Here is a 144,179-nt window from a genome sequence, read left to right on the forward strand (position 1 = left end):
CACTCAATTGGGTATAGAAATCTTTTTTTTTTACCATATAGGGGAAGGGGATAAGAGAAGGAGAGGGTTGCTAATAGAAGGTCAGGGGATTAAGGGAGGCAATGGTCAGAAGCAAAACATACTTTTGACAAGAAACAAGAGAGAGAAAGGGAGAGACAGAGAGAGTCAGAGGGACACAGAGACAGAGAAGGACAAACAGGGAAAATAAAATCACAACTGTGAATGTACACAGGATGAATTCACCTATAAAATGGAAGCAGATAGCAGAATGGATTAAAAACCAGAATTCAATGATACGTTGTTTACAAGAAACACAACTGAAACAGAGAGACACACAGAGTGGAGATAAGGGGCTGAAACAGAATCTATTATGCTTCAAGTGAGTTGTTTTTTTTAAAAAATGCAGGCATAGTGGTCATGATCTCTGATAAAACAAAAGCAAAAATACAAATTAAAAGAGATAAACAGGGAAACTACATTATGCTAAAAAGGCACCATAGGCAATGAAGTAATATCAATATTAAACATATATGCACCAAGTGATATAGTATCCAGTTTTTTTTTTTTAGGCAATTGGGGTTAAGTGACTTGCCCAGGGTCACACAGCTAGTAAGTGTCAAGTGTTTGATCTGAGGCTGGATTTGAACTCAGGTCCTCCTGACTTCAGGGCCGGTGCTCTATCCACTGTGCCACCTACTTGCCCCAGTAGTATCCAATTTCTTAAAGGAAAAGTTAAATGAGTTATAGAAGGAAATAGACAATAAAAGTAGCGAGGAATCTCAAATGTTCCCTCACAGAACTAGATAACTCTAACCATATAATAAACAAAAAAGAAGTTAAGGAGATAAATGCTGCTGTTCAGTCATTTTGGTTGTGTCTGACTCTTCATAACCCCATTTGAGGATTTCTTGGGAAAGATACTGGAGTGTTTGCCATTTCCTTCTCCAGAACATTTTACAGATGAGGAACTGAGGTAAATGGGATTAAATGATTTGCCCAAAGTCATACCGCTACTAATTGTCTGAAGTTGAATTTGGACTGATGAACATGAGTGTTCCTGATTCTAACCCCAGTGTTTTATCTGCTGCACCACCTAGCTGCCCAAGGAGATGAATAGAATTTTGGAAAGTTAGATATAATACATCTGAAGAAACTGAGTAGGAATGGAAAGAAGTATATCTTTTTCCCAGAAGTACATAGCACCTTCACAAAAATTGACCATGTACTAGGGCATAAAAACCTCACAACCAATTGCAGAAAAGCAGAAATATTAAATCTATCCTTTTTATACCATAATGCAATAAAATTATATTCAATAAAGGGCTATGGGAACATACATTAAAAACTAATTAGAAACTAAATAAGCTAATCCTAAAGAATAAGTGGATGAAAGAACAAATCATAGAACAATCAATAATTTCATTAAAGAGAATGGCAATAATGAGACAACATACCAAATTGTATGGGGTGCAGCCAAAGAAACATGTAGGGGAAATTCTATATCTCTAAACTCTTCAAGCAATAAAATAGAGAAAGAGCAGATCAATGAATTGGGCATGCAACTAAAAAAACTTTAAAAAGAACAAATTAAAACCCTAATTAAGCACCAAAATGGAAATCCTGAAAATCAGAGGAGAGATTAATAAAATTGAAAATTAAAAAAATTGAACAAACAAATAAAACTAGGAAGTAGTTTTATGGGAAAAAAATCAATATCATCAATTAATTAGGTTAAAAGAAGGGGGGGGGGGGAAGCAATTACCAGTATCAAAAAATGAAAAAAGTGAATTCACCACCAATGAAGATGAAATCAAAGCAATTATTAGGACCTATTTTGCCCAGTTATATGCAAATAAATCTAACAATCTAAGTGAAATGGATGAATATTTAAAAAAATATAAATTGCCCAGATTAACAGAAGAGAAAATAGAATAATTTATATAATTCTATCTTAGAAAAAGAAATTGAACAACCCATAAATGAGCTCCCTAAGAAAAAATCCCCAGAAACAGATGGATTCACATGTGAATTTTACCAAACATTTAAAAAACAATTAATTCTGATACTATGTAAACTATCTGGAAAAAAAGGCATGGAAGGAGTCCTACCAAATTCCTCTTATGACACAAACATGCCACAGATACCTAAATCAGGAAGAGCAAAAGCAGAAAAATGAAATTGTAGACCAATTTCCCCAATGAATATTGATGCAAAAATTTTAAAGAAAAGACAATCAAGGAGATTACAGCAATATATCACAAAAAGCATGAATTATGACCAGGTGAAATTTATACTAGGACTGCAAGGCTGATTCAATGTTAGGAAAACTATCAGCATAATTGACCATATTAGTAACAAAACCAACAAAAATAAAATGATTATCTCAATAGATGCAGAAAAAACTAATATGACATTCATTCCTATGAAAAATACTAGAAAGTACAGAAATAAATGGAGCTTTCCTTAATATGATAGGTAGTATCTATCTTAAACCATCAGCAAGCATTATCTGTAATGGGAATAAGCTAGAAGCCTTCCCAATAAGATCAGGGGTGAAACAAGGATGCCTATTATCACCACCATTACTGTATTTCACCATATAATCATCACCACTGCATAATCATTGCACCCTGTTTTTTTTTCTTTTCAGTCCAAAAATTGGTTTATAACCTTTCATCATGTACTCATCACATGGTATAATTCTGTTCATCACACTGCTTAAAAGATAAACAGAGCAGCAATGTATTTACCAATGGCATATGGATATGCATTTATCTCTTGCACATTGCAAGCTGTACACCTAGAATTCTCAGTGCATGCTCATTGTCAGTATTTAATTTTAATGTATATTCACAAGTATTTCATGCATCCTAATCTTGCACCAAAGACAGTTCAGTGATAAATGATTTTTAAGTAGTGCTGACACAAGGTTTTTTTTTTTTTAAAGCTTCACATATGGCCACACCCCGACTCTTTGCAAAAAATTTGGCTTATAATCTGAGACGATTATGCAGTGAAACAAGGTATTCTATATTATTCTATATTTTTCTAGAAATGCTAGCTATAGTAATAAGAGAAGAAAAAGAAATTGGAGTCAGAATAGGCAATGAGAAAACAGAAAAAATTGCTCTTTTCAGATAATATGATGGTATACTTAGAAAATCAACTAAAAAAATTAGTTGAAATAATTAACTTTAACAAAGTTGCAGGATATAAAAAAGGCCCACATAAATCATCAGCATTTCTATGTATTTCCAATGAAGTCCAGCAGGAAGAGATATAAAGAGAAATTTCATTTAAAATAATCACAGACAATATAAAATACTTGGTAATCTCCCTGCCAAGACAGACCCAGGAATTATATGATCACAATTATAAAACACTTTTCACACAAAGTCAGATCTAAACAATTGGAGAAATATTAATTACTCATGGGTAGGCCAAAGTAATGAAATAAAAATGACAATTCTATCTAAATTAATTTACTTATTCAGTGCTATACCAATCAAACTACCAAAAATTATTTTATGGAGCTAGAAAAAATAATTTAAAGATTCATCTGGAAGAACAAAAGGTCAAGCATATCAAGGTAATCAATGAAAAAAAAGTGAAGGAACATGGCATGGCAGTACCAGACTCTCCAACTGTATTACAAATTGGTAATCATCAAAACAATCTGTTTTTGTTGTTGTTGTTCAGTCATGTCTGATTCTTCATGACCCAGCAAACCATAGCATGCCAATACCAAGTGGGGTTTTCTGGGCAAAGATACTACAGTGTTTTGGCATTTTCTTCTCCAGTGGATTAGGCAAAAAGAGGTTAAGTGCCTATGGTCACACAGCTAATAGGTATCTGAGGCCAAATTTGAACTCAGGTCTTCCTGACTCCAGGCACAGTGTTCTATCCACCAACTCACCTAAATAATCTGGTACTGGCTAAGAAATAGAGTGGTAGATCAATGGAATAGATTGGGTATACAACACACCGTAGGAAATGACCATAGTAATCTAGTGTGCAAAGATCCCAGTTTGGGGACAAAAACTCATTATTTGACGAAAACTGCTGGGAAAACTGGAAAGCAGTTCAGCAGAAACCAGGTATAGACCAATATTTTATACCATATATCAAGGTAAAGTCAAAATGGGTGCATGATGTAGACACAAAAAGTGATACCATAAACAAATTAGGGGAGCATGGAAAATTTTACCTGTTAGATCTATGGATAAAGGAATAATTTATGACCAAAGAAGAGGCAGTATTACAGAATGTAAAATGGATAAATTTGATTACATTAAAGTAAAAAGGTTTTACATAAACAAACCCAATAAAGTCAAGATTAAAAGGTAAGCAGGAAACTGGAAAAATATTTTTGCAGCAAATTTTTCTGATAAAGGCCTCATTTCTCTAATAAATAAGAGAACTGAGTCAAATTTATAAGAACATGAGTCAGTCTCCTACTGATAAATGGTCAAAGTATATGAACAGGCAATTTTCAGAAGAAGAAATCAAAGCTGTCTAGAGTCATATTAAAAAATGTTCTAAATTACTATCAATTAGAGAAATGCAAATTAAAACAATTCTGAGTTACCACCTCACACTTATCAAATTAGTTAATGTAAAAAGAAAATGACAGATGTTGGAGGGGTGTGGAAAAATTGGGACACTAATGCACTGCTGGTGCATTCTATAGAGGAATTTGGAACTATGCCCAAAAGGCGATAAAACTGCATACCGTTTGATCCAGCAATACCATTACTAGGTCCTTATCCCAAAGAATTTTTTTTAAAAAGGAAAAAGACTTATTTGTACAAAAATATCTATAGCAGCTATTTCTGTGATGGCAAAGAATTGGAAATTGAGGGGATACCCATCAATTGGGGAATGGCTGAACAAGTTGTGGTATATGATTGTGATAGAATACTATTGTGTTATAAGAAATGACAAACAGGATATTTCCAGAAAAACCCGGGAAGACTTATATGAATTGATGCTGAGTAAAGTGAGCACAACCAGGATAACATTGTGCATAGTAACAACAATACTATACAATGATCAACTGTGGACCACTTAGTTATTTTCAGCAATACAATAATTCAAGACAATTCTGAAACATATGATGAAAAATGCTATCCAGCTCCTAAGAAAGAACTGATGGAGTGTGAAGGCAGATTGAAGCATATTTTTTACATCCTTTATTATTCACAGGTTATTTTTTTTGTCTGGATTTTCTTTTGTAACATGGCTAATATGGAGATGTTTTACATGACTGCACATGTATAACCTATATCAAATTGTTTGTTTTCTCAATGAGGGAATGAATTTGAATCTCAAAATTTTAAGAAACAAATGTTAATATTTACAAGATATTCCAAAACTCTTAGTGTAGAATGAAGTTTCAATAGTTTTGCTTGCTTTGTACTGCACTAAGTCATTTGAGACACCCTGAAAGTAACAGAAATAGACTAGAGGACTTTTCAACAAAATCAGAGGTGAAACAAAGATATCCACTGTCACCACCTCTATTTAACATGATTCCAGAAATGCTGATTATAGCAGTAAGACAAGAAAAGGAAAGCATGAGAAAAAGAAAGCATAGGCAAAGAAGAAAAAAAAAATCACCTTTTGCAGATGACATGATCGTGTTCTTAAAAAATCCCACAATTACTTGAAACAATGTCAGTAAACTTGCAGGATATAAAATAAATCCACACAAATCATCAGCACTCCTATGTTGTACCAATAAACCCATCAGAAAGAGATAGAGAAATTCCATTTAAAATTGCTACAGAATGTTTAAAATATTCAGGAGTTTACCTACCAAGATATTACACAAGAACTACTGACATACAGCTCCAAACCACTGTTTACAGAAATAAAGATAGACCTAGATAATTGGAAAAATATTTATTGCTCAGAGTAGGACAGGTCAATATAATAAAAATTAAAACACTGCCTAAATGAATTTACTTATTCAATGCCATGCCAAACTACCAAAGGATTATTTTATAAAGCTAGAAAAAAATAGTGAAATTCATATGAAGGCAAAAAGAAGGTAAAGAATCACAAGGGAACTAATAAAGAGGAATGGGAATAGTGGGCCCCAGCAGTGACAGACCTAAAACTGTACTACAAAGGCATTCTCTAAGTAATTTGCTATTGGTTAAAAAACTGAGACGTTGATCAGTATACACAACAGACAGAAACAATATATCTAGTACGCCAGTATTCAATAAACACAAAGGTCCCAGCTATTAAGACACAAACTCACTATATGACAAAATACTGGGAAAATTAGACATTAGCATGGAAGGAATTAGAGTTACATCAATACCTCACACCTTATACCAAATGAATATAATTCCCTTTAAATCTGCTGCTCTGCCTACATTTAACAAGATGACCCTGTGCCAGGTACCCTCGGATGTCCCCTCTTCATTCCCCCTCCTTTCCTGCCTCTTTTTGTTGTCTCTCCCTTTAGACTGTAAGCTCCTTGAGGGTAGGAGCTGCTTCTTTTTGTTAATTGTATCCCCAGCACTTAATACAGTGCCTGGCACCTAGTAGGCACTTAATAAATGTTTATTGGATTAGATTGGAAATAAATCCATGACCTAAATGTAAGAGGTCACATCTTAAACAAATTAAAGAAAAATGGAAAAAATTGCTTATCAGATCTATGGGGAAGAAAAAAGTCCATTACCAAACAAGAGATACAGAAGGCCACAAAAGATAAAAAGGAAAATTTTAATTATATAAAATCTTTTTAAAAAATTTATATAACAAATCTAATAAAGTTAAAATTAAAACAGAAGCAATGAACTGGAAATAAATCTTTGCAGCGGCATGTTTCTCTGATAAAGTTCTCAATTCTAAGATATGTACACATACATATATATACATACATGTATACAGACACACACACATATACACATATATACACATATAAAAAGATTCAAATTTATAAGAATAAAAGCCATTCCCCAATTAATAAGTTGTCTAAGGGTATGAACAGGCAGTTCTAAAAAGCAGAAACCCAGGTTATCTAATACCATATAAAAAAAAATTCCACATCACTACTAATTAAAGAAATACAAGTTAAAGCAATTATAAGATTCTACCTCACATCTATCAGACAGGCAAAGATGACAAAAAAAGAAAACAATAAATGTTGGAGAGGCTGTGGGAAAACAGGAACATTGATGTACTGTTGGTAGACTTGTAAATGGGCAAAACTACTCTGGAAAACAATTTGTAATTACATACAAAAAGTTACTAAACAGTGTGTGTCCTTTTACCCAGCTAAACTACTGCTAGGCTTATACCCTAAAAATATTAAAGAAAGAGGAAAAGGTCCTATGCGTACAAAATTATTTATAGCAGGTCTTTTTGTGGTGACAAAAACTAAAAATTAAGGGAATATCCAGTAATTGCAGAGTGGCTGAATAAATTGTGGTATATGGCATGACAGAACATTAGTGTGCTGTAAGAAGTGAGAAAATAAATGATTTCAAAGAGACATGGAAAGACTTGTAATGATGAACTAATGAAGAGTGACGTAAGCAGGAACAGAAGACCAATTTATAACATCAATATTACAAAACTGAACAATTTTGAAGACTTACGAACTCATAAGTAACATAAATAGAAACGAGAACAATTTATACAATAGCAAAGCTATAAAGGCAAACTTTTAAAGCTGCAAGAACTATGATCAATATAGTGACCATCCATGATTCCAGGACTGATAATTGAAAATACTATCTACATCCTGATAGAGAATGAAATATCTACATCTATATTTAATTTATCTATATATATCTATGTAGATATCTATATCTATCTATACGTAGTTATCTATCTATAGCTATATATTTATATACAGCCAATAAGGGAATTATTTTTGCTCAACTATGCATATATGTTACAATAAATTTATTTTTCTTTTATCTTTTTTTCAATGGGAATGGGGATGGGAGAAAAATTAGATTTCAGTTTATTGGATGGGACAGATATCTAGTGTTGCGTGCACTTTCATATGAAGGAATTATATTGTTAGTTTTGCTCAATTGTTTTTCTTTGTTACAAGATCTTATAAAGTAAAAACAAAACATATCAATAAAACTTTTTTTTAAGTGAAAGGAGTTCCAGAAATACAATATTCCCAAAGGCAACAAATAAAGTCCTAAAATCAAAAAGAATTTACCCTGCAAAACTGAGTGTAATCCTACAGGGAAAAAAAAATTGGACCCTTAATATGCAACAGATACCTTTCAAGTATTCCAGACTAAAAGACCAGAGTTGAGCAGTTACTTTGAAATGCAAACAGAGGAGTCAAGAGAAACTAAAAAAGTGAATACATTTGAGCATTTGGAAGCGGCTATACAATGATCAAGTTCTCAAGGAAACCAAGTGTCCCTTTGTACTCCTAATGTATGTCTTCAGGGATTATAGAAAAAGTTAAATTAAGTCAAACAGATTGACTGGGCTTGCTTTCTTGTCATATAATGGTCTTTAGAGAAGAAAGAAAAGGTGATAGGATAGGGAAGAAAGGAAGAGCAAAAGGAAGAAATTTGCTTTCTCACAAAATGGGAAGGAGAGTACAAAAGGATAGTGTAATGAGATAATTTTTGTAAAGTGAATAGCATAGTACTTGTTACCTGATAGGCATTATATAAATGTTCATTCCCACCCCTCCTCTTCCCTAATGGGGGAAAGGTGGGGTCGGGTGGATGTGAACAGTACACCAGCTTACTTGGCTGACACAGGTGTTTCATGTGGAGGAAGCTAGGGAGCCTGCTTCTAAGAGGGATGTGATGACGAAGAATAGAAGTGCTTTGGAGACACTGGTTCTAGTCTGCTAGCCACTTGTATGGGAGGGAACTTTTTTATTAGATGAGTAGCCAGAACTGGAGGTGTCTTCAAAAAAGAAAATTCAGTTTTGGACTAGCCCTTTGACCACTCTCTCTTTGGCTGTGATGGTGATTTGAGTCCTTCGAGTTCAGTTGAGGACAATGCTATACGTGGAAAGGCTTTGGGGACTTCTCTTTGAGGCCATGTGGCCTCAAGAAAGGAACCTCAGTCACAGACCTTTGCATCTGTTCTTTTTCCATTCTAGGTGAAGGGAATAGTCTCTGACCTTGAAAATTTCAAAAGGTTGAGAAAATGAACCATAAAATCCAGGATTTGAAATCCAGACTGTGTTTTGCAGCCAGCCAGGACAGCGTTGGTGCTCTGAGGAACAAGAAATAACTTTCTGGATCCAGGCCAGTGGAAGCTAAGATGAGGATTCATTTAGCAGTCATGCTGAATATCGAAGTGAACTTGGTAGGATAAAGGTAGTGTAGGAGAGAGTGTGTGCCTGAGGTATTGGGGAAAATGTGCTTATTTATTCTTGCTATGACTTTGAAGTAATATCTCTTTACAAAATCTAAGGGATTAAATAGACCTGAGGAGCTAGTCACTGGCCTCTAAACATTGAGGGGAGTATAGCCTGTAGGGATTTAACTGATGACACTAGAGAAGAGATTCTCACAAGTGGCTCAGGGTACCATAGAACCCTGAGAGAATGATATAATAATAGCAGCTTGCTTCTGGGAGAATGGGTCACATGCTATAATAGAACCGAAGGAAACAGTAATCATAATTGTGAATGGGAATGGAAAGAACTCACGGAAAGAAAGGGAAGATGTATATCAGAATGAATTAGGAAGCAGAATCTCCCAACATTTTGTTTACAATAAACACACTTAAAACAGAAAGATTCACACAGAATAAAAAGAAGCTACTGCAAAATCCTATGTTTCAGTTGAACTCAAAAAAGCAGGGGTAGCAAACATGGCTTGAGACAAGTCAACCACAAAAAAAATAGACATAATTTAAAAAAGATAAACAAGGAAACTAAATTAAGCTAACAGTAAAAACAATGAATTAATGTCAATATTTAACATATATACGCACTGAATGACATAGCATGTAAATACTTAAAGGGAAATTTAATTGAACTGTAGGGAGAAATGGACAGTAAAACTAAAATATTGTATTCTTTCAGACCTAGACAAATATAACAAAAAGGAAAGCTGAAAAGATGTTAAAGATGAATAGAATTTTAGAAAAGTTATATATTATAGTTCTCTAATGACTACTGAAGGGGAACAAAAAAGAAGTGTATGTATCTCACAGCTGTGCATGGAAATTTAAAAAATTGACCATGTATTGCGCCATAAAAATCCGATAGCCAAATGCAATAAAGCAGAAATATTAAACGCTTTGCTGACTACAATGGGATAAAAGTATATTCAGTGAAAAACCTTTAAAGATTAAGTAATGTAATTTTATTGGTAGGTCAAAGAAAAAAAATCATAGAAACAACAGTAAATTTCATCAAAGAAAAGAACAATGTTGCAAAATAGAAAGCTTTTGGAATGCAGCTAAAAACAATTCTTGGAGAAAAAAACATATACATATATACATACATACATACATATGTATATATATGTATATCTCCAAGCACTTCTCCAACAAAAGAAAGAACAGATCAATGAATTGAACATGCAATTCAAAAACCTAAAAAATAAATTGATAAAAAAAGTCAATTAAACAGCAAGTAGAAATTCTGAATTCTAAGGCAGTTAAGTGGTACAGTGGGGATAGAGTGCTGGCCTTGGAATAAAGAAGATGTGAGTTCAAATCTGACCTCAAAATTTTATTAGCTGTGTGACCCTAGGCATGTCACTTAACCCTGCTTGCCTCAGTTTCCTGATCTGTAAAATGAGAAATAGCAAACCATTCCAGCATATTTCCCAAGAAAACCCCAAAAAGTGGTCATGAAGAATAAAGCATGACTGAAAATAATTGAACAACAAGAAATTCTGAAACTCAAAAAAGAAATTAACAATTAAAGAAAACCCTCTCCTTAAGTGATAGATAAAACTAGGAGCTATTTTCTTTAAAGTAATACACACTTACCTAGTTGATTTTTAAAAAGAGAGGAGAAAACTTTTTTAAAGTGTCAAAAATAAAAGAAATCACAATTGAAGAGGAAATAAACTATCATAAACTATTTTACAGAAATGATCAGAAGCTAATTATGTGCTAAAAAATGGATGACAAAGAAAATGGATGAATATTTACCCCAAAATACTCAGCCTGCAGAACAAGAGTGAGAAACTAGAATAGAACAAGAAACACATTACTTAAACAACCCAATCTCAGGAAAAGAAATTAAACAAACCCTAAATAAACTCTCAAAGGGGGGAAATCCAAGACTAGATGGATTTAAAAATGGATTCTATCAACTATTCAAAGAAAAATTAGTTCAAATATTTCACAAACTATTTGCAAAAATAAGAGAAAAAGAGAATGTTCTAAGCTCTATGACACAAATGTGACATTGATATTTAAATAATAATACGAATAGCTGGCATGTGTGTAGCATTTACTATGTAGCAGTCACCATGCTATGTGTTTTGCAAATATCTCATTTGAAACTCACAACAACACTGGGGAGATAGGTGTTATTGTTATGCCCATTTTACAAATGAGGATACTGAGGCAGAGTTTAAATGATTCACTCACAGTCATACAGCTAGTAAGTGTTTGATGCTGGATTTGAACTCAGATCTTCCAGACTCCAGACTCAGCACTCTACCCACTGCACCGGCTACCTGCCAGTGAGCTCCTTAAACCAGGGAGAGTTAAAACAAAAAGAAAACTATAGATCAATTTAGCTAATGAATAGCAACAGGAAATATTAAATACAACACATTCATGGAAGGTAGGGGTACAGGATCGCTCACAAAGGTGAAAAACTATGAATAATTTCAGGCTCCATCCCAACCTTTATTTTTAATAATTCCAATCATGTTTAACACCGAAAATAAATAAAACAACATACTGTACCCACAAAAAAGCTGCAGTTCCTACATGATTAGTATCTTTCACACTATGCAGAGTCTTCACACCTGTCAGTGTAGCTGCAGCAATTCCTTCAAGGATTTCCTTCTCCTTGCAAAAATGCAAGACACAATTATCTCTGTGGGATAAAATCTTGTGACTGAGTCTGGATGGTAGACAGACAGAAAGAAGGCATTCTCAAAGAGAATGAAGAGCCTGCAGTTCTTTAGCACATTGAAACTTTTAACAAAAATTAACTGTTTATAATAGCTATATATATATATATATATATATATATATATATATATATATATACACACATATATGTATATATATATATATACACACATACCTATACTTATGGTAATAAATGATAAAATAGATTAATAATATACAATATTTATGCATTTATAACTTAGTTTTTTTTGTTTTCCTCATATACATGTCACTTGTGATTTTCTGCCATATGCTGCAAATCTCCAAAAATTCCCATTTTATTATGAATGACCAACCCACAAATAACCAAAACCATGAATGTAAAACCTATGAATTTTATTGATGACTGTACTAGCAAAGTAATTACAAAAATTTTTAAATGATTATACATCATGACCAGATTGGACTTTTACCACAAATGCAAAATTGGTTCAATTAAAAAAAAATAAACATAATAGACCACATTAATAACTAAAGTAATAAAACCCACACAATCCCATCATTAAAAGCTGAAAAGCTTTTGACAAAATATAACATTCACATCATTAAAAAACAACAACACTAAAAAGTACAGGAACAAATGGATGTGGAGATACAAGACACTAATGCATTGTTGGTGAAGCTGAAAATCAGTTTAGTCACTTCGTTTTAAAATTTTTTAATTATTTATTTTTTTTTCAGTTCCAAATTCTCTTCCTCCCTCCACACTTATCCTTCACCTAATGAGAAGGCAAGAAATATGATAGTCCAGTCATTTTGGAAAGCAATTTGAAGCTATGCCCAAATCATCACTCAGCTGTTCATAACTTTTGACCCACAGATACCAGAACCAGGCCTGTACTTCAAAGAGATCAGTGAAAAAGGAAAAAGACACTTATGTACAAAAATATAATGGTAATTTTGTTATAGCAAAGAACTGGAAATTAAGGTGGTGCCTATCAATTCAGGAATGACTGAGCAAATGATGGTACAGAAATATGCTGGAATATCATTGAACCATCAGAAATGACGAAAGTGATAATTTCAGAGGAACCTAGGAAGACTTGTACAAACTGATAAGAAGTGAAGCAAACAGAAAAATTATTCAAAATAACAAAAGTGTAAAGAAAAAGCAACTTCGGAAGGCCTAAGAATTCTACTCCATGTAATAACCAACCATAATTCCAGAAAACTTATAATGAAATATGCTACCTACCATTTCACAGAGAGGTGAAGGATTCAAGTTGTATAATGAAACATAGATTTTTGGACACAGAAAATGTTAGCATTTGTTTTGATGTACTATGCTTATTGTTTAAAATGTTTTGCTTTTATTTTTTTTCCAGTTTGAGGGAGAAAGGTAAATGAAGAGGGATGTTAACCAAACAGTTGTGGAGAAATAAAAAAGTCGCTCAAGCATTTTTTTAAAAGTATGGATGAGAACATGAGTAAGACCAGAATGAAACACAGATAAACAGCACAACTTTAAAAGTTATATGTTGAATTTATCATATCCTTAAAAATAAAATCAAATCTCTATATAATAGAAATTCTCAGTTTCATACACAATCCTTTTTAAATTCTGTTTTCTACAGGACATGTCCATTTTATTTGTTACATATTGAGTTCAGAACTGAAAAAATTTCGTGGAAAAATATTATTTTGTCTCTATATTCCACTTTTACCATCACCCAATTGATAACAATCACCAATTGTTATTGGCTTCTCTTTTGTCTTATTATGGTGCCTCTTTAATTTACATAATGTTGGAGAGTCACTTGTGGAAATACATCTTCTATTTCTTATATATTGTTTTTTTTCAAATGAACTATCTTCTCTAGCTTAATTATGGCATTCATACACTATTCTTATATACTTGAGTCACCAATAAGGATCACACTGACATGGCTTTCTTTGAGTTCGGGAGTGTTTTTTTCCTGGTGCTTTCATCTAACTCATAGGCAAAGCCTTTCAAAACTATCTTTTCAAGGATTAGAACAGTGGGTGTCCAGGTAAAATAGTTTGATGTTTTTCTTTATAGATTTTGAACTTTTATTCTTTGTTACCATAATTCTTCTCTACATAGTTTCTCACCCTACTTCCTTACAAACTATTGAAGAGATCAAGTGGATGGTATATTGGTAATGATGGCATGTTTCATTTCTGGATGAACCAAATCAGTTCTGCTGCCATCTTGCCAGCAGCTTGATCAAAGTTTGACTCTCAATGTATATATGATTAGCTCCTTGGGATTTATATAAAAATTGGTATGGTGAAAAACTGAAAAGGGGCACAGAAACATATAAGTTATCATTTGGTTATTTGCCTCCTATTTCTAGAAATTATATTAGCTTCAATTGTTCAAGATAGGATTATGGTATTATTTTTTTCTCCTATCAATAGTCACTAACCCACAAGCCCTTCAAAAACAAAGCACATAAAAAATAATTTTAACTGAACAGGAAATATAAACTTTAGCCAATAAATGTACCAGATATTAAAAATATACTTTGTTTCCATGATAAAATACATATTTCACTTAGATATTATAGACAATTACAGAAAGATGATTGGGATTATGGAAAGGAAAATAATAGAGGGACGGAAACATTGTCAGAGAGAAAAAGGAGAAAGATCAAATGGCAGGAAAGAAGTAAAAAAGAGAACTAAAGAGGAATGAGTTATTACAGAATCAGAAATTAGTGTATTCCATACTATGCACTTGGGCTGTGGACATCAGAACAGACTCCTAATTAGCGATTTTAGCATCATGGACAAAGCATTATGAAATGATTATGGGCAACTATGGGGAATTAGGGAGAGTGGGGCTGAGTAGGAGCTTCCCTAGGAAAGAGGGAAGGAAGTATCTCACCTGGCAGCTTCCTATCTTAACTAATTATTTTAACAAAAGATAGGAGTGGTGAGCCAACCTGGAAATCCAAAAGATCAGGGTTCAAGTTTTCCCTTTGACACATACTGGCCTTGTGACTCTGGGCAAGTCATTTCCTTATCAGTGCTCTAAGAAACACTCCAGTGCTATAAGTTGTACTGAAGTTGACTTGCAGTGGTACAAGGATTTCCCTTACCAGGGAGTGCCTTATAGCAATGAAATAACAGATGCCATTCCTAACCCTGCTGTTAGTCTGTGGGTGTCAGATTCAGTTATTTCTGCGCTACTGAAGGAATGGAAATATTGTCAACACTTTCTAAATTTCAGTGCCCTATGGCAAAGCTCTGGTCATTATGCCCTAGTTACACTGAGGCAGTGGATTAAGTTAACACCTGTTATAATTGGCTTTTAAAATACCCAATAGCTTTACAACAGGTTAGAAACATATCTTTTACATTAGGGAAGTTTGTTTTTTTTCTATTTTTCTTTTAAATATACAAGTTTATTTTTAAAATAAATATTTATTGTTACTTGAGATTCTGAATGTTTTGCTTATTGTGAAATGATGAATAAAATCTTAGAAAAGTATTTTGGAATCTTTGAGATGACTGCCTATTTTCTACATTAACCTTAAAGATCCCTTTGATGTTGAACACTGATAAGATGATTTCATGTTTGATGAAGAAATATTAAGGTTGTTTCATTTTACAATGTCTGAAGGTTACATTGGAACCCACACCTTTAAGATCAGTTCAAATGGTCTATGTTTAACTGGTTCCTAGTTTTTATCTAATTAGCTCCTAATACACAGTGGAAATTCAAACCCCTACCCCAACAACAGTGAAAAAAAAATTGAACTAAGATCAAAGGAACAAGGAGAATCAGAAATAGTTGAACTTAACAATCCAATGTCGAATAAACCTGAATACATCAATTACTTAAGAAAGAGTTCTCTTTTTACTAAGAACTGTGAGAAAAACTGGAATATAGTATGGTAGAGATTGGGCTTATACCACTATCTTACAACATGCTCCATGAATAAATTTGAAAATGAGAAGAGAAATAGATCATATGCCTTTCGCAGTTATGAGGATGGGATAAATTCTTAAACAAAAAAGAGATAAAGGTGATTATAAAAGGTAAATCAATTATTTTTATTATATTCAAATAAAAGTTTTTGCACAAACAAAATTAATGCATCTAGAATAAGAGAAGCAGTTGAAAGAAGGGGAAAGAAAACTTTATATCAAATATCTCTGATAACATTTTGTTTTTTAAGATATCCAGACAATTAACAGACACATAAGACCAACATCCATTCCCCAATAGTTACATAGACAAATAATATGAACAAACAGGTCTCAAAAGAGGAATTGTAAAGTATTCACAACCACATGAAAGACTTCCAAATCATTAATAATGAGAAATGCTGATCAAAACAACACTGAGGGTTCACATTACATCTAGCAAATTGGCCAAAATGACAAAAGATGGACAGACCCTGGGTTCTCAAAGGCTGCCTTAGTGAAGTATAAGCAATGGTAGGTTTTTAACATAGTAGGAAGGCTTCAAATGTGCCCATAGTGACAGACAGTATGCTTTATTTATTTATTTGTTTGTTTGTTTGTTTGTTTAAGGCACTTGGGGTTAAGTGATTTGCCCAGGGTCACACAGCTAGTAAGTGTCAAGTGTTTGGTCAGATGCCGAATTTGAACTCAGGTCCTCCTGACTTCAGGGCCGGTGCTCTATCCACTGTGCCACCTAGCTGCCCCGACAGTATACTTTCTGAGAATCAGTGGAGCTAAGTATAGAGAAACATCACTAGAAGACTGTCGGTCACCTTGGTGATGAGTTCTTTGGCCATAACAATCCATGAAATTTTTTAAATGGCCCTAGTCCTGTATGTCCCTCTTCTACTTTGGCAGAGAAGTTGGGAAACTGGAAAAAGGGGGGGAAAGGAGGTGTGAAGAATCAAACAATTTTAAACTGTCTATAAACTTTAAATGAGCTATTGGTACTCTAAATGTGAGTTCCTTTTTCAATGATTAACAAGTAAATCTGTTGCTGGAATAACAGAATTTTATCTTTACATTTTCACTACAAGTGAAACCAAACTTAAAAAGTTACAAGTAAATGGAAGTGGTTCATAGGTTCTCCTTGGAAAGAAAAATAAAGGAGTTGGTGGAGTGGTTGTTATTGTACATCCAAAGGAACAAGAAAAATAAATTCATGGAACATTTGTTCAGTAAATTAATCAATCAATGAGTATCTATTAAGTACCTACTATGTATCACATACTAGGAATATAGGACAAGGAATGGAACAATCTCTACTCACAAGGAACTTCCATCCTAAATAGGGGTAAGACATGAACAACATATAATAAATGTAGCTTAAATATAAGATTAGTAAATAAAAATATATACAAAGTAATTTCATATAAAGTAATTTGGGAGAGAGAGAGCAGTTGGGGAAACCAAGAAAGGCCTTATGTAGAAGTTGGTTCTTGAGCTTCATTTTAAATAAGGAAATGGATTTTATAAGGTAAAGGAGGAGTGTGCTCCAGGAATGAGAGAAGCAGAGGGCCAGAGCAAAGTTGGGTAATGGACTGACATGTGTGAGGAACACAGAGAAGGCCAGTTTGCTTGGACTATAGAGAGTGGGAAGGAGGGTAACTTCCAGGAAGGTTGGAATGATAGATAGCCTGGGGCCAGGTTGTATAGAACTTTAAAAGGCAAAGAGAGGAGTTTATTTATATTTTGTCTTGCAGATAATAGAGAACCATTGTTGTTGACCAAGTGGGTTAGTGACATGGTCAGATTTATACTTAAGGACAATTACTTTTGCAGCAGTACATAGGATGAACTAGAGATGGGGAGAGGTTTTTAAAGTCTTTCATAATCTGATCCCTTTCAACTTTTCCAGTCTTCTTATACTTTACTCTTCTCTTCCCAATACTCTACAATCCAGTGACACTGACCATCATGGTGGTCCTTTAATATCACATTTCATCTTCCAATTTCATGGCTTTTCATTGGTTGTCTCCCTCATCATCTCTGTTTCCTAAATATCCTACCTTCTTTCAAGACTCAAGTCAGGCTCTACTTTCTACAAGGAAGTCTCCTCCACCCTCAACACTAGTATCTTCTCTCTTGGATTTCTCCCATTTACGCTGTATATATCTTACATATACATAGTTGTTTGCAGTCTCCCCCAATAGTGAACTCCTTGAGGGTAAAAACTCTGTGTCAAGAGCATGTCAAGAGACCCAAGTAAGCAAATTTCATATGCCGTATCCCTCCACCTACCAGTTTCCTAGTACACCCCTAATTACTTTATATTTTGTACATATTTATGTATGCATATATCATCTCCCCAATAGAACGTACATTCCTTGAGGGAAAGAACTGTTTCATTTTTGTCTTTGGATAGACAGTGCTCAACACAGTACAGATGCTTAACAAATGCTCACTGATTAATTGAGGTCATTTAAGGATGAAAATGGAAGGCTATCAGTCAGAAAAAATGGCAAGAATCTGAAGTTTTTTACACTGAATTCCTTTCTCCATCAGGGATGGTGGGGCCACCATACCTGTACACAAAGATCACAGTCTCTAATGCGCTTATGAGGATGGTTAAAAATGAAATTAAAGACAACAAAGATGGGGAAAAGATGTGGATTAGAGCAAGAGCATAGAGAAGAATCTGCGTGGAAGAGGGACATTTGTGAGGATATTGAGAGACTGATTCATTAGGCGTTTGAAGGTAGGAGGGAGGAGATACCAAAGGTATTAAAAAAAAATCCCCTACCTTATTAATACTTACAAAAGAAAATTAAAGAAAGAGCTCCTACCACCAACACACATATTATATTACATTATATTAAATGCAGATGTACATATTCATAACATATATATACATGTACATATGTGTGTATATACGTACATATACTTGCTTCCCACTTTATGAAAAAATTTATAAGTATAATCTATATATGCATTAAGGGCATCCTTCATGAGGGTATTAATGGAAAATGAGCTGGCTTTCACAAGTGATTTTTACAGTAGAATACACCTTTATCACTACACAACTGACATAAAGCTGTAATGGATACAAGATCTCATCATGCTTAATATTTGTTAATCAACAAAAAAAGTATGTGACTTAGTGACACACAACTCTTCCTTAAAGACTCTTTCATCAAGGTATCTTCCATGGACACATCGAAATTATTTGCTATTCTTTGAAAGTGTAACAGCAGAGACAACCTTGTTCAACAACATACTCTGAGCATTAATATCAGGCATACATAACCATAGGATGTTACGTATAATAATACACTCGCCAAAGGTATTTGCCACTGTGATGAAGAAGATCTAGGACAGAGTCAAAGTGGAAAAGAGATTCCCAGTAAATGCTGAAGTCCTTCCTCCAGAAGCTACGTCCATGGACGACATTTGTGCCAGTTTCATCAAGCCCTGGAATAAGGTAGAGCTTCCTTAATGAGGTCTGTAATAATTCCAAAGACTTTGAGCTGACCATTCATACAGGAAAATCCAAGTAGATTAAAAATGCCTACTGTTTGGATCATAAAATGCAGTTAAACAGACAACCTATAGAATTCACTCATCATGTACTTATATAGATAATATCTGTAAATTAGTGCAGTGCCTGGCACATAGTGGGTGCTTCATCAATGCTTGTTTCCTTCCTTTCTGGAAAGGTAGACTGGTGACCGGTGATAAATATACAAATACACATACACACACACCTATCTTGATCAGACACTGCAAAAGGATGAGTTAAGCTCAGAATTAAACAGGAAGAGTTAAAAAAAAATAGATTACATTCAGAAAACTGCAAAGCTCCTTCTGTTACTGAAAAACTTCTCCCAGAAACAAAGGCCCATCTTTTTAATACTAACATTCCACTGGTGTTGAGTATCACTCAGAGAGTTAGAGAGGCCTATGATGGATATAAATAGGCTGCATTACTTAACAAATAAAGAACTTAGAAGAGGAACTGGAATTAAAGATGCCCTCAAAGAAATCTAAGACAGAAGAATAATGGGCTGGTCATATGGTAAAAGTGGAAGATAAAGATAGTCCCTGTGTTTGACTTTTATTTTCACAACGCCCAGATAAAATGAGGGAGACCCCCAGCACAATGGGCAAGACTACCTGTGGAGAACTTGCGAGAAGACATGGACAAGAGTTACGTAGGACGGGTAGATATGGATGGACTACTGGAAAAACATACACATTGATGAGATGGAATCACCTGGATATTTGAAAAACTGCTGGGAATGAATGTGAAATATCTGGCAGAGCAGATGTGTAAAATCTAGTTATAGAGTAAAAAAGGAAATACAGTAGGGATTGAGATGGAGAGAAAGAAGGTTGTCAAGATTATATGGAAAGACAGTTTCCATTCTAGAAAAAAAATTGTAAGCTTTGGTCCTACATAAAATGCGCAAAAATAATGCCTAGAGAAACCAATAAGTCAGTCAACCAATCAATAAACATGTATTAAGCACCTACTTATGCCAGGCATGGTGCTAAGTGCTAGGGAGACAAACACAAATAAAAAGTCACTGTCCTCAAGGAGCTTACAATCTAACCATGGAAGACAAGCCACAAAAGCAATCAGAAAAATGGCTGGGGGTAAGGTAGTAGAAGCATGCTGGAGAAACCCAAAGAAGTCCGAATGATTTAGAAGAAGGAGAAGAAGAAGGGAAAGAATGAGAAGAAAAAAGAGGAAGAGAAGGAGAAGGAGGAGAAAAAGGAGGAGGAGGAAGAAGAAAAGGTGACAGCAATGGCAACAAAGTTCCTTTTACTGCTGAGCTTACTATATTTTCATGAACCAGTGCTCACATTCATCTAAATCAAAAGTTAACTGATTTACTTAAAACTAAATTTTAATGGAACTAGTTTGGGGAAGGATTTGTACTTCAAAGACAACATGAGCTTAACAATGTTAATTATCTGGAAATGGTGATGTGCTTTCAGGGATTCTTTTTTTTTTTTAAATCAATTACCCTCCAAAAACTTAACAGTTATGAAGGCAGAATGCCTAGAGAAACATGAATCAACAGGGTTCTTTAGAAAAAATATTTTGTCAAGGCCCAAGGGAGTTTATATACAAAGAAAATATATAATTTATATACAAAGAAAAGTTAGGTTATCAGAAAAATTCTTCCACTGTTGATCTAACATAAAACACTCTGTCACTTGACATGGGGCATTATACCTTAGAGGTAAGTCACCAAAGTAACATGCAAAGCATAAGTGGAGAGAAAAAGGCAATAGATGTTAATGACTTTCCCCCAACCTTCCAGAAGCAGTGATGTAGTGCCCACATGAGATTTTCCAGCAGGCTACAAGGAGATACCACAAGAGGTCTGGGTGCTATTTTTCTTAAGTAAGCCTTCAATAAATTTGTTACAAAATTATGAATATTAATAACTAAATAATGATGACAATTTAATATTTTTTGCTGGTTTTTTTCCTCTGAAATGTTTGGTTAAAGGTTTAAAAATAAGGAAAATTAGGGAGGCATGAGAAGAGGAGGAAAAGCTATCTGGAACCAGGTAGATATAGATTCTAGATACAAACTACAGTTTGGGAATCTAAAGCAGTCCTAGTTGCAAAAGATAAAACATTCAAAAGAAGCAGCAGGTTAGCCACTCATGAAAGTCATAATTCATGAAAAAAGGTCATATTGGCTTGGGCTCAATTCCAACATAAGCAAAAAGAAAGGATAAAGTGAAGAGAAAGAGTGAAAGATCATAGGGAAAAAGGAATCGAATGGTAGGGTAGAAGGGGAAAGAATAAGAAAATAAGGTTAATTAAGAGGATTAAAGCACAAACTATTTTCATCTCAAATAGATTAGATGTCACTATTTTCAATACTCTCCAAACTGATTAACCGATTTTGATTACATCTATTGGCTAAATGACCTCAAAATTCCACTAGACCAGCCTTAGAACCATCAGACAGCTTCCTAATGAGAATACTCTTGTTTAGTCTCATTTCCAATGAAGGTTGCAGCTATTCGAGTCCACAGGGGAAAAAAAAAAGAAAAAAGAAGCAACATTAACTGAAATATCATTTTAAAGAGAGGCTGTTGGACCAGGGGAAAAAATTACTTGAAAGCACCGTCAGAACTTCCAAATCAGCGGAAAAAATCCAAACTTGTTTTGGTTCTAGTGGAGATGACAGATAATCTAAGTGAAAGGTACAAGAATAACAAATGATTCTGGGGTATTTTACTTACAGTTTTTGCAGAATATATCTTTGATTAGGGAAAGGAATTAAATGGCGAGACTCTCATAGATCACACTCATGTGTCCTGGAGAGACAATCATCATAGTCACGACCCTCTAAATTGTAAGTTCGACTCAGGTCAACTCTCTAACATAGCTAATTCTGATGTTATTCCTCCAAACCTATATATTCAATTATCTGGGCTAATGACTATAGGAAAGAACTTAGAAAATTTGAATCCACAGATTCTTGAAAAACTTTATGTTAACCATTAGTTTGACCTCCTGCCCCTTCAGCTCTTTAAGACGGCAGCTAACCAAACAATTATACATTTAACTACCTCAAGGTACTATTTGTTCTGTAGAAATTCAATTTGTCCAAGACATTTGTGTTGACTTTACTCACAGTCACCACTCTACCGCTTAATTCTACCAATATTCTTTCCTCTTGTCTTGAGGACAGCTCAGTTGGTGAGAACAAAGGTGATGAAGGCAGTATAGACCTAGGCATAGTTGCCTCTTTGATGTTCATAATTCTAAGCTTTGTAAAATGTAGATTGTTAGGTAAAAGGGCAACTCAGGGAAAGTGGGGATGAATTGGCACAAATCTATCACCGTAAATGAAGAGAGTGCAAGGATATTGTATAAAATATATGGAAGGCCATCCTGTTACAGAAGTTTCTCAATGTGTTGAGGATGAACCACAGCCACAGACACAATCCTTAACTGGGCTACAAAAGGGAAACAGGATAATAGATAAATTGATTCATCAATTCCTAAATAACAGAAAATTGGCCATATGTCAACTTTCACTACACATTCTTTTCTCACTTTGCTTTTTTTTTCTCTGTATGGTGTTAACTCCTAGATACCACTCAAGGGTGAAACATCATTCCAAAACTGAAGCATGAGAAATTCTGGGTTCACAGTATAGTAGAAAAGGGACTCTCCCACCCAGCTGTATGGGCTCTTTACATTATCAGGTTGAAAGTTGGGCATTATTCCATAAAATATGATATTTCAAAGTCAAGGCAATATATATTCTAATTCCTTATTTGTTGATTTAATATGATTTTAAGATCTATGAATATTTAACTTTAATGCCTGGCTGTGACATCACAACTTATCACTTATGTTACCAGATACATCATGATTAACATTTATGGTATGATATTTATTAAAACAAATTTCAATTCTACCCTCTATAGAAATATACATATATCATAACAGTATATATATTATTATTTTGTTACATGTAGGTTACATTATGATATAAATTTTATGTATTATAGGTAAATTATATGTATATTGTGATTTATATAGATTTATGATATATGTAGATTATATATACCAGATATATGTAGCTAAGCATATGTCATAAGTATATACATATCTGTGTATATATATAAATATACACATACTATACACTCACACACACATATATGTTGAGGGAACAGAGGGAGATCTTTTGGAACTAAAAAAAATTTTAAAATTAAAAAATAGTGTATATAACAATATATTTCTATAGCACTTAAAAGTTTACAAAATGTTTCATGAATAACTTCTCTATAACCAAACTTTGGGAGAGTTAATTGAAAGCAACCACATACACCTAGAATATTTCCTTCTAAAGTAGACAACAATTGTTTTCTTTACATGTTACCATATGGTTGAAATCTTAAACTAGTCTTGGCTTTTAAGAAGGAAAATTTATATTTAAACAAGATTCATGAATAAAGAATCAAATTGAAAGATTGTGATGTCACTACTGACATCATTGATATCATCATCATCATCATATGTACTTACATTTATGTAAAGCTTTATATTTACAGAGTAATTTAATCTCATTTGATTTTTACAATAACCATATGAGGTTGGTGGTATCAATTATTACCATACTTATTTTACAGCGAGTGAGAGTTAAGTGATTTGCCCAAGATTAATCAGCTAGTAACAAACAGACAATCTGACTCCCATACTAGTATTCTTTCTCCCATACTATATCCCCCTCTACCTGTCTCAGAACCTTTCCTTTGCAATGTAAAGCAGATTTATAATCTAGAGACAAACGAAAGCTCACATACAGAAACATAGCATTATACATTTAGAGTTGGAAAGAACCCAAGTAACTATCTGGTCTAACTTCCCTCATTTTACAATTAAGAAAACTGAAGCAGAGAGAGAGAGAGAGAAAGTAATTTGTGAAATTAACGTAAAGTAAATAGATCCTGACAAAGTAATTTGGCTTTATAGTGAGAAGTCTTAATAAAAATGCATTCTATTATTTCTATTGTTAAAAAAACAATAATATTGTACTTGGGATAGAAGAAAAACTGGCCCTTGATCTTATCTGATGGGTCTTCATTAGATAGCATCAACAACTAAACTTCTTACATAAAGATGGATGTTATGGGGCAGAGAGGGAAGAAAAATGTAAGAAATGAGATGAAGCCAACATTAATCATTTGTCTTCCTCCTAACAGCTCTAGTTACATATTTAGGGATGGAAGAAACAAACTATAGACTAAAATGAAATCTACATATTCTTATGCTAACTATGTAGTATGGCGGTTGGCATGCTGAAGTTGGAGTCCAGAAGACCTGAATTTAAATCTTGCTTCAACCCTATATGTTGGGTGATCCTGGGCAAGTCACTTAAATCTTCCCGGCCCCAGTTTCCTCATTTATGAAACACGGACAATGGCACCTACCTCATAGACTTGTTGTGAGATGCAAACGAGATTTGTAAAGTACTTTGTAAACCTTAAAGAGTTAGGTAAATGGTCACTATGATGATGGTGATGAATTTTTTAACCTACTGCTTTCTCTATGGATAACAGACTTGGATATGTACATAAAAAGTATAATCGGTGGCAATTTTTATAGAGAACATTTTTTCCTAATACCATCACTACCATTGGGTTAAAAAAAAGACTCTTTTGAAAACACAACAGTGTTTCAAAAAGTACTTGGTATTGTCTTCATCAGGACAAAGCAATGAGAAAAAATCAGGACACACATTCCCCGTTTTAATTTTTTTTTCAGCCCAATTAAAGTTAACACCTACAACCTTTCTTCTCTTGTGTTTTCCAAATATTTTTAGACATTAAACACAAACTGCTGATTGCAAGCGAAGACGAAAGCTCTTGCTGCTACACTTTGCCAACGATAAAAGGTTTGTCCCTGGGGAGCTGTCCAACATTTGGTCACATGATACAATGTATGTTACATGAACCTTTGTCCCATTCTAAGGGCTTCTTTTAATCCAATTGTCCAAATACAGCCTGACATCATTATCCTAGATTTCATGACCACATTGCACAAGCACAGACACTAAGGTCTGAAACAAGAGTATAAAACAAAATGCCAAAAGGGAAAAGAAAGGACTACTTCTGAACCATTCTAAAATCAGGGGAAATGGCTTACACTAGAAACATTCTTACATATTTTTAACTACCTATCCACTCTACTTTCTGCGTAGCTGAATTCCAAACCACCAACACAGTCCAAAGGAAGGACAGATCAAGCTTCTTATGTTTGGGCCAATTCTGGAGGCCGGGAAAGCCTAGTGCCAGGATGCCTATGTAGAGAGATGTCTTATTACTTCATCTACAACTAAAGGAAGTACAGGGGGAAAGGATGAAGCATTATACACTTCCTTTACCATGACAAAACTTGGCAGTATCACTTATACATTGTATCCTATACATCCAAGGAGTATTTTTAGTGGAATGAATAGGATTCTGAACTCATTTTGGATACCCATGAAAGGGCAAATGTCTTCAGGTGATGTCATAACACTTCCGGTTTGCTTAATCTTAGGGTTCTTTTCTGTTTTGCTTTGGGGTTTTTTTTTTCCTGAAAGATTGGGTCTTCTTATCTTACCCAGGCTGGAAGGGAAGTAGCCACTCATGGACCTGATCCCAATATTAATTGATACAAGAACACTAACTGGCTCCATTTCCACACTAGGCCAATTCACCTTTTTTTAGGAAGCCTGATGGCATGGCACTCACCAATATTTGGTGTCAGACTTAATGTGAACGCTCAATCACCTTAGTCCATAGCAGCTCAGAAATTCTAAGTTCAAGATATCCACTGATCCCAGCCTCCCCAGAAGCAAGAATTACAGGCATGTGGTCCCACATTCATCCTTTTTTCCTGCATTTTAAAAGACAATTCCTAAATGAATTCTCCTTCAAACACATGTTGGAACTGATTAAAAGAAGTCCATTTACTATCTGAATTAAGTATGATTCTTTTTAATCCGCATGTACAGAAAAGCTGTAACTGGTTTCTTATTAATTTCTCCTAAAATAGAGATTGGTAACTTGCACTTTGTGTTTGGTCTGTTGCTTCAGTGTTTTGCAAAGATGATGTCATCAAAGTACTATTTTATTTACTAATACCTGTTGAGCATTCCACCAAATGTGCCATTAAATTCCTTTTGGTTTCCTCAATGTAACACACAGGCTGTAGCAGGCAAGGAAGCGGATACTTCCTATGGGTGTATAAATATATTTTATAATAGTAAATCTTATACGTAGATCTGAGTCTGTGGGTCATTTTCGGAATGATGGGTTGAGGAGCAACTCAATTCAACTCAACCATTTAGTAAAATACCTACTATGTATCAACCACTGAGCTAGGTCCTTAGAGAAGAAAAAAAATTTATCTAAATAGGCTTAAAATTTGGGATATCTAGATCTAGAACTACACAGCCTATCAGATGGCTCAATAATTCCAGTTTAAGGGTAATAATTATAATTGGACTAACAAAATAACCTTAAAATAAGGACAACTGATAGCCATCAAGCAACTAGATCTCCCAAGTTCTTCTTCCTTTGCCTTTGAAGTCCTAATTAAGGTAACTGCTCTAAAATTCTATCTGGAAGAAATAGCACTTCTATTTCTCAAAACAAGTCAACAAGTATTTATTGAGCACCTGCTATGTGCCAGGCACTGTGCTGAGAACCAGGCAGACAAAGAAAAGCAAAACAATTTCTGCTCTCATTGAGCTCACAGTCTAATGGGAGAGACAACAGGCGAAGACTATGTACAAACAAGCTATAGGCAGGGTGAAAAGGAGATACTCCAAAGAGGGAGGGTCCAGAGGCAAGGGAGAATGGGAAATCTCACCCTCAGGTGAAAGGTCCGTTCTGGATGCATTCTCCACTCCCCCGAACCCATGCAACTGTGCAGCAACAAAAGGTAGAAATTCTAGGCCTTTCCTCTCCCTCTTTAGAAGGACTGAGTCTCAACTTTCTGATCTATGAGTGGGTGATGCCACATTTTAGCAATTCAATGGATTTTCTAATGCAAATTCAACTGAAGTTGAACCTACAAGCTGGAAGTGCCCCAGTGCCACAGCAGAGTCAATATTTCTTTATCATGCATAGATATCAGGCATATCTACAGTAAAATAGATAAGAGGTCATAAACTTGTTATATGCAACCCGTAGCTGAAGGAAGTGGATGCCAGGATTCTCCTGATACCACACCCACTCAGTATTTCCTGCCTCTTCCACCAAAAACTCCAGTTTAACAAGAGCCATTCAGGGGAATGACACGAAAATTTTTGCCCTACTAGAGACCTGTGATACGAGGTCATCCCCTTTTCCCACAAGGACTGAAGAAGGACATGCTCTCAATGCCAGAGACTCCATATTATCACTAAATCCAGGGAGTCCTCTTTCTTCCTATTAAATACATACCCACCAAAATTATATAGGGAAAGTTTAACTTTTCCCATGCTATTAGAAAGCAAGAAGCCTATCAATGACACCTCTTGGTCTCCGAGCCCTTTCCAGAAAGGAGTTATCCTGGGCAGCTAGATGGTGCAGTGGATAGAGCACTGGCCCTGAAGTCAGGAGGACCTGAGTTCAGATCTGGCCTCAGACCAAACATTTGTCATGTTACTAGCTGTGTGACCCTGGGCAAGTCACTTAACCCCAACTGCCTACCAAAAAAAACCAAACAAACATAAAGGAGTTACCCAAAACCATCCCAGCTGAAAGAAAACTCAACAAATTATAACAAACAATAAACAGATCAAAATGAACAGATCAAAGAACCAAATTTCCAAAAGCCAAGAATGGTAAAAATTCTGCCTCAGTCTCCTCTGTTTGGCATAATTAACCTAGGTCTCTTGACTCTCAGCCCAATATTTTTCTGCAACATCATCATTGTCCAGATGTTAAATAGTATTATACACATAAAAGATTAATTTGAAGCCTAAGGAGTAAATTTCAACTCCAGTTGTATCCTTTCTAACTGAAATCCACACATTCTCCCCTCTAGAGTTATACCCGAAACAGTAATAAAAAGTTTGAGATCCAAAAAGAGAATCCTTTAGCAAGAACTCTAAACAAAAAAAAAAAGGAAAAGAAAAAAAATAGAGCAAACCTACTATCTTGTCATTAGAGTTCCTTAATAGAATTTGCTACATTTTGTTAATTTTTAGAGGCTACAGATTTTGTAAAACCTCACAGACCCACTTATATAGATTTATAGGAAGCAACAGAGCATGCATATTCTGGCTAACTTTAGGTAGGGACAATTGAGGATAGAAAGTAGAAATCGATAATCTGTTTGGCACCTCAGGTTCATCTGATTAAGACTTCTGGTTATAGAATTCATAACCTCGTGGAATCATCAGTTTTCTGATTCGTGCCACTGGGCAGCAGATTGAAGTGAGAATGAATGCTACAAGGTCATTTTGCTATTCAATAACAGCTGTTTGGTTATATGTCCACTCTTGTTTCATTCCTTGTTTTCTTATCCTTTCACACTCTGAATGTTTCAGGCATTAATATATACATGGATGTGCGTGTGTGCAAAATTTAGACTAAAGTGATAGAGTCTTTTTTTATAAGTTATCTAATCTTATATAGTATGGATAAGCATAAAAATTTAAACCACACTTTATTATGTTTATTTTCCTTTTTTTTTTTTTGCCAACTCTTAGCTAGCAGAGAAGAATGGGAAAGAATCAACGCTGGGGTCTAAGAAGAATGAAGCCAGTTCTGAGTTTTACATAGGATCTTTCCCATCTCTTAGCTTTTTTTTTTTCACATTTAATTTTTATTTTATTTTTTCTCAAATACAGATAAACAAAATTTTTTTAACATTTTAAAAAAATTTTGAGTTCCAAATGAGCTTCATATATTTATACAAGCTGTTCCCCATGCCTAGGGCACACTACTTTGTATTTTGTATTTTCCTAAATTTTCCTAAATTCTGCAAGAGAATGGAAACTACTTGAGAGCAGAGACATGCACATTTGTCTTTGTATCTCCAGCACATGGCACCATGTAGGTATCTAGTGAATGTTTGTTAATGAATTGATCTCCACCCTCAGAATTTTGGTCTTCCAAAATTCAACTCATGTTGCCACTCCTCCATCAACAGCCTTACTCAATTTCCCCAGTTAGGAGAGTGCTGTCCTTCCTCAATCATCTTTGTTATTATAGTTACTTGTATGCACGTGGTGTCCTTCTAACAGTCAGTCAATAAATATCCGTTAAGCATCTACTAGTGCCAGACACAATACTAAGTGCAGGGATACAAAAAGAGGCAAAAGACAGTCTCTGCCTTCAAGTAGTTCACAATGTAATGAGGAGATCCACAATTTAATATATCTAACATAAGGAAGGAAATAAGCATTTATTAAGCACCTACTACATGCCAAGTAGTGTGCTAAGCACTTCAGAAATATTATCACATTTGATCTTCACAATAATCCTAGGAGGTAGGTGCTATTATCATCCTCATTTTGTATAGTTGAGGAAACTGAGGCAAACAAGTGACTTACCCAGATCACATAGCTAATAACTTCTGAGGCTAGATTTGAACTCGTTATCTTCTTAATTACAGGCCCAGAGCTCTCTTTTCCTTGTCACTTACCTGTAAGATCTTGGGGGGGGGGGAAATTTGCTTTGTTCATTGCATTTATATACCTAGCGCCTCTCATAGCGTCTTGCACATGGTAGGTGCTTAATAAATGTTTATTGAATTGAATTTGGTTTTAGAGAGGTCAGGCAGAAGAGAAAATGCCTGTGTAACTCAAGCAGTTCAGAAACCATTAACGTTAATTATCTCCCCATAAAGGATGCCCTTTTATGGGGAAATCACACTGTTATTTCAGAAGGCAACTACCAATTTATCTTGGTCACATTACAGGCAGCATATCCTGGAACTGCTCACATGCAAACATTGGCTAGAAGCACTATCTTGTGGTTTCGAGGTTCACATGACAGGCTGCTGGGTAAAGCCCTGCAAAAACACCTCTTTTTCCATAGAAAACTCTGGGAGTTTACTTCTGATCCAGTAGATCTGAATAATGAACTTGTACTGATCTACTTCTCCCGGGTCCTTCCTTCTGGCACCTATCACCTAATCAACTCCCTCATTTTGAAATCTCATTGCAACACTGAACAGTTAAATTTAAGATCTAGCATTTTAAACTGAAATGTCATATACATTTTCAAAATGAATAGAAACCAATGCTCCATAGAAATGGGTCCTCCTATTTGGAGGTAGGTGGTCTAAGGGGCAGCACTTCTTGAATGTTTTCCACTCTCAAACCCATTTCTAGTAGCGTTAGTTAGTGTTGCAAGGCCTGAGAGCATGCACAGCTTTGTGTTCAGAACCAAGGTGGCAGTGAAATTGATTCATGCTGTCAGAAACACCTCAGATTCATTACATCTTTGCTTTTTAAATTAATTTTTGGTCATTGTGCATTCAGAAATCTTTTACTGTTGTCAAATTTTTCAGGACCCCATATGGGTTCTTGACAGACAGTTTAAGAAGTGCTGGACCAGAGAATCATTTAACTTAAGATTGTCTATCTGCGAAATAGGTACAAAAGTATTTCTTGGACTGAAACAGATGAAGAAGAGCTTAATATGGAAAGTATTTTGAGATTCTAAAGGAAGTCCTATCAAGATGCAAAATTTTATTGTATATCTATGGAATTAATGTTTTGGGATCTGCTTTTGTTTCTAGACATTACAGCTATATTTCCTTTCCTGGCGGGGGTCACTCACATCGCTTCTCTAGAAAATGAACATTAACTCTTTGGTACAGGAGTATAAAATATTCAAGCTCATTCTATTGGAGGTAATTGACTCAGTTCTGGAATGCCTACTGTGGGATCACATTGTCTTGACCAGTGAGAGCAAACTCAGCTTAGCTCACTATATCAAGTCAGTCCCAGACCACCAGAAGAGACCATGCTTGACATCTCATCCAGCTGTCCATCTTGGCCATCTTGCTATCCACACTGCCATTCATGTATATTCCCCAACCCCTTCCAACTTTCTAGCTCTTGCTCTAGGCTCAGTAATCAAATCAGCACCACCATAGATACTATTAATACTGTCTATGTCAATCGGCTCCCTTGTGGACTGATTCACAGGCTCCTTGATGGTAACAGTGAATTGCTTTTGCACTCATATCACCAGCGCTTAGCAGAGTGCCTGGAACATAGTAAGCACTTAGTGAATGCTTTTTCATTGATTCATTTTGGTGAAGTCTACGTCATTCGGTAAAACCACTTCTTAGATAAGCAAAGCATGTACAAATAAAAATGTTGGCAGCTATAACAAACAACAGTTTTATGCATATAATTACCTCTTCTCTGCAAATTTATGCAAATAACTCTGCAAAATATTTATTACTAAATGTTAATGCAGTCTTTTCCTATAAAATATCAGTAGAGTTTTACCCGACTGGTGTTGGCCATACATTCACTCAACTGAGCATACGGGAGCTCCCTAATCCTGGCAGTTAAATGAAAGCTCCTATAGCTCCAAAACCAGCACATCACACCTCCATCTTTCCTCTGTCTCCAAAAACCCAAGTTGATGGGTTTACTCCCATAATCCAACCTTGTTTTAAATATCTGGCCTAGTTAACCCCAAATATGTCCCAACCTCTGACCTTAAACTTGAAAGTTACAAGTATTTTCTGACCAACAAAAATATTATAATAACTTACATTTCTAAGGCTTTCTAGACACAAAGTGGCTTCAGTCAGACAGGCAACAAACATTTATTAAGCGCTTACTATGTGCCAGTACTATGCTAAGCCCTGGGGATACAAAGAAAGGCAAAAAACATGGTCCCTGTCCTCAGAGAGCTTAAAGTCTAATGAGGGAGATACCATGCCAACAACTACATACAAACAAGCTATGTATAGGATAAATTGAAGATCTAAAACAGAGAGAACACATTTTACAAAAAAACAAAAACAAACAAACAAAACCGTATACCACAGAGGTGGTATGGCATTCTAGTTAGTTTCTGAAGGTCAGGAAGACCAGGGTTCAAATTTCACCTCTGATACTACTCATTGTGTGGACATGGGTAAAGTCACTTAATTTTTGTGAGCCTGTTTCCTTTTTAACAAAATGTTTTTGCAATACAATCAAATGACAATGTATATAGTGCTTTGCAAATCTTAAAGTGCATATACAAGTGTTAACTATTGTTATTATTACCATAGGTAGTATAGGTGTGCATGGGGTATTTGAGGAGCACTAGCTCTGGTTCGAGGGCTTGCTGAGCCCTCTTCCGGACTGCTTATCCACTTTTAGGGTCTACTTGGCACGTAACTCTCACTGGTGGCTCCAAGAAGCTGTAGTGTGTGCAGGGGCCACACCCTAGTAAAACTGTTTCAGCAGATGACTGAACCAGGTTTAGGTTAACTGACGGGCCTCAAAGTCATCAATGAGTTGGGGGGGTAATCTACCCAAACACGTGAAGACTTCCCCCAGTGGAATAGGTAAATGAGAGCCAATGGCCATGAAGGCAGATGATACAGGCGCTGTAGAGCACTTAGAGCTTGGTCAGACATCAAAGATGCCAAGGTCATCCATCACAACCCAAACCACTGTCAGTCCTCTTGACTTTTGTCTGGCCACCAGACTTCAGTAACTCTGGAAGAAAGAGTGAGGAGGTCTGTGACTTTGTGCAACTCTGCCTCCCTTAAATCCAATGCATGTGCAAGTCAAGACATTACCTGTTATGTCACTGAGCCTCTTTAAAAACAAAGGACAAACAAACAACAGGTAGTATTGGTATTATTTTCTCTGTTTTATAGATAAGGAAACTCACTAAGAGGTGGCAGAACTGAGGCTAAAATCCAAGACTTCTGTCTCTATACTCAATGCTCTTTCATCTACAACAAGCTATCTCTCAAATATTTTAAACTGATAGAACTGGGATCTCACCATTGAGCAGATTCCCTTGAAAGGTATAGACCGTAACTCATCATTTCTCTTCCTGTGTGACTATTTCCATGTCTTCCCATCAATTCCCCAGAGAAGTCCTTCTTCAAGATCTCAGGACCTTGCACGCATGCTAGGGAAGCCAGCTCATGGGGCATCCATTGATTACCCTATTTTCTTTCTGTGGGACTGGCCTACCTCCTTTCCCTGCGTCTTTGTAATGATATCTATTCTGTACCTTTATTCTATATCTTTATCTATACCACTTCTGCAAAACTCACCATGTACCTACCACTCCCTAGGCCCTATAGATGATCAATAACTTTCATTCTTTAGATTGTGTTTATGTCATGCCTATATAGCCTATATAGCATCACTGGAAGAATACTGTTGTTTAAAAAAGAAATGTCAAATGCTGAGCAGAACCAGATTTAAGTGTAATTGAGAAATAGTTAACAAAATTACTAAAACCACAATAAAACATAGGTAACATTCTATTTCAAGACTAAGTCAATATGCAGCCCTGAAGGGGTCCTTATGTAAGGATTATGTAAGGCCTGCTCTCTACTTGACTTTGCCACCACTAGTTTAAAAGATAAAGTTTTGTTTCCGGGAGAAGCTTGGAGTCATTAAAAGCATGGCACATCTTCCTGAAGACAAGCCAGTCTTCTTTATTCCTTCTATGAAATTCTAGGCTGAATTCACTGTCAAACTCAAGTGTTGGACTGATGGGCCAGCAATGGCGGACTGTTCACCCACCTGCATCTTGGAGTCCGGACAAACTAGGCATTCTTGGTCCACTTGGTGCTTTCTGCATAGGTGGTTAGACTCAACTCTTTTGAGTGATTTTGAATCTCATTTTAAGAGGCTCAGTAATGTTCCAGAATTGGACGCTATCAGTACAATATCATCTGCAAAGAGGAGGACCCTAAGGTTCTCACCATCTATAGGGGAGTCTTCTCTGATTCAGACTGTATATTGAGCATAATCCATAGTACTGGATGACACCTTTGGGGAGCATACAGCTCCATATTTTAGGTCTCCCTTGAGACTAATAACCAGAATGTCAAACAGAGTTTTCTCTGTGGTTACACCTTTCAAGGAATCCTTTATGATTTTAATGTACCTGTGAGTTACCTCTGTGGAGGAGAACCATTTAAGGTGGCATTTTGCTCTACCTGATATCAAATATATTTTTTAAATTATCCTCATTTCAGTGCCTTCTTAATAACCAACAAACAATAAATAAGTACAGTAGGATCTTGTATTCTCTTTGCTTTTCAGGCAGTTTTATGATTGTGAATATACTGCTTCAGAATGTGAATGAATTATGACCGTAAATATTCCACTTGAGAATATATTTTAAGAAAGTCCTCTTGTTTCTTTCTCAAACCGTCATCAAGAAAAGCCCTAATATGTCTACAGAGGGTTATCCATAAAGAATTCAAAGAGTAGGCAGTTAGAAATTATTGGTATGATCTAGATTAACTTGTTTTGTTTTGTTTTTCGACTAACCTGTTCTGGCAATAATAAGGTCTATGCTTTTTCAAAGTGCTTGGCATCCGCCTTTCTTCTAGGGGCATCTTTTGCCGTTGTTCAGTCATTTCAGTTGGATCTAACTCTTCGTGACCCACTTGTGGGAGTTTCTCGGCAGAGATACTGGAGCAGTTTGCCATTTCCTTCTCCAGCTCTTTTTACAGATGAGGAAACTGAGGCAAACAAGGTTAAATGACTTGGCCGAGGTCGCATAGCAAATAAGTGTCTGAGGTTGATTATGAATTCAGATCTTCCTGACTCTGGGCCCAGCGTTCTATCCACTATGGCACCACCTCGTTGCCCCTGAGCCATCCTTTACCACCATCAAAATTGTGTTGCCTCCAGCACAAACTTTTTGCATGTACCATCTATTTCAACATTTTCCCCCTCTATTTGTTTTCTTTAATGCCATTTCTACTATCTCCTATATCATATACAGCATATATCACATATGCTATTAAAGTCTAGATGTGGTAGCTCCTCTGTCATTGGTGGAGAAAAGAATTTGTTAAGGAAACCTCTACCGATTGTTCTGTTTTTATCTACGTGTCGTCTCCTCTGCCCAGTTTCATCCTTAAAAGCCCTCAGGATGATTTTGCTCATTCTAGTCTCTCACTAAGCTTTCTGTAAAATTCCCTATACTGCTTCTTCCTACTGTTTGTGGGGACACTATAATAATGATCTGTCATCATACTCCATAACATTGTATAATAACATTCTAAATTCTCTATTCTAAATAAATTCTAAATCTATTCTAATTGTACAATAGTATTCTAAATTTGTGTCATCCTGAATGCCATAGCTCCCCACTTGGCAAGGAGATCAAATGTTTATTGGTTGAAGCAGTTTAGAAACTTTTTGTCTACTCTGTTGAGGCAATTGACTTGCATTACTTAAAGTTTCTTGGGAGTTAATAACAGTCTCTGTCAATGTATATTTCCCCCAGTACCTTCAGTTGTTTAAATAGGTCTGATTGGAGCTGCCTAGGTTATACAACATATCTTCCCCTCTTTTTTATTCTTTCTTCTAATTTAGTATTGATTTTTATCTTTATTCTACAAGTTGATTGTCTGACTGCATAAAGACATCTCATTTAGAAATGACTCCCACATCAGTAACCAGTGATTTCCTGTCTAAAAGAATACAACTGACTTCCGTGCTGGTATTATTTGACCCTTTGTCAGGCCAAACACTTCCCAATGTACTTTCTGAGGAAAGTATTCATGAATTAGAGACATAGGATTTCTGCATAATGCCTCTCAATAGCCTTAAAAAATACTTTGGGCCCACACTCTGATTTCATCAGTCTGCCTCTTCGTCTCTCTGTCTCTGTTTCTCTCCCCATCTCTCTGTCTGTCTAATTTCATCAGTGTAGGTAACTCTCAGTGTGGAATACTCCCTACACCAGAATAGATTGGCAACTGCCAATTTATAGTCATAAGGAGTTTCCTGAGGGTGAGGAGGTTAAGTAATTTGCCCCAAAGCATAGGCTGCATCTTTGAAGTAGAAACTGAATTCGGGTCTTCTTGACCCAAAGCCCTATAGTATATCCACTACACCACAATGCCTTTCTGGCCCTAAGACTAAGAAGAGAGAGATAGGATTGAATAGACTACTTCCCATTGAAGCATGGTACCTTCTCAAACACAATCCCCTCTTCAAAGTCCTCCAAAAGAATACAGATGCCATTCATCCTTAGTTATCAATCAACAAAACCAATAACCATTTACTGTAGCATTTACTATGTGTCAGGGATACAGACAAAAATGAAATCCTCTTTGCCTTAAAGAGCTTACATTTTATCAGAGGAAATAACACACACACACACACATGCAAGTAAATACAAACACATATAAAGACATATATACATACACATACACACATATATACATACATACGTCAATATCTATGGATGTGTATATATATAATATATATATATATATTATATGTATATAATATATATATATATATCTAGCTCACTGTTTCTGTCTCTCTCTCCATTGCCTAATTCTTTTCTGTGCCTGTAGTTGTGTGATGGTAAATGAGGTGGTCGGGCAGGTGCGTTAATTCTTTCCAGACACCTGGGAACCTTTAAGACATGGCAACTGAAATTCACTGTCTGGTACTAAGTGCTTTCCTTTTCATGAAGGAGAGATTTAGGCACTAGGGAGAAAATGGCACCTTGTTAGTTAACGTTAACTATTAGGTTTTCTTGTTTTTTAAAGTAGGTCTGGATATGTTTCAGGAGATGACCAGCAGAAGAGAGCACTTTCAAAAAGGTGCAGAATTTCAGAAGAAAATGAAAATAAGGAAAATTTACGACCTAAAATGTGATTTTACCTTACTGTTGATAACTTCACGCTCTTGAATATACACAGGTGAAAGAAGTCCATTTGTTTAAAATGGTTATGCTATAAACACAACTTGAACTCAAAATGAGAGCAAAATTGAATTACATATAAACTAAATGGACCTGGGAATGCATAGCATCTCGGAGAAACGAGAGAATAAGGGGTCAGGCCATGAAGGCATGTACATATGCACATTATGTATGAGGGGCCACAGACTGCCAGATCGAGTATCCAGCCTGAAATTTCAGTCCTTTGACGGTTAAAATGGTAAGAGAAAAACAACATTGTTTTGCAGTTAGAAACCTGTTTCTAATCAGCTGAGCTACTCCTATGGGGTCAAATAAAAATGATTAGCTTATTAAAAGCATAGCTTTGCTATTTAATAAGCAAAAATGATTGAAAATTCTGTTCCAGATCCTGATAATTTTAGTGTTTCTAGTTAAGCCTGCAAAATTGCATTCATTATTAGTGTCTAGATTCATTAACAATTCAATTTATAGATATTAATGCTTATAATGCATGCTTCGCTTGCCAAAACTTGAAGAGAAATTGTTTCAATTAGCTTTCATGGATCATGAATCCTACCGGCTGGGTATTTTTAGACAAAAGATACAAACACATCCCCAAGCAATGCTAATGCACAGCTGGGACTCGTATGTAAGGTCACTTGAGCTAACAGTTTAAAAGGAAAAACAGTAAATGAGTTTTACCCAGATGAGCCAGACAGGAACAGAGTCTTCAGCGACCAACCAAATATTTGAGAGGCACACTAGCACCTTAAGAAAAATGGCAACGGAATTATTTGTTTTTGATATTTATAGGAGGTAAAGTCATTGTGGTGGAAACTGGTGATAAGATCAGCAAACATTATTCAGCATATAACAATGTGGGCACATTTGGGTTGTGTTCCTTCACTTACATTTTTTCTTCTTTTAGGAATTCAGGAAGATTTCATCATAGTCTCCATGTTTGACAGGAACATAAATTTTATTGTTTGCACCAGGACTACCCCCTAATGAAAGGGAGCAAGAGGAGTCAAAGATGGATTTGATGTCCCAAATAATCCAGCTGAGCTATCTAGATAATCCAGATTTACTGGATAATTACTAACACTCCATTTGGGGCTCTATAAACCTGACCAGCTGCCTAATTTCAGTGTTGAATGGTGACTTACGGTAAAAGCAGTGGTCTTTCATTGGTCTCCACTACCTCTCTCCATCAATCTCTCATGCAAATCTTCCTGTCCCTGAACTTCTTAGCAGCTCTTCCTGGTTAAACTTATATATGAATCTCTAGCCTCAAAGCCATTGGTAAGTTTTAACTCGGCATTATATAAAACCATCCTTAGTGTAAGATCAATTTATATTTAGTTTAAAACACCCCAAAGTTCTCATAAAATCCCAGACTCTTTGAAATAAAAGGAACCAGAGATCATCTAGTCCAGTCCACACTTGGGAAGACCCTCTATGATATCTCCATAATAAGTAGCCTTTACTTGAGGACTGCCCCATGAAGCAGGTCATTCCACTTTTGGTCAACCCTAACTGTTAGGAAGTTTCCCCATCCATACAACCTTCTGTGACTTCCATCTTGGTTTTGCCTTTTGGGGAACAAGCAGACCAAACTGCATTAACCTTTTACATGGTGACTTTTTAGACACTTGAAAATAATTATCAAATCTCTGCTAAGGCTCTTCTTCCCCAGCATAACCATTCCCCATTCCTCCAACTCCTCCTCATGTTACATTATCTCACAGCCTTTCATCATCCTGATTAGACTCCCCTGAATGCTCCTTGCTTATAAATGTTCTCAGATACCTAATTGTGACCCAGGCTGGCTAAATTCAGAGAAGCTAATGACCAGAAGGCTGTCCTTCCATCCAGAGGCAGATTTCTTTTAGCAAACACTGTCTATGAAGATGTGGAGGGGCCAATGTCTTGCTAGAAGGAGGACCCACACTAAGGAAATCACAGATCCCTGAGGAAGGTATCCCAGAAAGCACATGGCACAAAACAGAATATTTCTTTGTGACTCTGTGTTTTTAATGTTTATCTTTGGGACATGGTCATGTGAGAAAGGTCAAACTGTGCAGTATAGTATTTTGTCTGCATGATTTTAGTGCCCTTGAAGATCAAGTGAAAGGATCTTGTAGTACTCAGAAACCAGCAGCATGAAATCAAAATACGGCTAGACAAAACCAGGGGATGAAGGCAAAACACTTTGCTCATTGGACATGTAACATTATGAAAATACAGTGGGGTCATAAAAACTATGGAAGTGTGAAACACACCCCAATTAGAAGTTTTAAATTAGGAGACTAGGTGATGACTTTAAACCTTTTCTTCCAAAATTAAACAGAACTGACTGGCACACAAGCTATTCTTGTAAAAGAAAAAGGCATTCTGGTGTAATAGTGGAAAGGATCCTGGATTAGGGGTCAGGAAACCAAGGATTTAACACCAACTCTACAGTATAACACTGAATTTCTCTAGGATTCAGTCTCCTCATGTATAAAATGAAAGGTTCTCCTAGATGATGCAAGGTCCCTTCCAAAACTGCAATGCTGTTGTGTTATTGTTCCAAGAAAAGCTTTATTATGATTATGCTACTTTTTAACCCAATCTTAGGGCAAATTCCCAGTCACAGTTAGGAGCTTGTTGTAAACCAAGGAAAAGGATGAAGACAAAAAACAAAACAAAACCCAACAACAACTAAAAACCTGAAAAATTATCCCCAAAATCAAAGAGAAATAAGAAGAACTGATCAAATAAAATTGGTAAGTTCCTACAGTCATGGTGAGTGATAAGAATGAATTAAAGAATAATGGAGGGAAAAAAGATAAAGCTTAGAGGAAAAGAGGGACAATTCCATTTTTGCTCTATGTATTCTGAGAAATGTCTGTGAGATATGTACAGAAAAAGGACTGGACAAAGAAAGACGGAGATGTGGGAGGGGATGGCTAAACACACAGGAATGGATGATGTAACCTAGTCATTTATTCAGTCAGTACTATTGCAGAAACACATATAATGTGCATTTCCCACACTGCCAAGTTCATGAATAGTAAATTACTGCCTGAAAAACTACAATTTATTTTTTAAAAGCCAAATAAGTCATTTAATAAATGAATCACCCCCCAAAAAAATAGATCAGAGAAGGAATGACAAGGGCCGTGGTCACCGATGAAATCATTAACACTACCACATTACTATTCAGGACCATAATTCATTCTTTAGTATTAGAGAGCCCATAGGGGCCAGGTTTGCTTTGCCACACTGAAAATAGAAAGCAGCAGGGATCCCGGTTACGAGAAGCTCGCTTCCCTGTTCTTTCATGAGCCTTCTCCAGCTTCTAAGTGCTCTGAGTATTCTTTTGTCTCTCTGTGGCCAACCTATCACTTAAGATACTTGTCTTCCCCTGTTCCTCTCCTATTTCTATAATGGATGCAAAGGTCAGAGGCCCCCTCAGGATCGAGAACATTTTCAACATGGGGTGTGGGAAGGTAGTCACAGCACTCCCCAAAATGTTAACCAGAGTTACAGGCTATATTTCATCACTGACAATTTAACCTGAGAAAATAATGTATCCTACTGATACTCTGTGTATCACTTAAAGTACAGGATGAGAAAGATCTCTATAGAAAGATCTGAGTTCAAATCCTGCCTCAGACACCATGTGACTCTGGGCAGGTCACTTAATCCTCTTCAGCCTCAGTTTCCTCATCTGTAAAATGGAGGTAATAATAGCACTGACCTTGTGAGGGTAGTTGTGAAGATCAAATGAAAATGTAAATGTAAAGCATTCTGCAAACTTTAAAGGCATTCTGGAAATGCTCTATTACTAATACGGAGTAATGATGACAACAAGGTGTATGACAGGCAATCTAGGTTGGCGCATTGAGCAATGATGGGGAAGACAGTAAGCCTTAGAGATCAATCCTTACACCATAGGGTCTGCTTTCAGTGAGAAGGAATATGTGGGGGGGGGGAAGGACCTCTTGTTACCATGGGATGTATACCAATTCACTTCTGCAGTACCTGGTTCTCAAAGGAAAAAAAGAAACTAGCTTATTCAGCGTTGCACAGAATAGACAAGATACATGCTGACGTTGTTCTGCATTCATAATCGTCACCAGTGGGTATGGGCGGCTTAAAGTGCAGAGGAGCTGACCGACAAACCTTGCTGGTGACCAGGCCAGTAAGTCTAATATTATACCAGGGTCCGGCAGCCACAGAATGGAACCCGGGGTAATTACAGGTGACTAACACATTTCCTTCCCACCTTTCCTCAGGTATTCTATTCCCTTCCATCTTCCCCACCTCCGTTCTCATCTTAAACCCCTTTTCCTCCTGTATTTTCCTTCCCTCCTTGGCAGTAGTACCTTGTGACAGGCACTGGCATTTCTCAGTTCCACTGCCGACACCACGGATTACGAGTATCTCAAGAACAGGCGCCGTCTTATACTTTTCTTTGCACCCCCAGACCTTAGCTTTCTGTCTAGCACACAGTGGGTGCTTAATATACATTTATTGACTAAGAAAGAACTACTCCTTTTAGGAGAGAATATTATTCTATCTGAAAGTCAGTACTAATTCCCAAGTGTCCCAGTGACCCAGGTCTGAAAATTAATGAATTATCTCCTGGAATATTGTTAATAAAAGTGAATATCTCAAGGAAAACCTCAAAATATATCTCCAAGGTTCAGTTTCCCACATTACAATGGAAGAAATGTGAAATATATGCTATATGTCGATTTGCCCATTAATAAGTCTTTGGTGGAAAATATATTCTGGCTATTGGCATCTATATTTCTAAAAACTTGTTTAGACAGACGTACGTTGGGTCTCTTCCCTCCCACTCCTCCACCTCCAATAACTGGCTTATACCTTTTGCATAAAATATAGTTAGATAGATAGATAGATAGATAGGTAGATAGATAGATAGATAGACAGACAGACAGACAGATAGATAGATACAGATATAGATAGATGGGGCTTTTTTATTCCTTGATAGAGGAATTAGCATTATTGCCATTAGAGGTAAACCTCACTTTTTCAGGAAGACATATTTATGAAAAATGAATATAAAACAAATGTAAACCAAATCACTTTTCCAGTGACTTTTAGTATGAAATTAGAACTATATTCCCTCAGAGGGAAAAAAATGTTGCCAACAAATAATAATAAAAAAAATCACTCTGAAGAACTCAGCCAACTTTTACAATTAAAGAAGTGATAAAGCATCACTGATATCAAAATAAGTCACAAAGGACAGATATGATAATGGTTTAGAGTAACATTAGCAAAATTACGATTTCTTGGGAATGGGGAATGTCTGACCCTTTTGATTAGTCTCTTATTGAAAGTATTTGGTAGAACTTGATTATCTGATCTCAGCCCAGCTTCCTGATTTATCTGGACCCTTTCTGGGGCTAAATGAAAGTAGGAACTAACAAACAAACTTAAATAAGCAGAGAACAAACTAACAGGACAAAGCTGTGGAAAGGCAGAAGAAAATCATAGGCTCATAGAATGAGGAGTTGGATTAGACCGGGAGAATTGTCTAGTTCGGCCCAGTCATTTTGCACATGAGGAAACAAAGCTCCCAGGGGGTTATGTCACCTAATCAAGGTCACTCGGGTACCAACAGAAGAACTGGATTCAAATCCAAGTCCTGAATCTAAATCCAGAGCTCTTTCAATGGCACCCTCTTGCCTCATGCTGAGGTCTGCAGAGAACCAAAGACACAGTAGAGGAAATACAGGAGGGTCAGAAAAATCATACCTGTAGGGTATCTGAGAGAGATAGGGACCTGCAAAGGCGTCATGAGAGGACCTTGGGGGACCTGTTAAAATCCAAGAGGGTACTGGCAAAACAGAGGAGTCACAAGATGTCATTGAGGGACTCCAGGGAAACTAGGCTGTCTGTCTGTTAGAAGCAGGGGTAACTAGGTGGCAGAAGAGCCTAGATGATGAAGGAGTAAGTTTTGATAGGAACAGGAAGGGAGCCTGACTATGAATTAGAACAAGAAGGGATCACAGGACAATTTTTATACATCAAAAATCTCTCCCTGCTATGCCATCTGGATACCTAAGACCTTATTTTAACAACCTTGTGTTTAGCAGTTGCCTTAAGAAAGGTTTATGTTATATTTCTTAATATCTGATATATGTAAGAGGCCTTTTAGGACTACTAGTCACTGTCAGGGCATTTATTTAGCTTTTTCAGTAGGTTCTTCATGGAAAGGGCCAACTTGTTTTATCGCGTTGTTAAAAGGATCACTTTCATAATTCATTATTTCTGTAAAGATGGATTCCACATAGTGAGATTCTTTTAATTAAGGTATAGCTCTACTTCTAATCCAATGCGCCTCATTATAACATGGCAAGAACCCAGGGTTTCGAGGCTAATAAGCCAGTGGCGCTCCAGCTCTAGTGGGTTCTAACACAGGGAAAAGGCTTAGGGTGTACATTTGGTGATGGACTATATGCCTGTTTTCTAAGGACCAGAGTAGCTGAGTTTAAAGGGGTTCATTACCAACTTGGTCACCTGGAGATAACTTTTTTCAAAACAGCAATTGATGAAGGCCATCTCCTACATCAAAGAGAAGTTGCGATCATTGGTGCAGTAATACCAAATGCCAGTGAAATTTCAGATCTTTAAAATGCTGAAGTGTACCATGATTATATTTGCATTTGTTTCAATTTAAATTAGATTTGCATTTTTAAAAAATAAATATTCAATATTGTGTATACTGCCAAACATAGTTGATGAGTTGATTACGCCGAACTGCTTTTCTTTTTTCTTTCTTTTTAATCTTTGGATGGATTTGGGTAGACTTGGATGACTCTAGAAGAGACAGTGAGACTGACAACCTTGTGCACCTCTGCCTCACTTAAATCCAATTCATGCAAATGTAATCCAAGTCAAGACATTGCCCATATTGTGATGTCATTGGTCCTCTGAAAACGAAGGACAAACAACAACAATCTTTGTTATAAGGGATAGTTCGCTATGTAGGAAGGAGGAGAGGGACCTAATCAGAAATGAATACGATGTGGAAACAAGTGACATGGACAAAAGTGCCACACCAAAAAAAAAATGCCACTGCAAACCTAACAGTGTAGGAACTAAAGAAAGAAAAGAAAGAAAAAATATCTAGTTGAGGTGCCCTTTTGTTTTAAAAGATTTAGAAAGCTAAATCAAAACCACTTCATATAAAGTACTTTAGCTATTATGAAAACTTGAAAGTTGTTTCCTTGTTTGCAAGGGACAAGCCTATGAAATATGGTACTAGGATAATCTAAGCCATTCTCTTTGGGTATAATAGCATCTTGGATCTTAGAAACGACCCTAACATCATTAAATGTTGATACACAATGACAAGGGAAGACCAGAACTACATGGACCTGCAAAAGCTTCCTGCATAAGCACATGATAAATGAAGAGTTCTGCAGGAGGCCATGGGTGGCATGTGTACCGAGAGCCGTTCATCACACAAAGAGCCACTGGACAGGTCAGATAGCAAGGATGATGGACAATAGATGAACAGCGTTAAAGACAAAATCCCACAGGACCATAAGTAGCTGAATGTCAAGATGGCTTAAAACTCTTTGGGGTAAGCCCTGTGGTTCAGTTGTTTATCCTGAAATGGAAAGCACAAAATCATGAATTCTGGTCTTCGGTGTATGATGAGGGATAAAAGATAACAATGAACAGATATTTAAAAAATCTAGAAAATTAAAATTGTTAATGAATAAAAAAAATTTTCTTTCTGCTTAATTTGTATATTGTGAAAATGTCAAGGCTCTTGTGACACTTTCTGAATACCTGCTGGAAATGCAATAAAGAAATCTGTCTTACTAGCTCTGTGACCTCGGGCAAGTCACTTAACCCCAATTGCCTTGCCAAAACCAAAAAAAAAAAAACAAAACAAAAAAATCTGTCAGTACTATTGTTGAAAAATGGTACTAGGGCTGAACCTACAACCAGGAAATTCCAACATTAAACATCTTAGAAGATTTCCAAATTAATTACATTAAGCCTACATATCTTAAAGGTTCTGAAAATATGTATGAGACAAAGTATTAAAGAAAATTAATACAACTAAATATGGCAGCTTGGTGACACAGTGGATAGGTTACAGGATTTGGAGTCAGGAAGTCCTGAGGTCAAATCCTGTCTCACATTCTTACTGTGTGACTCTGGGGAAGTCAGTTAACCTCAGTTTTCTCATCTATAAAGTGGGGATAATAATCGTTCCATGCTCACAGGGTTGTTGTTAGGCTCAAATTGAATAACATTTGTAAAGCACTGTGCAAACTTGAAAGCACCATGTAATTGCTAGCAATTATTATTACTACCCACACATTGGGGAAAAAATACTAAGAGAAGAGAGGAAATCACTTAAGCTGGCCCATCTGTATAACTGCCTGTCTATGTTTCAGAAAAGTATTTGGTCAGAGTAAATTGTAATTTTAACATTGCTTTGTGATGTGTTAATTTCATGGAACAAGTACAAATACCCAATAGATGTGATTCATTGGGGGAGTTTTGGGACCAGTTAAGCGAGTGAAAAATAAAGCCTTTTTTGCCAATGAGTAACTTAGCTCCAGCCTTCCTTCTTCTGAGAATTAAGAACAGAGACATTCTTTAGATGAAGGCTCCTTGGATTACGAAGGAAACTTGGGTGTTTCATCAAGGTGGTTCCTAAACAAAGGAGCAAGATGATTGGGGGCAGGGAGAGGAGAACTGGACAATAACTGGAAAGACAGTATTAAATGAAGTGATATTATAAGGCACCCCAAACAGTGGCCTCATTAAAGGAAATCAGGAGGACTAAATATGTATATCTTGGCCAAATAAGCAAGGAGGGATAGTACCTACTGTAGTAGTAGGAGAAGGATATAGACACCAGGAGAGGAAAGAGAATAATAAACATAGCTATAAGCTGATCAGCCAAACATTTATTAAGCACCTACTATGTTCCAGGAACTGTGCTAAGTGCTGGGGATAGAAAAAGAGGCAAAAGACAATACCTGCACTCAGGGAACTCACAGGGAAGACAATAAACAAACAAGCTATATATGAGACAAATAAATCATTAATGGAGAGAATGCACTAGAATTAAGAGGGATGAAGAAAGGCATCCTGTAGAAGGATTGTAGTTACGACTCAAAGCAAGCCAGAAAAGCCAGGTGAGGGAGAGTGTTCTGGGGATGGGGTTCAGACAGAGAAAATGCCTGGATCTGAGAGATGAGTATCTTGTTGGTGTAACAGCCAAGAGGCCAGTTTAAGAATATATAACAAGGAGGATGGGGTAAGAGAACTGGAAAGGTAGGAGGGCAGGGCTAAGTCATGAAAGACTTTGAACACCAAACAAAGGACTTTGTTATTTGATCCTGGAGGTGACAGGGAACCACTGGAGTTTATTGAATGTGGGGGTGACAGTTGGACCTGTGCTTTAAGAAAATCACTTTAGTGGCTGAATGGAGAATGGAATGGAGTAGAGAGAGACTTGAGACAGGCAGACCCCTCCCACTGCAAGCAGGCTATTGCAATAGTCCAGGTGTGAGGTGATGAGGGCCTGCACCAAGATGGCGGCAGTGTCAAAAGAGAGAAGGGTATATATTTGAGAAACATCACAGAGGTGAAATCTACAGGCTTTGGCAAAATGTGGTGGGTGAAAGATGAAATGACTGCAGAAACAAAGGTTCAATCTTCTGAGCATATCAATTTATTAAGAAATGCATGCCAACTGCCCAACAAATTGAGAACAGGCCCCTTCCTCAGCTCAGGATTGGACCTCAAATACAGATTTCTATACATTAAAAACTATTAATCAAATAAAGCCAATTAATTAAAAGGAAACAATATGATATTAGGTAATTTGATTTCTAATTGGATGAAAGAGAAAGGCCTTTCCAAGTTGAGAGGGGGAGAGCAAACAGGTACAATTCCCTTAATTCAGAAAAAAGAAGTGTTCTGCTCCCCCACCCCGAGTGTCTGTAAACAATTAAAGGAACATAGAAACAATAACTGATTGATAAGTATGAGGCTGGTTTTAAGATAAGACATATGGGTTGCTTGACATATACAATTGTGAGAAAACTACTTGCATTGATCTTTGGATCTGACTGCCAGAATCAGGTAGAAACTCAGAGAAGGGGAGAAGTCCAAGTCCACAAAAACCAAAGCACTGCTCCAGAGTAGCAGACAAGGCTAGAATAGTGTAAAGGTAATGGCACATTAGTATCAGGTAGTTAGTTCAGTATCCAGTTAGTGCCTGGGCAACCTGACAACCCACCACAAGCACACAATAGGGCCAAATATCTCCTGAGCAAAGCAGAGCACAGATGAGGCTAAGCCAGCATAGTACCCAGGCAGTATAGGGCAGACCACCCAGGCAGGTAAACAATGTCTAGGTACCCCAGCGGTAGCACACCAGGACCAGCCCCCAGCGGACAGACCGATATGGGCACAATTCAGTGCCTGACAGCTTTGCCCAAGGCACAAGAGGAAAAAGAGTCGGCCTGGCCCTGACGCATCTCAAGGGCCAGGCCCTGACAGAGGCAGTACCTGGGCCATATTCCACCTTGGCAATCCAATCTGAAGCCATAGCAAAAGAGGGTCAGGCAGGACTTGGGAAGCAAGCACCTCACATTTCACAGATGGCCGGTGCTAGCACCATCAACCAAATCTGTGTGATTCTTGTCTAACTCGCAGTGAGGGAGACCCAAACCTGCGTTTAGAACTGTTCAAGAATAGAACAGACAAGGAACCAAGGACAAAACCCAAGTCAAACAACCAGAAGACTGAGCCCAAGCCCCAGTAATGTTTGGCATAGTCTTAGCCATCATTTCAAGAACCAAGCAGGCACTGCCCATTCTGTCCCAAGAGTACAGAAGGGAGCAGACTTTGACCAAACCCAAAGCCCCAGACCATAAACTAAGGCTGCAGATATGAATAAACAGAAGAAAATTCCAAACATAGTGAAGAAATACTTGGACAGAGAGCAGCCCAGGAGGTAAATCTAGAAGAGGAAAGTTAACTCCACCAAAAAATCATTTGCCTCTACATGATTTCATCAGCAAAAGAAAGAGAAAGGGTTAAGTCATTGGATATGTGATTAAAAAAAAAAACTAGAAAAGCAACCAATCAATAGACCTCAATGAGACACCTAAGCAGAAATCCTGAAAACAAAGACACTAAAAAATTGAATAAAGTTTAATTAATAAATACAATTGTTGATGTTCAGTTCTTTTCACTTGTCTTCACTCTGCATGACCCCATTTGGGGCTTTTGATACTGGAGTGGTCTGTCTTTTCCTTCTCCAGCTCATTTTACAGATAAGGAAACTGAGGCAAACAGGATTAAGTGACATGCCCAGGGTCACACAGCTAGTAAGTGTCTGAGACCAGATTTGAACTCAGGAAGATGAATCTTGCCTAACTCCAGGCCTGACATTCTATTCACTGTTATCACCTAACTGTCAAATAAATAAAATTAGATGGAGTTTTGGTTTTTTTTGAGAGGAGGGGACAACAAACAAAATAGGTTCATAGCTAGTCAGATATTTTAAAGGGGAAAATAATTCTATTAAACATGAAAAGGGAACATTCACAATATGATGAAGAAATAAAGGAAACTATCAGAAGCTGTTTTACCCAATTGTGTGCCAAATGATGATTTCAATGAAATACGTGAATGTTTACTGAAATATCAAACACTCATATTAACACATCAAGAAAAAGAGGACATAAATAAACCAAATCACAAAGAGAAATTGAACAAAACATAAAGAACTCCAAAAGAAAAATCTCCAGGTCTGGATGGATTTACAAATGAAGTCTATAAAAGATTTAAAGAAAAATTTAATTCCAATAGTATATGAACTATTCACAAAAATAGGAAAAGAAGGGATTTTTCCAAGTCCTTTTTTAACTCAAATACAGCATTGCTACCTAGAGCAGAGAAAATTTTAGACCAATGTCCATATAGAATATTAATGTAAAATTATTAATAAAATATTAGCAAAGATACTACAACATATTTAAAAGACCATACATAATGATCAGGTTGTTTACATCAGGAATACAAGATTGGTTCAATAATATTAAAACCATAAATACAATAAATTATATTAATAACAAAAATAACAACCAATAATCAATAGATGCAGAAAAAGTTTTTGACAAAATCCAAACCCCATTTGATTAAAAAAACAGCAACAAGAACTAAAAAGCATAGGAATAAACTGACCTTTCCTTATTCTCGTAAGTAGTATATATCTGAAACCAATGCCAACGTGATAAGTAGAAAGACTAGAGGGCTTTCTGATAAGGTCAGCAAAGCAAATATGGTCATAACCACCACTATTATTTGATAGAGTCCCAGAAATGATAGCTATACCAATAAGACAAAATGATACGATGGGTTAAAGAAATGTAGAGTCAACTAAAAATTAACTGAAACAGTAACTTCAGCAAATTTGCAAGATAAAAAATAAATCTGCACAAATCATCAGCATTTCTATACACTACAAACAAAATCTAGCAGGAACATAGAGAAAGATAAATGCCTTTCTAAACACATTATATTGGGCATCTATCTACCAAAATACACACAGGAACTCTATGAACACAATTACAAACCACTTTGCAAAAATAAAGATATCTAAATAACTGGAGAAATATTACTTGCTAGGTGGCACAGTGGATGGAGCACTGGCCCCGAAGTCAGGAGGACCTGAGTTCAAATCCAGCCTCAGACCAAACACTTGAAACTTACTAGCTGTGTGGCCCTGGGCAAGTCACTTAACCCCAATTGCCTTAAAAAAAAAAGAAATATTACTTGCTTATGCATAGACTATGAAAATACAATAAAATGGCAACACTACTTAAATGAACTTATTTGTTCAGCATCATATTAATCAAAAATTACCAAAAAATTACTTTGTAGAGCTAGAAAAAATAACAAATTTCACATGGAGGAACAAAAAGTCAAGAATCATAAATCTCTCTCATACATACAACAGTGGGAAGGAAAGGGGGCTAGAAGTGCTAGATCTTAAACCATGCTACAAGGCAATAATCATTATAATTATTTGATACTGGTTCAAAATAGAGATGTCAATTAATGAGACAAACTAGGAACATGGTACATAGAAGGAGCAAATGAACACTGTAGCATAATGTTTGATAAACCTGAAGAACCTAACTCCTGGGGGTAAGGAATCACTATTTAACAAAAACTATTGGGAAAACTAGCAGAAGTTGAGTATAAACCAACATCTCACACCACATACCATGATACACTCCGAAAGGATACATGATCAAGATACTTTCATATCATAAACAAATTAGAATAACAAGGAAGAAAACACATTTTGTAACTATGGATAGGAAATAAGTTCATGACCAAGCAAGGGATGAGACAATTCCAGAAGAAAACATGGGCAATTTTAATAATATAAAATTTAAAAAATTTTGCACAAATAAAAGCAATAGTTAAGATTAGAAGAGAAAGAGTTAACTGTGAAAAAAATCTTCACAGGAGGTGTCTCTGATAAGGGTTTCACATCCAAGATATATAAGGAACTGATTCAAATATGTACCAATAAAGGCCATTCTCTAATATGTAATTATTTATCGGGTCCAAAGATATGAAAAAGGAAATTTTTCAAAGGAAGAAATCCAAACTACCAACAAACATATGAAAATGCTCCAAGTCACTAATAATTAGATAAAGGTAAATTAAAGCAGGACTGAGGTTCCACCTTTCACCCACCAGACTGGCAAAGATGGTGATGCAAATGACAATTATTGGGGGGACAAAGAGGATACAGATACTTTAATGCATTGCTGATGGGACTGTGAATTGGTCCAGTTATTCAGAAAAGCAATTTGGAACTACATCCCCAAAAGTCACCAAACTGTGCCTACACTTTGACCCATAAATACCAGGAATAGATCTATACCCCAAACAGATCAATGAAAAAGGGAAAAGATCAACATGTACAAGAATGTACAAGAATATTTATATCAACTATCTTTGGCATAGCTAAGGGATGCCCATCAATGAGGGCATGACTGAACAAATTATGGCACACTGATATAATGGAATTTTATAGCACTTTAAGAAATGACGAAAGAGATGGTTTCAGAGAAACCTAGGAAGACTTATATGAACTGATGCAAAGTGAAGTAAACAGAACTAAGAAAATGGTTTATTCCACAATAGCAAAATTGTAAAGACAAGCAATGTTGTCAACTCTATACAATGGAATGACCAGCCATGATTTCAAAGGACCAATGATGAAGCAAGCATACTATCCATGTCTTGATGAAGAGGTGAAAGACTCCAGTTGCAGAATGAGAAATATATTTTTCAGACAGCTAATGACATACTTAACTCATTTCCATTTCTGACAGAGTTGCTAGACTAGGAAATTGGGAACATGCCATCAAGCTAGTATACCTTGATTTCACTGAAGCATTTGACAAAGTCTTTCATGCTACTCTTGTGGGAAAGGTCTAATGATATTGGTGTATTTGGAATCTTGATTCAAGGAGCAGCCCTCTATCTTCTCCACTGTCTAACTGTCCACATTAAGGCTAATTGACAGCTTCACACTCATTCTAAGTCACAAGGTCCCTGCCAATTTCTATCTATATGGGATTATCTTTCCGGGACTTGGTTTCTTCATCTATAAAATGAGAGGGATGGATAGAAGAGACAGTCTCTAAGATCCCTCCCGCTCTCAATCTATGATCCTGTGACAGTTAGGTATGTTTGAAATGGTTGAATGTTTAGGGCGAAAAAGTAGCCACTAAAGAGTTGATGCCAAATTAGAAGGAAGCCTTTAGTGGAGTGCCTCAGGGATTTATGCTTCGCCCCTGTGTTGTTCAGAATTTCTATCAATTATGTGGATAAAAGAATAGATGTTAAGCTTAGTAAAGTTGGTTCCATGGTAAAGTTGGGAGAGGTAAGTGACACATTATAATATGAAAGTACAATCCACAAATACCTCTACAAGGGTAGCCATGTGACACAGTGCATAGAGGGCTGGGCCTAGAGTCAGGAGGACCTGAGTTCATATTCAGCCTAAGACACTTACTGTGCGACCCTAGGCAAGACACTTAACCTTTGTTTGCTTCAGTTTCCTCGTCTGAAAAATGAGGATAATAGTACTTGCATTATAAGAATCAAATGAGATAATTGCAAAGTGCTTAGAACAATGCCTGGCACTCAGAAAGCACTATATAAAACCTTTGTTGTTGTTTATTCATTTCAGTCACATCCTACTCTTCATTAACCCTATTTGGGGTTTTCTTGGCAAAGATACTAGAATGGTTTGCCATTTCCTTCTCCAGCTCACTTGACAGATAAGGAAACTGAGGCAAACAGGGTGAAGTGGCTTGCCCAGGGTCACACAACTGGTAAGTGTCTGAGGCCAGATTTGAACTCAGGAAGATGAGTCTTTCTTAACTTCAGGCCTGGCAGGCTATACACTATGGCATCACCTAGCTGTCCATATAAGTATTAGCTATTATTATTATTAATGATAAATTCAGCCTACTAGGATAAAATTTAAAAGGTATAAATTCAAAGTCTTACACATGGGTTCAAAAGGGGGAGGTTTAACTACATAAGAATGAGAGAGGTGTTGTCCGATCAGGCTCCTCCATAAAAGCCCCCCTCCCTCCTTTTACGTAGGAGTGCTTAATGATTTGTTTCTTTGAATTGAATTAATTGCTCTTAATGTCTTAAAAGTCATGGACTCTTAGCACTGTGGAAAACATTAGAGACCACCATGTTTAACCTGTAACTGATCAAGGATTCCCTCTACATCTTCTGCTTCAAATGGTCATCCAGCATTTATTTGCTCAAAGACTTCCACTGATGGGAGCCAATTACTTCCTGAGGGGACTCATTTCACTGTTGCATAACTGAAATTGTTAGAATTTTTTAAATTATGACAATCTCAAATTGCTTGTCTGCAACTTTAAGTTGAGCAGTCAATAAGTGAATGTCTACTATGTCCCTGGCATTGTGCTAAGTGCTTGGGATTTAAAAAAAAAAGGCGAAAACAAACAAACAAAAGCAAAAATCCATAGTTCCTGCTCACAAGAAGCACACAGTCTAATGTGCCAGACAACATGCAAACAATTATGTACAAACAACCACCACCACAACAATAGCTAGCATTTATATGACACCTCCTCTGTGCCAGACACTGCGCTAAATGCTTTACAATTATTCTCTCAATTCTGGGAAACAGGTGCTGTTTTTTGTTTTTTTCTTCTTTACGCTTGGGGAAATTGAAGCCAATCACTTAATTTCACAGATAATTTCAGGGGAAAGATACAAGATTAAGAAAGGCTGGGAAAAGCTTCTTGCAAAAGATAACTTTGGCTGAGACTTCAAGGAAGCCAGAGGAGTCTAGAGGTAGAGATGAGGAGAGAGAACATTCCAGGCATGGGAGGGCAGTAGGTGAAAATGCCTGGGGTCAGGAGATGATAGTTTTATTTGACTAGTGGGGCTGCAAGTCAGATGACTAAGAGAAAAGAGAGTCTAGGGATAATGATAGGTACTTAGACTATGGTGATAGCCAGAAAAATAGTAAGGAAGGGACAGATAGGTGAAAGAATTATGGAAGAGGTAGAATCAATAAGATTTGGCAACTGACTAAATTTGCAATATAAAAGAGAGGGAAGAGCCTAAGATGAGTCCAAGGTTTTGAATTTGGACAGTGCTATGGAATCTGGAAGTTGGAAAGAAGACCAAGTTTATTAGAGAAGACAAATTCAGTTTTGAACCCAGTGATTTTAAAGTCCTAGCAAAATAATCAGGTGAGGATAGTCAACAGGTCCCTAGAAATATATGGAAAAAGTTCATCAATGAAATGAGGGCTAGATATATAAATTTGGGAATCATCTGTGTAAAAGTGAGATTTGAAGCTACTGAATTTGAATGAGATTAGGGGCAGCTAGGTGGCACAGTGGAGAGAGCACCGGCCCTGAAGTCAGGAGGACCTGAGTTCAAATCCAGCCTCAGACCAAACACTTGACACCTACTAGCTGTGTGACCCTGGGCAAGTCACTTAACCCCAGTTGCTTAAAAACAAACAAACAAACAAAAAATGAATTTGAATGAGATTGCCAAGGGCAAGAATGTAGAGAAAGAAGATCAATAACAGAACCTTGGGAGACATCCACATATAGGTAAAGAAAGGAAGATGATGAACTGGCAAAGAAGACTGAAAAAGAACGATCAAAGAAGTTCAAGGAAAACAAGAAGAATGATATCAAAGAAGCCAAGAAAATTAAGGTAGCCAGCACAAAGGAAGTGGTTAATACCACGGTAGAATGGTCAAAGCAAGCAAATACAGAATGCCATTGAATTTGGAGATTTGTGGCCAAGGTCACTGTGGACTGTGAAGATAGCCATTTCAGTGGACCAATTTCAAAGAACCAGATTTTAAAGGACTGAGGCATAAGGGACGAGGAAGAAGAGGCAGAGTGTAAACTAGGGGCTTAGCAGTGAAAGGGAGAAATGAAACAGGATGATGGCTTGAGGCAAGAGCAAAATCAAGAGAAGGTAGTTTTTTTGTTTGTTTAGGATAGAGGAAAATCTGAGTATGTCTGGAGGCAATGGAGGAAAAGACAATAGAGAAGGAAAGACTGAAGAAGAAAGGATGAAACAGCACTGGGGATAACAGAGACAAAACTCTGGGAAGAGACAGAAGAAGACAGGATCAAGAATATGAGTTGAGTTAGCCTTGGCAAAGTGGAGGAGATTAGAGCACAGAAAGAGAAGAATTAGGACACAGATTTGTTCCAAACTGCGACCATTAGGAGATGAGGAAGTTCACAATAAATGACTTCAGTAATGGAGTAGATAATTATGGTCATCCACTGAGAGAAGGAGAACAAAGATGAAATTGGTGGAACGAAAAGAGGCTATTTGGAACATTGAAGGTACACAGCAAGACAGTGAGATAGATAACATCAAATAGTGACTTTTACACAAGTTAAGGGAATGAAGGACATTTATGGACAAGGCGAGCTAAAGAACTGGCTTCCTTGAATAACAAAATGAAATAGATACTATGGTTACAAAAGAACAGATATGAAAGCCAGAGTTCCTAGTTCATATCCCAAAGCAGGAGGATTAATTATGGAAATACAGCCATTGACCATATGAAGATGGAAAGTTTATACATAGAATTCCACATTTTATAGATGAGGCAAGTGAAACTTTGAGTGCTTCTCCAGGGAAACAACTATTGGGTAGTAGAGTTGGGACAAATCCAGGCATACTGAGTCCTCGCCCACCACTATTTCCACTACCCACCACATACTATTACTATTCTCATTTGTATTCTATTATCTCTGATTTTGAATAGTTAACTAAATACTTTATTTTAAAATCAGTTTTGCTTATATGATATTTTAACAACATGCTCAAAGCTCTCTTTAAAGACATAGCTATCAATAATCTGTTCTTTATTACCTGGGACAAACAAGACTATAACAGAAAAATCCCTGTCTCACATGGGAACACCTGAAAATATGTATTGCCCTGTTCCTGAATATTCATACAACCTTATTAATATTCAAGATCTGTATCACACTGGACACGCTGATAGTATCTTACGTGAAAATGAGCTCAATGGAAAACCTGGGGAAAAACTGAGTAAATTAAAATCTTAAAGAAAAAGATATGAAGAGCCCATGAACTATTTTTTTTCTAGCAGAAATGTAAGAACCTGTCTCATCTGACTGCTAAGTAATACAAAATAAGAAAATAATCTCTGGCCTAACTCTATTTTGTCTAATTTGAATATAAATTCCCTAATCAATCAATAAACATTTATTAAGCACCTGTTATGTGCCAGGCACTGTGCTAAGCACTGGGTTAGCCTTAAGGCAGAGTTCATTTGCCTTCTTTATGAAATACACAATACCATATATGTAACAGTACAAGAAATGCTCTCAAATTGGCCCAGAACAATACCTAGCTGACTATAAATTTACACATCTGGTTTTTGTTTTTGTTTTTGTGAGGCAATTGGGTTTAAGTGACTTGCCCAGGGTCATACCGCTAGTAGGTGTCAAGTGTCTGAGGCAGGATTTGAACTCAGGTCCTCCTGATTCCAGGGCCAGTGCTCTATTTACTGTGCCACCTAGCTGCCCCTAAATTTACATATCTGATTTGGGATTGCTGGGTGTTGTACAAATTTGGTACTCTATAGAATGAGGTGTTCCCTTTTTGATAAATATGGATAACAGGAGAAAATGGTGATTAAGTATTCCATCATTGATAACCTGAATACTCATCTATGATTTATGTCATTTATCATTATAAATTAATACTTTTATGAGTTTATTTTTTAATTAATTTAGTTTTAGTTTTCAACATTCACTTCCATAAGATTTTGAGTTTTAAATTTTCTCCCCCTCCTCCTCCTTCTTCCTGCATCCCCAGGATGGTGTGCAATCTGATATAGGCTCTACATATGCATTCATATTAAATACATTTTCACATTAGTCATGTTGTAAAGAAGAATTAGAACCAATGGCAGGAACCGTGAGAAAGGAGAAACAAAACAAAACAAAACAAAACAAAAAGGGAGCAAATAGTATGCTTCCATCTGCATTCAAATGCCAAAGTTTTTTCTGGATATGGACAGCATTTTCCATCATGAGTCTTTTGGAGTTGTCTTAGATCCTTGCATTGCTGAAAAGAGTTAAGCCTATTAAAGTTAGTCATCACACAGCGTGGCTGTTATTGTATATGATGTTCTCCTGGTCCTGCTAACTTCTTCACTCAACATCAGTTCATATAAGTCTTTCCAGATTTTTCTGACATCGACCTGTTCATCGTTTCTTATGGAACAATACCATTCCATTACATTCAAATACCACCACTTGTTCATCCATTCCCCAACTGATGGGCACTCCCTCAATTTCCAGTTCTTTGCTACCACAAAAAGAGCTGCTATAAACATTTTTGCACATGTGGGTCCTTTTCCCATTTATATGATCTCTTTGGGATACAGACCTAGAAGTGGTATTGCTGGGTCAAAAGGTATGCTTAGTTTTATAGCCCTTTGGGCATAGTTATGAGTTTAATTTTTGCTTTGTAGATTACGTGTAGAAATTATGGAGCAAACCCTGGGGAGAAGGAATCAGCCATCCCTATCAACTACCACCAGAAGGGCAGACAAACCAGCCTAGCTGAAACAGAAAGGTCCTTTGAGGGAAAGACAGGAGGCACCAAGTGGCAGGCACCACCACTACTTTGGTCACTATGTACACTAAGACCCAGGAGCCCTGGGAATAGCAGTGTCCTTCAGACTACTGGTGCTACATCCAGCCACCTCCCTCAACCATCATCTTGGGGGTCCAGGCTTGTGCATATGAGACCTAACAACTGCTTTTGCAAGTGTGGCAGAGCCTGCCTTCTTACTAGCCAAAGCTCCCACAGATATGGAATGGAAAGTTATCAACATCAAAGAAAAAATTTCCACCAAGAAGTTTCTTTATACTATCAAGCATAAGTCTAACTAAAGATAATGGCCATGCAACAATATCTCATGAATGGACCACAAATATGGATTCTGGAAGACAAGCAATGTAAAGTATTACACATTACAATCTAGAGTTCCCTGGCAATCATTGCTTCCTGAGTACATCTGGAAGTATTTTTAATAAATATTTTATTATCATTTACTGATTTAATAAATATTTTAATAAAATTTTTGAATCAGAAGGTACCTATGAGGTTCTCTGGCCCAACTACGTCCCCTTAACACCGCAAACGACCCTCCCCTGGATGATACCCAGGACAAGTGGAATGACTTTGTTCTCTAGGAGACCAGGCAGAATGAAGTACTCTTTCAAAGAATGGAAGAAAGAATTCAATGTGAAAACAAAGACAGGAATTAGAAGGCAGTGATGAATCTTGACCAGTGTCAGGAGGCTGGGAGGTAGAAGACAATGACCTAAAGGGAGAAGGGGAGGGAGGAGAACCACTGAAGACTCCAAGCTGGGTAAAAATTGAAGCTCCTCCTAGAGAGAAAGAGCTAGAATGATGAATCTGGAGGTACTGAATGAAGAGTAAAAGGGTAGCTATTGACCTAATAACAACAAAGACTCTTAGAGCAGGCTTCTGGGGTGTAACAGAACTTCCCAAGATTTGCTGAAACCAATGCCTCCTACCCACTTCTAGGGATTCGTGTGGGCACACATGATAATACCAGCAGGCATCCAGAACACAATACTAAAGATTATGACATTTGGGACTAGAAACTGAAGATCTCTGAGGGACAAGTAATCTCTTCAACATCAACATCGATCTAAGGTAAGGACTTCGGGAAAGAAAGACAGAGCTGGAAAGTGAACAACTGGTTAAGATGATGATGTCCAAGAATTGCCAGATCATGAGGGAAAGATTGGTTGAATGAAATGGTGATATTTAGCTTGGACAAGAGGAGGGTCACAACCACTGTCTTCAAGTATCAGGAGGGCTCTCATGGGAAAAAAATAAATCCATTTTGCTTGGCTCCAGAATGCAGAACTAGAAGCAATAAATAAAAGTTACAAATAGGAAAACTCAGGCTTAATGTAAGGAAACTCTTCCTAATCATTAAAGCTATCCAAATGGGATAAACTGCCTCAAGAAATAGTGGGTTCTTCCTCATGAGAAGCCATCAAGTGAAGGATGGGAGACCATCCATTAGGTATGTTATAAGGGGATTTTTATACAGATGTGGATTACACCAGATGGCTTCAGAAGTCCCTTCCAGTTCTAAGATTCCATGATTCTAGTAATCCAACTCCTCACCCCCATCCTTGAAGATCTCCAGTAATGTGAAAGTAGCCCTTTCCCTTTTTTTGGACAGTTTTCATTTCCTATGATCAGTATCCATACTATGCAGGACTCTAAATCAATGTCCTGAATTATAAGCAGAAGAATCACAAATCATCAGTGTTGACCATTCCCTACTATACCATACCACTAAAACTAAATGTAGCTCTTATTATTACAAAGTATTACAAATAATATATATAATATACACATATATAGTTTATATATGTATATATACATGTATATACATGTGTGTGTGCATGTGTGTGTGTGTGTGTGTGTGTGTGTGTGTGTGGGTAAGTTGGGCTACTGAGTGTTATGATGCTATCAGCCTAATACCAGAAGCTTGTCAATAGGTGACCAGGTAGATAGTGAACATACTTACAAGACTTTCAAAATATTTGCATGTATAATCTAAACTCTATTCAAGAATTTGTGTGCTTTCTGTAAATAGGAAGCTTGAAACCAAAGGGTATGTGCAAACAGAAAGTGTCATCACTTTGATTTGGGTTTGCAAGGCTAAATAGTTAAAGGAGGGGTTCTTAATTTTTTTGTGTTATAAACCCCTTTGGCAGTAAGGGTAAAAGCTATGAACCCCTTCTGGGAATGTTTTTAAATGCTTGAAACACATAGGATTCCAAAGGAAGCAAATTATATTGAAACACAGTTATCAAAATATTTTTAAAAGCAAGTTCACAGAACCCAGGGCAAGAAGCCCTGATTTAGAATCCATATATTTACTCCTAGGTAGTTTGTCTGAAATTCAGATTAAACTACTACCAAGTCACTAAGCAGTGCCTTGGTTACGATGTTACCTGAGAAACAACATTTACGGTGTTCTTATTTAATTAAATTACTCTTTTTTACTTATAAAAGTAGATTGGGTTAAAACAGGTCACAACACTAATACATACTGAAAAAGATATACTTGTAGAGCAAAATTTAAAGAGATGAAAATACTCAGGTACAATTAAGTACCTCACCCTAATCTTTAAATGTTTTATTATAGCCCTTATTTCCTTTCCCCTCACCCCCAGCTTGAGTTAAAATACTGCAATAACTCCCACAAAATTTGGCTTTAAAAAATGCCTTAACTCCCCTAGCTGCCTGCCTATAATTACTGCCTTTTCAAGTTCCTCACTCTTAACTTCTACCTTGTGTCCCAATAACAATAATTCACATTCCTAAAGCACTGTAAGATTTACAAAATGCTTTTTCCATAGTAACTATGAAGCAAGTAGCAAAATATTATTATCCTTTTTTTAAAGAAGAAACTAAGGCCCCAAGAAGCTAAGTCCCTGGTCCAAGATTTGAGCTCCTATCTTCTGACGCCAAGCCCAGTGTCCTTTATAGTACACGATGCTGCTTCACTTCATGGTACAGTCATAATATTCATTATAAAGTCACTAACAAGGACAGCAATTGATATTTGCAGAACACATATTACAAAGCATTTTTATATGCATTATCTTATTTTGATCCTCACAGCAACCCAGTTAGGAAGATGATGAAGGTCCCAACCACATTTTACAGATGAGGAAACTAGTATACAAAGTACAAGTGTACAAGTAACTTGTCCAACATCACGTAGCTAATAAGTGACAGATTCAGGATTTGAACTCAAGTCTACTGACTCTAAGTCCATTGTTGTTTCTCCTATACCATAGCTGAAAGAAAAAAAAAATCATGGAGCAACTTCATATTGTTGGCCTGAATGAAAGCTTTGACTTTCTGACCAGATGAGAGCTTTTTTTTCTTTTTTGATCTCACTATTTTTCCTAAAGTTTCCAACTTTCCTTCTCACTAATAGCTTGAAATTTTCATATGATACTTTGGCATAATGGAAAAGGTTTAAAGTCACAGGCTCCAATACTAGCCTCAACATTTCTTACTGTTGTTCAGTCATGTCCGACTCTTCATGACCCCATTTAGGGTCTTCTTGGCAAAGATACTGGAGTGGTTTACCATTTCCTTCTCCAGAGCTCTTAAATTCACAGGAGTAAGGAGACGCTAAATTTCCTAAAATTCTATGAACTTAGGAACTCTGGAGAAGGAAATGGCAAACCACTCCAGTATCTTTGCCAAGAAGACCCCAAATGGGGTCATGAAGAGTCAGACATGACTCAAAAACAACTGCAATGACAAGAAGAACTTGGAGCAATGGATCCAGAATGGGGAGAATGGCATGTTGGTGAAATTGGCCATCCCTGAAGAATGAACTCTTCCAGCATTATTAGAAAATAACTAAGTGCTCAGTGGATATTTTCTTGTCTTCGGCTTGAGATACGAGCCATAACATGAGGACTGATAGTAAAGAAGATATCTAAGAAAGATGGATCCATATTCTCCACTTTGGGGTCAATAATATATGAGTAAAGCAAGAATTCTTTCCATTATCAAGGGTCATAATTTAAACGAATATGTCATGTTCATTTATTTAAGCCATGCAAAGAATATTAGCAGGAGCTGGATATATTTGACATATACTTCATATGTGCCAAGTGGGAACTTAGCAAAACAACTTGAGAACTGAACTGTTTTCTGTCCATAATTCAAAATGGCAGTGGACTGCCTAAGAGTAGTCTGACCCATAAAATGGTGGTTTAAAAAAAACACAACTTCTTTTATGCTTGTTCAACATCCCCCCACACACGTATACTCCAATTTTACATAAATAGGACATAACACTGAAGTTACCTCATAGCTATAGTGTCTATAATTATCACTTTTAGGGGACAGGAAAGAAAAAAGAGTTGGAAAAGAACTCACCCTGAGGAAACATTTCTGATTGTAAAGTATGAGCCTGACAAGAGCAGGAATCCTGCATTTACCTCCTTAACTAACAGATTCTGGGTTGGAGCCTGAAGGGGGAAAAAAAATCTAAATATGTCAGTGCTGGAAAAACTATTTAGTTTGACAAAGAAAATGAAAATTCCCCCTGATGTAGAGGCAAGATCTTTGGTGGTATTTGAATTTAGTGAGAGGAAGCCACTCCCTCATTAAGACATATCCAACTATGGTAATAATGTGGAATACCAAAAGTAGTAACAGATTTATTATTACCACAGTGTGGAAATAAAATATGTTTTTTTGCTCTGTTACTCAATCTGGTTAATTATCCGTGCAAAGTAAAGTTATTCCTGGCAACTCTGGAGCCAAAGCTATAACTTTAGCAATGATGGGGGTGGAGGGGAGAAGTTGCTATTGAAGGGAAGGGATATGTGGGCTGAGGGTTTTTTTTTCCAATTCTAGGAGAAATATTGTACTTTTTGGATTTAAGGGGATGGCATATCGCAACAAACAAAACTGAATGTTCTAATTTCTGGGTCATTATTGGAGGTCTTAATTAGGTTTGGTAGCAACAATGACTCCCAAAAACACTAGAAAGGGGGTCAGGAAGAGAAGAACAATTCAGAAAAGTCTATTCGGTCTGCGACTCCCAGGAGCATCACTGTATTGGGGGGTTTTACTCAGGCAATGAAGCACAACAGACCATTTATAGCATACTTTCAGTGGTATTATAAAAGCATGAAACTGAGTGACTTCAGCCACCCGAGAAATGTAGTAATCCCTTAGAAAAGCACTACCTGAGTCCCCTTATTGCTTAAATGAAAAGAAGTCAGATCAGTGTATTTACCTAGTATTATCAGCACAGGTAGGACAGCACAGATGCTAATCAGAAAGTTCCAACTGTCCAAAGGCTAAAAGCCATTTGGCACATGATTTCTTAAGCCCATTGGTTGTACTCATTGGCACCATTGCTGATGTTGTTATGGAATACAGATCAAACCAGGCAGATTGGAGGAAAGAAAGTCTCAGCTACATGGCTCAATTCAAGTACTCACAACAAAAAAAAAGGTAGGAGAAAGCAATGAATGAGAGGGAACATGGGCAAAAGCCATGGGAAAGACCCTCTCCCCAAAACACTTTTTTTTCTGTAGTAAATTACAGACCACCAAGAGTGGTCTGACTTGGCTACCCAGCAAGAGTCCCCACATCACAGCTGTTATTATTGGCTTCAGCACTTTAATCCAAGGAGAACATGCATTCTGCTAATGTTTGAATAACCCTTGCCAACAAATTGATCCCATAGCAGCAAAGCTGCAGGAGGCACTTTTAAACATTGAAGGGAAATATAAAGGGGAAGAGACCCTGTAAATATATTTCCTTGTCTAGCCTGAACTTGGGATACCTCCCTTAATTTTTTTTTTTAAGTGGGAAGAGAGCTTTCTTCTTCTTTGGCAAAAAGCAGCCCAAACGGGCATTAAAACATCTGCAATTTACATAGGAGGGAGCCATGCCAAAGAAATGTAGATTCCACAGCCATCAACCCTGGGGTCAACACAAAACAAGCACATCTCTAAATAAGGTCTGAAACGCACTAGCTCTTGAAATGGGCAGCAGACTTCCACAATTGGGAGTGGAGAGCGGGCACTTGAGATGGCTAATTCCTTCCGTACTAGCGAGATATTTCAGTATGGAGAAAACATACCATTTTGAATTTAGAGAACCTGGGTTCAAATCCCAATTTGTACATAACAGATAAGTTCAGGGCAAGTCATGACTTCTCTGGGCCTCAGTCTCCTCATCTGTAAAAGAAGAGGGTTGAACCAGATGATCTTCAAGGCCCCTTCCAAGTGCTAAATCCTATTTCCATTCACCTAGGTGAACCACAAAAATTCACTGAATCCTTAACCAGCAAAGCTACCACCACCCTGACAGCCCCCAACAGTGTTCTTCTTCCCAAGTAATCATAACAAAGACCTTTCTTTTAATTTTTGCCCGGTCCCATATCTGTACAGAGACTCACAATGAGGTTTTCAGGACAGGGCATAGCATGATAGTAGCTTTTATCCTGTAAACACAATTGGAAGGAAAGAATATGGCCTGAAACTATAAATTTAGCAGGTTATTTACCATCAAATAACGAGCAAATGTTAACGACTTCAGATCACTACAGAACTGGGGACGTTCAAATCTCTGATCTGAGGGTTCAATTCAACTCAACAATCATTTATTAACTGAATTGAATTTCAAAGTTAAAGGCTCAATACCATGATGCCAGGTCCCCTAGCTGGTAGAGTTCTCCCACGTAATGTATGTGTTTACAGTAATGATAGACTAACTGCCTTTTGCAGAAGCTGTCAATATTCTGCACACACATAGCATCTGGAGGGATTAAGCAGGACACTGGGGAATTAAAAGATACAATTAAGTGAAAATTAAGAAGGAAAGAGAGAGAAAGATGTGTCCTAAATCCCTAGAGAAGCATTTTAGTAAGATTTCATTCCCTCCGTTCCATCCTTCCCGTGCCAGCCTGATGTTAAATAAAACTCTGTCTCTTTAATTGTCAAATGATTTTCCATCACACAAATAATCCTTTTTCATACAGGAGTCTTTTTTAAAGTTATAAATAAAATACCCCAAATATTTTCTTTTTCCCACAGATGAGAACACTAAAACACTGACTGTACAAGAATGAGTTGTGTCAGTATGCTGCTTCCAGCTAAAACAACCCAGAAAAAAAAAGTTTAATTAAAGACAGAGCAAGGAAGCTGCACTGTGGGCCCTAAGCCACTGAGTTACAGCACAGACTTTCATTCATTTGGAATTGTCGTCTCCGAGGTCAAGATGATACCCCAAGAATAGTTCTCTCAAGTGAAAGAGAAAAACAAAAACAAAAACTGATGGAAAACCGAGGCAGGGATGGCCAAATGTCAACTTCTAGCTCGGGTAAAGAGTCAAAGTTCCTTCTTGGCCTTCTTGGAGTCCTTGAGATCTCCTTAGGTTCCTTCTTGGCTTTCAAGGCCTCTTGTTCAACTGCTGATTGGAACAGAAATAGTCTCGGAGCAAATCGATATGGATGCCATCCCTGTAGCTTAGCCTTTGGAAGTATAGAGAGCAGGGCAACAGGTTTGCTTTGATGAACTCTATTCCATGTTAACCTATAGAAGACAATGGATATAGGCTCTATGTATAATTCAATAAATCTGTTCCATTTTGAAGGGCAGCTAGGAGGCACAATGATTAGAGTACCTGGAGTCAGAAAGACCTGAGTTCAAATCCAGCCTCATACACTTACTAGCTGTGTGACTCTGGGCAAGTCATTCAACCCTGTTTGCCTCAGTTTCCTCCTCTGTAAAATGAACAGAAAAAGGAAAGGGTGAACGACTCCAGTATCTTTGCCAAGAAAATCCCAAATGGGGTCATGAAGAGTCAGACACAACTGAAAAAGACTGAACAAAAACAGCATTCCATTTTGAAAGATATCAGTAGACAATTACAGAAGCATCCTACTATTATATTCTTCCTAAGAAGCGGGGCTTGAGTGGTGTAATTGCTTTGGGTTTGTTGTTGTTGTTGTTAGGGCTTCATTGGTAGGTAGCTTGGGTGAAGAAAACACCTTCTATCAGGACAGAGTAGTGCTGGCTCTGGAACTTATAATCAGAGATTTCTCTGGGGATCCCGAGGCTAAGTGGCTGGCCCAGAGTCACACAGCCAGTTTGTGGTAGAGTCTAGACTTGAACCCGAATATTCCTGGCTCGGGCTACTCTATGGACCGTGCCCTTCTCCTCGGTTTTTTTTTTATAATTATGAGGAGGTTTATAGGTTCTTGGCCATAAATTTAGGGGTGACACCCTATAAATCCCCAAAATTGTTATTGTTGGAAACAGTCCTTTTCTTGGGCCTCAGGAGACTCACTCAATGTGATTTAAGAGATGTATCTGTAATTTCTATAATTCTACAAAGTAAAAGAGTTACCCCCAACAGTTACCAACATGCCCTGATGGAGGTCGAACGTCCTTTATTCTTTCCTTTTGGTGTATCTATATGGACTATACAGAATAAATAGGTGTGCTTCTGGGAGAATTTGCATTACCAAATAGTTGGAAGCAGAAACTTCTTAGTAGACAACAAGTAACTCCATGTCAATGGCTTTTGAAAACTGGCATCACAAACAGGACGTTTCCCATTTGGGAAGCAGAGGGAGAAGAGGTATTAAACCGAGGCAGGGGAAGGCTAAAGCAAATGGTAGAATATTTGGCTCAACACAGAAGTGAACAAGAAAAGATCTGGGGGACACTAGCTGGTCAATGTCAAGGTTCCTGTTGCTTCCCTGCCCTTTTCTCTGCCTTGCTCTTGGCATTGTCCATCGGTCCCTGTTGTGAAGCCCCAGCCTTTTAACCAGTTTAGAAGAATGGATCTAGCTGCCAGTAGCCTGGAAGCAGCTTGGCTTGCAAAAATTAAGCTGAGGCAATTCTGCATTTAATCATTTTGTTATGGTCTACATGAGAGTAATCAAATGGATAGGCCCCAAAGCTCCCTTGGCTTACATGAGCAGACCAGTTCAAAGAATACATTTCCATGAAGCTAGCTTGTTAAAGCAGCCTGATCTGGCTCATAGGAAATATGAAGTCTATAGGCAGGGTGTCCCAAAAGTCTTAGTATGGTTTTAAGCTTTAATAACTTCAGAAAAATGAAAGCTATAAACTTATAAAAAAGTACCATTTCAAAGTTTAATTATTTAAATTTCTTTTGCTCTTATTTAGTCTGGTGAATTTCAAATAAAAGATTTTACATTTTATTTTAATTTTCTGGATGACACTTTCTCAGACCAGTGGATCGGAAAAAAGATCCTCTTGGCTGGTCAGCTCAGTGACCGATACATCTCCATTAGACTTTTTCCTGTAGGGTCACACAAAACCTGTCATGTATATATTCAGATGTCATTCTTTGGATGATCTTAAAGCTAGGATTACAAATGCAATCCTTTCAGCAGCAGCTGATGCAGATTTTTATAAATGTCAATAAACTAGAACGACATATACCACAAGATGGTCAGTATGTTGAATTTTAATAAGAAATATATCAATATATCACATTTCTTGCCTTCATAATGGATGAAGGAAGGAAGGAAAGGAAGGAAAGAATTTGAAAAGCAAAAATTTTTTAAATGTTAAAAATCAGCAAATAAAATTTTTAAAAGAAACATCAATACTTCAAAACTACAAATAACTAACCTTTAAAATGTTGCTTTTTATAAGTATGTAGCATTTATAATTCTGAAGTTATTAAAGCTTAAACCTGCACTAAGGCTGTTGGGACATGCTCTATATGGCAGTTCCTCACTGAAATAGGATATTGCCTTCATATAGATAAATAAAAGTTTGCTTTGAATAAGTGTCTAAAACTACTCTTTTTCCCCACGTGAAGACTATGTAAGTACAACTACAGTTTTCAGAATGGACAACTGGAATCACTATTCAATCATTGAAGAATATGGTAGCTCTGAAGATTGTCTCATATACACATACACTGGCCTATATTGATTTCATCAGTGTTAGACACTCCCTTCACCAATACAAATCACAATCCCTCCATGCCATCTCAACCTCCGTGATTCTTGTTCTGTAGAGGATCACCCTAAGAAGTTGGATACTTTTCTCTGGTCCTAACACACAGCCAAGTCTAACCTTTGTTTGTGTGTCATTCTCAGTAAACACAGATTCATAGAATTCAGATCTGTGGGAGACTCAGAGATAATCTAAAACAACTCCCTCATTTTGCACAAGAAAAAAAAATGTCACAGAGACATTAAGGTCACACAGGATTCAAACTCAATTTCAAAGAATAATGGGTGTATGGTTTAGAAGAGACCTAGGAATAAACAAATGAATGAAAAGTGTATATTAAGCACTTAATATGTCCCAGGCACTGTGCTAAGCACTAGAAGCACAAATGAAAAACAAGACTGTTCCTGCCCTCAAAAAACTTAAATAACAATGGGGAAAAGAGCACACACAAGAGAGCGGTGTCTAGAGAAGGGTGTGTTGGTTTGGGAAGTCACAAGTCTGATGAGTGGCAGGGCAGCCAAGTGATACTATAGGCTGTTGTTGTTATTTGGTCATTTCTGACTCTGTGTCTCACTCTGTGACTCCATCTGGGGTTTTCTTGGCAAAAATACTGGAGTGGTTTGCCATTTCCTTCTCCTGATCATTTTACAGATGAGGAAACTGAGGAAAACAGTTAAGTGATTTGTCCAGGGTCACAAAGCTAGTAAATGTCTAAGGATGGATTTGAATTCAGGAAGATGAGTCTTCCCGATTCCAAGCCAATGCTCTATCCACTGTACCACTTAGCTGCCCCAGATGTTCTATAGACGGCTTAAAATAAGGATATCCAAAACAGAACTTACGATGTTTCCCTAGGCACCTAGCTGCCCTTAATACTATATAACTATGGGCAAGTCACTTAATTTTTTAAAGTCTCAGTCTCCTCAACTGTAAAATGGGGATAATATCAACAGTAGTACTTATCTTCCAAGTCTGTTATGAGGATCAAATACTGAATGGGGTAAAGTGTTTTGCAAACCTAAAACTCTATGTAAATGTCATTTTTAAACATTATTATTACTATCATTATCATGCTTCAATCCAAACAGACCTTCTCTCTTTTCTGGTCACATATGTGATTACTGGTAATGTGCAGCAACTTACTTATTGCCCACAGAGTTCTTTCCATTGTCCTTTTGATTACTCATAATTTTGATCCTTCTGAGATCATGGCATTCCATGATTTATGGCCATATATTACCACGAAGAGAAAACTGCTATTAAAGAAATGGGCTTTTGCAGCTTTGGGCAATTTAGTAGCATTAGAAGGACTGCAATTTCCCAACTGCAATCCAGCCTGATATGCACTTTCCACTCAATTCTGGGCCTAGTTCACTAGTTACCTGAAATACCTATCCAAAATGGCGTACTTTGACAGGCTATCCATCCTGATGCATGGTATTGACTAGACTAGTGGTATATAAACTTTTTTGATGGAGCATCTCATCAGCACAAAATTTCTGAACATAACTCCCAATACAGGTATCTCTAGTTCTAATTTCTGTACTTGTGTACTGTTATACCAATAATTCTGTATCTCATAAAATATACAAAAATAGAAACTAAAAAAGGATGAGCTAATGAAATAAATACTGTCTGATCCCACAAAAGTCAGTAGAGCTTATTAAGAAGGGAAGTGACATAGATCTGTGCTTAGGGGAAATGGGAGGGAAGGAGGGAACAAGCATTTATTAAGCACCTACTGTGTACCTGGAACATATTTTATAAATTTATATACATTACATATAATAAAATATTTGTTATTTTGTAAGTATTATTTGTATGTATGATATTTATATGAATATATAATATATTTTATCAATATTATAGTATTTTATAGTACACTATAATATAGTATAGCATATATATTATATATAGTATACTATAGTATATATATATACATATATATATATAGTATACTATAGTATATATATATACATATATATATATATATATACATATAATTTTATAAACATTATCTCATTTAATCCTCACAACAACCCTGTGAAATAGGTGGCCATTATTATTCCCATTTGATAGTTGAGGAAACTGTGGCAAACAGAGGTTAAGTGACTTGCCTACTCTCATATTAATAAATGTCTGAGGCCAGATTTGAAATCAAGTCTTCCTGTTTCAGGTTCATCACTCTATCTACTACAACACTTGGCTGCTGCTTAGTTTAGGAAAGAAACTTAGGCAGCTGTGTGAAGGATAGATTAGGGGTCGGAGGGGAGATGAAAAGTTCAAATTAAGAAGTTATTGCAATAGTACAGGCAAGAGGTGATGAGAGCCTGAAATGGTATGCTGGCTGAGTGAGTAGAGAGAAGTGAGTGGATGGGTGGATAGATGGATGGATGGATGGATGGGAGAGATGTTTTGACGGTTGAAATGACAAAACTGGTCAACTGGTTTGGAAACATACAGTAAGAGAGAGTGAAGACTCAGAAATAATATCAAGGTAGTAAACTTGGTTAACTGGAAAAATGGTGGTATTCTCAGAGGTAATAGGGAAGTTTAGGTGAGGTATGGCTTTGGTGAATAAAAGATAATGCAATGAGATCTACAATCCAGAGTAACACCTTTGAGTATTAATGGTGGAACTGACCCCTTTCAAAATGGCATCAATTTCCCTAAGGAAGCTTTGTTGGTCAGTTTGTACAATGTGACTCGTAAATAAAAGCATCTGTCCAACTTCAGCATCAAAAGGAAACATTTATTTCATTCAGACTCTGTGCAGGATGTTTCTAGGGATTTGAGATTCCTAAAGACTCTGTATGTCATTGGACTTTTTTACCATCCTGAGCCAATGCAATTTTGCCAACCTTGCAAATGCTTTCCTTGGCACTGAATTGAGCTTTTATCAAAGTAGATGCTAACTTAGTTTGGAGAATCTTGTCAAGTTATTAAAAGAATTTCCCTACTTCATCCTCTGCAGCAAGTGATGGTAAATCAGCTAAAGTTATGTTCATGTTGGCTTGTTGGAACACTCTCATTGGGAGTCCGGTAGGGCCAGATGACCAAATGTCCCTTGGAAATCCTACCTCTAGTTGCCTTTAGGATGAAAGCAATTCTGACTGCTCCTTCATTTACCTCTCTAAATACCGGTATGCCATATTATACCTTCTCTAAGAGGTTCATTCTATACAAATACTATCACCCCATCCAGATCCTGATACCAGCCCTGAGGTCCTTCACCCTCCTCTCTCCAGAACTTCTGTACCTGGCTCACCACCTGAAATATCATCATCATGAAGATTGATCCAACTTTGATACTTATCACCTCCTTTCTGACTGGAGAGCTGGAGAATGGAGTAATAAGCACCCTTCTCAAAGCTTCCCCTTAGAGATGGCTTAGAACTTTCTAGCTAATTTCATTTTCTATCAGCTACTGCACTAGGTTTCAAAACCAAAACTTCCTGTCCCTGAGCCAGGTACCCTCTGGTCTTCCTCACTCCCCTTTTCAGCTTCCTTTCGTGTATTGTCTTCCTCAGTTAGATTGGAAGTTCTTTGAGGGCAGGGACTGTCTTTCTTCTTTATTACCCCAGCCTTAAGCACATGTAATAAATATTTATTGACTACTGACTAGTATTGATGATTATTTCTCACACTGTATAGATATCCCTTCCACATCACGACTTTCCCCATCATGGTTTTGATATATTGCAGGTAGGCAAAAGAAATTAAATGGGAATTTTGGGGGAGTTTTGCAGAAGCCACAGACAACACAGAGCCTATGACCAAATAATTAACCCAAATTTTACAATAATGTACTGTTAGCACCCCATAAAAGAAAAAGTTCAGACTTCTCTGCTATGAAGGGAAGGCCAAAAAATTTTTACACGGATTTTCCACATCACGGGAGTGCCCTGTCCATAACCCTCGTGATGTAGGAGGGATAACTGTATAATTATTTGTTTTCTTTGTCATAAAAGCACTCTCCTAGGGTCATGGATTCAGAGCTGGAAGGGATCTCAGAGGCCACATAGCACACTTTTGTAGCTGTGATGTGATGGGAAGACTATAGACCTAGTAATTTAGGAGACCTTGTTCTAGTTCCAACTCTGCTATTAACTACCTGAGGGGCCTTGGTTAAGTCATTTGATCTCTTTAGCACCTCAGTTTCCTCATTTGTAAAATGATCATTGATTTTAAAAATATATCAGTGAAGGAACTTTTTTTTAAAACAAAATTTTGGCGTAAATGTTACACTCAATTATCCATTTCCCCAAGACAACCTCCCATTTCTTACCTCCTTTTCTATCCCTTCATGCCAGAAATCCTTCCTTCCTCACCATTATCTTGGAAATGCCCAGCTCCCTCTTAAGGCTCTACTCAAATGCTACTTCCTACATGAGGTGTTTCTCCCCAATTGTTAAACCTCCACCCTCCCCCAGATTACATGGTATCTGCTTATATCTACGTGTTGTTTCTTCTAGTAAAATGTAAGTATCTTGAAGGCTGGAAATACTCTGTTTTTTGTCTTTGTATTGCCAATATCAAGAAGAGTGCCTTATATAGAGTAGGCTGTTAATGAATGCTTGATGAATAGAATTAAATTATTTTAATGCCTATTTCTAGTGATACCAAATAACAAAGGATGACTTTAAAATATTTTAAAACTTAATTCTATTTTTATATCAACTTTATTCCGAATGTAATAGCATTACAGAGAACTTATTGAAAGAGAAAAATGTGATTGTCATCAGTAAGTTTTTAATAATTTGGAATAATATTGGTTATAAAAAACTTACCTCTTACTATATTTCATAATAATTTTTAAAAATTTTTCTCTATTTACATAAGGAAATGTTAGGAGGAAATGTTTCAGTTCACATTTTTGTTTTAAAAAATTCAACAAGTTTGTTTTAAAACTTTTGTGGTTTGAGTTTTTTTAAATGCCTTTATGATATTACCAGAACCATGAAACTATTTTTAAACATTTAGTAGCATAAAACATAGTGTAATTTAGAATCATGAGAAGTAAACCCAAATTTAAAATACTTATCTTTGAGTTTTTTGTCCTATATGTGGGATTCTGAATTCTTAAGATTGTAGATGTTTGTTCCATTGTTAGAATTAGACTTACTATTCCTTCAGCTACCTTTTTCCTTCAAACCATTCGATCGAGTTAGGCAAAATGAGTATTGGTACAAAAAATACTTACATTAAAGAAATATCAATGAGAACAATAAATGATCGTTGATTCTATGTACACTCTATCAAGCCAGACCACCAATATGGTTGGACTATGATTCAGACGTTATTGAGTAGTACATGGAGGTATTTATTCCAGACCAAGAAGAAGCCCACTCATGAGTCACCTGATTTATTCTGACCAACTCCTAATGGTTCTCCACAATTGCTAAATTCATACGTTGTACACAATAGTTATAGAAAGCAAAGAGAATGGGTCTGCAGTATGGGCTTGCCCACAAGGACAACCGTTTGGAATATTTCACAGAAATTGAGAAACATTCAATTAGATGACCTCGAGAACCCTTCCAGCTTCAAAATTTTATGATTCTTAAAATGTAAGTAAAATAAACATTGTTACTGATGAGAAAGAAAGTAATGTATAGTCATTTACATTGTCAATTTCTTCCACTTTACATATTACAAAAGCATTTATTAGAACATTCATAAGTTTGTTTTATTTGTTTTTAAGAGCACACTGAAATCCAAGTCCAGGCTCCGGAGGTCCTTTCAGACAATCGAAAGCAGAATTTTCCAGCCAGGCAGCTGTAGTTCATTAGATCTGCCATGGACCGTGAAAGCCACTCGCCAATAGTGTCGAAAGACTATTACTCATTTCAATCTCTCCAAAGAGGACAGATCTCTCTCTCTGACAAAGCATTAGTGAAAAACACTGAATTTTGGGCTGCGGCCGGCCCAGCTCAGCACACATGGATGGAAGCTCGATGGAGAAACTAAAGCCAAGTGGGGATGACAGATTGACGTTCTAGCTTTTCCTCTTCAGAGACCAGAGCTTCCCTCTAGATTACAAGGCGGAGAGGGAAGACTCGGGCAATAACAATATGCTGGCAGTGTGCATGATAATTATACCACCTGACCTGATAGAGCTGTCAATCTCAACTGCAAAACCTCTGTTTCTGATTGAGACTTTCTAATCCCATCAGTCCAAAACAGAAAAACTTTAGGGCCAATCAAATCAGCTCTGAATGTCAGTCACTGTCCAACCAAAGCAATGCAATTAATCATAAAAATCAAGATCACTCTCAGAAACATCAGGCCTGGGTCAAAGATCTCTGTTGAAGGGAACCAGGAAAACGTTAGAAATTTTAAACTCCGAGCAACTAAAATTCATGAGGGCTCCACTGCTTTTCTCTCTAAAGGTTATACAATTATTTGGCAATTTGAGCTAAACAAGGATGGGCTTTTGTTCTGATCCATAACTGGTTTCAAAATCACTGGCTTCACAATCCTCTAAAGAACTCAGGCTGTGTCTATGCAGTCCAGACATAAAATTGAACTGAACCGAGGTGAAAAAATAACATGGGCACTTCACCCTTTGACTATTGTCTGCAAGAGAAATTATGTTTTATAATCAAAGAAAAACTTTAATTGGTTCAGAGAATATTCCCCAATGGCCTCCAGTCAGTAAGACCATGATAATAGTTGCCAAGAAAGGCTAGGGTTTCAAGGTCCCATTTTGTTACCATGAGGCACATCCCAACTTCATACTCATAGGGCATTTCTTAGTATTCTATGATTGGCCAACTCCAATGGGATGGGCTGGTCATGTTGCTCAAATGCAAAATGTACGCTTGCCAAAAAGACTATTTTATGGAGAACTCACATAGGGCAAGCATTCACATGGTGGTCAGAAGAAGCGACACAAGGACACTCTCAAGGTCTCTCTTGAGAACTCTGGAACTGCTTGTGCAACATGGGAGACCCTACCACAGGACCACTCAGCAAGGCATGCCCTCTTCAGAGAAGGTGCTCTGCTCTATGAGCAAAGCAGAATTGAAGTAGCACAAAAGAAACGCAAGGTGCGCAAATTTAGAGAATCCACCCTAAATACTCACATGGACTATTTGTGCCAGATCTGTGGCAGAACATTCTAAGCTCGTATTGGTCTGATCAGCCACAGTCAGAAGCACTGTAACTTTTCTCTAGCCTAGTAATGTCATTGTCGTCCTCTTCAAGAATGAAGGACAATAATCAACCCAACCATAGTTGACAATTACTCACGTTAGATATTTTAAAGGAAAGGAGGGAATAAGCATTTATATAGCTCCTACTATGTGCCAAGCATTACACTGAGTGTTCTTATCTCATTTGATCCTCACAACAGCCCTGGAAAGTAGGTACCGTTATTACCTTCATTTTACATTTGAGGAAACTGAGGCAGAGTTTTTAATAAGTGGTTTGCCCAATAGTGTCAAAGGTCAAATTTGAACTCCAGTCTTTCTGACTCCAGGCCCAGTGCTCTATCCAACTGTGTAACCTAGTTGTCTTCACCTTAAAGTGAAGAAACATCTGTCACCATATCTGGGTCTTTATTTCATGTTGTAGATTCTAACAATGAAGGATTTTACCCTTCTAATACCTTATTAAAGTATTTTAAAATAGCCTTAATAATCACAATGTTTTATTCCAGGAAAGAAGACTGGTCAAATTATAGCTTTAATAATCTAAGATAACTTCTGGAGAACATACAGTAATATTTAACATAGTAGATATTATACGTTATATTTATATATTATAGATAATATTTTTCACAGAGTAGGCACTCAATAAAAATATATGAACGTTCAAAAATATTCAATAAAAATAAATAACTTGTACAGAAGAAAATGGTGGGGAGACATTGTCATTTTCCCATTTTACTTTCATAAAATACATCCCAGTTTCAAATTCACTTGGCATTCTATAGTGAATTTCATTAGCATGGCATTCACATGGCATTCTATACTGAATTATATTTAGCAAGAAAGCAAGAGAAAGAAGTAACCCATAGAGGAGTCCTGATGTCCAAAGAAAAAGATAAAAAGGAAGAGGGCAGAGGGGAGACCGTTACACAATGGAAATTTACAAAAGAAGTTGTACGTGCTCAGGTAAAGTGTAAGAATAATACCTGACCAAGAGGGTATGTATGAAAACGTGCATGGGAATTGGATGTTTAAAACAGGTGTGAAAAAGAAAAACCAGGCAGTCACTCTATAAAACTCCCAAGACTCAGAAATCCCACTTCGCTAATAGATTCTGGAAATACATGTGCCTTCTAAGCATTTGTTATGAGTAAATTCCAAAGTTCTCAAAATCTAATGAATTAATATCAGCCAAATTTGGTCACAGAGGTAGGAAATGCTGTCTCTCCCTGTTCTTCTGCAGAGGTGGAGGGAGGTCCATGGGGGTGAAATATTAATATCATATCAGACTTTTTCAATGTGTCAACTGGGTTTGCTGAAGTTTTTTCTCTTCTTTTTTTAAAAAATTCTTTATTAAAGGTATTAGCGGGGCAGCTAAGTGACACAGTGGATAGAGCAACGGCCCTGGATTTAGGAGGACCTGAGTTCAAATCCGGCCTCAGACACATAAAACTTACTAGTTGTGTGACCCTGGGCAAGTCACTTAACCCCATTGCCTAGCCCCCCACCCCGAAAAATGGTATTAGCTCTCTGTGAGGGGGGAAGAGGTGAATAAGGGGGGGATATACGAGATGTAAAAAAAAATTAAATAAAAATTATTTAAATATATGATATTCAAATAAAAATTACAAAATACCAAAAACTAGCTAATTAGCCATAACTTCACATTTTAAGTGTCCCCCAACCCTCATCAAAGACTTTGCCTTCGTAATCTGCTGACCCTGAGGGAACAGGTCACCAAAGGCCCTGGAGGGCCTCCTTTCCTGACATGGAAACACTACCACTGAGATTAATTTGATGGTAGGAACAACTATGAATGTAGTGTTCAAATGAAAAAACAACATATACAAATTTCTGTAAAAGTTTACTCGAAGTTTTTAAACTTGTGAAGATTAATATATGAGGCTCAGTAAGTAGGATATTTTTATCTAAAGGTTTCACCATAGTTGACTAGCATATCTTTTATCTTTGTTCTAGGGAGTAAACACCCCAAGATGGAATTCATTAGCAAGTAAAGGGTTTAAAAGGCACAGAAAGTGTTTTGGCTGGCTATTTTATTTATTAATAACAGAGCATCAGTTTAAAGTTTGGTTCCATGAAAGCATCCCCTCCTTCCACAATGGTCATTTAAATTATGTTATTAGTAGGTTATGCATTAAAGAAAAATTTTATATTATTTCTATAACTCACTATCATAGGACTCATCCTGATAATATGGCAAGGGAAATTTAAAATTCTAAGACAAAACGAACTTAGTTAAGTTTGGCCTAACCTTGAAAAAAAATTACAAATACAATATTGTCTCCTGCAACATAAGGATAGTACAATACAGAATAAAGTTCAGGGTTTTTTTTTCTCACTAATTTCCCTATTTAAATATATTTTTGGTAACTAGAATCACCAAGTGACCAATTTTTATGGCCCAGGTTAAATCATTCCTATTTCTTTTACATTAAGGATGCTCCCAGTTAAGTATTTTGGTCAGACGCATACGATATTAACCCAGCTAGGTGGTGTCACAGTGCACAGAGTGCTGGGTACGGGGCCAGGAAGACCTGAGTTCAAATCCAGCCTCCAACACTTATTAGGGGTGTGTTATTATTGTTGTTCAATCATCTTCAGTCATGTCCAACTCTCTGTGACCCCATTTGGGGTTTTCTCAGCAAAGACACTGGAGTGGCTTGCCATTTCCTTCTCCAGCTCATTTTACAGATGAGGAAACTGAGGCAAACAGGAATAAGTGACTTGCTCAAGGTCACAAAGCTAGTAAGTGTCTGAGGCCAGATTTGAACTCAGGAAGATGAGTCTTCTTGACTCCAAGCCCGGTGCTTTACCCACTATGCCACCTAGCAGCTATTAGTAAATCACAAAGCTTCTGTTGCCTCAGTTTCTTCATCTACAAAATTCTTCACCTGCTTTGCTGTGAGGTTTAAATGAGACAAAATGGGTAAAGTACTTAGCCCGGCACCTGGCACGTAGTAGGTGCTATACAAATGTTTATTCCTTCCTCTTTCCCCCATTATTTCCAACCACGCAGAAGCTGCATTAACCCACCACATGTGTCGTTGACTAGAAAAGCCCGGCTCCACTCCAGGAAAAAAATAAATATCAGATCAAATGATTGTTGACACAATGTGAGAATGCATGCACAAAACACACACACACACACACACACACACACACACACACAGAAAAAATGTGAAGGAAACAACTGAATGAAGGGAGAAAAGAAGAAATAAAAATAGTGAGTTTTATGAAAAGGAGTGGGGGGAAGCACATAGTTCAACAGGTTCCTGAAATCCCGGTAGTGATCGATAAATTGACTTTTGCTTCACCTTTTATGAAGAGGCTGTACTTAGCAAATCACTGTGTAAGCTGCCTCAATAACAGCACTCTTGCTATCAAGTTTACTTGCAAGGATTCCAACAAAGAAATTAATTTCTTAGATGACAAGGAAAGGTTATCTAGAATAGAGAAAACACAAGAGACTGAGCATTCACCTAATAAAACAGACAAATATCAGTCTAGGCACTGAATTCAGAGCTGCTCTACTTTCCATAGGATGTGAATTCCCTATAGTCCAACCACTACAATTTAAGGGATTTTTTTCCCTTAAAAAAAATCTTCCCCTTCAAAGGATGCATTCCTGAAAATACTAAGACTTTATAGCTTTATAATGCATTGACTAGATCTTCTGTCAGTTTGGGTCGTTGTAAAACTTCTCCATAAAGACCGTATCAATAAAGAATTCCACAATAACAATGATCAGATCTGAGAACTTGGGAATTGACACTTATCAAAAGTCATTGGGGGTTTTCTCCTTTCCATCATACTCACAGTAACAACCGATCAACAGGTAATATACAAAGGTGACTCCTCTCCTATTTGAGATATACCATGGGGGCCCTCTCCAGTCGTCCTGATCTAGATCTGGCCACTGGACCCAGATGGCTCTGGAGGAGTAAGTGAGGCGGGTAACCTTGCACAGCTCTCCCTCACTTAAATTCAATTCACTTGCAAGTCATGGCATCATCTTCTTGATGTCATGGTACTCTTCGAGAATGAAGGACAAACGACAACAGATACACCATAAATTCAGGGACAGTCTCCCAGTCAACCATTTGGTTCTTCCTGTCTTGGGGCTGTGATCGTGTTGAAAATGATGGTCACCCAATCCATTGGCTGCACTAGAGATTCTGAAACTTTGTAGGGGAGGAGTGCAGCGGTGGATTTTACTTCTGTGAATTCAAGTTTTTATCCTATGCATATACCTCATTAACCCTGTCCCATCAACACCATTTTGCAGATTCAAACCCTACTTTTAATGCCATAGAATCCCAAGGTAAAATTTATTTAAAAAATAAAAACAAAAACTGAAGCATACAAATCAGAGGGATAAGGGCAAATTGAGCTAGTCCTTAAATCCCAGAAACATGAACTGCCTTAAACTTCACTGTATTAACTATCACCATGTTGTTTATTGCATGTACATAAATTGGGGAAACAACAGTACAAGAAGCAATAAATTCACTAAGGAACTTGGAAAGACATTCAAGCCAAGAAGCTATAAAACAGCAACTGGCTGTGAACACTGGTGACACAGAGAAGGGCTATGTGGTGACCTCAGCCCCCAGGGGGAAGGAAGTTGCAAAAAGTATGGAAAAGGAGGCTAAGAATCAGAGCTCAACCCAGCCAAGAGCTGCCATATTATCCTATGATCATCCTGGAGGGAGGGCTCTTCTCACAAAGAAAGCTGATTTTTTAAATATAATATATACTTTTTTCATCTTGGGGAACTCTTTGTATAACTTCAATAAAGATTTTATGCAAAGGTTGACATTTTCACAGTTTTTCTTAAAGACTGACGATGCCTTCAAATATTACCAGGTTTCTGATTGTGGCTGAAGACACCAATTGTCATAATAATTGTTCATGTGGTAAATGGTCATCTACTTAATAGTGTTAGAAGGGTTATCACTACTCTCCAAACTATACAAGTCATTGGGACTGGTTACCATCATAATAAGATTGAATATTTCTTTGGATGGCATCTTCCTAAACTTCAATGCCCTTATCCAACACCACAGTTACATAGTTAGAAAGCATAAGTAAATAATGAAAATAAGACCCTTTCCCTCTTAACTTTAATCGTAGCATAATGTGTAAATGGCCCAATACAAAGGCAATGAATTTGTGTCCATGCTGAAACCTTTTTTTTTTAAAAAGCTAAACATTCAATCAAGTCAGAATCCTAAGATTTTAGTACTGACAAGGGCTTTATGGTTCATCCAATCCAATACTCTTATTTTACATGTGGGGAAACTGAGGCCCAGAAAGGTTAACTGACTTGGTCAAGGAATCACAGGTCATTTATATCAGAACCAGGACTATGATACAGGTCTCGTGATTCACATTTCCCTTTCTACCGTACTACCTCTCTGAAACCATCCATGGAAGTGATGATATAGACTCCTGTTTCAGAATTTCCAATACAGACAACTCATCAAAATGCAATAGCCAGTGAAAATAATAGAAGTTTGGAATCAGAACAAAAGGACTAAAAATACTTGCTTTATAGCAAAGCTGCCCAAGGCAGAACGTAGGGCTGAGTCACCATCGGCAATGATGTTCAAATAGCCTCCTATCTCTCCATAGAAATGAAATATATTAGCAACTAATCTTGGTTTTTATAGTTTTTGGTAGACCTGGTTAATGTAACTGAATGTTAGGTAATATTAGAAGGCATACACAGCCATTGAATATGTAGATACACATGTGCATGTACATATGCTTGTATATAGATATACATATGTTTATACATATATATAGTTATAGATTCACATATATTTATATGTATATATGCATATGTGTGTATGTATATGTATACAAAGGATCCATGTAAGACCAGTTAAATGTGGAGAAGGAATTCTATTGCAGAAGAAATAAGATCTTTAGCATGTCATCAAGATCTTCCAAAATCCTTAATTTAAAGGTTAATAAAAGAAAAACAAACAATGGGAAACCACACCCAACACACTTCCAGGGAATACAGACAAGTCTTGGGCCAATTATCAACTGATTACAAAAAGATCTCCCTCTGTACTTGGTAAAAAATGCATGATCTCTGGGCCCAAAGGGAAATTAAACCACAAAGTTTAAACAAAACAAAAATAAAATCAATGCTTACCAAAGAAGAAGAAGGGGAGAAAAAATCTTGTTGCTCTTAAAGAGAATTTAGACTCCAGCTTTCTAGTTATAAAAAAATCCTATTTTTAGATGATACACAGGTTTAAGACACTGCTATGCCTTTAATCCCCATTTGATAGTCAAATACACCTGTCTGGCCCTGCTCCTTCTGATGGTAAATAGGAGGGTTTGCATTTAAGCTACAATGTGGAGTGCTTCAGAGCAACCTCGTGCCAAAATGGCACATTTCTGAGGGATGCAAAGGTATTCAATAAAAAGCTTTTAAAGGCATATTTTTAAACTTGCAGCAGGAAAGCTTTTCTGTGTCAAGACAGTAATTCTTTTAACAGCATTGATCAAAATGTCATTCTTTTATGAGTGTACAATACCTTTTAATGGCATACAACAAGCCATTAGGGTTATACACCTCCGTATAGCAGACAGCTTACTGGAAAAAACAGAGCACTGGCCAAGTTACAGTCACTAATTTTTATGCTTCTAATAAGGAAGATGTTTTTCCCTCACTGTGTTTCATCCTGAAGTCCACAACTGATATTATCTAAAGATAAAGCACGGGTCCTCCAGATTCCTACTTGCAAATCACTCTCAAACTGCAGCTTTCTGGCTACCAAAAGACTGCCTTGCAAACCAGCTCATACCCAGAGCCAATCAACAAAGATCTATGCCTGGATATCAGACAAGCAGAGCTTGGGTACTTTTATGCTTTCTGAAAGATGAATAAATTGATCCTTTAAAAGTTAATCACCTTTTTATATTTATTTGTGGGGTTTCAAAAAAATATTCTAAGTGTAACTAAAGACAAAGAGGCTATTAAACCTCTCCTATTTCTCTGCTATCATCACCTAATACTGATTATGTCCCCTTCCCTGATGCCACAGGGTGCTAAGCAGTATTCAAAAATCATTTAAAAAAGATGCAATCAATCCTAATCCCCTTTCTTGCCCTGAATGTGTTTATGCTTTAAAAAAGAAAATATAAAATTGGAATTGGTTAGGAGACATTTACTGATGTAATCACATACATATATAAATTCATTTTTAAAAGCTTCTGTTTTCCAGTGTCTCTCTCCTCATGAGAGAATGGGCTGGAAGTGGAGGAAGGAAAACTGAGGCAAGGTTCGGAAGGGAATGGATTAATTCTCGGTTTTCATTTTAAAAGTCAAAATTCTCTAGGGAATGGCAATGATGAAACTCTTAGTACTGCAATTTTTTTTGTTTGTTTTAGTTTTGAGAATTATAAAAACAGTTTCTAGTTAACTGGACTGTAGCTCGGGACTTGACCTTCCCACAGTTCCAATACATCGCAAAAGAAGAAGGTCTCAGAGACTCTAAGCAGTGCTTCTGCTAATATTTACTGTGTTCCAACAAAAAGGGAACTGTCTACAGAGGTTGGGCCAGCTGTTCTTTAGAACCTTTCCCAAAAAAGGGGAAGGTAAAAGTCTGGCGGAGCACCTCTCCTTTTTAAGGCTTGCGTCTATGTGTGTGTTTTGAAGTGGTAGGAGAAAGGGAGCCCTGGAGAATGACCAAGCTCCTGTTTATGGACTTAAGCAAAAGAGAATGTGGAACAGGACAACTTTCCAGATTTCATTCCTGGAGAAATCTATAGAAGGTCTTCAGTCCTCATATTTATCCCCCGCATTATTAATGTCCATATGTTATGTAGCACCAGATATGGAAGGAAAAAAAAGATGGAAAAAAACTACTAAAATCCAAATACTGGAGGTGGGGGAAGGGACTGAGGAAGAACGTAGACTGCACTAAAAGTAGAACTATAGCAACAGTTACAAAACCATAACCCCAAAGGATTCACTTACAGCTGAGAAATGTGTCTGGATCCCCCAAGCTTCTGCAGTGACTACTGCCACTCCAACTTCTAGACATAAATAGCACCCCAAGATGGAAATAGCTCAACCAGAAATAGCAGTGGGAAATGCCTCTAGAATTGAAATTGGTTAGCTACATTGCATTTTTGCATAAAATTCAGAAAGATACAAAAAAAACCTCTAGATAAATCAAATTTTAAAAACCACACTACGCGTCTCATGGTATAACCATTTGTTATATAAAATGCTCACTTCATTGAATAGATCACCACAAGACCAATTGCATTTACACCTTTCATTTGCCCTGCATCTATAATTAAAGATACAATTAAATAAAATGAAATCTCTCCACAAGGTTAGCAGGTCACCCTCAAATAGCCTGACCCACACATGGCTTGCCTAGCCAGACCAACTACTCTTCACTGATCAATCCTCCTCTTGCCTCACCCCTCTAAAAGCAAGAATTAGAGGGGGGAAAACAATAGATCCTTAAACAATGAAGAGTTTAAACCAATTCATTCAAGAAATGCAAACGAAAAGGTGGCACTCCCCCTAAATATCAGGAAAAGCCAGGCTGCTGTGTCAAGAGACATTACTGATACCTTACAAAGTTAGACATTTTAGACAGTGGGAGTACAATACTAGATTGATTAAAGATAAAAAACAACAGCAATTTCTTCTTGAAAGTTTGAACATTCAAAGCATGTTTGGGGAGAGGTAATAACTCAGGATAATTACAAAAAAGACGTTTGGTTGATTCCATTCTGATGCCTCTAGAAATCTAAACTGGTGTCTCAGATTTGAGCCTGACTATATTGATCTGCTGGAATTAAGAAAGGATCAGGTTTCAATGGTTCTATTAAAAGACCACAGACCACACCCTTCATCTCATACTACCATCTCTCAAATGCCAGCCATCAGTCAAAATGAGGACAAAATTAAAAAAAGGGAATGGAACCATGTTAATTCATCACCACCCCTGGAAAATCAGCCCAAAGTGTATCAGTTATTCCAGAGGTTACTCACAAGCATCTTTTCCCACTCATAAAACCATCCAACCCCTTAATTCGGTAGATGAGAAGGAAACCTAGGGAGGTTAAGTGATCTGCCCAAGTGGACATGGGTAGTGTCAGAGTCAGAATCTGAACCTGGGTCCACTAACTACAAAGGCAATATGAATTATATCACCTTGTCCATGGAGTTTACAGTTTCAGCAGCTAAAGAAGAAACATGATTAATTCCAAGGATTACAGTTTAACATTACCACAGTGCTCTCTCTGTTTGTGTAGCAAATGCATCAATGTTGGCTTAAGTTACAGACAAACTTGCTGGTCAACATGATCTTCACAGCTAAGTAAGTATCAGGCCACTAAGTCTTACTTTAATTCTTCAGTAGCCAAAGACACTTGTGTTTTCCAATTTGTATATCACGAGCATACTTGGGATAATTTTTAAAATACCACTTACTAACGTGACTTTGAACTCAAGCAACAGACTTAAGTGCAAAAAGTGAAGATCAACTTCCTTGGATTATTTGCAATCATAGAATCAGCATATTTGGAGATGACATGGTCCAGCTCCCCATTCCACAGATGAGAAAACTGAAGCATAGAGAGCTTCTAACTTGCCTACAGTGGGATTAGAAAAGACCCCCTGACTCCTAATCTGATGCTTTTCCTTTCATGCCACACTAGTGTCTACTAAATGGCAAGACAAACCCAAAAATCTGGGTCATGAGAAAGTTACATTCCCATACTGTTACGTGCATCTTAAAATTTTTTTTTTAAATCAAAGAATAACTAAGGTAGTATGTCCAAGAAAAAAATCACTTCCGAATTCTTGACTGATAATCTATATTTTTGCTTCCCCCCTCCCTCCCTAGGCTCTAACTTGTTTTAGATTGTATTCCTCGGCTATATAGTTTAGTAAAAATAAATCACTTTAATTTACTCAAATAATGGGGGAGGGGGTGTTGATCCATACAAAGTCACATGACTGGTTTAATTGATTCCACCCCCTCACCTCCCAGTTTCAACTACTAATTTTGGCAAAAGAGAGAGAATGAGCTGGATCTTCACATAATCCCAAACCGTAGAAGCTCATCGTTTTAATGCTAATAATGTCCCCCACAATACCATATGGCTATATGGAATCACTGTGGAATACCAAGGAAAATAAAAAACTCAAGTGATCTGAAGGATGCTGGAAAGAAGCTCCAGGTTTGTCAGGTAAGCAGGATGTTGCCAACAGAGGCTTAGACAGGAGACATGGCATAAAAGGCACGATCGTGGTCACAGGGGTCCATAAAGGGCAGTGGGCCATGAGAGACATTGGATGGATGGTGCAAATGCTACATTGCCATTCACAAGGTACTAAAGATAGAGGAAGGTCTTCACAATGCTGGGTAATTTATGAACAGTTTATAAAAGGACATGCAAAAGAACCACTCAGGATGAGAAGGCATCTCTAGCATGGGAGCAATTTCTTATTTTATTGTCATGGAAAATCTGTAATCGATTGTTTACAAGTTTCCCTCGGTTTTCTTACCAAACACCTTGTTTGTTACCCATTTGTCAATCCATTTAGCCTTTTTTGGTCATCTTTACTTTGACAACTTGAAAATTAAAATAAACTTTGGGAGGCAGATTTGTCTGGGATAGGGGACATTAATCATTAGCAGTGAAAGGTACACATGGCATAGAGGTCTTAGGACCAGGAAAACCTGGGTCCATGTCTTGCCTCTGAGATATACTAATCGTATAAGCCCCAAAGCTATAGGATAGTGGTTCTCAAACTTTTTAGTCTCAGGACCCTTTTAGACTCTTGAAAATTATTGAAGACTTCCCAAAGAGCTTTTGTTTATGTGGGTTATGTCTATCAATAATTAACATATTAGAAATTAAATTTAAGTGTTATTATGAAAATGTTTTACTTTATAGACCCCTGAGAGGATATTAGGGACCTCCAGGGACCCCAGATCACACTTTGAAAACTGCTACGCTAGGCAACTCTCTAAGACTGTAAGTTACAAAAGAAGATGGTGACCCATTACGAAGTGGGGCTTTTTCATCCAGAAATTCCCTGCAACAATGAAATCACAGATCCTGTCCCCATCTCCAATCCCCAATCACTAGCATTCCCAAATTCCTAGGATTGTGGGATCATAGATTCAGAGCTGCAGAGCGAATAAGAGGTCATCTAGTCCACTTTATAGATGAGGAAATCAGAAAGGTTAAGCCACTTATTCCAGGTCACATCTGCAGTAAATGGTAGATCTTTTAAAAAACACTTAATAATGAAAAATGCCTTTCAAATGCATATTCTTTTTAAAGAATTTCCATAAGAGACTTCTTTCAGATTGCTCCAGTTGCTATTTATTGTGTTAAGCAAGATTATACCAGATGTTTGTCTAATGGACTTTTACTCTAAGTAAGGCAGAAGAATCCAGAAAAAGTGAGATTTTAAAAAATCTCAGCGGGGAAGCCTCACTGGTCTTTTATTTCATTTTCTTTTATTCATTGTATTCTCCTTTCTTATGGAAAAGTCCTTAGGATTAGATATATTACCCATGAAAGACTCCTTTGAAAAAGTATATATTCCATAAAGATTTTAAAGAAGAGATGGTATTCAATTAGCAAATAAAAAGGAATAACCAGTTCACCAAATCAGAAGAATAATGAAAAAGGGAACAAATATAAAACTGAGAAAAAGGGAGGAAAGGGAAAGCCAAGCAAAACATTTTAAAGATAAGACAATTTATACAGGAAAAAGCCAAATGCTGGCAAACCCAGAATGGGGATGGGGGGGGTGGAATTGATCCATCAGTCTGAAGAGTGATTCTCTTAAGAAGGAATAGCCACATCAGATGTAGAAATGAGGATAGCAAGATCAGCTTACAAAAAAAGGGGGAAAACAAAAGGAAAATTTGTACATGAAGTCATAACAACCATCTTTAAAAGAAGTAACAATTTCCTTAGGGAATATTTCTCCAAGTAAAATGCTAAGCATGCTGACCTGGAAGCAATTTCACTAATGCACATTTCACGAAGTGGCAATACTTTCAGAAGTCAAATCAATGCCTTCTCTAAGATTTAAGAAAGGACATCAAATACTCTCAGTGGGAATGTGAGGAAGTCATAAGGAGATGGGGTCCTCAGGATGTGGACAACCACCCATGTATCCGTATGGTGATTTCTGGTAGACAGCCTGACTCACTCTCAAATTCAACATTCACACAAAAGCAATCGCCATTAGCAACTATTTTTAGAAGGGGATAATGAGTCCAACATGGCAAGCTATATACTTTCACAATTATCTGATATGCTTCATACTAACTTTTAAATTAATTATTGTGAAAAGATACCTAAAAGATATTGTGTAACCAGCTGGCTGCTATGTGAAACTCCAGATGTTTTCATGTATTATTTGGTGGGATTTTTTTGTAAAGTGAAGATTCACAAAAGATATTCCAGTCATGATAAGTAGAAGTACTAGATTAGTGAGAATGAAAAATCATGAAAAAGAAGGGCTGGTTAAAACAACACTCATCAGATGATATGTCTGCAATATCTCTTGCGATATTTCCTTCCTCTCCATCCTTCTTGTTACTACTAAGTAGCCAAGTCAGTATTACCATTTCCCTGTGCAACTGTAATGGCCTCCTAATGGCTCTTCCTATCCTATATTCTATCCCTCCTTTAATCCACCCTTCATATCATGGAATAGTCTTTGGAAGTCATCTGATCCAATGGCCTCATTTATCACGCATTCCCAGACTGTGGTCCCCAGACCCATAGTGTCATGGAGCAATGACAAGAGAGTCTACAAATACTTATGTGCATGAAGCACTGGTTAGCGCACATAACTAGACATTAATTTAGCTCCAACAAAACATGTGAGGTGATTCAATATAATTAAAAAAAAGCAAATATACCTTCTGCAGACTGAATAGGTTATGTCTCACACTTGCAAATATGATTACTTATTAAATGTACAGAGAGACTATTGTGATGAACAAAATACAAATTCATTTGAAAGTCAAATAAAAAGAAAGAAAAGGCCATCAGGATTTAGCCATTTAAAATGATTGGTGGAAACAGATCTTGAAGAGAACAGATTTACCCAAGCATTGGAGTCAAATGTGGGATGGAAAGAGGTAGAGAGGTGAGGAGAAGGTGAGTAAAAAGAGGCAATGGGTAGAAAAAACTTTTGCTAAGAGTTCGGCTATGAAAGGGGAAATAGACATAGATGAGATGATAGGTTGGGGGGCAGAAGGGTCAAATGAAGGTTTTCAGGTATCCTTACTGATGCTTGAGTGGCATCCCTATATTGGTCTATAAGCTCCCATCTCATTTAAATTTTGTAGCTTCTTCAAGGCTTACAGGTGTGGAGAACCATCAGCCTCGAGGCCACATGTGGCCCTTGCTTGGATTCAGCCAAAGGGCTGCACTTGATGACCTAGAGGGCCACATGTGGCCTTGAGCCCACTGGTTCCCCCATCCCTGGTTAGCATATAGTTCTATACACAAAAGATGAATTGAATTGTATTTCCTGAAGGTCTCTAAGAAGATGAAGAAAAACAAAAGTGTGATGAAACATAGCAATGGATTTGTCGAGGGCCATGCAATTGACCCAATCCTGTAGATCCTATGTGGTAGTGGCTATGGGCAATTAGGTGGCACAGTGGAAAGTGTCGGGCCTGCAGTCAGGAAGGCCTAAGTTCAAATCTAGCCTTAGACAATGACTGGGCAAGTCACTTCACCCTGCTTGCCTCAGTTTCCTCCTCAGTAAAATGAGCTGGAGAAGGAAATGGCAAACCACTCCAGTATCTCTGCCAAGAAAACCCCAAATGGGGTCACAAACAGTCAGACATGACTGAAGAACAAAGACTCCACAGATTTGGCTTTGAAGAATCAAAAATGAAGTATCAGCTAATAACTACAATATATCAACTAGCGATGGCTTCTCCCTGGATTGTTATAGACTACTATGTGAAATGGTCAAATGCAGAAATCCTTGGTTCTGTCGACCTGACACGTGTCTGAGATGCTAGGCAGAAATCTCGCATTTGCACTTGTAGCTAGCTTGAAGAATGTGTATGACAGAGAGAAATAACCACCTGAAGGCCAATCTTTTCTTGAATCTTATAGAAATCAAACTGAAATGAGGAGCAGGCCAATCACCTAATTTTGTACAAAAAGACACCAAGGCCTGGAAAGGAAGTGACTTGTCCAAAGTGACACAGTTGGTCAACAAGTATTTATTAAGCATTTGCTGTGTGCCACACACCATGATAAGAGATGGGGATACAAAAAAAAAAGCTCTTGCCCACAAAGAGGGGGCATTTTAATAAGGAAAACAACATGGAAACAACTAGATATATTTCAGAGTAGATGAAAGCAATCTGAAAGGGAAAAGCATTCTCAACTGGGGAGGTAGTTTTTGCTTTTTTAAAGCATCTAATTTCCTCTGGAAAGAGTTCACATCACCAACTTATTCTGCAGGTACACTTTCAAGATTTTGTTTCATTTTATTAGAGGCAACTGGGAAGTACAGTAAATACAGCACTGGGCCTGGAGTCAGGAAAACAGGAGTTCAAATCTGGCCTCAGACACTTAGTAGTTGTGTGACCATGGGCAAGTTAAATAACCTCTGTTTGCCTCAGTTTCCTTATCTGTAAAATGGCTATAATAATAGCACCTATCTCCCAGGGTTGTTGAGAGGATGAAATGAGATAATAATTGTAAAATGCTTATTAGCACAGTGCTAGCTCAGAGTAACTGCTTAATAAATGTAAGCTATCATTATTATATTATTAGTCTTCATATTAATGAGAGCTAAAGAATTTATACAAAGCAATATAGCAATCTTTCCATAACAACAGTATCTGTAAATACTTGTCCATAAAAAAAACAGAATAAATTGTGTTTTCTGGATTTGGGCTTTTTACTTTGTGCTTCTAGATTTCTGCTACTTCAATGATCACTATTATCTTTGCTTATACTATTTTCAATAGCTTCGGTGGATTTTCTCTTCAAACCAATTATATATTTAACCGTCATGAAGGGATATCATTTGCTTTTAAAAGATGAGATGGTAAAAATTTAAAATAATTAGATTTAAATTTAATTGCTGAAAATGTGAAACAATGATCAATAACCATTCTCAAGGTATAGCGATTTTTAATTGCGTTTTAAAAAAAAACAGAATGTATCGTATTTGCAAAAATGGATGTCAAGAGACAGAATGGTGCTTTTAGCTTTCACATAAAGATTGTTTGCCTTAAGGTTTACACACTTCACTTAATTTAAATGCCACAAACAGTCATGAGCCTATGATAATTGATGGTAACACTGGCAGATGATGTCGATATTGAGATTTGACATGCACCAACTCAAATCTGACATCATCAGAATATATCATCTAATAATAGTTAGCTTTTATAGAGAGCTTTAAAGTTTACAAAGCTCAATATGTTATCTCATTTAATCCTCATAACTCTGTGGCATAGGTGCTGTTATTATCCCCATTTTACAGGTAAGAAAACATCCTATATTAACACCATTATCATTGTATGATAGCTCTTAATTATATATTATTTCTTGTTATATATTATTTATTACAACACTCACTCCCAGTTGGAGTGAACGTGCAGTGTTCATCTCACTATATTGGCTTTAAATTGAACTGAATTTCATTAAAAAGAGGGAATGTTTCCTGTGATCACATGAAATCCCTAACGCTGACTGTTGCAATCTGAGCAAAACCATGGGGATGACTTTAAGACTTCGGAGACCGTGATTTTATTTGGCATCGGTACTCCCTGTATTGACAGAGATCACAATCTCCCCATATCTTAGCAGGTAGTCATCAAGAGTTACTGTGGCCAGAACAATCGTCCCCCTAGGGCCAAATAATTGATGATCCTTTCCAACATCAGGTCAGCCTCTCCTTGAACAGCAGCCATAATATACATCAACTGGCCCATAGTCAAAGCCTTTCAAGCTTGATGGGACTTGTCAGAGCTAGTAAGCACTTCACTGACATAGCCTTTGAAAGCCTCCAGGGTCACCTCCATGCCATGAGGAAGGATCAGAGTCTGCCTCTGGTGGATAACAAATAATAGAGTACAAGAAATCCAACATTGCTACTAGAAAACACAGTAGACTAACAGCTTCACCTTCCTTTAAGAAAGGACCGTGGACTCCCTGTGAACCAGGATTAATTGATCAGCATTCGTAAATAACCTCGGAATAAATACCCAAACATTGGGTCGGGAAGCCTCCAAACTTGGGAAGCAATTGCCCTGGAACCTACTACCAAAAATGTCCAATAGTTTTAGCCATTGCTTTCCACCTCCCCAAGGGGAGCACACCCCACAGCTGGTAAAACTCTACTCTAACCCAACCTTACAACCATTGATCATATGGAGTCTTTGTTTTTGACCCAACCTACTCTCCCATCCCTACCCCCCATATGGAGTGTCTTCATCTAGTCAGTCAGTCAGTCAACAAACATTTATTAAACACCAGGCTCTGTGTTAAGTGTGCTGGGAATACAAATTAAAACAAAAAACAGTCTCTGCCCTCAGGGTGCTCACATTCTAATAGGTCGAGACAACATGAAAATAACTATGTACATAGAAGATAGATATAATGTAAATGCTAGATAATCTCAGAGTGAAGGTACTAGAGGTGAGGACAGAGCTGGGAAAAAGCCTCCCGTAGGAGGTGGAATTTGAGCTGATCTTGTTGGCTAGGGAAGCTAAAAGGCCAAGGTGGGTAGGGAGAGCATTCCGGGTATGGAGGGAACCAGTGCTAAGGTAGAGCCAAGAGATGAAATGTTGTGTGTCAGAAACAGCAAGTGGGCCAATATACCTGGATCTTAGAGTGTGTGGAGGGGAGCAAAGTATAAGACTAGGAAGGTAAGATGGGACCAGCACATAACCTTTGTTACCACATCATAACCTTTGACTAGTACAGAACATACAGGGTGGGGGTACCCCCACATTCTCCCCTCCTAATCCTTGTGATCCAGAGTCTCTAACAGAAAAGCTTCCTTTCCATACTACCACTTATTCCCATCCATTTCAGCCCTACCATTCCCCAGTCCATAACTTTGTCCATTCTCATTTCCCTTATTAAATTTTTTTTAATGAAGATCCACCTTCTCTCCTTTCCACATTGCCAATCCTTCATAACCAACATATACAACAAAGCAAAATAAATTCTTACATTGGCCATGTCTGAAAAATATGTCTCTATCACTCTACTCAGTGGCTCTCTCTCAGGAGGTAAATTGCACACTCCATTGACAATCCTCTGGAATTGTGTCTGGTTTTCGTATTAAGCAGGGTACCTAAGACTTTCAAGGTTTATTGTCCTTACAATATTATTTTTATTATTATTTAAATTGTCCCCCTGGTTTCTGCTCACTTCTCTCTGTATCAGTTCATACAAATCTTAAACCTTCCCATTGATCATTTCTTGCAGCACGATAGTATTCCATCATATTCATATACCATAATCCGTTCAAGCATTCTGTAATTGATGGGTAACCCCTCCATTTTCAATCCTTTGCCACCACAAAGAGCTACTTTTTTGTACTTTTTTTGTCCTTTTCTTCTTTTTTTGGTCTTTTTTGGGGATAAAGATGTAGTCATGATATCACTGAAAAGATATGTACAGTTTAATAGCTTATGGGCATGTTAGTTATGGGCATTATTCTAAATTGTTTTTCAGAATGGATGGACTAGTTCACAGCTCCATCACAGTGCATTAAAGTAACTGTTTTCCCACAACCCCTCCAGCATTTATTGTTTTCCTTTTTTGTCACCTTTACCAACCTGATAGTGTAAGGTAGAATCTTAGAGTTGTTTTAATTTGCACTTCTCTAATTAGTGATTTACAGGGTTTGTTCATATAGCTATTGAAAGCTTGCATTTCTTCCTCTGAAAATTGCCTGCTCATATCCTTTGACCATTTATCAGATGGAAACTGGTTCTTTCCTCCACATCCTTTTTATCTTCGGGAATTCTGTTAACTTCCCTTCATTCTAAACCTTTTACTCTTATATTCTTTCCGTCTTCTTGGACTAATGGAAATCTGGCTTCCCCCAGAAGACAAGGCATCTCTAGACATGCTCTCCCACACTGAGTGTTCATTTTCTCCTTGCCTCCTAGAATACTAAGCCAAGAAAAGAAGTATATATCTCTTCTTACTCTTCACTGCCATTTCCAGACTATCCCTTTGCCACCATTACTCATCTCCTGTGAAGTTCATTCCATTGGTCTAACATAACCTGGCTTATATCCTCCTGGCAGCCATCCACCATCCTCCTTTCTCAAGGAGTTTGGCCAGGGCCTGAGTCTTCCTCTCCTTACCAACCCTTATCTTCATATCTGGGGACTTCAATATACAAGGTGATCTTCCCTCAAACCCACTGACCTCTCAGTTCACTAACCCATGCCCTACATCTCCATTCTATCTGAGCTACCCACAGGATTAGTCATATTTTATATACCTCTCCTTCCCCAATTACTGCCACAGAACCACAGAATCTCAATAGGAAAGAGTCTCTGAGGTCATCTAGCTCAGATGGCATCTGATCAAGAATCTTGTCTGGAGGGCAGCTAGGTGGTGCAGTGGATAGAGCACTGGCCCTGAAATCAGGAGGACCTGAATTCAAATCCGGCCTCACACCAAACACTTGACACTAGCTGTGTGACCCTGGGCAAATCACTTAACTTAAAAAGAAAAAAAAGGGCCACCAAAAAGTCATATTAAAAGGACACTGAGGCACATCTTGTGGCATATCATTGAGGCTTATCTTACACAGTGCCCTGCACTATACTAATGAGGTTTTGGCATGATGATAGGAGAACTGAATCTATAGGGTCAGTCAGCCAGTCAGCTAGCATCTAAATAACCTGTATGCACATCAGGTACGAAAAATGCTGGGGATACAAAGAAAGGCAAAAGAAAAAGAAAAACAAAACAGTTCCTGCTTTCAAGGAGTTCACAGTCTAAATAGAGGAGACAAAATGCAAACCACTACAAACAAGACATTTACAGGATAAACTGAGAAAAAGGATAGTCTCTAGGAATGTGTACTCTATAGAGAATTACTATTGTAATCTTGAATCACATACCTATAGGGGAGAGCAAGGAGCAACAGGGTTGAAGGTGAGAGACAGAGTTTTGAATTTCTGATAAGTAGGAACTCAGAGTCTAAGGACAGAGACTGGGAGGTAAGACTAAAAGGCCTTTTTCTTTGGAGTTAGAGGATGGAAGGGGGTGAGAAGAGCTGAATTGTCTCAGAGGCAGGAAATCACCTGTCCGGAGGCAAAGGTGTTGTGGGTGGGGTGGCGGAGTGGGGTGAAGATGAGAAATTTTTGTTTTTGTTTTTTCTTTTAAGATTAAGGCAGGCAAGGGTTAATAACCTTTTGGCAAAGCTTCTAAGAATGTTTTTAAATGTATAAAACACGTAGAATTACAAAGGCCAATTACAAGGAAATACATCTATCTAAAAATTTTTAAGCCACAAGTTCATGGACGCCAGGTTGAGAACCCCAGATTTAAGGCACAAGACGGTATATTTGGAGGAGTGAGGACCCTTAGACCAGAGGGTGGCCGTCCGCCCCCACCCCAGGTCCGGACCGCTCCACTACCTCTCAACCTCCGGCTCCTGCGCACGCCACGGCTCCGGGGCTCGCTCTCACATCTTCCAAGCTACCCTAGCCCCAGTTTCGAACGAGAGCCCGGGACCCGCGCTACTTCTGGCTCCTCCCAAAGAGAACGGCGAATTGACCAATCGCTGCCTCCTTTCGCTCTCCTCCACTGGTCCATCTGTCGCCAATCGGAGCCTTGGCTGCGTGGGTGTGGCTGGGTCTGGAAGCCAGGAGAGAACGTGTTGTCAGGGCAACGGCTTCCGGGCCGGAGGAGTGGGTACTTCTGCCTTTCTGTCGCGGGGCGGGACGCCGAGAAGAGATGCAGCAATGGGAGGGCAGCAGTGCCCATCGCCGCGCAGGGGATTGGTTGGTGCCTGCGTATCAGAGCTAATTGATGCTCGGGAAGCAGGGAAAGAGCGTCCGTTGGTTTCCAAGGAGACAGAGACCGAGGCTAATGGCAGGTTCCTGGTGAATACTTGACCCCGAGCCACGCCTCCTTTCCTCCAGCCTTTCGCTCTTCGCAGCTCCTGTACTTGTCTGCTCTGAAAGTAAAAAGCAAAGGAATGGGGGTGGGGTATTGCTCCTCACTCACTTCCACGGGGGAAACTGAGGCTCACGGAAGAATGTGTAAAGATCTAAGGTAAAAGAGTAGAGAAACGGAGAAAAAACCCAGGCCTTTATAAAGCATCCCTTAAACCTTAACCATTTTATAATGTGGGCGATTTGCCCCTCTGAAAGAAATATAAACTCAACAAATTTTACAGTCTAGAATTTTAAATCAAAACTTTGATTTAAAATGTTGAAGCGTGGTCACCCAGAAACAGCTGTGTAAGGTTTTATACCTTTGTGACAGGGAATAGAATGGTCAGTCCACAAGAATTTATTAAATACCCACTGTGTGCCAGGCACTGTGCTAAGGACCAGGAATACAAAGAAAGGCAAAAACCATGTACTTGCCCTCTAGGAGCTCACCGTCTGATGAGGGGTGGGGTGGACTATAGGCTAACAACCTTGTATATGCAAGATATATACACTGTAAATGAAGGGAAATCTCACAATGAAGGCTTTAGCAGTGGAGGGGATGACTGGAGAAGCCTTCTGCAGGAGGTAAGATTTGAGATGGGCCTTGAAGGAACCCTGTAGGCCAAGGAGGAACATTCCAAACAGAAGGGTCAGCCAGTGAAAAGGTCTGGAGTCAGGAGTGTGACTCATCACGATAATGGAATGTTAGGTGCCAGGAACATGGAATAGAGAGAAGCAAAGTATAAGAAGATTAGAAAGGTAGAAAGGGCCCAGGGTGTGAAGTTCTTTAAAAACCAGAATAGTTTACATCTGATACTGTAGGTTAACAGCGAACCATTGGAATTTACTGAGTAGGGGTGTGATGTGGGTCTCATCTGCCATTTGGCAAGATCTTTGGCAGTTGAATGGAGGATCCATTGGAAGGAGGACAGGCTAGAGGCAGAGAACAACCAGAAGGCTAATTACATTAGTCAGCTGAGGCTACATTGTAGACTAATAATAGTAGATTCCATTTGTATAAGGCATTACCATTTTTAACTGATTTGCTCTCATCATCTCTTTTTATTCCTTCCAACAGCCATCACCCCCATTTTACAGATGAAAAAACAGGCTCAGAGAAAGAGGTGAAATGATCTATCCAAGGTCACAAAGCCATCTGTTAAGAGTTCAGAGCTTGGGCTTTAAACCAAATTTTGTGACTCAAATCTATTGTTTTGTCCACTATAGCTCACGGCCCCTGGAAAAAAATCATCTCTGGAGATCACATTGTGTCTGTAAGTACAAAGACATCTCTACTGCCTTTGGGAATAGAAGGCAGGGATAGGACAGGGACAGTCAGGGATGTAAAATATTTCATTGAAACAACCTAGGCCATAGTGTTTCATGGGTCTATTTAGACTAAAGGTAGAGGGAAAGCATCTCTAGGGACTGAACCCAAATCATCTCATGGAACAAGCCAAGTAGCTAAAGATGGTTAAAACTGAATCCAGTTGTCAGCTTTGGCTCTTTGGGGTAATTTGTACCTCACTTTATCAAGTTTCTTTTCCTCATATTTTAAAAAAGTACTCAGAGCAGAAAGAATTACTAGAGGGAAACTTGCCAGATATTCTACAAAAAAAATGAATTTGCTACAGCATTCAAACCAGATTCATTTTCAAGTAGGAATCCTATACAAGGAGATTTTCCAATTGTCCTTTGTTATAAAATTAACTAAAGAATCTGGAGAAGGAAAAAAATGCAACATACCTAATTAGTTATCAAACACAAGTAATTTCCTCATCCAGACTGAAGGTAGGTAAAGCATCCATGAAAGCTTAATTTTAGACATTCTTAGGTTGTAGACGACTGGTTCCTGTTCCAACTTGAAATCTTCCCCTCTCCCACCCCAAACTAATGAGTACTTTTCCAACAGCTTGAATGAAACACTCTGGATAACTTCCTCAGCCTGAAGGTTAGAAATTTCATTAAATAAAAAATTAAATACATTAGAATACTTTCATATGAAACATTAATGAGCTGGGTAATATATTCTTCTGGAGACAGGAACACTTAAAACACAGGCCACCTGTCCTGCCAAGTAGCCCTCTAACTTGATGGAGATTAAATACAGGCACAGGGCTTACCAAATAATGCCAAAGGAACTATGATTTCCAAAGAGGTGTACTTGGAGATGCATACCACCATTGAAGGTGACTTTGAAAATAAAGTGCAACTTGGCATATTTCCAAATCAAACCCTTACAAAAACCCCGGAATATACAGTTACTATACTGAGCAAACTCAACAGAATTATTAATCTGACAATATTGTAAGGCAACCCTGATCTAGTTCAGTCTATTGGGCAAGTATGGGATTGGAACAATATGAGACATTCATAGACCATTTAATGGTTAACAAATGGAAGTTTATTTAGCTATGGTTATACAAAAGGACACTGAACAAGTATATAGCACTGATAGTTGGGCCAAGACCAACGCCATCTTCTATATCTATCAGTAGGGGAGAGAACAAACAATTCTTCAGTGGCCTGAGAATCCATCTGTTTTAGACCCCCTTGAAATTCTGCAGGGTTGGGGAGATCATTGCTCATAGTAACAGCAATATTGTACAATGATCTTAGTCATTCTAGTGAATGACTTAGCTATCCTCAGCAATACAATGATCCAAGACAATTCCAAAGGACTCATGATGAAAAATGCTATCCACTTCCAAAGAAAGAACTGATGGAGTCTGAAAGCAGATCAAAGCATACTTTTTTTAAAAAATTGTTTTTCTTGGGCTTTTTTCTTTTTCTTTTTTGGTCTTTCTCTTTTGAAACATGGCTAATATGGAAATGTGCTTTGCATGCCTACATATGTATAATATATTTCAAAGTGCTTGCCTTCTCAAGGAAGGGGCAGGACAGCAGGGAAGGAATTTGGATCTCAAAAATTATAAAAAATGAATGTTAAAAATTGTTTTTACATGTCATTGAGAAAAAATAAAACAAAAACATTCTTAATCAAGAAGTTATATGGACTATAATCAAGGCTGGTTTAGAAAATTGGACTGTTCATCAAAACATTTAATATAATATCCAATAGGATAAAAGTACAGTTTCATGATGAATTAAAGAATAGTTTTCCAAAAACTTATGTACTTGATATCAAATCTTATAGTGAAAGGAAGAAATATTGATGATTAAAAGATAAAGTTTATTGTATAAGTGTAATAAATTTAATTAAATCAATAAACATATTTATCCTACATTGTCTGGTTGACTTGCAAACCATGGTATTAGCAAAAACAACCAACTGAAAAACAGGTTGAGGGAAGATAAGTTAAGAATCATCAGGCTATCTAAAAACAATAAGAAAACAGAAATTTGAATTGCATATTTCAATAAATCAAAAGAAAAGTGGCCCAGATTAATTAGAACTTGAGGGCAAAGTAAAACTAGAAGAAATCCATCAATTATCCTGAAAGAAATCCAAATTGAAAACTCCCAGTAAAGCCTAGGGCAGCCAAGTGGTGCAGCGGATAGAGCACTGAGCCTGGAGTCAAGAAGATTCATCTTCAGAAGTTCAAAGCCAGCTTTGGACATTAGCTGTGTGACCTGGGTGCTCCTGTTGGCCTCAGTTAACTCATTTGTAAAATGAGCTGGGGAAGAAAATGGCAAACCACTCCAGTATCTTTGCCAAGAAAACCCCAAATGGGGTCACGAAGAGTTGGATACAACCGAAATAACTGAACAGGTAAAATCAATAGCTGCCGTGTTTAATAATAATAAAGCAAGCAGCTAGAGAGAAAGAGTTAAAATACCAAGGAAACACTCTAATGAAACTACTGTAAAGGAAAGGGCATTTTGTAATACAACATGCCAAAGTACAATATTAAATGACATAATAACAAAAATTTTTCCCTTGAAACAAAATCCTAAAGGGAAAAAAAAAAGGAAACAATAGAATAAGACTTTCAAGAATTCCTGATGAAATGACCAGAGATGGTGTTGCCCTCTACAGTAATAGGAGGTAGAGTGGTTAGGGGTAAAAATTATGAGATCAGTTTTGAACGTGTTGAGTTTAAGATGCTCACTGGACATCCAGTTTGAGACATCTGAAAGGCCTTTTGGAGATGTGAGATTGGAGGTCAGCAGTGAGTTTGAGGCAGGATAGGTAGATTTGAGAATCATCATCATAGAGCTAGTCATTAAATCCATGGGAGTTTATGAGGTAATCAAGTGAAGTAGGGAGAAGAAAGACCAGGCCAGAACTCTGAGGGACACCTATGGTTAGAGGGTGTGATATGGAGGAATATCCCTCAAAGGAGAGAGAGGAGTAGTCATATAGGAAGGAGGAAAATCAGGAGAAAGGGGTGTCCTTAGTGTTAACATATTAAAGGCTGCAGAAAGGTTGAGGAAAATGAGGATTAAGAAAAGGTCAGAACATTTGGCAACCAGGAGATCATTGGCAACTTTGGAGAGAGCAGTTTTGGTGGAATGATAAAGTGAAAAGCTGGAAGAGAGCTAGAAGAGAGAAAGAGGTTATCTATTGTAGGTGGCCTTTTCAAGGAACTTAGCTACAAAAGGCAGAAGAGATATAGGATGATATGTAGGGGTAATCAGCATATGGGATGATAGAAGGGGTAGAAGGATCAAGTCTGAGGCTACTGGATTTGAATTCAGGTCTTCCTGACTCCAAGTCCAGCACTGCCCCCTGAACTTATACCAAATGAAGTGAGGAGAATCAGGGGAAATGCACACACACACACACACACACACACACACACACACACACACACTCACATGTCTATATATCAGGGCTTCTTAACCTTTTTCCACTCAGCAACCCCTTTTTGAGATTAGGCAAATGTTTTTGGTGTTGCATGGCCTGAGGGCATGCATGGGGCAAAGTGTACATGCAGTGTGTTCAGAACCAAGGCTGCAGTGAAGTGCAACATGGGAAAGCACTGCTAGAAACTAACCCTGGATCCATTATGCATTTGATTTTTAATTAATTTTTGGTTGTTGAACTTTCAGAAAACTTTTACTATTGCCAAATTTGGTTGCAACCCACGGTTTAAGAAGTGCTTCTACATACTATATATATATTCGTATATATGTAAAATTATATATACAACATAGTATATACTCTCTCTCTCTCTCTCTCTCTCTCTCTATATATATATATATATATATATATATATATATATACATACATATACTGACTATAGTCATATAAGGAAATTAACTTGAAAGACTTACAAATTCTGATGAGGAAGCACTCTTTCCATCTCTTGGCAGAGAAAGAATGAACTAGAGATACAGAATGAAGCAGACAGGAGACATAATGTGGCCAATTCATGATTTCATTTGCCATTGCTATACATATTTGCTTCAAGGAAGGGCTTTTATTTGAGTTGGGGTGGTGGTGTTTGTGAGGGTGGAGTAGAGGTAGTGACAGTGATGCAAAAAAGAAAAAAGAAAAGAATGAAGAATATCAATAAAATATTTTTTAAAAAATATAAAAAAAAAGAATACCTAAGGAAGTTGAGAAAGGGGAACAGAAAAGTTGGCAAGTGTTGGTACTATCAGGGTCAATTTTTTAACATTTAATTTTTATTTCATTTTTTGCTCAATTAAATGTAAATCTTGGAAATAGCAACAACAGTGAGAGAGAGAGAGAGAGAGAGAGAGAGAGAGAGAGAGAGAGAGAGAGAGAGAAAGTGTGACATTTAAAAAGTTCGAGAGACAGTTTCTGAGTAATTATTAACATTGCTGGCATTTTTTTTTAATAAAGGGAACGGCCATTTAGGCATCTCTCTTGGACCAAAGACAATCATGGTGGTGGGCTCAAGGCTTATCTACCCTTGGAAAAGTGTGTGTCCCAGAGGGTGACAATCAACTCTAATCTGTTAACAATTAATGATAGGTGGACCTATTCTAATGATGGGCTAGAAGAGTGACATTCTGTCACTCTTGGACAAAGGGACTATCTCTGCACCCAGACCAAATTAGCTTGAATAGAACACAATGGTCAGGAATTCACCTTAAATTATATTAGATTAGATTGCTGGTGAGGTTGGGTGATTGCAATTAAGGAGAAAGTTAGTTGAATCTTCAGAGACTTAGCTTTAAAATGAGGACTTTATAAAAAGGGGGAACTCCGGATCTCCCCAAATCATTAGTTATTAATAATCATTTCTCTTGAGAGAGGAGAGAGAGGGAGAGAGAGAGAGAGAGAGAGAGAGAGAGAGAGAGAGAGAGAGAGAGAGAGCATTGAAACATTTTTTTTAAAAGAGAGAACAGGAGAAAATTCAGAAAGAAACATAAACAGGACAGTTTTGAAAATAAAGTACAGAACTGAATATATATATATGTTTACATTATTTAAGAAGCATGTAATATGAAATAGAGATTCATAGTTTTATATATAATCCTCTTTTGTGTTCTACTTTGTGTATACAAATGCTCTTTTTTGGTGTTTAAGTTCAGAATTTTAAAAAATTAAATAAAAAACCAACCCAGCTTGTTGTCCAGTTTGTCAGGAGCACAGAATACGTAAAGGGGTATAAGGCGAAGTATGTCTGAAAAAGGTAGGCTGTAGTTAGATTGTGAAGGGCTTCAAATGCCATGCAGAGGAGTTAGTATTTTATCATTGTTGAGTGTAGGAGTGGCATGGCAAGGCCAGTGCTTTTCAAGGGGTCGGAAATAAGAAAGGGCAGTTGCTAACAACGTACCCTTCTCCCGGTCAGTCAGTCAGTCAACTGAACAATCAATCAACAAACGTTTATTTAGTACCTATGAAAGGACCCATACAGAGGGGAATAATAATTACAGGAGAACTATATTAAAAAGCTAAGAAAGTTTGTAATCAATGAATTCCACCAGGGGAAAAATGGATCTACTATGGTGTCTTTTGACAACCTTGCACAAAAGAATCCTCTCAGCGGCAGGATCAAAGAGGTCACAAAGTACGCATATTGGATGAGGAGTGTTGTCATTGTTGTGGTTCGGTCATTTCATTTGTGTCCAACTCTCTGTAACCCCATTTGGGGTTTTCTTGGCAGAGATATTGGAGTCGTTTACCATTTTCCTCTCTAGCTCATTTTACAGATGAGAAAACTGAGGCAAACAGGGTTAAGTGACTTGCCCAGTATTATACAGGTAGTAAGTGTCTGAAGCTGGATTTGATCTCCTGAAGATTAATATTCCTGACTCCAGGCCCAGTACTCTAGCTGCTGTACCACCTGCCTTCCCCGAGAGAGAATTACTGATATAATTATATTAACCAAAATTATTGTGAGAAACAATTCATTAACAAGACCTAGGTTATTCTGAGGCCTTCTGGAGGTCACATTGTATGTAGGATAAATAAAGGAAAAATAAGAAAATTATTTCTTATGACAAAGAAATGAATAAAATGTATCTTATTATAAAATGAATTCTTAGAATGAAGCAAACTCAAAGAAAATTCTAAAAATAAAATTAATATTCTTCCATGGGGGCTTGTCATAACAAATATAGGGTCAGCCTTGGAATCAGGAAGGCTTAGGTTCAAAGCTTGCCTCTGACATATATTAGCTCTGTGACCTTAGGCATATCACTCATATTCCAGTGTCTCAGGAAGCTCTCAGTAGGACCCAACTCTTCATGATCCCATCTAGGGTTTTCTTGACAGAGACACTGGAGCAGTTCACCATTTCCTTCTCCAGCTCATTTTACAGATGAAGAAACTGAGGCAAACAGAGTTAAGTGATTTGACCAGGGTCACAGAACTGGTAAGTGTCTGAAGATGGATTTGAACTCATGTGTTCCCGACTCCAGGCCCAGTGCTCCAGCTGTTCTAGCTCTGAGTACCTACCTCCCTCAAAAATACAGCACGTCCCCAAAATCTTAGTGCAGTTAGCTTTAAGCCAATAGTCTAAAGACTTTAAGGATGTTTCTAGAGTATCCTTAAAGTATATATATATATATATATATGGTATCCTTCTGTAGGTCCAAATGTAACTGAAATGTATAAAAGGGAACAGAAGTTCAAGAACTTGAATGGAGTTGTTATCCCATTACTGTGGATATTTCCTTCCTAAAAACACATCACAACACATCCATTCCTTGGCTTCCTATGTGATTCATGTCCATGTTCTCCCATAGATCCTTCTCAAAGGATTCACTGAAAACTCCTCTAGATCAGGGGTTCTTAACCTGGAGTCTGTCGACTTTAAAATATACACTAACATACATACATACATACATACATACATACATACACATTTATGATTTTTTGTTAGCTGAGTTGGAATAAAATTGGTTTCCTTTATAATTCTATGTACTTCATGTGATGCATTTAAAAACATGATTCAGAGAAGGGGTCTATACCAAGACTGCCAAAAGGGCAACATGAGACAAAAAAAATTAAGAGCCTCTGCTTTAAGGCCAGGCACAGGTGTATGCTGGTAATCCTCGCTACTGAAAAGATCGGTGCTAGCGGATTGCTTGAGCTCTAGAGTTCTGAGCTGTAGTAGGGCTCTGCTTTATCCTGCATCCACACTAGGTCAAATATCAAAATAGAGAACTCTTTTGGAACAGGGAACGGCCACCAGGCTGTCTGAGGATTGGAAAACTGATGCAGGTCAGATGGGAAAACTGATGCAGGTCAGAAACAGAGCAAATCTAAAGTCCCATGCCAATCAAGAGTGAGTGGCTGCTGCATTTCCAGCTGGGACAAGATAGGGAAACCTAATCCAAATTAAAAAAAAAAATAAATGAAATAAAGCACCTCTGCTTTTGATTTTTTTTATTCTTTATATGCAGCATTACATTATGGCTGTCTGTGTGTTATCCTCTATTCCTGCCCCATTTCTGACCCACACGCTTTTCTGCTCATCCACTGCCTCAGTGATAACACTCACACTACTTTTTGTAAGTGAGTTGCCCCTGGAGACGTAACACGGACTGATAGCACCAACCAAGTGCTTCTCCTTTGTCCTTTGGGTCACGGGCAACTTATAATCATCAGAGATGGTGATGTTCCAAGATTTACAGTCATCTGGCATCACTGAGAGAACACTTGTATTTTAAAAAAAAAAAAAGATGGCAATTTGTGCCTGAGGGCAGCTTGGGAATCCTTAAAAGCATTGCACGTTTTCCCAAATGCTATCCATCCCACTCTCTTCCTCCTAATTAATCATGGGCCCAACTCATTGTCCATCTGCAGTGCCTGTCCCAGATAAAAATATCCATGTACTGACTCAGTGCCTTCCAGCGCTATATCATAGTTTGAAAAATAGCCATTTTTCATCAATTTAGCTTTTCCTATACACGTTATTAGGCTGAATTATTTCAAGTAAGCATAGATCTCACTGAAGAGAGGTCTTGAAATGTTCTGGGCTGATTCAATCAGTAAAATGTCATCTGTAGAAATCCATCTTTTGTGTGACCCCAATGCAGGACATTTTCCACAGCAGGAAAATGTGTCCCCTGTTTTATACCTCACTTGAGGTTAGTAATTAGGAAGCCACTGAACAGAGTTACCATTTCAATTGCATGTCTCAAAAAGTCTTGCTTACCAAATTTACAGGTGAAACAATGCCATGAATGCTAGTTAAAATGCTGAACAGCAAGGTAAAGGAGGGAGGGAATAAACATTTATTAAATGCCAGACACTGTGTTACTAAGTACTTTACAAATATTAATTCATTTGACCCTGTGAGATAGATGCTATCATCCCATTTTATATTTGAGGAATCTGAGGCCAGCAGACAGAATGTTGCGTGGTTATTAATCATGATTCCTTTATCTGTTATTTCTACACAACTGTTTTTTCTTTGTTGGAGTAAGAATTCAATGGCCACTATATTAATTTATTCTCTTTGACTATGCTTATTTGTCACAAGAGGGAAGATTTGAAAAAAATTGGAAGTGATATAAGGGGGAGAAGAGGACTAATTGTGATGCCCAAAAAAAGAAGAAAAGAAAGAAAAGAAGGAAGACAAACAGGATAACTCTGAAACAAACATTTTGAATTCATTATATACTTTTTAAAGAAATCAAGTTGTGTATGACAGAAAATCATGGTTTCATACATAATCTACTTTTTCTGCTCTTATTTGTACATTGAAATGCCTGTGTTTGTTAGTGTTGACTATGTTTAGAATAACTATTTATACACATGCATGTATGCACACACACACACAAGCACGCACACACACACGCACGCGCGCACACACACACACACAAGAATCGAGGATTCAGTCCAGGGAGAAAGGTATCAAATCAGAAACGACTGTGATGGGAAAAAAATATTGTGTCACCACCATCATGGAATTTCCTTTTTTTTCCACCCCAAATCAAGGTTTATTAGAACACTCACCATGCTGGGCAAACTCTTAAAGAGTCTGAACATTAGTGAGCTATTGGCTAGATTTTAAGAATCTAAGCAGTGGCTGGATTATAAGAATCCAAGCCCATTATGGAATTTCTTCATGGATACTTGGTCAGGTCCAGCTACTCTTCCTAATTTCATCTCATTCGGAACTATTTCAATTTTTTCATATAGCACATCAGGGACTAAAGTTTTAGGATCCAAATTTGATGGTTCCTTTATTATACTTTATCTTTTGATGGATTTGTGATCTTATTGATGTGGATACCAGTGGTACAGGTCATAATCCACTCATGGCTTTTTATATTGCATGGATATTATCTATGTCCTCCTATAAATTTTCCCTAGAGGGTCTAATCAACATGCTGAGGACCTTCCTCTAGATTTCTTGACATTGAATAGAATACCAAAGGAATGCACAGACTGTCTAAATAGTTATCCTTCCTTTTTGCTACATGCACATCCCACTCCCTTTTTTGGTCATATATTTCCTCGATAAAAATCATTTGTATTCCTCCTCCTGGACTATTAATTGTTAGTAATATGTTGCAGCTTAATCAGGCCCACCATGAACCTCTCCATTACCCTCTGAGTGACCTGCAACTTTAATTTTTAGGAAACTATGATATTTTATGTCTGGCAACCACAGAGTGTCGCCGGAAGAATATTGATGCTAAAAAGACAGGACTTAGTTTCAGGGAGAAACTCAGGGGTCATTAAAAGCAGTGCACAATTTCCCAAAGGCAATCTAGCTCACTCTCCTCTTATTCAATTCTAGGTCCTCTCTGTCACTTATTACAAAAATAGATCATCACAGAAACATTGACAAATTTGTTCCATTTTCCATCCTTTTTTTTTTTGGTTCCCCTGTCAGTTTCATCTATGAATACCCTTGGACTTGTTTTCACTCCTACTGGTTTGTGCTGTTTATGAGGCAATATAGATCATAATTTTCTGCAGTCTTTCTTGGTAGAATTATTTATAAATGAGCTTGCATTCTAAACCATCATTGTTGCCCTTGGCTGCCATGTCTCAGTTTGGCGAGGAAGTTGGTGGTTGCTGATTAAGGTGGCTTCCAGGCTCTTTTGTCCTCACTGTGGCAACTGATTTATATTAAGATTTTATAGGAAATGGTGAAAATCAAAGACAATATCCTCTCTTTTGTTTTTGGCATTGCTTAGGTTCATTTAAATAGTTCAAGTTGAATGGGTCACGATTACTTACAAAGTCTTCTTATCTTTAGCCTCTTTTCTAATCTAATTTGATGTTGATTTTGACTTTTGGTCTAACTAGTCAGTGATCTCTCATATACAGACAGTTGAATCTACTGTAATTCTATTTCAGTAACTGATTATTTCCTATCATTTTTATGGTTTTGTTAGGTATTCCCTGTGTCTATTGTTTTCAAATTCCCATCTGGAAGAAAGTCATAGATACAGGCATGGGACTATTACAGACAACTTACAAGTCATTGGCTTCTTTTATTTCTCAGACTGACACTTTATGTTCCAAAATACTTTTAACCATCATCGCCTGCTCCTATCTTTGCACTGAATCCCAAGTATTAAAATAAAATTGGCAAGTTTTGGACAACCTTGTCAAGTTCCAACATTTCATGCCTCTTCATTTTTGGCAACAGTTGCTGGCTCACAAGTGATAGTTCCCTTCACACTGTTCATATCCTTAAGTTCATCGTGAATACTACAAGGTAAGATCATAGGCTGAGCTAGAAGAGATCTCAGAGGCCATCCAACCCCCTTATTCTTAAAGGAATGAATGAAAAAAAAATCAAGCCCTATACTACAGGCAAAACTCTGGGAGTGCAAATAGAAAAGCAGGACATTTTGATCATGAAATGTCTTATGGAATTATATTTCTTGTTCTTTAAATAAGTGATAAAAGCAAATCGTTTGCCTTTTAAAAAACTGTAAGCCTTGATTCCAATTGAAACTTCCTCTGACCTTTTGGTTTTGTTTATTACAAAAAATATCAACATTATTATGGCTGATTTGTTCTGATGGTATGTGAATATGTTGACTATTAGATAAATATCTCATATTTAGAGTGTCTACAAATAAATATTTATAGATAGATTTAAAATGTAATTCTTCGTATCCTCTGTTCTGTGTTTCACAATTTCACAACTGTCACTGCAGAAGAGGAAGGGGGCCACATAGATCTGAACTCCATTTAAAAATGTTGCTTTGTTTCGTGGGTTGCCATGGTCACAACTCAGCCCCAAGTAGCCAGCTTACTGTAATGATGTGCTCTGTACGGGTACTAGGTTGGTCCTTGGACAACAGACTGCATGGGGACCATATTTGAAGGCTTTCATTTGACTCCTCTCCACTGAGGCATCAGACTTTGTGACATAAATGTTCAATTTCATTTTATGAACATGTAGTATAGACCCTCTTCGATGGAATCAGGGATAGCCACTTTAAATTTCTGCTTAGGTATCAGATAAACTTGATGACCTCTGAGGTCTTATTCCAGCCCTGAGAATCTATGATTCTATGAAATCTAATCTGTATAAATTGGGATTTTGTAGCTATAAAGGAATTGGATGTAGGTATGAGAAAAGGATTATGAAAACAAAACAGACTATATGACTCATTTGGGGTAGATACATAAAAGGGTTCGAGCGGACCTTAAATCTATACTCCATAATTAAGTATTCAATTATACAGTGTCCCATATTGTTCTCTAATTGCTTCCTGTGTGTTCCTCTGGTCTCACACTGAATAAAGGCTCCTTAAAGGCAGAAATCAAGTCTTTTTTTTTTTAACTCCTTTATTTCTCAAGACAACTTAATACAATGCTGGGCAGACTGTACATGTTCAATGAATACTTGTTAAGCGATTGATTTTCAGTAATTGATTTGTTTTGTTCATGTCCTGACAGTACGGTATGGCAGAAAAAACTTTGCCTGGACTCTAGTTTAAAAAACCACCTCTGGTACTCAGGAGAGGTAACGAATTAAGCAAATCACTTAATCCTCTGGGTTTTGGTTTCTTCATCCCGTAAAATGGGAATAACAATCCTACCCATAATACCTACCTCACAGGGTTGTCCTATGGTGGAAATCATATATTTGCAAATATTAAAGTGGTTGCCCAATTATCATTGGTACCAACAGTCACTTTGAATAAGTGATTTCCATAGTACCCCAAAGGACTAGCATTAGTTAGAGGTTGCTCTCCTCTATTTCCCAATGGATAAAGACCCGACAGGAGGGATTCATACTTTTGGGACCCACAGAATAATAGATCATTGCAACTTTGGTTTGCAACCTAAGCTCCTAAAAATGAGCAACTGATTGAGCAAGATTCTCCAAGTAGAAAAGATTACTCCTAGTGCTATGTGTCATACTGGCTTGGTATTTGTTTTGTATCCTGTCGAAGGGGTTTTTTCTCATAGGTGGCTTACCCCTGAATTCAGCAATGACAAGTATAGTTGAACTGATTCTCTGTGGGATATGGAGGATTCTTAGTTAATTTTCATGCTCTCCTGGAAACATGTTCCCCTTATCCTTTTCCATTATAGCCCAACACTATCCCTATCTCCCATGTTAGATCAGCAATTCTAGCCATATTCCACTCTGTGGCGTTGCTGCTGCTGGCAGAACGTATAAGAATGCCTAAGCTGAGAGAACAGCTATCAGGAATTCTCTTAGAGAAGATAGCTGCCCAGGAATAACTGATTTTGTTTTTTTAACCTGAGACAAGTAAAAAACATGAATGGCACGCTAAGGAGAATTGTTTATAACTTTGATCTGAGATCTAGGACTCAGCCTGGAGTCAAGCCAAATGACCAGGATTGTCTTAACTCAGCCACTGAGGTCCAAGGACTCTCCCTGTGCTTAGGACAGAGCTAGGCTGAGGGCTGAGCCAAGAACTAAACCAGCTCTGTGGGTTTCCCCAGATCCAAATCAACAGCAAGAGGTCTCCTAGAGAAGAATCAAGGACTCAAGCCCCAAGGTTTCAACCAGGGCTGGGCCAACCCTGCACCCAAGTCAGCAACATGGGGTCTTCTAGAGGTGTGTGAGCAGATTCATACTCGCAACCGGGCTGGCCCAGCAGCCTTGGGTTATCCAGAGAAAAATGGAGGTTTTGTCTAAGGCTCAGCAGTGTGGTCATTCTGAACTTGCTGAGCTGACAGGGGCTGGGGATAGCTACTGACCAGCAGAGTGACAGCCCACTACTAGTTTGCTGTGAAGTTGCCATAACACAAACTAAGGCCTGAAGCTTAGAAAGCCCAGGAGGGCAGTGGACAAACCATGAGCTTGACCTGACCCTACAGAGCCTGCTGAAGTCTACAGCAACCTGTCTCCAGCCATCCCCATGATCCCTTGAAGAATGCAGCCCCTAATATTTACAGAACATAGTGGCATGAACCTAGGTAAGACAGGCCAGAATCACAGAACGCCATGACAGTACCATCAGAAGTGGACAGAGCCTGGTCCTAACACAAAATCTCAATCCACAAAGTAAGACTGGAAGAATGGACCATAAATTAATGAATGAATTGATGAAAAGCTACTAGAATGTCACAAAAGCCTAACACATAAACCTGACATAGGGTTTGTGTTTATTATATTCTCAGATAAGCTCTAAAATGGATACAAGCCCAAGACAAAAAGGTGGCATCATTAACAAATTAGAGGAACAAATACATAACCAAAAAGGCTCACTAAAGATAAAATGGACAATTATGATTATGTAAAATTTAAAACTTTTTATACAAACAAAATCAATGCAGCTAAAATTAGAAGGGAAGTAGTTAACTGGAGGAAAATATTTTTGCAGCAAGTTTCATTGATAATGGTCTCATTTCCAAGAAATATGAGGAACCAATTCAAATATATAAGAACAAGAGCCATTCCAGTTTTCTAAGGAAGAAATCTAAGCCATCAATAGCTAAATAAAAAAAATTCTCCAAATCACTAATAATTAGAGAAATACAAATTAAAGCAACTCTGAAGTTCCAACTCATACCTATCAGACTAACAAAGTTAACAGAAACGGAAAATGGCAAATATTAGCAGGTCTGTGGGATAGCAAGCACATCAATGCACTGTTGGAGGAGCTGTGAATTGGTCCAGTCATTCTTAAAAAAACAAACAACAATTTTGAACTATGCCCCAGTAGTTACTAAACTGCACCTGCCCTTTGACCCAACAAGACCACTACTAGACTTATCCCCCAAAGAGATCAAAGAAAGAGAAAAAAGACCTAATGCACAAAAAAAATATTTGGGTGCTCATCAATTGTAGAATGACTAAACAAATTAGGTTATATAAATGTAATGGAATGCCATTATGCCATAAGAAATGATGAAAGGGTGGTTTCAGCAAAACCTGGGAAGACTTGTATGAACAGAGTATGAACAGAGTGAAATGAGCAGAACAAAGAGAGAAATATAATAGCTCCATGATAGTAATAATAACTCTACAATCATAATAATCATAATAATAACTCAATAAAACCAAACAACTTTGAAAGCCTTAATAAAATCTCTAGTCAATGCAATGACCAACCATGATTCTAAAGGACCAGTGATGAAGCATGCTACCCTCTCTTGGCAGAGAAATAATGAACTCAAGGTGTAGAATAAAAAATATATATTTTGAGATGGCCAGTGAAGGATTTTTGTTTTGCTTGACTATGAATGTTTGTTATAAGCATTTTGTTTTTTTTCTTTTCACTTTACATGGTGAATTTGCATCTTACAAGCATTAATCCCACTTCTAAGGTGAAGAAACTCACCTCAGAGAGGTGAAGTGAATTGCTCGACATTATACAATTGGAATTCAAACCCAGCTTTGCTGACTCCTACAGCAGGCTACCTCCATCTCTGTAATACAGAGTTTGCTACTCCAGTTCCTGTTAAATAGGGCTTTTCATCTGGGTCTCTAAACTATGTATATATATATATATACGTATATATACATATATATACACATACATATACATATACATACATATAGTAAAGCTAAGAAGAGTTAATATTCACATTCCTTCCATAATTTCTGTTGAAATATGAAGAGAACTTTGTTAATTATATTAAATCTGAAATTGTCTTTCAAAATAATATTTAAAAACAGAGATGCATCAAAACCCAACATAAGAATCATAATAAAAGTGTACCTCACAAAAAGTCCATTGTGTAATATCTCCATTTATCATTTAAAAAAAACAGGACAAATGGAACAAATAGGTAGGTAAAAATTAAATATCTAAAAAGCAATGGAATTATAAACATTAAGAAAAATTGGGGCAAATCAAGACAAAAAAGATTTTATATAAAATCATTACTAAGTTGAAATGTACAATAGGTGCCATATTTCTCAAATTTAGTAAAGTATTTGATGCAGTGCCTCACGACATTTTCTTTTCAAAATTAATTCAAATTGTCTTAGATATAAGCAGAGACCTATGGATTGAAAACTGGCTGAAGAACGATAAAAGATATTGATAAACCATAAATGGCAATGTATCAAGTTGGGGGATGGGAATAGGTGCTTCAGGGATCAGTGTTATGTCCTGTCTTATATAGCATCGACATTAATGATGTAGAAGACGGAGTAAAAAGCATGTTAATGAAATTCACGGATGATATTAAATTGGGAGGTGATGCAAATACTATGAAGTACAGCAACGTATTATGAGGGTACCCAGAGTGCTTTGAAAGAAAGAATAGAAATACCAAAATGAGATTCAGCCTGTAAAAAATAAATGCCAGCTACCACAGCACTTGGTGGGAGTGGACTCAATAAAACAAAGTAGATATTCAAAAAAGAAAAAAGGCACTTGGAAATCAGTAGCGGTCAAAGAAACTGATCTACTGGTGAAAGTGAGTAGCAAAATGGATATGAATTTATTATATGTTATTTTGATGACTTCATGCACAGCTAGATCATGCCAGAGATAAGAAACAGAATATTATTTTGTTCCTCCCTCTATACACATATATAGCAAAATGGTATCTGAATACAATCCTTTCAAAGCAACTCAGTACCTAACCAAGTGTCCACAAAATAGAAGCAGTAATAAAAATGATTAAGCCTTAGAACACTGCAGACAAGTATATTCATCTTCAGTAAATTATACTGAGCTATTGCTCAAGTCCACTCATTTATAACTGCTGATTCTGCTTTATATCCCCAAGACAAGTGACCCTTCCTTCCTTTAAGACATCAAACCCATCCATGATCTTTCTTATAGCTGTGTTTCAACCAAGCCCTTTTCTCTAAATCTTTAGCTCTCTCTCTCTCTGTCTCTGTCTGTCTCTCTCTCTCTTTCTCTCTGTCTCTGTCACTGTCTCTGTTTCTGTCTTTCTATGTGTGTGTGTTTTTCTCTCTCTGTCTCTGTCTGTCTGTTTGGCTTCCTGCCCTCAAGTTAAAATGAGTTACATTAACTGCTAAAACCAACTTAGGCTTATGTTCTATTCAAATAAACAACCTAAATACTGAAAACCTTATTGTAAATCTAGATACATATCTCTTACCAGAGCAAAGGGGAAAGAGCAGGGTGCATTCTGAGAGGTCTGTTACTCTGTCCATCTAGCAATGGTGGCTAAAGCAGGAAAACCACAAGTCAGAAAATCTAGCACCATCACGTCATCCTCACAACAACAGCATAATTGTGAAACCTCAACAGCACTGGTGAGGATTTAGGCAAAATTCCTCTTTTCTGTGTGACTATTTTTGTATCTGACTTTGCACATATAAACAGAAAAGATGGCTTTATAATTACATTGTCTGGATAAATACTAAAAAAAAAAAATTTGCCTGAGTGCCTCACTTTGATGCTCTGGTGGTGCTATCATCTCCCTGGAGTTTCTTGTAGCTGTTTTACACTCATATGATGAGGAAATGATGTCAACAGTTTGAGTCTTTAGTCTGTTGAGCCAACCCAATTTTGAGATCTTGGGGGGAGGGAGTGGTTCAACACCTTTTGGGGGAAAACTAGACTAACTTGCATGGGGGGGAGGGGTTAGGATATTATTCCTACCATGGAAGGAAAGAATCATAAGAAGAGAGTAGATCATCAGATTATTGTCTGGATTTTAAAGAACGGAAAGGTTATCAAGTGATAATAGTAGATGAGCATCTGGGGGATAGTATGGGACATAAAGTATATCACCACCTTCTTCTGCCCCTGTTAATCTGGGAGCAGGATGGTATGGAATAAGAGGATCAGAAGATCATTAATTTAGAACTAGAAGGAATCTTAGAGGTCATCTGGTACAATCTTCTCATTTTATAGATGAAGAAATTAAGGCCCAGTGATGGAAAGAGATTTCCCCCAAAGTCGAAGAGATAGGAAGTTGCTGAATCAGGATTTGAAGACAGATCCTCTGACTTCAAATCCAGCACTTTCCACTATATTATTCTGCCCCTTCAATCAATCAGCAAGCATTTATTAAGTACCTACTATGTGCCAGGCATTGTGCTAAATGCAAGGGATTCAAAGAAAGGCAAAAAAATTAGTCTTTTCTCAAAGAGCTCACAATCTAATACGGGGAGATAACATGTAAACCCATGTAAAAACAAGGTAAATACAGGATAAATTGGAGATAATTTTAGTGGAAAGGCACTAAGATTGAGGACTATGAAAGACTTTCTGCTAAAGATAGGATTTTATTTGTGATTTGAAGGAATCCAGGGAAACCAGGAGGTGCAGGTGAGGAGACAGAGAGTTCCAGGTATGGAAGACAGCCAATGAAAATGACAGAATTTTAAAAAATAAAAGAAAATAAAAAGGAAATGCCAGAATTTGGGAGATGAAATATTTTCTTTGAGAAACAGAAAGAATGTCAGTGTCACTGGATTGTAGAACGTATGGAAAAGTATAAGAAGAGTAAAGTTCAAGAGAATTGTAAAGGTAGGAAGGGTTCAATTTATGAAGGGCTTTGAAAGGCAAAAAGAGGATTTCATATTTGATCCTAGATGTGGTAGGGAGCCACTGACTGAATGTGGGGGTGGGGAAGGAAGTAATATGGTCAGATCTTGCTTTAGGAAGATCATTTTGACAGCTAGGGTGAGGAGACACTTGAAGCAAGGGGACATCAGTCAGCAGGCTATTGAAATAGTCCAGGTGGAGGTGAAGAGGGCCTGCACCATGGTGGTAACACTGTCAGAAGAGAGAAAGGGGTGTATATGAGAGATGTTATGAAAGTGGAATGGACAGGGCTTGGCAACTGGTTGAAATTGGAGGAGGGTAATAGAAAGTGAGTATGTAAAGATGGCACCTAGCTTTTGAGCTTGGGTGACTGTTAGTATGGTGATACCCTTGATAGTGATAGAAAAGTTAGGAAGAGAAGACAATTTTGGGGGGGAAGAATAAGTTCAGTTTTGGAAATGTTGAGTTTAACAAGTCTGTAAGACATCCAGTTTGAGATGTCTAATAGGCAGTTGGCAATGGAAGACTGGAGGTCTGTAGGTTAGGGTTGGATAAATTGATCTGAGAATGTTCTGTATAGAGATTAAAACCCATTAAAACCATGGGAACTGACAAAATCATGAAGCATTTGTTTAGAGAGAGAAGAGAAGAGGCCCAGGGCAAAGTCTTGACTATAGTCATGATTAATGGGCATGATCCTGATGAATATATGTACATATATATGTATATATATATATATAATGTATATATATATATACACACACACATACACACACACACACACACATATATATATATATATGTATATATATATATATATATGGCTATAAAATATATACAAATTAAATTCAAGGCAATTTAAGACTAGGGAGGAAACAGTAGAGAGTTGTAAAGGATTTGGTGTCACAGGAAAGCAAGGTTTTAATTAAATTGAAGAGATGCAAGGAGTCTTAGAGGAAAAATTTAATGATCTAGAGGCATTTACAAATAAAAGTGAGATTCAAAAGGGCATCGTGGAATATTGTTGTTGTTTGTCCCTCATTCTCACAGAGGACCAATGATATGACTAGGGTGATGTCTTGTTGACTTGAGCACGCATTGAAGGCTCTGTGGAATATACTACATAAAGTCCGGAAGCCATAGCTATTGTTGTTCAGTCATTTTTCAGTCATGTCCAACTCTTTGTGACCGCATTTGGATTTTTTTTTTTTGGCAAAGATACTGGACTGGTTTGCCATTTCCTTCTCCAGCTCGTTTTACAGATGAAGAAACAGAGGCAAAGAGGGTTAAGTGGCTTGCCCAGGGTCACATGTCCAGTAAGTTTTTGAGGCCAGGAGGGTCAGTCTTCCTGACTCCGGGCCCAGCACTCTATCTAATATGGTGGCACCTAGCCACCAAAGTGTGGAAGAGACTGATCTGAAACAAACAAGAGGTCCTGCCATGAAGGAACCTAAATTTAGAAAGGTATGACATTTATACATTAATACTGAGGTTCTCCCTACCTCATTCTTGAATTCCCTTAAAGGAGTCGGGTGATATTTAGTCTCTCTGCCATTAGCTCCAATAACCACTCATGAGACCTCAGTTGCAGGGGTGGGTCCTCTGCACCCCAGTTCCACTTAACCACTAATCATCAGATTTGCTTTTACAAAGGAATATTTCCTTCAAAAGGTATAATTACAAATAGAGGAACTTATTGCCATTAGGAGAGAGGCGTCATCATCTTTCCCCCTTATACTACCTCCATCTCTGGGGGGTAAAAAGGATTAGGTTCATAGCTTAGCATGTTTCCTATAAAGGAAGTCTCAGTTTTAAGTCCAAACCTCCCTTTCTGGCCAGAGTCACCAGCACCCTGGCTTCTTCTGGCTTTCTTGCCGGGAAATATCCCTAGTCAGAACTAGGCTGGCTGTGATATCCCATCCAGAATCCTGGTTCCAAGGTTGCCATGGCTCAAACTACTAAGTCTGGTGGGGATCACTGATGGCACTTGAAACTGAGAAGGACAAACAACACGAAACAGAAACAAAACCTCCTAGGCTCGTCTCTCGGAGTTGGAGTAAAAGAGGAGATCCTTCCCCTCTCACCACTTCATGGTACCCAGGCTATGGGTGAACTACAATGTTCATCTTCTGGATGCAGCAGCAGAGAGTGATTTGTCACAGTCTGGCCAGTTTTAAAGTCATAGCCTTTCTGGTTATGTAGCCAATCAAAGGAGGTTATTCCCCACCCTATGTGGTAGGGGACGCAGAGTGCCTCCATGTTAAGTGATCTGGACATGCCCAGAGAGCACAGGGCAAGCCTCCTTACAGATAGGTTCAGGAAGAGGTGATAGGACATGAATCTGGCCTCAAAGGCAGTAAGAGTGGATGACCTAGAAAGGAGAACTAATATGATGATAGGAAGATTACAGTGGCATGTTGGAAATGAAGAGGTAAATGGTTCTGTCAGTCATATTGCTTGCTTTCTTAATGGGAGGAGGAGGAGCTGGAGGGAGAGAGAAAATTTGGAATTCAAAATTGTAAAAAATGAATGTTAAAAATAAAAATGAATGGAAGGATGCATAAATAGATAGGTAATGGTTCCCCACCCCTGGATAGAGAAACTTGACCCCAAAGTCATAAAGTGAATTCAGAATGTTGGTATTTGGGGCAGCTAGGTGGCGCAGTGGATAGAGCACCGGCCCTGAAGTCAGGAGTACCTGAGTTCAAATTCAGCCTCAGACCACACTCTTGACACTTACTAGCTGTGTGACCCTGGGCAAGTCACTTAACCCCAATTGCCTATAAAAAGAAAAAAAAATGTTGGTATTTCACTAGGCATACAAGGGTTCTTACTCCCAGGTGAAGGCAGCTAGAACTTTATGTATCTCAAGTTTCTGAAGAAGGTGTTACAGTATAATGCAAAGAACACTGAACTTTATAGTCAGAATACCCTAATGTTCCTTAAAGCTCTGTCATGGGCTATTTCCCAGGCTTTGGCTTCAAACAATGTGACTCTGTTCTAACTATCATCAACTCTTCCCTAGGAACCTAGGACTCTACTCCCCTGGAACCAACCTGGGCTCTCATACCTTTCTGGGAACCAGGACTCTACCTCACTTCTTGGCCACCACCATAGGTCTCCTCCCACCACTCCTTCCTACCAACCCAACTAGATGCAGTAGTAGGGGATAGAATGCTGAAATTCTAGACAAAAAGACTGGGTTTTAAACTTGTCTTAGTGGCTTACTATGTGACCCTGGGCAAGTCACTTAACCTTTCCCAACCTGGGTTTCCTCATCCTCATCATAAGATAGTAGTATCTGCCTCACAAGGTTGTTGTAAGGATCAAATAAGATTGCATATTTAAGGTGTTTTGCAAACCTTAAAGTGACATATATACCATAAAAATAACAGCTGTTATTTTTGTTGTTGTTTTCTCCCATTAGAATGTAAGCTTCTTGAGGACAGGGACTATCTTACTTGTATGTGCATCCCTAGCACTTACCACAGTGCCTAGCACATAGTAAACATTTAATAAATACTTTCTCTTTCTCTCCACATACATGTGTGTATAAATATACATGTATGTATATACAAAATATGCAAATATACATTTATGTTACATAAATGGTTATATAAAATATACAACCATGACACATAAACACATACAATATACAAATGAAGTATATATAAAGTATATATGACTACATATGTGTGTAGATACGCATATACACACATGCACATTCATTTACTTATTTATCCATTTACTTATCTATTTATTTGTTCATTTATTTATTTGTTTGTTTATATGATTACAGTCTCTTGCTTAAGCTCCAATCTACTTCTGTAGCTGGACAGCATTAACACGTTATTGGATATCCAACAGGTATATGAAAATCAGCATGTCCAAGAAGGAATTTAAAATCTGGCACCCCAAACCCAAACTCTCCTCCAAACTTCTTTATTCAGGTTAAAGTACTAATAGCCTCCCAGGTCTACCACCTGCGATTTCCTTTAACTATCTCCTCTCCCTCACCCCCTACACCCCATTAGTCACCAAGTCTTATTGATTCTATGTCTACGATATACACATAAAATGCTTATTAAATTGAATCCACAATAACTTGTGGATTTATCCATTTCTCTCCACTCAGATGGTGGTGACTGTACTTCAAATCTTTGTGACCTCTTGCCAGGACTATCAGGACAGATTCCTAACGGAGCACTCAGTTTCCAGCATCTTCCTCCTCCAATCCACATAGCTACCAAAATAATCTTTCTAGAATGTAAGTCTGACCGTGTCATTCCTACACTCAAGAATCTTCTGTGGTTCTCTACTACCTCTATGATAAGTAGAAATTCCTCAGGTTGGCATTTAAAACCCTTCACAATCTTGGCTTTAATTTACCTTTCCTGGCTTAGAGTATATTATGGCACAGTGAATAGAGCACTGGGCCTGGAGTCAGGAAGACCCATCTGGCCTCAGGCACTTCCTAGCCATGTGACCTTGGGCAAGTCATTAACCCTGTTTGCGTCAGTTTCCTCGTCTACAAAATGAGCTGGAGAAGGAAATAGTAAACCACTCCAGTATCTTTGCTAAAAAAACCTCAAATGGGGTCATGAAGAGTTGGAAATGATTGAAATGACTGAATAACATTTCCTTCAGATATATTACATTCCACTCAGACTGGTCTACTTTCTGGTCTCTGAATTAATTACTATCTGTCCTGCCTCTATGTCTTATACAAGTTGTTACCCCATGCCTGGAACATACTCAGTCCTTGCCTTCACTATTTAGAATTCCTAATTTCCTTCAAGACTCATGCTAATCCTATAAGAAGTCTTTTCTCATACTTCTACTTGTTAGTATGGGGATTTCCCTCTCCCCCCATGACTCATCATGAATATGCTTTCCTGTGTCAATGGTATATCCCTCTCCCCAGCCTAGCAGCATTTAAATTATGTGTGGACAGCTTAGCCTAGAACCTAGCACTCTGTGTGTGTGTGTGTGTGTGTGTGTATGTGTGTATACAAATATATGTATATATGTGTGTGTATATATGTATATATACACATAAAATGCTTATTAAATTGAATTGATTAATTTATCAGCATTCATAGTATTTAAAGCTAAAAGAAATCTAAGCGATTACCTTGGAACTTTGAAAATTACGTGTTGAATTTGTTATTTTATATTTTTCAAAAATGGATTGTACTTAAGAGATTCTTAGTTTCATGTATAATTCTCTTTTTCACTATATGTTTATACATATATATACACACATACATGGAAATGCTCGTTTTATGTGATGTTCATTAAATTCAGAAAAAAAAATTTTTTTTAAGAAATTCCCTGATTTAATTCCTTCATTTTACAGATAAAGATCTTGGGCCAGAAAGGTCAAATGAAGTTTTGGATTCTCAGGTAACATTTCTTTAAATCTCAAGAGACGCTCTTTTAAAAAAAATCCCCTTTTCTTGTCTTCTGAGGGCCCCAGCAATTATCCCACTTCTTTCTCCTCTGGCCCACTGGGGAAGAGAATGAATTGATTGTAAAAGTATATATGTGGGGGCAGCTAGGTGGTGCAGTAGATAGAGCACGGGCCCTGGATTCAGGAGGACCTGAGTTCAAATCCAGCCTCAGACACATAATACTTCCTAACTGTGTGACTCTGGGCAAGTCACTTAACCCCAATTACCTCACTTAAAAAAAAAAAGGATATATGTGCAAAAGCCCCAAAGTTCCTTAAGGCAGTGAAAGGTCTTCAAATGACAACATGTTACCAAACAGGAATTGTGCTTGAGAAATAGCCTGAAAGATGATTCCTAGAAAGATGGAGGACTGGAAAAGGTGGTGGGTCTGTCACATGGTGACAGTGAGGGCTTAAGGTGTGGACAGCCCACCAGCCTCTACTGGGATCCTTGCAATGTCAAGAAAACTCAAAAGAAGCTCCCTCCATCATGTGGGGTGGATCCAAAGTAGAGGACATAAGGCAAAATGAGTGGCACAGGATGAGATGAAATGGACACTGTTGAAAATCCAAGTTCTGCACTCAGGTAATCTTAGGCACTTCTTTTCCAGGAAGTGGGATGGGAATGGGGACTCTGAGTAGAAAGCCCACGTCCACAGGATGGCATTAGCATTGCCCCTGATAAAGCCAGTAGTAAGAGTAGGGGTGGAGTGAATTAGAGTCAAAGAGTTTTGCCCTTCCTTCATTTCTCTGTCCTCCATGAGTCCCGACTCCATAGTCCAGAAACAAGTAGTAGTAGGAGTAAGGGAGGAAGACAATGAGAAATGGGAAAGAGGGAGAGGAAAATACCAAAGAAGAATAACAGAGAGTGAAGGAAAGTTTCTTTTTCATCACTAGTTGTTCTTGGTTGACTGTTGGAACACAAGTGATAAACATGTGTAAATTGGATATATACCAATCAATCAATTGACAAGTATTTCTTGAGTACCTACTATGTGCCAGGCATTTGGCTAGGCTCTAGGGATTCAAAGATGAAATTAAACACCCTCTATCCTCAAAGAGATTATATTTTATCAAGTGAGACAGTCAAAGTAAATACTTTATGTGTGTGGGATGGGGGACAATAGTGGTTGTAGTATCAGGAGAGGCCTTGTGTAGGAGGTGATATTTAAGTTGGATTTTGAAAAAAAACTAGAAATTCTAAGAGGTAGAGATGAGTAATTTATAATAAACATGGAAAGGTTGGTTGGAACTAGGTTCTGAAGGGTTTTAATGTCAAAGTCATTTTACTTGATCCTAAAGTTAATAAGGAGACATTAGAGTTTATTGAACAGTGGATTGGAATAGTCAGCCCTGTGTTTCTGCTTTAGGGTGATAACTTTGACAGCTGTACAGAGGACAGGTTGGGAAGAGGAGAGATTCAAGGCAGAAAGACCAATACAGAAGCTGTTCCAGTAGTCTAGTTTTTGGTGATGAAGACCTTCAGGGTGATGGCCAGGTGAATGAAGAAAAGAGAATGGATGCAAGAGAGATGAAGAAAGAATTGATATGACTTGGTAACTGATGGGTTATATGGGGTCAGAGGAAGTAAGAAGTCAAGGCTGACTCTAAAATTTTTAACCTAGTTGACTAGAAACATAGTGTGCCCTAGATAGATATAGGCAAGTTACATAAATTTAAGCCTGCCTCTAATCTAATTTTGTTCGTCCAGAAATTGGGTAATCTATCTAGATGGCTGCTGAAGCTCCTTCTAATGCTCAAATTCTGTGATTCTGTGGATCCAGTTGTAAATAATTCTGCATGAAGAATTGCCTATCTGTCTGAAGACCTTTGGATAACTGAGAAACTACAGTCTCTCTATTTTGCATCGCAAGCGGATGAAGCAGCAGATGTAGTTAAAGATATTCATTTGATTACGTTTTTATGATATGTGGTTGAAAATGATGTGAGAAAAGGTTTGCTCTTTTGGAAATCCATCTGTGGCAATGACACGCAAAAGGAATTTCAATGTAATTCATGGATCCTAAAAGTGAAAATGGCATAATGTGGAGAATTGTATTGGACTTTTTGCTGATGGAGCTCAACTGGTGCTAGGTCTCAGTTGAAATACAGGTCTACCAGCCCTAGTTTTTTTAAAAAAAAGTGGCCTTTCATGCAGTTTGGATGTATTGCATGCTTTACAGTCACTTGTCTTAAGAACCATGAGTGAGGAACTATATACAGTCTTTCAAGTTGTTCACAAGAACAATTAACCTTATTAAAAAATGATTAAAAAAGAAGGCTCTTTGCAAAACTGTGTGACAACATGTGGACAGAGCATAGGGCATCTCTGTTATCGTGAGGCATTCCAGCTTTCTCATGCCAAACCGCTTCTAAGAACGTTATAGTCAAAAGAAGAAATTGCCATTTTTCTTAGTAATAATAAAAATAAAACAAAGTCATTTTACGGGGAAAAAAAAATTTCCCTGAAATGTGTTTGTTTGGGTGGAGTTAAAAAACTCCAACCTAAAGGTTCTAAATAAATCAGTGTAAGATAGTCATATTTATACTCTAATCCAAAAAGATAATAGCTAGCATTTATCTAGTGCTTTATGGTTTGCAAAGTACTTTACATATATTATCTCATTTGATAAAGTGACTACATTTATGCAAAAGTTAGAACTAGCAGTCATGATTTTAAAACATAATTTTTGATATTTCCCAATTTTAAAAGATCTGTCCCACAAATGGAATAGAATAAAATAAACACTTGATTATTAATCAGTTGACCAGTGAACAAAAGAAATTCTCATTTCCCTTTTAGAAACCTATATATTTCCAAACATGAATGGATAAGAAACAGATTTGTCATCAACAAATATGAAACATTTTGATCTTATTACATTTGAAAGAGAATGGTTAGTCTTGTGTTACGAGGTTGAGCTTCTGAACAAGATGGCAGCTTGAACAAAGATAGACAGCCCAGCTCCCACAGACCTACTCTAATAAAACCTAAAGATAGCACTAGGCTGAATAATAATCAGGAAATACAAAGAGAAACTAAAGTAATTGACTCCATCTACTTCAGAACTTCACAAAACATCAGCCAGAAGCCCATAGGCAATAGGAAATGGCGCCTTCATGAAAAGTCAGCATCAATACACAGAAACAAGTTGGAAGCCTCCAAAAAGGACTAGAGATGGGCCAGTGATACCTCCTTGTATCCTATATGACTGTCTCCAGAGGCAATAAGAGTGGAAGGCCCCTTTGAGAAATCAAGAGGTTAGTCAAAAACACCCAGCATGGACCTAGGAAATGACTTGGAGTGGCTGTCTGAGAGAAACAATGGTCAAACTGGGATACCCCAGGTCAGAGGCACTCAAGTCTATACTACTCTGTCCTGAGATGATATACAGGGGCCTGATGATCTGGCACTCTGAACCTCAAAGATCCAGGGGGGGTCTAAAAACCTACCAGTGCATAGACATACCCCAAGGGCTGGAGGTCAGCATAGAAACTAGGTGACTCAGGATAAGACCAAACTGGGAGGGCCACCTTGCCCAAGAGCACAGAGTCTAGTTCTGGCACAAAGTCCCAATTCAGAACCTAAGACTAAAATATGAAAAAACAACAATAATGACAAAAGACACCAACTACTATAAAGAATTATTGTTCCAGAGGTACAGCAAAATCCAATCTAGAATAAGAGAGTGATTCTATTATAACATCAAACAAGGACACAAAGGGGAAAAAATGGAATTTCCACAAGGAGTATGTGAATATCTAGAAGAAATAAAAATAAAATAAAAGCCCTGGAGGAAAGAATTGGAAGGAGAATACATACCTTAGAACAGAAAGTGGTAAACCTTATCCAAATAAGAGATTCCCTGAAAATGAGATTAGACCAAACAGAAATCAATGACTCCATATGACAATAAGAAATAAAAAGATTAGGATTCTATCACTTATCAAAAACAATTGATCTGAAAAACAGGTCAAGGAGAGATAATCTGAGAATTATCAGACTCCCTTGAAACCACGATTTTTTAAAAAATCCCATACATGATATTTCAAGATATCCTAAATGAAAGCTATATGTATCTATTAGAACCAGAATGTAAAATAAAATTGGACTCTACTAATTATCTCTTGAAAGAAAACTCAAATGAATCAGTCCTAGGAATATGATAGCCAAAATTCAGAGCTCCCACATCAAAGGAAAAATGCTGCAAGTATCCAGGAAAAAAAAAATTTAAGTACTAAAGGAATCATAGGCAGGAACACTGAAGAACAGGCAGAGACTACTATAAATGAGAAAATCTTGAAATACGATATTCCAAAAGGCAAAAGCTATAGGCTGATGAACAACAGTAATTTTAAAAGGTAAGTGTTATCCTACAGGGGAAGAAGTGGATTTTTTAATGGAAATGAGGGCTCTGCCTCATTTTTGATGAAAAGACCAGAGCAAAGAAATTACAAAGAAATGAAAATACAGGAGTCAAGAGAAACCTAGAAAGGTGAATTTATTTGGGTAATTGTAAGGGGCTGTATGACAATGAAGTGCTAACCTTTCAGTGGGGGAAAAAGAAACAAGTGTCGCCTAAGAACCTCAGTGTCTTCAAAGGTTATCAAGGGAGAGAAATGATAGAAAAGATGACTTAGGGATGGATCAGTTCTGTTCTAAGAATTTTGTGAGGGGCTAGGCAATGGGATTAAGTGACTTGCCCAGGGTCACACAGCTAGTAAGTGTTATGTGTCTGAGCTTGGATTTGAACTCAGGTCCTCCTGAATCCAGGGCTGGTGCTCTATCCACTGTGCCACCTAGCTGCCCCCTGTTCTAAGAATTTTTTAAATGGAAAAAAAAGGGACGGTAAAAGGCACACACTAGGAGAGACAAGAGAATGAAGGAAGTGGAACTTACTACTTCTTGTAACAGGAAAGGGGTGAGAAGAACATATAAACACAGAGGAAGGTGTGGGGAGTACAGTCATCAGAAGAAACTCACTCTTACGCAAAGCAGACACAGCAGATTTGAACACACAGATACATACACACAGAATTTGGTGTAGAAATACAATCCAACTCAGCATGGAAATGAGTAGAGATAAGGAGAGACAGGTTAAAAGGGAGCATAATACTGCCAGGTAAATAGTCATGAGCAAAACATGAATTTTGCAGGGTGGATTCTGAAGGGGAGATTAAAAGGAAAGAAAAAGAAAGAAGAGAACTGGGAACTAAAGGGGTGTCTACCAATTCAGGCATAATTAAACAAAATATGATATATACATTTAATTACGTATTATTGTATCACAAGAACACTGGAAAGACTTGTATAAGATGCAGAGTGCAATGGACAGAAATAGGAGAACAATTTATGCAATAATAACAACTTTGTAAAGACTGACAACTCTGAAAAACTTAAGAACTCTAATTTAAGCAATGACAAACCAGGTCTTCAGAGTACTAATGATAGGGCAGGGTAGAGATGAAGGATTGAAGATTTCCTTTTTGGAGCCCTCTAGAAATGCTAAGGGGCCATGATTTTAGCACTGGGTGGAACCATAAGCCTGAGTTATTGGTTACTTGACATCCCTTCTAACTGTGATTTGGGTGGATTTGTTTAAAGAAAAAAAAAGATTGAACATTATGTTGACAGCAGTTCCAGACACATGTCACCCACCTCCTGAAAGAGAGGTGATGGGTTATTAGGGTGAAAAGAAAAATGCATGGCCAACATATGGATTGATTTTGCTTGACCCTGCTTATTTGTTATGAGTGTTTTTTCAATTATTTTTCTTGGTTATTTATTTTGGGGGTGGGAAATAGGGGAAAAAGAGCTAGCAATACTGATAAAAATAAAAAAGAAAGTCATTAAAATATTCAAAAATGAATAGATGAGAAGAGAGGGAAATTCAAAAGCAGCAGCATAGAAGTATGTGTAGGGATGGGGAAGGGGGAGGTGTGTTGTTTTGTTTTGCCCAAGTGGTTTATGAGTGTTCTGTATAGAAGGGCCTTTCAGGGAGACAAGACTAGATATATCTCTAGAATCTCCTCACTTCGTTCTTTTCCAAGGCACACTTTCATTCCTATTGGAAGAGGAAGCAGGAGGTTGGGGCCAGAGACTACATGTTCTGCTCTACTCAGAGAAAGGGGAGCTAGAAGACAATTTAGCTATCTGCTCTCTTAAATATTGTTAGTATAGGAGAAGTAATTTTTAGGTTCAAGCTTTACTCCCGATCAGTATACCATAATGGGAATGGAGTGTCCCAAGTTATATATCCAAGGCTTGACTCTCTTCTTGCCAAAAGCCAGTTCTATAATGAATACACCTAGCAAATAGCAAATTAACCCATTTATCCAAATCAATAGCAAATAGAAATCAGAAGAAATATACAGATGAGAATATATATCAGACAATACACAAAAGGCAATGAACTGTCTCATTTGGAGTAAGATAACTCAGTTCAACCAAGAGAGTCTCATATCTTACCTAAGCTGAAATTCCCTGAAGTTTCTCATATAGTGAGCTGAGAATAGGGACATGATAGAAGTGCTGGTTCCTATACATATTGGCTTCTGTTCTAAGTCTTTCTCCCTTGAGAAAACTGAAGAGAGCCTGCAAATGACATTACTTCTCTCTTGAAGCTTGAAGTCAGCAGCCCGAGATCTCTCTTCTCTCCAGCACTCAACAATTCTGCCTGTCACACAGGCATGGAGCATTTGAGAGATCATTCTCCACCAATGAAGAGAAGCTTCTGCAAACGGACCTTTGAACAAAGGGTTATATTATCGGGGGAAGGCAAGGGAGAAAGGGATTAGCAATAATGATTTAAAAAGAAGGAAATAAAAAAGAGAGTCTTTGAAAAGTCCAAAAACTAAACAGATGAGAACAGGATGAAGTTCATAAGGAAACATGGAAAATCAGGACAGCTTTAAAAGCACTATGTTGTGTTTATTAGGTACTTATTAAAACACAAACTGTTTGGAACAGAGATTGATGATTTCATATACAATCCTTTCTTTATGTTCTGTTTCACGTAAGCGTAGGGATGATAGAGTGAATCAATCAAATCACCCTACCCATCACCTACAGTAAGGTATAAGATGCCCTGATAGATTTACCGGGTGAGATCAAATCTAGGTTATTCACTAGTTTTACACAAAACCCAGACACCTCCCTAGGAATGATAGGGAAGTCAGTTAAGATTGACTGAGTTACTTGGTTATGACACATAGGTCATATGTCCCATAGGACAGGTATGAAACCATCAACCTAACTGGGAGTTGGAGACTCAAGAACCTGACTGCCAAGAGGACAAGCTATTTCAGCTAACCCTCCTTTCCCGCCCCACCCCAAAAGGAATTGCTTTCAGGGTCTCAGGGAAATGCCTCAACATCTTCCACCCCTCGTTCGAAGGAGGTCAGAGAATTTGTACTTTTTCATTGGTGTCCTACCATATCTCCTACAGAGGAGTGGCTAGAAACTGTCTACACTGGAAACTAAGGACAGCCTAGATGAAAAGAAGAGGGTAGATTCAAGATTCTACATAAAGCCCATCAGACAAGCTAGGTTCTGTGTTATCCTTTTTGCCACATGTTCTCTAATCTTAAGCCCACTTTCTTCTGGATTCTTTATGTTCTGGTAAGATACTATGTTACAAACTTTAGCACGTGACGTTTTATAACATCTTAGTAAATGCTCCTTTCTAAAAATCAATCAAGGCTGGCTGACACACAGTCATAGCAGGAAGGACACTAGTATGGTTGTAGCATAAGAGAAAACAAATCCCCGGGGCCCTCAAGGCTCTCCTGAGATCCCTGAGAAGACCCACTACAGTGGCCAGTCTCTCGGGATCTGACTCATTAATGCAGGTGGCAGTTGGGATGGCCACTATAGAACATGCCCCAGTCCTCCTTAATAGGCTGATTCTTCGCCTGGAAAGTAGTCATCTACCTGGCTTCTGAAAGGGCTGAGAAAGGGTCAATACGGGATGTGCTGCCCAACGACTCAGAAGAAATGCCAGATGCAGAACAGAGGTCTGTGTACAATGTTCACTGATCTGACCAAGACTTTGGATACTGTTATCATGAGAGCTCATGGAAGATCAGGGCAAAATTTGGCCGCCTGGAGAAGTTTATCAGCGTTGCGTGTCAGTGTCACGGACATGCTTGCATGAATCCTGGATATCGGATGATGTTGTCATGCTTTCCCAGTCACCAATGACGTGAAGCGGGGCGGTGCGCTCGCTCCCGTGCTTTTTAGCAAGGCGTTTTCAGCAATACTGTCAGATACCTTCAATGAGGATGAAAATGGCATTAAGGTCAGCTGCCAAACAGACAGTAAATTTTTAACTTGAAAAGCTACAAGCCAAGACTAAAGTGGAGGGAGAGGTGGTGGAAGACTTTTTGTTTGCAGATGATTATCCACTCAATGTAGCCTCTGAGGCTGAGATGCAACAGAGTATGGATCCATTCTCTGCTGCTTGTGCTAATTTTGGCCTAATTTTGACAATTAACACCCAGAAAACAGAGGTTTTCCCCAGCCAGAGCCACACCATCCATACATGGAACCATCAGTTACAACGAATAGCGAGAGTTTGAAAGCAGTGCATGAGTTCACTTACCTTGGCAGTACATTTTCCAGGCATATACACATGGATGATAAGGCTGATGAATGCATTGCCAGAGTTAGCTCAGAATTTAGGAGGCTCTAAAGGAAAGTATGGGAAAGAAGATATATTAGGCTGCCTACCAAACTGATGGTCTACAGAGCAGTTGTGCTGACCTCATTGTTGTATGCCTGCGAAACCTAAACAGTGTACCAGTGTACCACTCCATGGCAGGAAATGGAATTGTTTCTATTTGAATTGTCTTAGGAAGATTTCTGAAGATCACCTAGCAAGATGAGGTACCGGACACTGAGATCCTTTCTTTTTTTTTTTTTTTTTAAATATAAATTTATTTATTTTTAGTTTTCAACATTTCCTTCCACAAGTTTTTGAGTTCCAAATTTTCACCCCATCTCCCCCCTCCCCCCACCCCAAGATGTCATGCATTCCAAATATCCCTTCCCCTACTCTGTCCTCTCTTCTATATCTCTCCCCTTCTCTTATCCCCTTCCCCTTCTATTTTCCTGTAGGGCAGGATAGACTTCTGTACCCCATTTCCTATATTTATTTCCCAGTAGCATGTGAAAACATTTTTTTTAAACATATGTTTTTAAAACTTTAGGTTTCAAATTTTCTCTCTTCCTCCCTCCCCACCCACCCTCATTGAAAAGGCAAGCAACTCAATATAAGTTGTACATGTGCAGTTATGCAAAACACATCCATAGTAGACATGTTGTGAAAAACTCTGTTTCCCTTAATCCTATCCTGCCCTCCCATTTATTCTATTCTTTCTTTTGACCCTGTCTCTCCTCAGAAGTATTTACTTCTGATTAACCCCTTTCCCAATCTGCCCTCCTCTCTATCATCCCCCTGCTCTCTTGTCCCCTTTCCCCCCTATTTTCCTGTAGGGTAAGACAGATTTCCATATCCAATTGAATGTGTATGTTATTCCCTCCTTAAGCCAAATCCTATGAGAATAAGATTCACTCACGCCCTCTCACCTTCCCCTGTTTCCCCTTCCACTGTAAGAGACTTTTCTGTTGGTTTTTTTTGTGAGATAATTTACCCTATTCTACCTCTCCCTTTCTTTTTCTCCAAGTATAATCCCCTCTCATTCCTTAATTTTATTCTCCAGATATGACCCTTCATCTTCAACTCACCCTGTGCCCTCTATCTATCTATCTACATATACATACATATAATTTTTTTTCTCCAACTACCCTAATACTGACAAAGGTCTCATGAGTTATAAATATCATCTTTCCATGCAGGAATGTAAACAGTTCAATCTTAATAAGTCTCTTATGATTTCTCTTTCCTGTTTACCTCTTCATGTTCCACTGGAGTTCTGTATTTGAAAGTCAAATTTTCTATTCAGCTCTGGTCTTTTCATCAGGAATGCTTGAAAGTCCTCTATTTCACTGAATGACCATTTTTTCCCCTGAAGGATTATACTCAGTTTTGCTGGGTAGGTGATTCTTGGTTGTAATCCTATCTCCTTTGCCCTCCGGAATATTATATTCCATGCCCTATGGTCCTTTAATGTAGAAGCTGCTAAATCTTGTGTTATCTTGATTGTGTTTCCACAGTACTTGAACTGTTTCCTTCTGGCAGCTTGTAATATTTTCTCTTTGACCTGGGAACTCTGGAATTTGGCTACAATATTCCTAGGAGTTTTCCTTTGGGGATCTCTTTCAGGAGGAGATCCGTGGATTCTTTCCATTCTTGAAAGATAATGTCTAGGCTCTTTCTTTGCTCATGGCTTTCAGATAGTCCAATAATTTTTAAATTCTCTCTCCTGGATCTATTTTCCAGGTCAGTTATTTTTCCAATGAGATATTTCACATTGTTTTCTAATTTTTCATTCTTTTGGATTTGTTCTACTGTGTCGTGATTTCTCATAAAGTCACTATCTTCCAATTGCTCTATTCTAATTTTTAAGGAAGTATTTTCTTCAGTAATCTTTTGGACTTCCTTTTCCATCTGGCCAATTTTGCTTTTTAGGGCATTTTTCTCCTCATTGGCTTTTTGGACCTCTTTTGCCATTTGGGTTAGGCTATTTTTTAAGGTGTTATTTTCTTCAGTATTTTTTTGGGTCTCCTTTAGTATCACTCTCAGTTTTTCCTCTACTTCTCTAACTTGCTTCTCAAAATTGTTTTTGAGCTCTTCCATGGCCTGGGACCAATTCATATTTTTCTTGGAGGCTTTGGATGTAGGGGCTTTGACTTTGTTGTCTTCTTCTGGTTGTATATTTTGGTCTTCTTTTTCACCAAAGTAAGATAATATAGTCTGACTCTTTTTGCGCTGCTTGCTCATGATCCCGGCCAATTACTTGAGTTTTAAACTTTTGTTAAGGTACGAATCTGCTTCCAATGTGGAGAATGTACTGTCCCAAGCTTCGGGGGTTTGTACAGCTGTTTTCAGAGATACTTGTAGGGACCTGTAAATTTTCAGTTCTTCCAAGGTGGTATGATAAGGGGCGAGGTGTTTACTCCTTTCCTGGCCTGCGACTACAAGTACTCCTTTCTGTCCTGTAACTGTGAGGAGGGGCTTCTCTCCACAATCACTACAAGCTCCACCAAGCCAGCGCTCCTCCTCACCCCAGCACCGCTGCCCAGAACTGTGGCCCAGATCCAAACACGGGCAAAGCAAGAGATTCCTGCCTCAGCACTGGCAAAGAGATCCCTGCAATCCCTCTCTGATCAGCCACTGGATTCCCCCTCAGTCTGTGGGCCAGAAGCTCGGGAAGCAGCTGCCCCCCCACAGGGCCACGCTCTTGGGGAATGGAGCTGAAACCCCGCCTTCCTTTCTCAGGCACCGACAGAAACAGACTTTTCCCACTGACCTTCTAATTTGTCTTTGGCATTGGTGGATTGAGGAGTCTGGAAACCTCCACAGCTGCCCGAGATTCAGTCCTCTGAGGCCTGCTCCAGGTTTGCTGCAGCCTGCGCGCCCACGCTGCGGCCTGTGCACCCATGCTGCGCTGCACTGCGCTCCTAGCCCAGCGTGACACACCTTTCTGATCAATTATCCAGGTTGTCTTGGGCTGGAAATTTGTTTCACTCTGTCTTTTTGTGGGTTCTGCTGCTTCAGAATTTGTTTAAAGCTATTTTTTATGAGTATTTGGAGGGGTTTGGAGGAGAGCTCAACCAAGTCACTGCTTTCACTCTGCCATCTTGGCTCCGCCCTACTGAGATCCTTTCTTGAACTACAGAGAACACAACTCCAATGGGCTGAGCACGTTGTTTGAATGCCAAAAGTACCCTTGTCTAAAAGAGTATTTTATGCAGAACTCACACAAAGAAGATGCTCACATGATGGTCAGAAGAAGTGATACGAAGAAACTCTTGAGGTCTCTCTGAAGGACTTTGGAATTGATTATGAGACATGGGAAACACTGGCACTAGACCACCCAGTATGTCATGCCCACATCAGAGAAGGCACTGATGAGCAAATCTTAAAAGAAATGTGAGATGTACATGTTTAAAGACATCTCCATCCCAAATGTCCATATGGACTCTTTGTGCCTGACCTGTGGTAGAGCCTCCCAAATTCATATTCATCTGATCAGTCACAGTCAGCCAAGCTATACTTTGACCCCACCATAGTGATACTGTTTTGGTCCTCTTCAAGCATGAAGGACAACTAACCACAGAACGTGCATTACATTTGTATATGGAAATGCTATTGGTGTGTGTGCATTTTTTTCTTAAGTTCAGAATTCTTAAAAATGGGAAAAAAAATTTCTTGAAGAAACTAGATTAAAACAAGTATTTGAACCTGAAAATATGATTATGTTTTGTGTGAAGGGTTCTTTGATGATAAAAATAAAGTGATGGAAATTTTACTATCATTTGTAATGTCTTTTTTTGCATGAAAGGGAGTTTTCTGCTTTAATTGTTACCAAAAAAAATATCAATCTTGATTAGTGGTTGAAAAAGAATTGTAAATAGCAATATCATCAATGTCACCACATTTTGAGAAATGTTGAGTTGAAAAACAATAATACCTTTCATATGAATAATGTTATTACAGTTATTATTTTGATAAGTTATAAATATGAACATTATGAAGGGTTCTATCAATAAATAAAATTTTGTATTATGTTGTTATGTTGAAGAATTGTTATACAATTTTAAATAAATTCTTAATTTTTGAATAAAACAAGAGCTAAAATTACTTGCATAGGCTGTTTTCTGAAAAGTGAAGGGAGTTACAATATTTTTATGAAAAAGAGATGCATTTTTGCATGGAATTTGGGAATTATAGGCATAATATCCAACTTCATTAACCTCTTTGTCTCCTATACTCTACCCTACATCTTCACAATTCAGCCACACATGGGGATGGCCATGTATCATCACCCAGAATCGTGTTACTTCCATGATCATAGGATCATAGATTTAAAGCAAGACTTGACCTTTGAGGAAGTCAAGAAAGCTAGGATTTACTGGTCAGATGCATTATCTGCTGTACCACATGTCCCACACTGATCGTGAGCTCTGAAATTCTTTTCACTGATCATAATCTCCTACACTTCCAGATCCTTTTATACCTGATTCCTCCTAAATCAATCCTTCATACTCACCATAGCTACTGGTCCCTCCACCGTCCCTGTTCTCCTAGTCTACCACCTTTATCCTAGTCTCAGTTTTCTCCCTTTAAATTCTTGATCACAGTCAATCGGTTCAACTTTCTACCACCTATTTTGTTTCCTTGTCCTGTTGGCACTCATGCCTTGGCAAATCCAACACTGGATTACCTCCACCATCTACCTTCTTTGCTCCTCATATGTTGCTGAAGGCTACTATGAAAGTCACACAGCTATGTTGATTAACTATAAATCTATATTATCTAATCTCAACTGGGTCCTTACTACTGCACAGCAGTCCTTATATTCATCAATGATGGAGTATCACACTCTGCACAGATGCTATTTCAAACTTCTTCTTCTCTCTTTATGCCACCTAAACTACTCTTTCCTTTGCATTTCAGCAGAAGACCTTTTGTCTTACTTTACTGAGGAAAGAGTTAACAGCTGCCATGAGCTCCTTCTTTTCCTAAATTCTATACTTCAAGATTTTACTACATCACAGGTGTCAAACACTTGACTGTGTTCAACAATCCCAAATGTGGCCTGAATCAAATTAAGTGTAATTGGGAAATATTTAACAAAATCAATAACAATACAACAGAACGTAATGTTAATATGTGGTTTCCTAAGTCAATATGCAGCCTGCAAGGATCCTTATGTACAGGTTAGTGCTTCCCATTTCTATTTCAGTTTTATGCCCTGCCCTACATCATCTTCCATTCCAGGTTCCAGTTTCTAAGGAAATGATGTCTCTTCTTGCCAAATCCAACCCTGATCATATTCCTTCCTATCTACTACTGGAACTTGCCCAGTTTATCTCTCTCAACTTTACTCTTATTATTCCTTAGATCCTGCTCTGTTGCTTATAACCCTTTTGAGGTCTTTGTAATCCTTTTTTTTTAACACACATGATTTTCTCTTCCTCTGTCTTCCCTTGTCCTCCAATCGAACAATTAAAAAAGACAATTCTCCTAACAAGTATGTATAGTCCAATGAAACAAATTCCCACATTAGTCATACCCAAAAATGTGTATTCCATTCTGCATTTTACATCCATCACCTCTGGCAGAAGGTGTATAGTGAGCTTACTCTGTGGTTTTCTGGAATCCTGGCTTGTCATTGTATTCATCAGAGTTCTTCAGTCAACCTTAAAAACAAACAGAAGTGAAAGACTCATTTGACCCTTCCATTCCCTCAAGCTATCATCCTATATCTTAGCTCTCCTTTATGACCAAAGGCATGGTCACCCATAATAACCTCTTTTCCTTCACTTCCCACTCATTACCCAATCCCTTTCAATGGGAGTGCCAACTCTTTCTATCGAAACTTTCTGATTCTGTTTACTGCTGAATCCAATGGCTTTTTCTCAGTCCTCTTCCACCTTAACCTCTGCAGCCTTTGACACCTCTTTGGCCTGGATATTCTCTCCCCCTTGACTTCTGTGATATTATTCTCTCCTGGTTATCTTTCTACCTGTCTAATGGATTCTAGTTGGTTTCCTTTGCTATGCCCATTTCCCTTCCCCCAAAACTCTTGGAGTTCTTTCCTGGGGGCCCTCTTCTTTTTTCTTTCTATACCCTTTCTCTTGGTAATCTTAATATCTCCCATAGCTTTAATTATCACCTCTAGGCAGATGACTCCCAGATCAATAAGAGCAACTCTAATCTCTCCTGAACTCCCATCACCAGCTGGCTGCCTGACATTCCTACCTTGATATCTTAAACCCAACAGTCCAAAACAGAAATCACTATCTTCACTCTCTAAACACACCCCTCCTTCAAACTTCCAAATATTTGTTGAAGATGTCCTTAAGCTTCTAACCATCCAATTTTGCCACCCCAGATTCATCTTTGACTTTTCCGCCTTTTTTTCACTCCCATATATTGCCAAGGCTTGTTGATTCTATTTCCACAATATTCTGTCTGTCTCTTTTTCTCCATTCACTTGGCCATTACATTAGTTCAAGCCTTAATATCTTTCCTGCAATATTGCAATTGCTGCCCATTTGATTTCCTTGCATATAGTCTTTCTTCTCCCCAATATATTATCCAGTTGTTGGTTAGTCAATTAGCATTTATCAACCACCAATGACATGCCAGTCACTGTGGTAGGGCTATAGAGAAAGGCAAAAGACAGTCACTGCCCTCAAGGAGCTCATAATCTAGTGGGGGAGACAGCATGAAAGCCACTTTTGATAAACAAGATCTACCCATACTGCACTGGAGATAATCAGTGGAGGGGAAGCACTGGTATTAAGGGGGATTGGGAAAGGCTTCTTAAAGAAGGTGATAATTTAGTTAAGACTTGAAGTAAATTCCCCAGGGATGCAAGAGGGACAAAGTTCCAGTCATGGGAGATAGCCAGTGAAAAGTCTCAGAGTTGGAAGATGGAGTATTATGTGCAAGGAAGAGCAAGGAGGCCAGTGTCGCTGAAACACAGAGTATATGGGAGGTTATTGTGTTGTTGAGTCATTTCAGTTGTGCCTGACTCTCTGAGTGGTTTGCCATTTCCTTCTCCAGCTCATTTTATAGATGAGGAACTTAGGCAAACAGGGTGAAGTGACTTGCCCAGGTCACACAGCTAGGAATCATCTGAGGTCACATTTGAACTCAAGTCCTCCTGATTCCATGGTCAGCCCTCTATCCACTGTACCACCTAGCTGTCCTAGCTGGAGGGAGGGGCATGTAAAGTATAAGAAGATTGGAAAGGTGGGTCAGATTAGGGAGAGCTTTATGAGGCAGAGAGAGTGACAGAGAGAGAGAGAGAGAGAGAGAGGAGAGAGAGAGAGAGAGAGAGAGAGAGAGAGAGAGAGAGAGAGAGAGAAGAGATGGCTAGACCTGAGCTTTAGAAAGATATCTTTTACAGCTAAGTGGAGGATGGACTGGAGTGGGAAAAGATTTGAGACAGGCAGATTCCACCCCTCAGCCACTATTGCAATAGTCCAGGTGTGAGGTGATGAGGACACCAAGGTAGAGACAATGTCAGAGGAGAGGGGGGAAATAGATGAGAGGTATTATGAAGGTAGAAATGTCAAGGCTTGGCAACAGGTTAGAGAGAGGGTGTGGAGTATAATGTTGCTAAGGTGCACATGTGATCATGTTACTCCCCTGCCCAACAATCGTTAGTGGTTCCCTATTGGATCATTGAATGATTGGTATAGAAAGGGAAGGGCGTGGATGACCATCTGGTCCAACCATTTCATCTAACAGATGAGGAAATTGAGAACCACAGAGGTTAAGGATTTTGCCCAAAGTCACATGAATAGAGTCAGGATTTGTACTAAAATCCTCTAACGCTATCTTTAGGGCTCTTTCCACTATATCAGGCCACCTCATTTCTAGGATAGAGGCTTACTTCTTGGATATAATACAAACTCATTGGCCTGGCATTTAATGCCCTCCATAATCTGCCTCCTCTCTACCTTTCCAGACTTATTTCAATAGTACTTCCTTTCATGAACTCATGTTTTGAGTTCTCCATCTGCTGTCCTGCCAGGTTTCAGCTCCACAGAACAAGCTGCCCTTCCCTGGATAAGCTCTTCCCTTCTAATCTCATCCCCATGCGGAAAACTCAAGCCTTGATTGACATCAACCTAATCTCCCCTCTGATTATAGAGTAGAAAGGCAGAGTACCAAACTCCTCCCAGTGCCTTTCTTTGCAGTCGGCAGAAAACTGGACTCCCAACTCAATCCACTTTGCATTTGCTGCCTTTTAACTCCACATGGAACAAGATGCCTCCAAGCTGGATACCCTCTGCCCCCTCCTCTGCCTCCCTGCCTTCTTCTTCTGTATGTTGTCTCCCCCTCTAGATTGTAAACTCTTTGAGGTCAGGAACTGTCTTTCTTTTTATTAATTGTATCCCCAGTACTTAGGACAGTGTCTCCCATGTAGTAGGTGCTTAAATAATGTTTATTGGATTGGATTGGATTGGATTGCATTCTAGACAAACCAGCTTTCTAGCTATTGTCTCAAACTTAACATTCCATGGCGACCTCTGTCCCTTTGTACAAGCTGTCCCCTACACTAGGAATGCATTCCCTCCTCGCCTCTTAGACTCTGTATCTTCCTTCAAGGCTCATCTGAAGTGCTATTCTTCCAGGAAGCCTTCCTGAACTGCCTTTATCTCTGGTTTTTAATGTTCTCTCTCTCTCCTCAGATTATCTGGTATTTACTTATCTATTAGCAACCGTTCCCCATTCTCTCCCTCTAGTAGAATTTTATCTCCTTGAGGGTGTGGAGGATTTCATCTTTGTTTTTGTAAGTCTACAACAGTGCCTAGAACATAACAGACACTTAGTAATCATTTGTTGAATTGAATCAAAGATTAACCAACAAGAGTGAAGTATGAGCTACTGTAGAAATTAAAGTTAATACACAGCTAGTTTCTCCACCACCCTGATGCCCTCTCCTGGCATCATGGAGACCCTGTGTTTTCAAAGGTTTCATAAGTGAAATGCAAATCCTTTAAGTCTAATGGACTAAGCTGAAAAGACTTGGAGGATAGAAGCTCAGGGCACCAAATACAATTTGTGGTCCAAGAATCAGCCTAGCTAAGGGCACAGGGAATCGTTGCCAGAAGACTGATCACCAGAGATTATTATTATTATTATTATTATTATTATTGCTATCATCATCATCAGCAGCAGCAGCAGCAGCATCCAAAAAATGTAATCAGCCAGTTATGAAACATTCAGGGTCTACTGTGTGCCAGGCTATGTGCTAAGAGCTTTACAAAGATTTCCTCAACTAATCTTCACTACAACCTTAGGAGGGAGGTGGCTATTATTATTATTCCCATTTTAACATTGGAGAAACTGAGGAAAGATAGAGGTTAAGGGACTTGCCCAGAATCACACAGCAAATAAATATCTGAGATCACATTTGAACTCAGGTCTCCTTGACTCCAGGTCCAGGACTCTGTGCACCATGATGCACCCCCTAACTGTTCACAATGAGGGTGAAGAAAGGCAAAAGGCAGTCTGTTCTCTCAAGGTACTCACAGTCTAATAACACTTTAGTTAATGAGTGGAAGGTTTCTTGTCTCTAGTGAATGGGAGTATTTTCCACCAGGGAACAGATGGCTCTTGAAGATGTATTCAAGAATACAGTGCTAATTAAATTTACTTAAAGTTCCTGCAGCACCTGAAAATTAAGCTGCATGGCCCAAGTCTCTGCTTTTCAGTCTACTCACTTCTCAAAATTCCAGATTCTCTTGTCCTTCCTTTTCCTGCCTCATCACAGTGGGTGGTAGGATCTTCTCATCTTAGCCTCTCCACCTGGAAATAGTCTCCTTACAGCTAAGTGCCTAATAGACTTCCTGACTCTTCAAATTCCATCTTAAGACCCATTGCCGTGGCCTATGACTCCTGACCTTCTCTATAATAAACCAGTCAAAACCCTCTCTCTGAACTGCCCAGAATCCCCTGTGCTTAATCATTCTCTCTGAAACTTGGTTATTGTATTCTCTTTCAGCCCTCTCCCATGCCCTACCACAGCTATAGATGCCACCTGTGATATATTGCAGCCTTCATCATTTATTTATATTTGCATAGATTGGAATCATCTATGATATACCTCTGGTACTTTTAAATAAACCATATTTTACTAAAATAAGCTGCATTTTTTAACCTTCTAAATGAGTTTCTATTTAATGTAATCTATAATCTCCTTTTCTTTCTAAAGAGCTTATAACCAAGGCATTAAAAGAGTCTGTTATTCAGAACTTTTGTTGTACATATGTCAAAAAAGGAATACCTTATTCTCCATTACCTGAAAGACTGTTATTGTCTTTAATAACCGTAACTTTGCTGATGGTCTAGTGAGCTAAAAGGAATTATGTGCCAGGCACCCACTCTAGTTAGTAAGTGTATAGGTGTTTGTTTTTTTTAAGTTGGGTGCTTGTTCCTATATTAATACATATTATATGTACATGTGTTTTAAAAGTTGGGCATGTTATTTTAATATATGTACATATTGCATTAATATATGTGTTATAAGCATATGTGTGCACATAATGCATACATTAATATGTGAGTGATAGGTCTACATTTACACACATTTAAAAACTGGGTACTTGTATATTTTATGTTTATATATGAGGAAAGAGAGAAAAAAGGGAGAAGACAGAGAAAGAAGAAGAGAAGAGAAAAGAAAAGAAAAGAAAAGAAAAGAAAAGAAAAGAAAAGAAAAGAAAAGAAGAGGAGAGAAAAGAGGAAGAGAGAAAGAGAGAGGAGAGGAGAGACAGAGAGAGACAAAGAAAGAGTATGGGGGGAAGGGAGAACTTAAATTAGGTTTCTAAGTGAAAACAGAGGACTGAGACAATGTATGATTTTGCTACGGCCAGCTGGTCTACTCATTCTCCTAATGATTTCCAAAGGGGATTCTACAGGATTGTAACCTGTGTGTCAATTGAAGACAGACAGACTGAGTTCGATCTGGGAGACTTATTGATGACATCCATCACACTCTCTAGCTCATGTACCCACCTGTGGGGCCCCCAGGAATATCTGGCTTTGGCTTATTTCTAGCTCTCATTTAGATGACTTCAGTTTCTGGGCGAGCACAAGCTAACAAGGCATGGGAACATAGAACAAGCTAATTATATGCTACCAATACAAAACACACTCGACTCAACAAATATTTCTTAAATGCCTACTATGTGCAAGGCATTGGGGCTTCAAAGGCAAAAGCTAACAATGAGTTTACATTTTATTGGGCAGTGCAATATGTAAACAGATAAATAAATACAAAATATTTTGAGGAAACAACCTATGCAAAGATGGGGAGATAGGAGATGGAATGTGTGTGGAAGGAGAATAAATGGTATGCCAATTTGGCAGGAACAGCACGTGATGGGAAGCAATGTGAAATACACCTGGAGAGAGAGAGAAGGAAGCCAGGTTTTGAAAGGATTTAAATTCCAGGCTGAAGAGTTTGTATTTTATCACTGGTTTCTTTTGAGCAGGGCACTGAGCCTAGTCAGAACCATGCTTGAGAAAGATTAGTTTAGTAGCTGTGTGAATCAACGTTGTAGTTGTTTGTCCCTCCTGCTCTAAGAGGACCATAACATCAGGGAAGTGATGCCATGACTTGCAAATGAATTCAGTTTAAGTGAGGGAGGGTTGTGCAAAGTCACCAGCCTCACTTTCTCCTCCTGAGCCATCTGGGTCCAGTGGGGAGATGTAGATCAGTACAGCTGGAGATGGCCCAGGGTACAGTGGGAGAGGAAAAGACTGGAAGAAGGGAGTCCAAATAGGAGAGAAGGCTACAATCCAAGTAAGAGATGATGAAGAGCTCAGTTAGGGCGGTGGCCATATGAAGGCAGAAAAGGGGACAGAAGTAAGAGATAGTGCAGGGGTAGAATCAGTTTGTTCCCACGTCTGTTGAGGGTCAAGAAAACTTTCCTTACTGGGGAACCCCACCTTCTCCAGGAAGGTATACAGTAGTTTCAGACTTACAGGTCCCATATAGAGTTAAGGTCTCCTTAACTGGGGAAAGGAGGGCTCCCAGAAAGTCCAGCAACCTTCTCTTCTGCCAGGTACCATCTTCCTTTAGGGTCCATCCAGTCTTCATGACTCAGTACCAAGGAAGAGCAAGATTCAGATTTCTGACTCACTACTTGGTTCTCCCTCCTACAATTCCTTGCCACAGTCCAGGAACTCCCTTACTACTGTCTCTTTGTGTCTTCAGGATTTCCTTCTTGAGAGATTCTCATCATTTCCATCTCAGCAACATGTTCCTTCTGTTAGTAAGAATCTAATCCAGACTAGAGTTTACCCTTTTTGGTTCCTTTATTTTTAGAAATTCTCCCTAGAAGGGGCAGCCGAGTGGCACAGTGGATAGAGCACTGGCCCTGGATTCAGGAGGACCTGAGTTCAAATCCAGCCTCAGACACATAACATTTACTAGCTGTGTGACCCTGGGCAAGTCACTTAACCCCATTGCCTAGCCAAAAAAAAAAATTCTCCCTAATAGAAAATTAGGGTGATAGATCATTTGGTACAGTGGAAAGAGTACTGACTTTGGAGTCAGAGGACCTGGGTTCAAATTCTATCCCTCTTACCCAGTACTTGAATGACATGACTGTAGGCAAATCATTTAAGCTCCCTGGGACTCCTCTCCTATAAAACGAATGGGTTGCCCTAGATGGTTTCTAAGGTCCCTTCCAGCTCTAAATCTGTGATTTTGTGATCTAATTTCATGATCATAATTTGGATCCTCTTGGTATTTACTGCTTTATTCTAGGGCTAGAAACAGAAGTCATTTCAGAGTCCACAATATCCTTTCCATCAGTCATTTTTCAGTAGTGTCTGACTCTTCATGACCCCATTTGGAGTTTTCTTGGCAAAGATACTGGAGTGGTTTGCCATTTCTTTCTCCAGCTCATTTTACAGATGAGGAAAAATGAGGTAAACAAGGTCACACAGCTAGGAAGTGTCTGAGGCCAGATTTGAACTCATGAAGATGAGTCTTCTTAACCCCAGGCCTGACACTCTTTCCACAGTGCCACCTACCTATCCCAAACTCACATTTGCAGCACCATAGAGTGGTAGGCGTCTTTAAGAATTACTACTAAATTTCATGAATTTTCTCTCATGACTCATGTCTTTCCCTTTTCCTCCATAGCCAACTCTGCCCCTTCACAAAGTTTAAGGGAAATAATTTAAAGATATGAATCTTTCTCCTTTGTTTGACAACTGGGTAGAAAGGTACTTCCTTTGGGTCGGGGTGGGGGGTGGGGGGGCAGGCAGGAATAGTGCTTTCCACTACTGATAAAACAGAGTAATTGATAATGGGGTTTAATTTTGTCTCTACATAATATTTCTGTTATTGGCAGTCTCACTTTTGAGCACTATATTTTACTCCTAATTCATGAACTAATTTCTAACAGATGGTATCATAACACTTAGAACTCACTTTCTTTTGCATAGAATTAATCACAGCAGTACATAATTGTGCACTATGTGACCAGAGCTAATGAAGTATCTGGGACTTCTCCATCACCTTTCTAAGCACTCACGTATAAATCAGCCCATAATAATTTTATCTTTTTGGAATTTGTCCAGTAGCTACAAAAGTTTATTAGAGGATGCTATTGCAAAGTGTTTGCTTAAAATCCAAATATTCTTGATCTCTCTAGTGTGAATTCTATGAAATCCATAATTATACCAAGAGAGTATGTGATTGGTTTGACATGTTTTGACATAAAACCAGGATTGCTCATCCTATATTAATCATATTTTCTTAGATTTCACATGAAATATGCTTATATGTATATATGTGCATCATGCACATATATATGTGTATGTATATATGTATATATATGCATATATATATATATAAATACACAAATATAATTTGCTTAAAATGGGCATTACATCATGGAATTCACTGTCTCCCTATTGCTCTGTCTTTAGGATGCTGGAGCTATGTCTAGACTTTTCTTTTCTTTTTATATATTAGGTATGCTTCCAGATTCCAAGAATAATTCAGGCTATACCAAGATTTTCTTTCCTAGTTCTTTAAGAAGTCTCAAGGCTCCTGCCTCCAGATCTATCTTTGGATGCCTGCTTCTCTTTCCCTCTCACTTTGTTTACCCTTTAGACTCAGCTTTTGCAGTGATTGTTTTTCATTCCCTGGCTTCTTGAACCTGGTTCTTCAGTTTCTCCTTATCATTATCCTTTTTTGATCAAAAGCTGAGCAAAAGGGCTATTTAAAATTCCTGCCAAATGCTCCTTTTTCTTGCTTTGCAGTGGTCCTATTTCCCCCCCCCCACTAATTTTTCTCTTTCTGAATGTGTTTATTGAATCCTCCCTGATTTCCTTTAACTCCCCTAGTGAGAATTATTTCATTTTGCTTTTTTGTCTCCTTTATTTTGTCTGCATCCCTTGATGATTAACATACTGTATTCATTCAATCTCCCTTCTTTTTCTGTTCCTATACAATTCTTTCTTTTATTCAGTTCTTTCACCAACCCTCTTTCATCCCCCACTTTTTTATCTTTCTTGTATGTTTAATTTGAGGTGGAATTGTTTGCCTTGGGCTTCTTGTACTGTGTTTTTTAAACTCTGCTATCCTGCTTTTTTCCCCAGCTGTAACCCATTTTACAGTAGCTATTATTTTCTTCCTTTTTGTAAAGTTTGCTTTATGAAAATGTAATGTCCTACAGTGGCTGCTTGTAATTGTAACCATTATTTGTATCATAAATTTGACTAGGTTGGGTGGGATTGCAAGCTCCCAAATTTCCTCTCACCTTCAGATCTATTTTCCTTGTCGTATAGTTAACACTAGCCTTGGCAAAACCAAGAGTAGTAACAAATTGATATTTATGCCAGTTGATGGGTGGGGTGGGAGTGGGTGGGTAGGTGACTCGGATGGGACTGAAATTAGGTTACACTAAGAATTTAGCTCAGACCCACTCCAAATCTGGTGTTCTGGAGCTGCAAGAAGCCACATCCATGGTTCCTATAGCCTCCTACAGGCTGGCACTTTTATTTGCTGTTGTTCATCCTTGGCTCTGGAAGAAGACCAATGATATCAGGAGGGGGATGTCTTGACTTGTGAGTGACTTGGATTTAAATGAGGCAGAGCTATGCAAAGTCATCAGCCTCACTCTCTCCTTCAGAGCCATGCAGAGTCAGGAGGACTGACAGTGGCCCAGGGTGCAGTGGGGGACCTTGGACTTTTGAAGCTAAGGTCTTTCCCAGGTCTCTGTTTGTCTGAGGAAAAGCCCATTCAGTAATTAAAGGCTAGGTAATAATTGAGGCAAAAGATGGCCTAGTTTGCCTTCATAAAAGAATCAGTCTGGAAGAGGAAGACCCTCAGAGTTTCTGGACACCTTTCTTCCTTACCCCCAGGCTCTTAGAACAATCTCTTCTTGGTTCAGAACCCAAGTTTCACCATAAGCACATCTCATTGTTGTTCATGGTTTGGTGAATTAAGAACCCCAAATCATCTTCTCTTACCTGTAAGATCGGAGAGAGAAACACTGGAAAATGCTACCATTGAGCTTTTCCCCACCACACAACCCTTCTTAAATCCTTCCATTATCTCTCCTTCTCAGAAAAGAAAAATTCTGGGATTTGCCTCAGAGGGTGAAAGTCTTTCAACAGCATTATGTTAAGTAGACTTGTAATTGAAAATATCCTAATTTTATACTCAAAATTCTCCTTCAAAAACACCTAGCAAAATTGTCCCAATTATTAGACCCTTAAATATACATTTATTCTGCATTTTTGTCTATATGTGGATTTTTTTTTTTGCTTAACTAGCTATGTTTACTTTCACTTCATGTAAACAGTATTTACTCTTATGGTGAC

This window comes from Phascolarctos cinereus, unplaced genomic scaffold (genome assembly GCF_003287225.1).
Source record: "Phascolarctos cinereus isolate Bilbo 61053 unplaced genomic scaffold, phaCin_HiC Scaffold_2;HRSCAF=192, whole genome shotgun sequence".
NCBI lineage: Eukaryota > Metazoa > Chordata > Mammalia > Diprotodontia > Phascolarctidae > Phascolarctos > Phascolarctos cinereus.